The sequence below is a fragment of the Musca autumnalis genome, unplaced genomic scaffold (genome assembly GCF_047663935.1).
Source record: "Musca autumnalis isolate F117 unplaced genomic scaffold, ASM4766393v1 scaffold_2, whole genome shotgun sequence".
Taxonomy (NCBI): domain Eukaryota; kingdom Metazoa; phylum Arthropoda; class Insecta; order Diptera; family Muscidae; genus Musca; species Musca autumnalis.
In genome coordinates this window covers 243,450,948-243,595,126 of record NW_027411755.1, presented here as the reverse complement: position 1 = coordinate 243,595,126, position 144,179 = coordinate 243,450,948, and the positions used below count along the sequence as shown (strand labels likewise).

General features: G+C 32.3%; 1 protein-coding gene across 4 annotated transcripts; it reads right to left on the bottom strand.

Moving 5' to 3' along the window:
- Positions 1-33,483: 33,483 nt before the first annotated feature.
- On the bottom strand, positions 33,484-123,705 carry LOC141395412 (ras-related and estrogen-regulated growth inhibitor-like protein). 4 transcript variants are annotated; one of them, XM_073971227.1, is made up of 5 exons: positions 122,813-123,705; positions 91,051-91,137; positions 67,726-67,898; positions 56,783-56,938; positions 33,484-34,018 (listed from the first exon to the last, which is right to left on the bottom strand). In XM_073971227.1, the coding sequence occupies exons 2-5, from the start codon at positions 91,124-91,126 to the stop codon at positions 33,698-33,700; spliced, it is 726 nt and encodes a 241-aa protein (XP_073827328.1). In that variant the 5' UTR covers positions 91,127-91,137; positions 122,813-123,705; the 3' UTR covers positions 33,484-33,697. The 4 variants fall into 4 exon arrangements, 1 of the variants encoding a protein (XP_073827328.1); XR_012410620.1 differs by lacking the exons at positions 33,484-34,018; positions 56,783-56,938; positions 91,051-91,137; positions 122,813-123,705 and adding an exon at positions 69,278-81,585 and having other exon boundaries at positions 67,769-67,898; XR_012410622.1 differs by lacking the exons at positions 33,484-34,018; positions 56,783-56,938; positions 67,726-67,898; positions 91,051-91,137; positions 122,813-123,705 and adding exons at positions 67,953-68,104; positions 69,278-81,585.
- Between the last annotated feature and the right edge of the window lie 20,474 nt (positions 123,706-144,179).

Sequence of the window (144,179 nt, the reverse complement as noted above, 5' to 3'; positions counted from 1 at the left end):
TACTAACATACTCGTGTACTTTATGTGTTAGTTAGTAATCAAGTAATTTAAAGAATAATATTGGTATTAAAAAACGTTTTATTTAAAATTACAAAAGTAAAAATGTAGAATCGGGGGTTTGGAATTCTATTCTTTGATCAATTTATGAGAGAATTTTTCTTTTTTGGACCACTTAAAGTAGGATATAACTATATGTCCCATATCATTGAGTTATATGCAATAAAATGGATGTTAATATTCTTCCATTTCAGTTCTACATACATTTTGTTTCGAGGAGTTCAGCGTCAAATGTGAACTAAATAATGGAGATAAGTTGTAGTATTACAATGTGTGCAATTTTTTGAGTCATGTTTTATTAACCATATTTTGACACCAGGGACCTACGCAGGGTCCGACAAAATTGTTTGAGCTTCTTTAACAAATTATTACGATTTTTTCCCTAAAATAATTTTTGTTTTTGAAATATCAAATAAAAACTGATATTGTTCTGAAGGTTCTGTACTGAAAATGTACTTTATCAACAAGTTGTCTGAAGAAATATTTAATTTTTTTTTATTTGAATACACTTTTTGAGAGAAACTTCCAGTAAAACTGAATTCCTTCTTTATGCCATGCCAGTGCTTTGGAATTCTGTAATGAATATAAAGGTCTTGAGGCTTTAAACTCATTTTGTTTTCAAAACGATTACAAATTCAGTACTCTGCGGATTAGAAGTACATAAAATGAAGTGTCTATTGGACAATCTGTAGGACATATCAAGGGTTTTCCGTGGAGTATATCTCGAAAACCAATTAGAAAATTGATTTATTGCCTTAATCAACATTTTGAATTCCTATTTTATATCAACTTGTTGCTAAATAGTGGGAAAAATAATGGAAAAATTTATTGTTGTGTCCATCTGAATTTTTTCTTACCAGTAACAAATTTGTAGCTGAAAACAACCGTAAACGAAATTAATGCTCAAACTTTGGTTATTTGGTATTGTATTAAAATCTGCTGTTATTTGTAAATGAAGCTTACACCGTAGATGAAAAAAATAAAAAAAAATCGCATTTGTAGGGTTTTTTAGGTTTTGCTAAGAAAATGTTGTACCAGTGAAAATTCTTGTTCTCTTATGATATTTTCGTAGGTTTTACCATTTTTGAGATATAGAAATTCAAATTGGGACAATTTACTGACTGTATCGTCTCCTTATAAAACAATGTCAAGACTGCAATTTCCCAACTTAAATTTATATATCTCAAAAATGGTACAACCGAGGAATCGTGAAAACCTAACAAAAAACCTCAAAATGTGACATGAACTTCTATATCTCAAAAATGGTAAATCCTAGGAACAAATTTTCAAAGCTACAACATTTTCTTTAGCCCCATTTCGATAGGACTTGCGGTTTCCAAGCAAAATCGCGAAAACCTAAAAATGTGAACTTTGACCGCGATTTATTTAAAAATCCCTACAGCAATTTTTTCTTGTTTTTGGATTTTTCTCATCTATTAAGATCGCTGTTTCAGAATCCGCAAGATTTTCCCAGTTGTAAGCTCCTTAATTTAACGTTGGTTCAAGAGCGCCGTGATATTGTACCCTCAGCCGTTCGGCTAATGATAAAAATGTAACACGCGTCAAACAATTTGGAGTCGATTTATACCAGTTGGTCCGTCCGTCTGTCTGTCTGGCTAGAGCCCATTATAACGTTCGAACAGATCAACAGATTTTGTCCAAGTTTTGGATCTCCAGCCAGACTTCAAAATGTTTCCTTAAAATCTTGAGCAAAGTCCAATTCGATTTTTTCTGGACCTAGAGTAGGTTCGAATATGGATCGATTCACTCCTTCAGGTACCTCCAACACAAAATTTTAATTATACGATTTGACCGAAACTTTAAACATCCTCAAATTACTTCCAAACGTACATATATCAAGTACCAAGAAGGTGTATTTGGGACAACATTTTGATCAATGCAGGGACGTACGCAGGGGGGGGCACGGGGGGCCCGGGCCCCCCCCGAAATGGTTTGGTCGAACAAAATTTTTTAAGCTACTGTAACTAGTTATTGTATTTTTTCCTCATAAAAATGTTTGTATATTTGAAGATTTCATATTAAAACTTAAATTTTCTTAAGTTTCTGAACAGAAAATGTACATCATTAACAAGTTTTGTAAGAAAATATTTTGAAAAATTTTGTTTGTAAGCTGTTTTTGAGAGAAACTTCCAATAAAATCTGAATTACTTCTTCATGTCATATCATACCACTATCAAAAGCTAATTCCTTAATGAATATACCCCATGTCTATTATTTATTCGAACTGTATAGAGCTCTCGAGGCTTAAAACTCATCCGGTTATAACAAAAATAACGCATTCAGTATTATGGGAATGGAAATATGTATATAAAAAAACCTATTGAATAAAATGTATGAAAAAACCTATTGAATAAAATGTATGAAGGTCCTTCGTGGACTACATACTGAAAGCCAATTAGAAATTTGTTTTACTGCCATCGCCAAAATTTTGTTATTCTGTTTTAGGCAAATTTGCTGCTAAACAGTATGAGAAAATAATGAAGACAAATGAATTTTTGTGGGTCACATATGTTTGGACGATATTCGTTTCAGCCAAGATGGAAGTACTTACCACCGTCCGTTCGTCTGTATCTCTGTTTGTCTGGCAGGTTGGAACTCATGATAACTCTCGGTCCAAGTTATGGATCTCGTAATGTTTTGTCTAAATTATATTTAAGTCATATCGGTACCTCCGCCATAAAAGTTCAAAAATGTTCACTAAAATGGTCGAAGGGACTAACCGATTCGGTCTAAAATCGAACCTAATATGGTTCGCAAGATTACTTCCAAAAGTACTCAAGGTCCAAGAGAATATGTTTGGACAACATCTTCAGGTCTCTTATACAAGTCTAACATAACTGCAGTTTAAAGACTGTTCGATGATTCTTTGGACATTTTTGTTTACAGCGACATCCTACTTTTCGTGGACAAGTTTATGCTTCCTGACAAAGCTCTAAACACTACGGTGGCCAACTAAAAAGCTTATGGGTGCGGTAACTATCGAGAGGAGTGTCTCCAAATAATTATTAGTGAATAATTATGTGGGGTTCAATAAGGATCGATTGTTGTTTGTAAAAACTATATAGAACTAAGTCCATCAAAGTGTTTGTCATCGAGTCCAAAAACTTCTAACCGTACAATTAAGAAAACAAATTATAACGCTTCTTTTGTAACATAATATTAAAAGTAAAAATAATCCTGGTATTAGAATCTATTTCTTTCGGTAAATAACACTGTGCAACATTTTTAAGGTAATCTTGTGCAAATAATTTGAAGTGAGGATTTTTTTGAAAGTACAGACCCAAAGTACAAAAGACCTAGTTCCGTTTTGTTGAGTCAGATACAGTTTGGATTTTATGGCCCCATCTAAACATTATTAAATATCGACTTTTTAAACAACTCGGGGCTATATCTCTGAAACCAATGCAAATCTTCTTCTGACTTTTGCAGCAAATTTGTAGATAAGGGCCAAAATAAAATATTTGGAGAAATGAAAAAAAAAAATTATAATATATCTAAAAATTCCATAATTTGTATACATTTCGCACCATATCTCCAAAACTGTTAAATTTTTCATAATGTTTTCATTTGGAAACATATCAACGACAGCCGATATTCTTAAAACTTAGGCTAAGATCATCGAAATAGTGAAAATTTTGCTATAGCAAAGACAACGGCAATTCTCTGTTGTTGTAAAATTCTGCGATAAACCATAACGTGGACCTGTATGATTAAAAACTTCAATATACTTCAATAAATTGTACATGGCGACATTACCGAACGTGGCCCGATATTGTCTAATTTCAATTCTAAATATCCTACTCTGTAAATATTTTAAACCGTATCCTTAGTCCCAATTTACATTAAACGATTTTTCTTGCGGCAATTTTTCTCGTTCTCTTTTAAACTTGCCTCTTGCGTTTGTACAGGCAATTCTGTTTCTGCAAGTTTTGTTTTCAAAACAATGAAAATAATGTCAAAAACGAAAAATATAAAAGGAATTGCCTGAAAATTGCCGGTACGAGCAAATTTTTTCCACTTCCATACCCCTTACGTGTCTCTCCTACAAACTGAGACTTGCCGCAAGTAAACTCGCCTAATGTAAATTGGGACTAAATATTAGGAATTCTTTCTATTGAATTTATATACTTTGTACCATTATTTCATATAAAATATAGAATAGAATATGTGCCAAAATTTCCAGTCTATCGGACAAAAATTTACCGAGATATGAGCTTTCGAAGGGAAACATTTATTGTGTTTTGTATGTAGCATAGAAACTAAAAACGTCTTTTCCTCGAAGTGGCACTTTATATGTTTTTGTGGGACTATTGTACACATAAATCATGTGCTTAACCGAGAGAGTCTAAAAAAAACTGCTGACGGAGTCAGAAAAAATATCAATTTTGTACGGTGTTTTGTTTTTGTTAAAATCGAAATTTTAATTTTAACTGTTAAAAATTTTTAAAAATTGATTTTTTTAATTCCTTTTCGATAATGGAAAAGATTATTAGGTTCGTAATGTCCCACAAAAATATATGCTGATCGGTTTATTCTTTTTCAAACTACAGTGGGTACCGCAAACTGCTTTAGTAAAAACAGTGCTTTATAAGCGGGAATTTTAATGTAAGATATTAAAAAAAAAAAAAATAGAAGGTAAGTTAAGGTTTAATAGATTTTTTATAACAAATGCATGAAAATGGCTTTTCTCATGCTTAAAAGTGGCCATAACCCCTTAAAATAGCTTTACGTAACGCTACACAACATTTGAATTTTTCTAATTTTTGGTCAAGTTGTGCCCCCCCGAAATGAAATCCTGCGTACGTCCCTGGATCAATGATAGTTCTTGAGGTCACGTTTATAGCGATATTGTATTTTTCGTGGGTGACTTCCAAAATTAGATCCACTTCCAAAATGGACTTTATCAGTCGATTCTTTCAGGTATAGTCTGTGCAAAAGTGCAAAACTGTTGCGCTTTCGTCGAAGTCACATTTTTTAGCATAACGCCAACAATCGAGATGTTGTACACCCCAAATTTTTCGAAATTATTGTCGAAAAGTTTATATGTCCAAAAAAGGAGACGAAATTCTGAAACTTCCTGGCTACAATTTACCGAAAAAAAATTGGCTATGCAGCGCGTTTTCGATCTGTCTATATATAAAAGTCTCAACGAACACAGACTGAGGGTATATCTCTGTAGGCAAACGCGACTGTTACTTTTTCTTGTTTTTCAGAAAACAAAGTTATGAATTCTGATAAGTTTTCCTCCGCTCTGCCGACAGAAGGGATTGGTCGTTGGAAACCATTGATGTATCAGATGGAGTTTTTTGACTTAACCTATTTTTTCAGGATTTAGCTAAAATGTTGCCGAACTTTTTTAGAGATATGTTTTCTATCATGTTTTTGCGAAGTCTCAATATAATTAAATACAATTTTCTGAATTTTTAATTTGCTTTCACTGACTCTATCACTCTAGTAAAGTTTTGGTGTTTTTATGCACATAAAGAATATTATTTTATTACAACAAGTAAGCCAAGGCTATAGTCGGACGAGGGCGACCATGTGATACCCTACACCTTTACCACTGGAAAGTAGCTTTTCACAAATCAACATTTCTTTTTGGAACATATAAACTTATTGTAAGAAATAACTTTGTGGATTCTGGTACCGTATCACACCAAGCTCAAATAATAATATAAAAATTGTTTCACAAACATCTCAGATGGGACAATGAGTGGGTGTACCCCGATTTATATTCGCTCAATGATATGGGACCCACAGATTATCTCCGAGTCCGAACGGCGTGCCCTAAGACACCACTTGTAGATAAGTTTTATATGACTGAAATACTCATACTGAAGGATACCTTATTGAAGGATATTTTGCTACCGTTGAAAATTTGATTTTGCCCGGCTGGGGAATCGTTTTGCAAAAAGGTGGCAAAGCGACCCATGCTGCAATGTATGTATAAAAATCCAATTGGACAATTATAACGTTAGGGCACCATGTAATTTGCAATAATCCAAAAACTGGTAATAGGAACCCAAAACACATTATATATTATGCAGTAGGCCCGTTATCTAGCAGACACGTGATCGCAATTTGCATCAGGGGGAAGATCAGTAGTTATATTTCTATAAGTAGTCTACTTTGCCGGCATATGCCCTCCAGGAAATAAAATATTGACCAATTATATTTTTTTGTATATTTCATACAAAAGTAGTGGTTCATTTCAATTGTAAGCATTTTCTTCTACCTAAACTTTTACCTCGTGCAAAATTTCGTGATTATTGAGCTATAATTGCGAAATCTAGCGTGTTTATGATAACACTACAAACAAATAACTGGGTATATTAGGCTGTAACTCTGTTATCTTATCATGTACACCAACACAATTGAAATCAATAGAAAGGTCAAGTATAGCTTACTTGCCCGGAATGTCTCTTTCAGGAAAAAAGATATAAGCTGTATATTAAAAATTTTCACAATTTTCACACAAAAGTTGTGGTTCTAAATATTATCTGATCGCCATCTCAAATTGCAAACTTCTACTTTGTCATATACTCTTACCTTATTTAAAATTTCGAGGCAATCGGACTATTATTGCGACCTACAGAGACTTGATGACTGGTGTGTTGATGATTATTGTTAGCGTGATGATGATCCCCACTGCTAGTTTCAGGTCTGATTTCCTCATTGAGAGCAGTGAGGCGGTTCTTGACTTGGACGGGATTGACCAGATTGCCCTTAATATGCTGCAGTTTGGTGTGTTTTGCCAATGTTGGCAGAATTTCTCCCGACATTTTTGCTCTATTGTTTTTTCTGAAGTGGCACAGTGGTGGCTTGATGGAGTAGTCGATTTCAATGGTTTGTGACTCTGATCCACATCGTGCCAGTTCGTCGGCTGCCTCGTTTCCTTCGATGTTGCAATGCCCTGGGACCCAACACAAGGTGACGGTTGATTTTAGTGGCTCCAAAGCGTGTTTGCAGTCTAGAACAGCCGCGGACCTGATGTAATGGGACTTGAGTGATTTTAGGGCCGCTTGACCGGTCCAACTATTTCCCCTCTCATGTTTTTTATCAGTTCCGCGGCCTTTCTGATCGTTGTAGACGCCTACTCCTGTGCCTGTTTTCATCTTAGAGCCATCAGTATAGATCTCTATACCGTCTAGAGGTTGGCTGCTGTGTGTCCATTCATCCCTGTGGGGTATGTGCACCTTCGTTGCCTCGAAGCACATTTGTGGAGATATAGAATCACAATGGAGATACGTTGTAGTATTACACTGTGTGTAATTTTTTGAGTCATGGTTTATTAACCGCACCGAGATATAAGACCATAAACTAGAAGACACGTGTCGCGGAGTTTTTCACGGTTATGGACCCCCAAAGACCTGAGGACTTGATATCAAAAGAGATCATTTTGTCAGGCTCATATGTTTTAAACCGCTAAGAATTTGGATTCACTCGTGGAAGCAAAGTTGTAGCTCTCGTCTTAACGAAAAATAATAATCGCGAACACAAAAAATCCATTCAACCTCATTTTCAAGGTTTAAATCGTCAATGCCAAATTTCCGTTACAATTTTTTCTCGTATTTTGATCTACATATATCAAACTGATCAAAATTTAAGCAAACAACCAACTACAAAAACGTACCTTAGCAACTTTCTAGAACATACGAACTCTGTAGATACGAATCCTAATGTTCAAAAACGAATCCTAATGTTCTTCCCTCGGTTTCCGCTCCATAGATACTAAACCGTTCAAAATTCAAGAAAACAACCAACCACAGTAATGTAGCAAAGACATCCGCAAACAACTTTCTGGAACAAAGGAAAGGTCTATGAACAGTTCTTAAATGCGAAAATTGCAAAAAACTTTTGAAAATATTATATTTTTATGTATGGGATACAGATTTCGACAATTTTTAGAAATGCTTACTACGACCTATTGGGGACATTTCGTGTACACTGAAGTAATACAGTGGCATTCTAAGTGATGTGTAAATAATGCTACAATGCTACTATGGAATAACATGGAAACCAGAAAACTTAGAGAAGTCTCCGAATTGGCTGAAAATAGTTAAAATCAGATGTCCATTACAAAATCAGTATAAACTGGCAATATCTTAAATATGCATTTCTAAGCTATTTTTTTTACTTTTTTTGTCATCTTTTGAGGCGATACAGTCAGTGCATTGTCTCAATTTTAACTCATATATCTCAAAAACGGTAAAACCTACGAAAATATCATAATGATCTATCTTGTGGAGAATTTTCACAGCTACAATATTTTCTTTAAGCTTATTTACATAGGACTCCTAACCCCTTAAAATGTGAACTTAAATCGCGATTTATTTGAAAATCCCTCCGACGATTTTTTTTTGTTTCTCTATATTTCTCATCTATGAGCATTGTAGTTTCAGAATCTGCAAAAACTTCCCAGTTGTAAGCACCTTCCATTTAAATTTGGTTAATGCACACCGTGAGAAGTCTTTATGGGAAATAGTTTTTTTCTGAATGATATTTTTTTTGTTCGTTCGTGTTCGTTTTCGTAGTGTGAAAACAATTACTTACTTGTATTGCCATAAGTAACGATATATCATTCCGTGTGAAATACCGTTGTTCGAATCATCTGTATGTTAAATAGATCAGCTGACTAGCAGCTGTAGTTTTAAGGATTGTTTTTCACGGTGCTCATGAGCCAACTTTAAATGGAAGGTGCTTTCACCTGGGAAGCTTTTGCGGATTCTAAAACCACAATGTTCATAGATGAGAAAAATCAAAAAAAATATATAACATGTCGTACGGAATTTGACACTTACAAAACGTCTTAGTTTTCAGATATTCCCGGTTTGGGACTTATAGCACATTATTTGCATGTAATATGATCTGATACCCCCTTAGTCCATAAGGTAACCCTCTTAGAAGGGATATTCTATATCTAATATTGTTGAAACTTGTTAGTAGGTTATCCTTATGAAGAATAAAATTCATAAAATATCATGATTTTTAAGTATTTATCGAAAATATGGGGTATTTTAGAGCCTTCATTACATTTTGAAAACATTTCTTTAACACCTCACATTTTTTTCTTGTTTTTGGATTTTTCTCATCTATGAACATTGCTGTTTCGGAATACGCAAAAACTTCCCAGGTGTAAGCGGATTTTTTTAAAGTTAGTTTAGGCGCACCACACTTTACATGACAGCTACAATATTTTTTCTAATCCCATTTCGATAAAACTAGCGATTTCCAAGCAAAATCGTGAAATCCTAAAAAACCCTAAAAATGACAACTTGAATCGCGATTTATTTATAAAGCGCTCCGGCAATTTTTTGGTTTATTGATTTTTTTTTTATCTATGAACATTGTAGTTTCAGAATTCGCAAAAACTTCCCAGGAGTAAGAACATTCCATTTAAAGTTGGTTCAAGAGCACCGCGTGGAAATTGCTTTGGTAACTAGTTGTACCTGCATTAAAAACAACAAATGTAGTTTGCCAAGTGGGCATAAACAAGTTAGGCAGGCCTACTTATACCCAACATTTACATGACAAATGCCAAACACATCGAAATCCTACAAAGGTAATAACTTGTATTGTAGCGAAGAAAAGTCTAAATCTTATTCTACTCCACAATTACAGTGATGACGATGAGGCTGGAAGTAGGTTCGAGAAGAGCCTTGGTGCTAGCCTATGAAGTACCCGACCCACCAAGTTATTTGCAGTTTAGTTGTTGTTGTTCTAGCAGCAGAGAAACCTAAGTAGAAGCATGGGTTGGATGCTGGACGATAACTCTCGAACGGATGAACCGAAGTAGTCCAAAATTTGGCATTCATAATATTTTGTTCAAACTTAGTTTATGTTCAAAGATGAGCCATATCGGTACACTCCTTCAGGTACCTTGATACGTCGATTCGGGGCAAAATTTGACTTTCTTAATATTTTTTCCAAACTTAATTTAAGTTTCAAAATGGGCCATATCGGACCACTCCTTCGGGTACCTCCCCCTCAAAAATTCCTAACTTTTCTCTAAAATGGAACTCAACGCTTCCGGGCAACCGTTTTCGAATCTTCTTATAATTTGTCCAAATGTAGTTTAACTTCGAAAATGGTACTTTTGTGGGGAGCAGAAGTTCAACTTTTTTTTTAAGTGCAGTTTAGGATCTGTCCGAAGACCCTTTGGAAAATTATACCGATACTACTCTTTGTGATCTTGTTTACAGCGATAATATGTTTTTCTTGGGAAAATCAATGCTTTCTGACATATTGGCCCAAAACCTCTAAGTTATACGGTGGGCCCTGTAACGTTGAAGATAATGTTTCTTTCTTTGCAAACTCCGTAAGCTCTAGGAATATAAAACCGTAAGGTTCTGGCAAGACGTACCTGGTTGTAAGGTATTGAATGTCACTACTCAAATCTGAGATCAAAATTCACTGGTAATTGCAGAATTATATTTATGTCTAGTAAGTGGGAGGACCACAGCATTGAGTACTGTAGGATATGTGCGGATGTCGAAGATATTGAAATAATCGAACACTTCCTCTGTCTGTGTCCTAGACTGGCAGTCAAAAGACACAGGCTGTTTGGAGTGCATGAGATAGTATCTATCTCTTATTTTTCCTACATAGATCCTGCAACCCTGTTAAATTATTTCAGGAACTTTAAGTGGCTATGAGGCGGGTCATTCTAGACATAGGACGATCATATCTTGTAAAGACCGGAAGGTGACATAGCGCACCGTAATTGCTAGTTCCATTCTGGGGCTGGAGCTGGTCTTTACAACATTACAGATAAATATACAAAGCGAACATTTACTCCACTTTAACCTTAACTTCTGATTCTCCCCAAGATCTGCTCTGCTGTGAGCGAAAGTTTATTGAAATCGCGACCGCCTAATATATCTATTGGACATTCCACTATCGCAAACTGTGCTAACCCAAGGGGCAGACACGTGTTACTTACAAAAAAATCGATATTTTCCCCATAAATTCCCCAAATTAGTTTTCATTGCAATTTCCAAAATATTTATTGAAGAGTTCAATAAATACGGCGAATTATTATAGTCTTCTCATCGATGGAATCGATTGAAACGAATGCAACTGCCACGCGTCAGAAACAAAATGATTTCGCCCAATTTTTATTTACACTTAACAACAATAAAACATGGGTTGTTAATGACCGACCGAACGGCCAACCTGCCAGCCACCCCACCATCATCATTGACATGATAACAACAAGGATGTAGGTGGTGGTGGTGGCTCTTAATATTACATACTCACGTCAATTCCCAAAGCAATCCAAAGATTGTCTGGATTTCAAATTCTAATGAAATCTAAAGGAAATAATTCAAATGGAAATGTAACGACTAAGGCATGCCTTACACGATAATTTTTTTTGTTTTCTATTATTTTAAATTAAATAATTTGAATTCCAAAAAGGTTTGAAATGAATGACTGTTATCTTAAATGTAATCCACATAACACGTCAAAACAATCAACCGTGCTTTTTTAAACAACATTTTTGACGGTCCCTTCGACAACCAAGCGTGGATTTTTAACAATATTATTGGAGGTCCCTTGGACAACGAACCGTGGATTTTAAACAATATTTGGACAACTAAGCGTGGATTTTTAAACAATGTTTTTGAGGGTCCCTTGGACAACCAAGCGTGGATTTTTAAACAATATTTTTGAGGGTCCCTTGGACAACCAAGCGTGGATTTTTAAACAATATTTTTGAGGGTCCCTTGGACAACCAAGCGTGGATTTTTAAACAATATTTTTGAGGGTCCCTTGGACAACCAAGCGTGGATTTTTAAACAATATTTTTGAGGGTCCCTTGGACAACCAAGCGTGGATTTTTAAACAATATTTTTGAGGGTCCCTTGGACAACCAAGCGTGGATTTTTAAACAATATTTTTGAGGGTCCCTTGGACAACCAAGCGTGGATTTTTAAACAATATTTTTGAGGGTCCCTTGGACAACCAAGCGTGGATTTTTAAACAATATTTTTGAGGGTCCCTTGGACAACCAAGCGTGGATTTTTAAACAATATTTTTGAGGGTCCCCTGGACAACCAAGCGTGGATTTTTAAACAATATTTTTGTGGGTCCCTTGGACAACCAAGCGTGGATTTTTAAACAATATTTTTGAGGGTCCCCTGGACAACCAAGCGTGGATTTTTAAACAATATTTTTGTGGGTCCCTTGGACAACCAAGCGTGGATTTTTAAACAATATTTGGACAACCAAGCGTGGATTTTTAAACAATATTTTTCAGGGTCATTTGGACAACCAAGCGTGGATTTTTAAACAATAGCGTGGATTTTTAAACAATATTTTTGAGGGTCCCTTGGACAACCAAGCGTGGATTTTTAAGCAATATTTTTGAGGGTCCCTTGGACAACCAAGCGTGGATTTTTAAACAATATTTTTGAGGGTCCCTTGGACAACCAAGCGTGGATTTTTAAACAATATTTTTGAGGGTCCCTTGGACAACCAAGCGTGGATTTTTAAACAATATTTTTGAGGGTCCCTTGGACAACCAAGCGTGGATTTTTAAACAATATTTTTGAGGGTCCCTTGGACAACCAAGCGTGGATTTTTAAACAATATTTTTGAGGGTCCCTTGGACAACCAAGCGTGGATTTTTAAACAATATTTTTGAGGGTCCCTTGGACAACCAAGCGTGGATTTTTAAACAATATTTTTGAGGGTCCCTTGGACAACCAAGCGTGGATTTTTAAACAATATTTTTGAGGGTCCCTTGGACAACCAAGCGTGGATTTTTAAACAATATTTTTGAGGGTCCCTTGGACAACCAAGCGTGGATTTTTAAACAATATTTTTGAGGGTCCCTTGGACAACCAAGCGTGGATTTTTAAACAATATTTTTGAGGGTCCCTTGGACAACCAAGCGTGGATTTTTAAACAATATTTTTGAGGGTCCCTTGGACAACCAAGCTTGGATTTTTAAACAATATTTTTGAGGGTCCCTTGGACAACCAAGCGTGGATTTTTAAACAATATTTTTGAGGGTCCCTTGGACAACCAAGCGTGGATTTTTAAACAATATTTTTGAGGGTCCCTTGGACAACCAAGCGTGGATTTTTAAACAATATTTTTGAGGGTCCCTTGGACAACCAAGCGTGGATTTTTAAACAATATTTTTGAGGGTCCCTTGGACAACCAAGCGTGGATTTTTAAACAATATTTTTGAGGGTCCCTTGGACAACCAAGCGTGGATTTTTAAACAATATTTTTGAGGGTCCCTTGGACAACCAAGCGTGGATTTTTAAACAATATTTTTGAGGGTCCCTTGGACAACCAAGCGTGGATTTTTAAACAATATTTTTGAGGGTCCCTTGGACAACCAAGCGTGGATTTTTAAACAATAATTTTTGAGGTTCCCTTGGACAACCAAGCGTGGATTTTTAAACAATATTTTTGAGGGTCCCTTGGACAACCAAGCGTGGATTTTTAAACAATATTTTTGAGGGTCCCTTGGACAACCAAGCGTGGATTTTTAAACAATATTTTTGAGGGTCCCTTGGACAACCAAGCGTGAATTTTTAAACAATATTTTTGAGGGTCCCTTGGACAACCAAGCGTGGATTTTTAAACAATACTTTTGAGGGTCATTTGGACAACCAAGCGTGGATTTTTAAATAATATTTTTGAGGGTCCCTTGGACAACCAAGCGTGGTTTTTTTAAACAATATTTTTGAGGGTCCCTTTGACAACCAAGCGTGGATTTTTTAAACAATATTTTTGAGGGTCCCTTTGACAACCAAGCGTGTTTTTTTTAAACAATATTTTTGAGGGTCCCTTTGACAACCAAGCGTGGTTTTTTTAAACAATATTTTTGAGGGTCCCTTTGACAACCAAGCGTGTTTTTTTTAAACAATATTTTTGAGGGTCCCTTTGACAACCAAGCGTGGTTTTTTTAAACAATATTTTTGAGGGTCCCTTTGACAACCAAGCGTGGATTTTTAAATAATATTTTTGAGGGTCCCTTGGACAACCAAGCGTGGATTTTTATACAATATTTTTGAGGGTCCCTTTGACAACCAAGCGTGGTTTTTTTAAACAATATTTTTGAGGGTCCCTTTGACAACCAAGCGTGGTTTTTTAAACAATATTTTTGAGGGTCCCTTTGACAACCAAGCGTGGTTTTTTTAAACAATATTTTTGAGGGTCCCTTTGACAACCAAGCGTTGTTTTTTTAAACAATATTTTTGAGGGTCCCTTTGACAACCAAGCGTGGTTTTTTTAAACAATATTTTTGAGGGTCCCTTTGACAACCAAGCGTGGTTTTTTTAAACAATATTTTTGAGGTTCCCTTTGACAACCAAGCGTGGTTTTTTTAAACAATATTTTTGAGGGTCCCTTTGACAACCAAGCGTGGTTTTTTTAAACAATATTTTTGAGGGTCCCTTTGACAACCAAGCGTGGTTTTTTTAAACAATATTTTTGAGGGTCCCTTTGACAACCAAGCGTGGCTTTTTTAAACAATATTTTTGAGGGTCCCTTTGACAACCAAGCGTGGTTTTTTTAAAACAATATTTTTGAGGGTCCCTTTGACAACCAAGCGTGGCTTTTTTAAACAATATTTTTGAGGGTCCCTTTGACAACCAAGCGTGGCTTTTTTAAACAATATTTTTGAGGGTCCTTTGGACAACCAAGCGTGGATTTTTAAAAAAAATATTTTTGAGGGTCCCTTGGACAACCAAGCGTGGATTTTTAAACAATATTTTTGAGGGTCCCTTTGACAACCAAGCGTGGCTTTTTTAAACAATATTTTTGAGGGTCCTTTGGACAACCAAGCGTGGATTTTTAAACAATATTTTTGAGCGTCCCTTGGACAACCAAGCGTGGATTTTTAAACAATATTTTTGAGGGTCCCTTGGACAATGAAGCGTGGATTTTTAAACAATATTTTTGAGGGTCCCTTGGACAATGAAGCGTGGATTTTTAAACAATATTTTTGAGGGTCATTTGGACAACCAAGCGTGGATTTTTAAACAATATTTTTGAGGGTCATTTGGACAACCAAGCGTGGATTTTTAAACAATATTTTTGAGGGTCATTTGGACAACCAAGCGTGGATTTTTAAACAATATTTTTGAGGGTCATTTGGACAACCAAGCGTGGATTTTTAAACAATATTTTTGAGGGTCGTTTGGTCAACCAAGCGTGGATTTTTAAACAATATTTTTGAGGGTCGTTTGGTCAACCAAGCGTGGATTTTTAAACAATATTTTTGAGGGTCGTTTGGTCAACCAAGCGTGGATTTTTAAACAATATTTTTGAGGGTCCCTTGGACAACCAAGCGTGGATTTTTAAACAATATTTTTGAGGGTCCCTTGGACAACCTAGCGTGGATTTTTAAACAATATTTTCGAGGGTGCCTTGGACAACTAAGCGTCGATTTTTAAACAATATTTTTGAGGGTCCCTTGGACAACCAAGCGTGGATTTTTAAACAATGGTCTCCTGGACAACCTACCGTGGATTTTTAAACAAGGGTCCCCTGGACAATCTACCGTGGATTTTTAAACAATATTTTTGTGGGTCCCTTGGACAAACAAGCGTGGATTTTTAAACAATATTTTTGAGGGTGCCTTGGACAACTAAGCGTCGATTTTTAAACAAGGGTTCCACTGGACAACCAACCGTGGATTTTTAAACAATATTTTTGAGGGTGCCTTGGACAACTAATCGTCGATTTTTAAACAAGGGTTCCACTGGACAACCAACCGTGGATTTTTAAACAATATTTTTGAAGGTCCCTTGAACAACCTCGCACCTCGAACCAATGATCTTCTATAGGTACTGAGTGTTGCTCGAAAGGCTCTAATGAAATTCCGAATATTCTTCTGTAGGGTATACCTAAATGTAAAACGTTCCACGATTACCTCGTGAAGGAACATGTGAAATGCACAGGAATTGTGATTCCAAACAAATGTGTCTGCATGTGTGAGGGGTAATTTTCAAAGACGAAATAATGAGTAAAATAATATGAACAACAACAATAATATAATATACAAACAATGTTTGTTGCTCCAAGTACTTGCTTGTTTTTATACCCTACACCACTATGTGGTAAGGGGTATTATGTGTTAGTGCATTTGTATGTAACATACAAAAGGAAGCGAGATAGACCCATAGTTCCTTCTAGGGATATACATAGAATCACTTTCTGAGTCGATTTATGCATGTCCGTCCGTCCGTCCGTCCGTCCGTCCGTCCGTTCGCAACATACAGGTCGCATTTGTTGACCGATTTCGCTGAAAATTGGGGAATACCATTTTTTTAGCCGTCGGAAGATCAAGTTCGAAGATGGGCTATATCGGTCCAAGTTTAGGTATAGCCCCCATATATATTTTCGGCCGATTTCACGTATTTTCTGTAACACACACGCTATATATGCCCGATTTCGATGAAATTTGGAATGTGTGACTGAATTTGGTCTAAAAATAAATGTGCCAAATTATATCGAAATCGGTTCAGATTTGGATATACCTCCCATATATATGTTCGCCCGATTTCACGTATGCGATGTACCAATCACGCTATATACGTCTGATTTTAATGAAATTTGGAATGTTTGACTGAATTTGGTATAGAAATAAGTGTGCCAAATTATATAGAAATCGGTTCAGATTTGGATATAGCTCCCATATATATTTTCGGCCGATTTCACGTATTTTCTGTACCAAACACGCTATATATTTCCGATTTCGATGAAATTTTGAATGTGTGACTGAATTCAGTCTAGAAATAAATGTGCCAAATTATATCGAAATCGGTTCAGATTTGGATATAGCATCCATATATATTTTCGGCCGATTTCGCGTATTTGCTGCTCCAAACACGCTATATAAGTCGGATTTCAATAATATTTGGAATGTGTGACTGAATTCGGTCTGGAAATAAATGTGCCAAATTATATCAAAATCGGTTTAGATCTGGATATAGCTCCGATTTATATTTTACATATTCACAGTGGTGTAGGGTATCATATAGTCGGCCCCGCCCGACTTTGATCCTTTCCTTACTGGTTGTTGTTGTTCTAGTTGTTTCATTAACTGTTACACTAGTGTCAAACGAGGGCAAACAACACATGTGGATAACAAGCTGTATATTCATCCCGTCATCCACGCTTATGTGGGAAATACCCAGCAACGTAGTAGAGGACTGTTATACCATACTACTACTACTGACAGCAACAAAAAACACAAATAATAATATTTACATTTGCGTTTTAGAACACGAGTTATAAATGTGTTTTCTGTTTTTTTTTAAATTTTTTTATTTTGCGCAAATAATTAAATAAATACTTATGAGTAGTTCTAAGAAATTGGTAAAATTTAAACATTTAATTGACTTTCAGACTAATTCTGTCTTGAAGGCTGAACTTTTTATTTGTTTTTAATAAAAAAGTAAACAAATAGGCAGAGGAAAATGTAAAACTGAACGTACGTCAGTTATATTGACAGGGGACAATATAATCGGCTTGATCAACTACATATGTGTTACCCTATAACTGTTACGTAGTACAGCTATATAAATTGCGTGAGATGTATGAAGGAGCGCCCCTAAATATTGGGACATATCGGGGCTTATATCTCGGAAAGTATTGACTTTCGCCAGAAAAAAAATTGCATGAAATTTAACACGATCCAAAGAACTGTCTTAAACTGAATTTAAGTGCAAACGTATAGAACTTTTGTGGAAGCGGTAACTGGACAGATTAAGTCCATCATGAACATGATATAAATTTGAAAGCCTGTCATTTCGATAAGCAACAGTCATGTTAGTTGACCACCGTAGGATTGTTAAGTACTTTCAAGTCATTATGGCATGAACTTGCTCATGAAAAAATTTTATCGTTGAAATCTGGACAGCAAGGACTACCTTTGTTGAGCATTTCAAAAATAGTCCTCAAATAGCAAACATTCAAAGTTCATATCAGTCACTTCTTTCGATAGTTATCATGTAAATAGTTTGGACCATTATATCAGAAACATGGACTTGCGCACGAAAAACTTTATACCGCAAGAAGAACCTTCGGTTAAAATTACAAAACGACCCTCGATCAGCCTTTAAACTGCACTTAAGCGACACTTATGTGAGGGAGGTAGCCGGGAAGTATTTACTTGTACTAACAAATTGCCACCTTACTTACTTAGCTGGCCCATTACAGAACATTTGTTTAGTGTTTAGTGCTTCGCTTTCTGGAATGCAGCGCCTTGTAATCTCTTCATCCACTTATTTGCGCCATCTATTCTTTGGCCTGCCAATTCTGCGTGCACTGCCATGTGGCTCGAATTTATACGCCTTTTTAACGGGTTCATCTTCGCCCATTCTTATTATATGGGCTAGCCAACGCAATCGCTGCATCTCGATACGTTTAACTATATTGATGTCGTTGTATAGCAGATACAGCTCGTGGTTCATACGACGTCGATATTCACCGTCAACGCAGATTGGTCCGTAGATCTTTCAAAGAATTTTTCTCTCAAACACGCCAAGCACTGCCTTATCTGTTTGCGCAAGTGCCCAGACTTCGGAACTATACATCAGCACGGGAAGTATCAGTGTTTTGTAAACCGTTATTTTTGTTTGGCGAGTTGTGGCTTTGTTTTAGAAGTGCTTACTTAAGCCAAAGTAGCATCTGTTGGCCAATACAATTCTTCTTTTTGTTTCACAACTGATGTCGTTTGTTGTGTTTGCGGCGGTGCCGAGGTATACGAAGTCTTTTACGACTTCAAAATTATAGGAACCAACTTCAACAGTTGGTCCGATCGCAATGGACGCATTGCGCGTCGACACCATCAACTTGGTTAGCAGATTCTCCTTCAACCTTCATAAAGGTATCGGTTATTTCTTTTACTGATCGTCCCATGATGTCTATATCATCAGCTTAAGCATGTAACATGTGGCTATTGGTGTAGATTGTGCCACTTCTTTTGATGTTTGCCTCTCATATAACCTTTTCTAGCAGGATGTTGAAATTCACACGTAAGGCTGTCTCCTTGCCTGAAACCTCTTTTGGTACAAAACTCTTCGGAGATGTTCTTTCCTATTTTAACTGAAGATCTTGTGTCAGTTAGAGTCATTTTACAAAGCCGAATGAGCTTTGCGGGACTACCAAACTCTGACATGGCTTGGAATACCTTTGAACGTAGCGGGCTGTCGAAGGCTGCTTTATAATCGACCAAAAGGTGGTAGGTGTCGATCTGCATCTCTTGGGTCTTCTCCAGGATTTACCGCAGGGTAAATATCTGGTCAATGGTGGACTTGCCAGGTCTAATGCCGCATTGGTTTGGTCCAATTATTTCGTTGACCATTGGCTTTAGTCGTTCGCACAATATCCCTGACACTATCTTATAGTAGGGATACGCAAGTCGATTCTCGAGTAATCGATTCCTCGATTCTTTGATTTGAAGAATCGAAAAATCGGAATCGAGTTTTGACTTCATAGAGAATCGAAAGATCGATTCTCTATTATGATTCTTCGATTCTTGCAGTGGGAATCGAATGATCAATTCTGTTTTGACTTTTTGATGTACCACGAAAATGAAATATACAAAACATACAGATTACATTGGTAAGAGCAAGACAACAATATTATATTATTTGTTGTACTGTTGAACAAAGTTAATCTGACGGTACGGCAGTGTTAAACGCGAAGCATTGTACACTAAAACGTTCACATTTTCTACTAAGGAGTCATCTCGATCGAACGATTCTTTTATCCAAGTTTGATTCCTACGTAAGAATCGTAAAATCGATTTTTGAGTTCTAAGTAAGAATCAAAAGATCGAAGGATCGATTCTTGAGTTCTAAGTAAGAATCAAAAGATCGAAAGATCGATTTTTGTTTGGTAATACGTATCCCTATCTTATAGGCAATAGGGAGAAGACTTATGCCCTTATAGTTGGAGCATTAAGTCTTATCTCCTTTCTTATGGACGGGACACAGGATGCTCAGTTTCCAATCGTCGGGTACGTGTTCTTCCTGCCAGATGGTGCTAACTAGCTGATGAATACACCTTATCAGCGTGTCGCCTCCGGTTTTGAACAGCTCGGCTGGTAAGCCATCGGCTACTGCTGCCTTATTATTCTTCAGCCGATTTATTGCTGTCTTAACCTCATCTTGGTTGGGCGGTATACATTCAATACCATCTTCTGGGATTGGGACTGTGGTATCATCGTCGTCTTCGCTGCTATTGGATACCAACAGTTTTGAAAAATTTTGTTTCCATATCCTGAGTAAACTATCTGTATCAGTTACCAAATTACCTTGCTGGTCTCTACAGGAGGATGTGCCTGTACCAAAGCCATCAGTTTGATGCTTGACTCTTTGGTAGAATTTTCGGACTTCATTCTGGCTCCTGTACATCTCGATTTTTTTCACACTCCCGATTTTCCATCTCTCTCTTGTTCCTGCGGAAAAGACTTTTCACCTCTCTCATTTTCTCCCTGTATCTCTCTCCTGCTCTACGCGTTGCTACGGATTGTAAAGTAGCCCTATATGCCGCATTTTCTCTTCGGTGGCAGCCCGACACTCCTGATCATACCATGGATTCCTTGGTGGAGGTCTCTGGTATCCAAGTATGGATTTTGCGGCTGTTTGCATGGAGTGAGCAATGCTTTGCCATTGCGCTGATATGTTATCGGGATGAGGAGTGCTTTGATTAAGCAATTGGGCTAGTTGAGTGGAATATGCTGTGGCTATCTGTTGTGATTGCAGCTTACCGATGTCCAACTTCCGTGTTGTGTCTGTTCGCACTTTGATGCTACGTTTAATCCGGTACGTACCTTTGCTGCAACAAGGTAGTGGTCCGAGTTTATGTTGATGTATGTCTTTCATCTATCACAACGTGATCAATTTGATTTCTTGTTCTTTGATCTGGCGACAACCAGGTGCCCTTATGAATATCGAGATGCTTAAATCTGGTACTGCTAACTACCATGTTTCTTGCAGCTGCAAAGACTATCAGGCTCATACCATTGTCAGATGTTTCACTGTGGAGACTGAATTTCCCGACGACGCTATAATGGTATCAGGGAAAAAATAGTAGAGGGGAAATTTCTTTTCCGCAGAAAAAGAGAGAAATGGAAAAGAGTGGTACATCATACCGACAGCTTCGGTACAAGCACATCTTCTGTAGAGACGAGCATGTGAATCTTTCAAAAGATACATACAGAAAGCGTACTAAAGGTATGAAAAACACATTGTTAAGCTATTGGCAACAAGCGGCAGCGATATGACCGCGATATACAACGAATTAACTCGGACGAATATTCGATCAGTGGCCACCAGGTCAACAATTATATGTTTGTGCACGTGCGAGGCCGATCTGCCCTGATCTGCTTCCAGGGCTACTGCGATAGGAGTTATGTTGCTGTCTGCTGTGTCAGAACATATCCCAACTTCGTCGTCGGAATACGCAACAAAGTCAGCAAAATTGTAAACTTTATGAGTCGGATAAATATCATGGTAGCCGCGATCTAGAAAACGAAGCTCAACGTCACCTATAGCGTGCAATGGTACGATGGTTACAATGTTTTGCGGAAAGATCGTACATGAAGCTGATAAAGAAGACTTCCCTTCCTTATAAACCAGTCTATCCAGTACAAACCTATCACGCTTTAGCTTGACTCTAGCGACCCATGCATGTATGTATAATGTACATATATGGATAACAGTTAAGTTTGGGATTGCCAAGGTAGAGTTGTTTAGTGTGAACATACCGTCGATGAATAGGTTATATGCCTGATATTCGTTCGCTTTTGGAAGGCAAAAGCCGTCTGGTGCTAGGGGATTTTGTCCTAGTTAATTAGCAGAGGGTTACAGTGCTAACCGAGAATATTGCTGTTTTCACACGGTGAACGTAGACTCTCCAACGAGGATAAGCTCTCCAGACATCAACATTGTAGCTTCCAGTCCGATAAATTAAGTGTATTGGCAACTCGACATTTCATTTGGCTCAGACCCACTTCCTTACCTCTTACCACTTCATAACGTCTAAACTTAGGAAAGAATTCACAACATTTAATAATCACCGCTTCAGAGAGCTGCTGTTGTTGTTGTAACAGTATTTATTATTATGTTTGTATGTTCGTTCTTCTGTTCAATCTGGCTCTGGGTCTATTCTAGTTCCAGGAAAATGGCTGCTTTCATGGGATGTAGTCACAGATCCACTGGAGTTAAATGAGTAGGTTTGGCGGGGCAGTTGAAAAGGTGTTTTGTGTCATGCGGGCCCATGCTGCATACTGGGCAGATGTCTTGCACGGCGCGAGTCCAATAAGAATTTAGGCGACTTCAATATTCCGAGCGTAGTTGAGCCAAAACTACTCTGGTTTGTCGTGGCAGCTGACGCTCTTCAGCTGCGATATATGGGCTATGTACTCCGAGAACTTTATTCACACTATATTTGCTTATGGCCTTAGCAACTGCATCCGTGTGAATGCATGTTGATCTAGAGGTTCTCTTCTGTATCTTTTGACCTCTCCCTCTAGAGCGTGTATATCCTTACTGATGTGCCTGAATGTGTCGGGCATACCCACAAGATGGTGAATGGGATGGCTCTCACGGTAACACCCAAGCAAGTACTGCAACGAAAGCATCTCATTGGGTTGCTGTACTGGAAGAATCTTAGCCTCCTCATGTAGATGGTACACTGAAGACTTGAGGAGGCACCCTGCTGCTGTTCTCAGGACACATTCTGACAGGTTTGAATCTTTTTCCAATTCGTATCACATAATCTCGGGGACCAAGCTGGAGCCGCATAGCTTTACACAGACCGACCTATAGCTCTATACGTAAGGATTATTTATCTGCACCCCAAGTGCTGCCGGCTAGGGACTTGAGGACCTTGTTCCTACATTTCAGTTTATGGCAGATAGCTGTGGCATGCTCGGACGACGTGAAAGTGGTGTCGAATATGACCCCTAGAATTTTGGGGCCGATATTCAACTCTCTTCTATACTGCGCTGTCCATGTGGTGAACAGAGTGGCCGTCGATTTAGCGGCGAATATCTGCATATTCCTCGCGTGTAAAAATGTGGTAAGATCGGTTAAATAGGAGTTCAGTCTCTCACAGATGTCATCAGGGTAGCTACCTGAAGCCAGAATCGTACAATCATCCGCATTCGTTACGATCTCAATACCATCTGGAGGGGGCGGAGTACAGGAAAGGTAGATGTTAAAAAGTTCCGGAGATATCACCCCTCCTTGGGGAACTCCCTGTTTCACTCTACGGGGTTTGGACTTCTTGTTCCTGAATTCCACGTACGACTGGCGTCCACGTATATAATTGACTATCCAACGTTTCAAGCTTGGCCGGAGGGCTGTCTGCTCAATGGCCTCAAACAGCGTGAAGTGCCTGACTGTATCAAAATCTTTTGATAAGTCAAGCTTCACCATCACTGTTCTATCACACGGCGGTCTCGGGTTGAGTTCTTGACAAATATATGTGGAAATGGCGTGCAGCGCTGTTGTCGTGCTGTGCTGCTTACGGAATCCATGCTGATAATCGGCAACTTGATAGCTATCTCTGATACTGGGGAGGCCTAAGGCCTCAAGGATCTTTGCTACGGACAACAAAAGCGAAATCGGCCTCTACGATTCACTTTTGCTGGCATCCTTGTCTGGCTTCAGTAGTGGGACCACCCTGTCCATTTTCCAGACTTCGGGAACAATGAGGATGGCTAGCGACAAGTTGAGAACTTTAGTGAGATACTCCACTCCCGGCTCATCCAGCTGCTTCAGCATTACCATGGAGATTCCATCAGGGCCCCACGCATTGGAGGATTTAGCGCTCCGATGGCATTGGCAATATCATCCATTGTAAACTCTGGTGGTTCATCCTCGGCAGAAAGAGATCTAATGCAACGTAATACTCTTCTCTTCGCCCTGTCACTCTTGGGGTGCTCGACAAACTGTCGATTGAAATAACTTGCGCATCCCCTTCGGGTCAGTCAACGTAACGTCACCAAACGTGACTGAGGTCTTATCTTCCCTTCTTCCAGGGTTCGTGAGTGACTTAACCATTGCCCACAATTCACCTATACCGGCTCCAATGTTGCAACTCTTCAGATGATCTAACCACTTGTTCCGCTTATGCTCGCCGACCAGCCTGTTAGCCTCCAGTGTCAGCTCCCTGACTCTGGGGTCATTGGGGTTGGCTCGACGAAGCTCATCACGCTCATTTGCAAAACCCGTCTCCTCTGCTGGGAAGTTTGCTCTTACTTCGGGTATTCGACCAGCAGGGATATGGCGAGCGGCTGCAGCAGTGATGATATCTCGGAACGTCCTTTCCGCTACAAGAACATCAGAAGGATTGGGCAGATCTCTGAAGCGGTGATTGGTGAACTCTCTGAAACTCGGCCAATCAGCTTTCTTATAATGTCTTTCTGCGATTTCCTCTACTACTCGGGTAGCTGAAAGAGTTTTGCAGGAAATCATCACAACTGCCTCCGAACCCTGAAGATCCAAGAGTTAGGGTATTTACTCTTGAAGTCAACAGCCTAGTAGGCGAGCATAAACGGTAAAAGTGGTTAAACCACCTAATGAAAGGTAATATTGGTACATGATTAAGTAAATTATGGGCAACGGTTTAATAACTCTGAGAGATCCGAAGAGGTGCAAGTGTTATTTTAACCACCAATTTAAAGAGCACCCAAAGAGTGATGAGGCAAAGAAGATTGTGTTGAAGAATATGTACTACCCCAAACTAAGAATGAGTGAATGAGAGGTGAAATTGGATGATTCCGGTGTTTAGTATTTGAAAAGTGTCCTCAGTTTATCGTTAGCCACCCATAAAGTATCAGAAGCCTGGAAAGTTGGTAGGGTGGTCTACTGAAACTTGGCAAAGATGATAGTAGGAGCGAATCGTACAGGCCGCCGTTCTCCCTCCGGTCGCCAATCGCGAAGATGCTGGAGGCACTACTCCTCCTGAGAAACAGTTTCCCAGCAACAACATCATAATGTCAAGCATCATAATGGATTCTGAAAAATACACGGTACCACAACAACATTGCACGCCATATCCGCACATATCAGTCGAGGACTGAACCAGAACAGGTCTTGCGACCGAACAGTCATGGTGGTTCTTGATTTATGGAATGTCTTCGATGCCGTCAACAACAACAACAAACTGGTAAAGTTTTTTCATCGACTGGACCATAATTACGGTTTTTAGAGAATTTTTGTAAAAATGCAACCTAACCGCATACAAATGACAAGGGTAACGTTAACGCCATAAAATTTCATATATAAAGTTTTTTTACCAAATGGAAACTTTTTTTGGGTTGCCCTAATCTACATAACTGAGTTAATGCAGTTCTTCCTTACTTACTTACTTAGCTGGCCCATTACAGAACATTTGTTCCATAGACCGAACTAAGAAAAGATCTCCAATTCTCTCTGTTTAGTGCTTCGCTTTTTTGGAATACCGCGCCTTGTCATCTCTTCATCCACTTGTTTGCGCCATCTATTCTTTGGCCTGCCAATTCTGCGTGCACCGCCATGTGGCTCGAATTTATACGCCTTTTTAGCGGGTTCATCATCGCTAATTCTTATTATATAGCCTAGCCAACGCAATCGCTGCATCTCGATACGTTTAACTATATTGATGCCGTTGTATAGCAGATGCAGCTCGTGGTTCATACGACGTCGATATTCACCGTCAACGCAGATCGGTCCGTAGATCTTTCGAAGAATTTTTCTCTCAAACACGCCAAGCCTTATCTGCTTGCGCAAGTACCCAGGCTTCGGAACCATACATCAGAACGGGTAGTATCAGTATTTTGTAAAGCGTTATTTTTGTTTGCCGTGTTGTGGCTTTGTTTTTGAAGTGCTTACTTAAGCCACAGTAGCATCTGTTGACCAATACAATTCTTCTTTTTATTTCACAACTGATGTCGTTTGTTGTGTTTACGACGGTGCCGAGGTATACGAAGTCTTTTACTACCTCAAAGATTATAGGAACCAACTTCAACAGTTGGTCCGATCTCAATGGACACATTGCGCGTCGACACCATCAACTTGGTCTTCTCGCCGTTTACCGTCAGACCCACTTTAGCAAATTCTCTTTCGACCTTCATAAAGGTATCGGTTACTTATTTTACTGATCGTCCCATGATGTCTATATCATCAGCATAAGGAAGTAACACGTGGCTATTGGTGTAGATTGTGCCACTTCTTTTGACGTTTGCCTCTCGTATAACCTCCAAAGAAGTTTTAGGCTGTCTCCTTGCCTGAAACCTCTTTTGGTACAAAACTCTTCGGAGAGGTTCTTTCCTATTTTTACTGAAGATCTTGTGTATGTTAGAGTCATTTTGCAAAGCCGAATGATCTTTGCGGGGATACCAAATTCAGACATGACTTGGAATACCTTTGAACGTAGGGGGCTGTCGAAGGCTGCTTTATAATTGGCAAAAAGGTGTAGGTGTCGATCTATATCTCTTGGGTCTTCTTCAGGATCAATGGTGGAGTTGTCAGGTCTAAAGCCGCATTGGTATGGTCCAATTATTTCGTTCGCCCAATATCCCTGACACTATCTTTTAGGCGATAGGGAGAAGACTTATGCCCCTATAGTTGGAGCATAAAGTCTTATCACGTTTCTTATGGACGGGACACAGGATGCTTAGGTTCCAATCGTCGGGTTCGCGTTCTGATAACTGATGCATACACCTTATCAGCGTGTCGCCTCCGGTTTTAAACAGCTCGGCTGGTAGGCCATTAGCTCCTGCTGCCTTATTATTCTTCAGCCGGTTATTGCTGTCTTTGCTTCATCTTGGCCGGGTGGTATACATTCAATACCATCTTCCTGGATTGGATCTGTGGTATCTTCGTCGACTTCGCTATTATTGGATACCAACAGTTTGGAAAAATGCTCTTTCCATATCCTTAGCACACTATCTGTATCAGTTACCAGATTACCTTGCTGGTCTCTACGGGAGGATGTGCCAGTTCCAAAGCCATCAGTTTGATGTTTCACTCTTTGGTAGAATTTTCGGACTTCATTCTGCCTCCTATACTCCTACACTCCCGCTTTTCCATCTCTCTCTTTTTCCTGCGGAAAAGACGTTTCTCCTCTCTCCTTTTCTCCCGATACCTCTCTCGTGCGTTACGCGTTGCTACTGATTGTAAAGTAGCCCTATATGCCGCATTTTTCTCTTCGGTAGCAACACGACACACCTGGTCATACCATGGATTCCTTGGCGGAGGTCTCTGGTATCCAAGTACTGATTTTGCGGCTGTTTGCATGGAGTGGGCAATGTTTTGCCATTGTCCTGATATGTTATCGGGACGAGGAGTGCTAAGCTATATCCGCTGCCACACCGATCTTCACCTGCGTGATTGAAATGAGGCCTCCCTGAACACATTGGTCAATAGCATCCAACTTCCGACCACTAACTACCCCAAGATTTTGAGTGTAACGTCAGCTGACTTGTTAAAGCCGTGCGACCAAACCGCAGCTATTTGCGACAAGATCAAAAGTAGGAACAAGGTTCTCACGTCGCTGATCGGAAGCACTTGGAGTGCTGACAAAGAAACCCTGTTGACCTCTTACAAAGCAATAGGCCTTCATGAGGGGACGAAGATCTGATCTTACATGTGCATCAGCACAACAAGATATTGTCGATGCAGTACATGCTTGGCTGTTATCGCCGTGAGGGTCACTGCCAAAATCTAGTGGAGAAGCTTCCCCCACACAGACGCGTCAGGAGAGAACTTCATAATCAAGAGAGAGACGTCCAAACGAAAACTTCTAGATCAACGAGCCTATCAGGCATGCTTTGATAGCATTCCCACTGATGCCCAGTTAAGATCAGGATGGTAAGCAGTTTCAATTTATATTTAGCCCGAATTGATGGCACTATTGCCAACCTGTGGATTAGAACTGCCAAGACATGCCACAATTGTTTAACTGCCCAGCTAATTCCTGATGGAACGATGGCCGTCACATGTCCTGCATATGGATTGGAACTGCAAGTCATGCTGCAATTGTTTAACTGCCCAGGTAACTCCTCATTCTTTATGTACCCAGCAAGTTTATGCTTTGAATCTGTACTCAGAGGAACCAGAACCGGACAACTGAACCCAGACCAACTCTGGAGGTTGGAAATTGAAATTTTTTTGAGGTAGTTAGTGACTTCATCTACCACGGCAATTTCTTCCGCATATCTTATATTTCATAGTCATTACAATTTTTTCCCAAAAATAAAACCACTTTGTTTAACATTTATTTAAATAAAATTTCTATACGAAATTTATTCAATATTTATTCATTATTATTGTTTTTGAATAAAGTTGATGTTTTTTCTGATTTTTTTTTCTTCTAATCATAATACAGTGGATACAAAGGTTTTGTGCAAATAAGTATTAATACAAAATAGTTTTTTAGTACAAAAGAAAAACAAATAATTTGTTCAATAATTTTAAATAAATTTTTAAAACAAATGAAACCAATAATAAAAAAATTAAATACGAAATTATAACGATTTTGGAAAAAAATAAATCTATTGAATTAAATTGAAATACGAAAATGTATAATCTTTTTTTAATATAAATGCAAAATGAATTTAATTTTCTATTTTTAAGAATACTTCAAATTTTATTTATTGTCTTTAACCAAGTTGTGTTTACATTATAAATTCCAACTGTATTCCACAAATGAGGAAATTCTCAAAATTTAAGTATTCTTGTTTTGGAATACTTAAGTGAAAATTAAATTCGTTTTTTTTTGTTCGTAATGGGCATTTATATTTTTATCAATGAAGAAAATAAAAATATAAATTAAAAAATTAAGGAAACAAAAAATAAAATTAATAATAATTATAATTAAACAATTATTACAATTTGGTTCTTAGTTTTTTAGGGTTAGTCGTTTTAGCTGTTCTCTTTTAGGTTTTGTAGGGGGGAAGCTAAGGGGTTTCTTTTTTTCTAATATAGCTTAGATGAAAGAATAATTATTTTTTTTTATTCGAAAATATTATTCTTACAGCTATTATATATTTAATGTTTTACAATTTTTTTGTTTAAACATTTAGTATTAAAATTTGTTAAAACTTTAAATATTAAATGTTTTGGTGATTTTTTTCAATATTTTTTGTTTTTACCAATTTAAATTAAATTAAAACCTTTTTATATCACAGTTCTTTACAATTTGGATTTTTTGTTTCATTTTACTTTGGTAGTTTTGACTTTTAAACAAAAAATCCAAATAATTTCAGTTTGTTTAAATTTTAATTTTTAAATTTCTAGTTTCTTGTAAATTACTTCAAAATCTTGTTTCCAAATGAAATTTTGAACTGTTTGGAAGATTTACTGTTATTGACTGTGTTTGAAAAAAGGTTTCTATTTGCAAAAGGAGGGGTTTTGGGGGAGGGTATATGTTTAAACATTTAATATTTTTTGCTTGATTGATTTCTTGTTTAGTTTTAAGTTTTTTTTAGAAAGGAATGTTTTTGTTTTTTTAATTGGGTTATTTGTTTTATTTTACATTTAGACTTGAGACACATTTAACAATGAAATTTGAAACTATTGCAGTTGCTTTAGGTATGTATTCAAAATTCCATTTAAAAGACAATTATTTTGATTTCGGTTTCAGCGATTTTCTAATAAAAACTTAGAAAACAAAAACATTACTTGCCAATTCTTACAAAAATAGCTTAATTTTGTGGTTTGTTTGAGTACATCTTATTTTTTTACTTAACAATAGTTTACAAAAATTTGTTGTTGTTGTTTTTTTTTCTAATTATTATTATTACAAAAAAGTTCATCTTATGTCTGTACCAAGTACTTATGTCTGTGTTTTGTTTTTCTTTATTCCCATTTTACAAAAATAATTCTTATAAAAATACCAATTTTATTATATATTTTGTTGCATGCCTTAAGAAAAATGGGTACAGAAAAAATATTGAAAAACGAAATATTATATAAAATAAATATTGGGCAAATCGAGTTTCAAGGGTATTTTTCTTTTTTCAAAACAATATTCTTCCGTATAATATCGACCTGCGATTTACGGTTTTACGATTTTTTTATATCCTTATGAAAAGAATTCAAGGCAATAATATTGAATTTTTAAGGGAAATATAAGGTTTAATCTCTACATATCCAAGGACTTTGCGAACAGTACAGATGGAAGATGGCACTGAGCTTTTCAAGAACAAAATTTTTTTATAAAGAAATCTTCCCTTTTTAAAGATAAATTATTAAGAAGTCTTATAAAATAGAGGGGGGGGGGGGGAGGGACTGCAGCTTTTACTCAATTCTTTGTATAAGGAGTTCAGAGTCTAAGGGGTTTCTCCGAACATAATTTGCTGGTCTAAGGGTACCTCACAAAATATTTCGGTTTTATGTTTTTTTTTTTATTTTTGTTTCTATGTTTTTTTTTTTATTTTGCAGGCTATTTTTACAACTAAGCAGTTGTTGGGGAGTAAGGTGGTCTTTTGCGAAACTGTTCACTACACTGTCCTCTTTATTTTTCTCTCAGAGATAAATGTCCTAGGAACCCGTTATCTCATACTTAATGCTTAAATATTGAAGTAGGTACATATTATATTTGTGCAATAAGCCAAAAATGGCATAATTGAATTAAACTTCATTTCGGGCAAAGTTCTTTGAAATATTGACTTTATGTTAAAGAGAGATATGGGGAGGACCCTCTAACCTACATTTGTTGCTTTAGACCATTAGCCATATCATCAACCCATTACGTAAAATCTATATGTTTTTACCAAGCACCTTCATCTTGAGGACTTTCTATGAAAATGGACTAGTGTGTTATAAAGGACATTTTGGCCTGAGGACTTATAAATACCGGCTTCAGGTTAAAGGACAAGATTTCAGAAATCATTTAGCAAACATTTGGTCCTTTGGATCCAAAGGTTCAAGTCCACTTCTTACCATGAAATCATCACTTTATGCGAAAAAATTCTTAGATGTACATTTTAAATGTGGCTGCAATAAATAGACACCCCATTAAGGCCAAAATTCTTTGAAATACTGACTTCGTGTTAGGGAGAGATATAAAGGATATCCTTTAACAAACATTTCTTCCTTTGAACTGTTTGCCATAGCACCAGCCCTTTCCACACATTCTATGTGTTTTCCAGTGGCACCATTTTCTTGATGTTAAAATTTTGGCCTAATTGAAATAAATACGATTTGGTCAAGAATGTCTATAAATAGCGGTTTCATGTTAAATGCCCATATTCAGGGAATCCCTTAATAAACATTTTGTTATTTGGAACCAAAGCTCTAGGTCCATCCCTTGCCGTGAAATCATTATATTTTGAAAAGTCGACGTTTTCTTGGGGTATTTTTTTAAATGAGGCTAAATTAAATTTGACCCCATTTCGATCAAAATTCTTTGAAATACTAACTATGTGTCAAAGAGAGATATTGAGAGGATACTTTAACAAGCATTTTCTCCTTTGCATCGACAGCTATAACTTCATTCCTTGCGACACATTCCATATGTTGAACAGAAGACATAATTCTCGCAATGTGTTATGTTCAAAATGGGACTTAATTGATATAAATTCAATTTTGTCCAGAAAACTTCAAAATCTCGATTACATGTCAATGAAGCATATTAAGAGGACCCTTTAGCAAACATTTTGTCCTTTGAACCCGAAGCTCGAACTTCACTCTATACCTTTACGACACATGGATTTACTTCAAATATCAGTTTTTGATTTTTTTAAATTGGCACATATTTGGGAAATTCGTAGAGAATAGGCTTTGGTTCTTCTCTCTTATGCCTTGTGCTAAGGAGAGATTTTGAGAGGACCCTTACACAAACATTTGTTCCTTCGGATCGAAAGTCATAACTTTACTTTTACGCTATATTTGGTATATTTTTGTAATAGTACATTTCCCTAATGTCTTCTCTTTAAAATTTGGTTTAATTGAAATAAATTCCATTTGGGACAGAAAACTTGTAATTATAGACTTCATGTTCAGGAAGCACATGACGAAGACCCTTTAACAAACATTTTGTCCTTTGGACCCGAAGTTCGAACTCCCCTTTATGCCTCTTTATGACACTAGACATTAGTTAAAATATCAGTTTTTGATTTTTTTAAAATTACCGCATATTTGTGAAAATCTTAGAGAAGAGGCTTTGGTTATTCTCTCTTATGCTTTGTGCTAATGAGAGATTTTGAGAGGACCATTAAATACACATTTTCTCCTTCGGACCGAAAGTCACAACTCCATTCTTTATCCTACATCAGGTATATTTTTTAATAACACATTTTTCAAAACTTGTTTTTTTTTAAATAAATTCCATTGGGGCCACAAAACGTTTAATTATCGACTTCATGTTAAGGAAGCATATGACAAGGACCCTTTAGTAAACATTGTGTCCTTTGGATCCGAAGCTCGAACTTTACTCCATGCCGTTACTGCTCAAGGATTTATTTCAAATATCAATTTCTGATTTTTTTTAATTAGACAAATGTTTGTGAAAATCGGAGAGAGCAGGCTTTGGTACTTCTCTTATATGCCTTATGTTAAGGAGAGATATTGAGAGGACCCTTAAACAAATTTTTTCTCCTTCAGACTGAAAGTCCTAACTCCATCCCTTGCCATATATTTTGTATATTTTTTAATAGCACATTTGCTTTGAGGTTTCTCTTTAAAATGGGGCTCAATTGAAAGAAATTTAATTTGGGCCAGAATACGTTGAAACATCGATCTCATGTCAAAGACCAATATTAAGAGGACCCCTTAGCAAATATTTTGTCCTTTGGAACCAAGACTCTAACTCCACATCAGGTCTTTATGACAACAGAATTTACAAGCTTCAGCTTCTGTCAGCTTCTGATTTTTTTTTTTAAATTGCCAAACATTTGTGAAAGGCAGAGAGAGAGAGGAGGAGACTTTGGTACTTCTCTCTTAAGCTTTGTAGCCCCACTTGTTCTCCATTAATGGCCTCTTAAAGGGTCGGGGATCTTTAGAACAAACCTTCATTTTTTTAATTTTTCCTTTTGAATTCTGAAGGATATTTTCACATATTTTTTTTTTTTTTTTTTTTGAGATACCTCTATAACAAAAATTTTCCCTTAATTTTTATTTTAATAATATAATGTTTTTAAATATTTTGTCTGTACCCAATTTCAATACCTAACTAATTTTCATATTTGTATTTTTTTTTAATTTAAATTCCTTGTCTTAGCTACAAAAATATTTCAAAATTCTTTGCTTTCCATTTAATAACTAATTCTTAGTTTCTAAGCAATTAATAATAGTAATCTAGCGCGTTTTTTTCCTAGTTATCTTTTAAGCTTTAGGTTTTTGGGCCCAATTTTCTTTTGTTTTTGGCTACCATAATTACAAAATCAATTATGGCTTAGGGTTAATAAATTTGTTTTATATATATAAAAATCTCTCATTTTGTTTTTTTTTCTTACTAAAATTAGTTTTTGGTTTACTTTTTTGGTTTGTTGTCCTGTTAGTTCCTTGTAGTTACGTATCTTCTTCTACGTCTTCTTCTTCTTCTTAATTGTAATTGATTTTTCTTGAGCTTATGTTATGCGGGTGCTATTCAGGTTCCATTATTGTGGTGTTGTTGTTTTTTGTGTTTACCAACTATCTTCACGTGCTGGTCACAGACTAGTTGTGGCTGTGAAACCTTGACGCCTTTTTAAGACACGCGACTTGTGCAATTCTCCTTTGTGGCAGGGCACCACCGTGCCCTGATGATTAATGGGACCCAATGACTTTTGGCTATAGCTGTTGTTGCCTATCAGTGTACCCAACATTTTACTCACAGAGAATTTGCGATTTTGTTTTTGGGGACGGGCTCGGGAGTCAATGATGAGCTTTTCGAATGCTTTATATAGGGTGGGTGTGTATTCGGCTACCGAAACTTCACAGAAGCCAATGGAGCTGGCAGCGGCTAGGGCGGCACCTTCTTTTTCGTGGACCTAAAATGAAAAAAAAGAGATGAAGAAATTAGTAATATTTTTAAATGCGGACCTCTGAGTATGTTTGATTTTATTTAATAACATTTCTCATACGCCCTCCCTTTCCTCCAATTAATATCAGTCATACGCCCCTATGCCAGTTCAGTGTTTATTTATACCAAATAAAACCCTCACCATGTTAATAACATTTATTTCTACTTTACTTTCTCCTGCTCCATCCAATGACGTACATCGTTTGCCACGAGAAGATGACTAATTTTGTATTTTTTGTTCACTTAGACAGAAAAAATAGAAAAATAATTAAATTTCTACAACAAAAACAACAACCAAACTAAACATAAACACAACAATTATATGCAAAGAATTTGCCATTACTTGGCTTATGGCACCCAAATGGCAAACATAAAAATTAAAAAGTATATTTTTAAATTTTCTTTCACTTAGTATAGACTAAAAAGAAAGCAAAGAAAGCCATATAATGAAATGGAAGAGGGCTAAACTAAAAATAAACTCAAAAAAACAAATTTTGAGTTTAAAAATAAATCTCTTTTTTGTGCTATCGTAATTTCTTTTCCATAGTCCGTCTGTCCAACCATAAAACATTGGAAAATCGAAAACATCAAAATTGATTGAAAAATATACTTTCATTATGAAACAGAATTTTCATTTTTAGTTTGTTGTTGTTGTTTAGCTTGCAGGCAAACAAAAAAGACAGAAATCGTAGAAATGAATTGGTTTTGTACGTGTAAACATTGCACAATAAATGTTATGATTTATTTTCAAAAAAAAAAAAAAACAAAAAAAATGTTGAAAAACTAAATTTGTTGTTGTGGGTGTTTATGGGACATTGATCAATTGATTGATTTTATGTGTTAAGGTTTTGTGAAATGTCTTATTGGCCTTTTTTGTACACACATATCAAGAAAAACAAAGAAAATAAATAAATAAAATCAAGAAGATGTGTTATTAAACCCATACATGGTCATGGCAATCATGTGTGTCTGTGTAAATAAACAATAAAACCTAAACTTCACAAAATTGAATTAGATATCACATACCAAAATTGTATCTGTTTATATAAAATCATCAATGACCTATGTCCCTTTATGTAATCAATAAAGCTTTGGGCTCTCTAAATTTAAAAACTATTTTTTTTCGTTATGAATCATAAGTTTATGATGATACATTGAACTTTTATGTAATCCTATTTTTGCTTCTTTTTAATTTAAACCAGTTTTTCTTTATTCGATTTTGAGATCATAACCTTTAAATTGGACCTTATAGAGAACTGTCTTAGTATGATTGATTTGTGATTGGATTACATCAATCATGCAACCCCTTTGAATTAATATCAATCATTCGGCCAATATGAGTTGTGTGGTTTTCTTAGGAAAAAAATCAAAAATTTCATAAACTTTTGCTTAGGTTTCGAAATAATTGTATGTTGAGAATATTGACCTGTGATTAGCAATAAAATTAAAATTGTTCAAAGGTTGTAAAAAAGTTGGTTAGAGATTTTTTTATCTAGAAATAAATAAATTTATTAGTGCTTTAAGGTAGAGCATGATTCAGTAGAAGTGTTCAAAAGTAGAAATTCTGAATACTTTAAAAATTGGTTTATCGCCATCTATATTTGAAAGAGGTTTGCAGTATAAGAAGATAATATGAAAGATATATACATTTAGCATACTTTTGGGCGGAATATTTAAATAATATACGAAAGAAAAATCTTCTATCATGTGTGTTTATTTCAGCCAAAAACAAATATTTTGTTGTCTTCAAATATTTAGTAAATAATTTCTTATTGTGCTTAATGACTTGTTTATCGATGCAGAGTCGGCGGCAAAGGGAACTGATGAAGTTGTTTGGTGACAGCTGAAACGATAGTCTTCCCTACCTCCGCCAGCAGCTAATCAATTTCATACCAACTGTAAAACATTTTGTTGCTATTCAAATATTTGAAGACAAAAATTAAATTCTGAAACCCAACAATAAAAAAACAACAAGAAAAATCTTCTCTAAAGGTCAAATAAAGAAAAATCTCATTCTCATTCGGTTTATGTCTTTAACCTGTATCCCTATAAATTCGTAACCCAATGTATCTTACATATTTTTCAATTATAGGAATTAAAAATGAAAAAACCGCTTTCAATTTATCGGGGTATAAATTATAGCTATTCTACTGTATGAGAATGGGTTAGTTGATGAGTGGCTGACATAAAAAATAGGTTTTTGATATTTTCGCCATCTGTAATTGAAATTGATAAGTAAGTCATTCATTCCCATTTAAAATTATTTAAAAGTGTGAGTATTGGAGTGTAGTATTTTATGTATACCATCTTCTTTACTTCGAATTTCTATTAATTCTACAAAATATTTTATTCTAATTTTGTTATGGCTCCACCTACATTTCACCTTTATCATTAGTATTGTGCGTTTTCTTGTGTAGTATAGGGGCTACCTAAAGGCCTGGGTACATAAGCTGCCTCGCCTTCGAACTAGGTTGCCCTTTTCTTCTTTATTCTTTTATTTTTGTTATGTCAGAAATGATGCAGCAAAGCACGGCAAGCAGGCGAGGCAGCTTTTGAGTCAAAAATTTTATGGAAAAATTGTTCTCATCTTATATTTACATCTATCTATCAGTGATTTAGATGATAAGTGAATTCAAAAACCAAAATTGGTTAGAACGCCATCTATACTTCAAACTTTTAAGTAACTCTCACTCCTTACCTAATTAACAAATGATTAAAAAAAGTTACTATTGCATGTAAAGAACGCAATCGTTAATTTAATAGAAGAGTTCAAATATTTGTAAAGTTTTTCTATTTTTGTTATGGCGCCCACAACTTCAAATTTATCATTAGTTTTAAAAGATTTTTTATACAATATCTAAGGGCTATTTGATTAGTAAGTTAACCTCGTTTCGGAAAAAGTATTTACCTACCGCCTGGGTTATTTTAATGTTATAAGGTTCATGTCTTGGAAAGAAATAAGGGATATTTTGTTTTGCTTTCCTAATTTTCTGAATTACTACGAGATTTCAAGGTATAAAAATTCCGGCCTTGGTAAACATATGTAACAGAGGTTCTCTTTTTTTCGATCTCATATGGTTTATATCTTCAGTGTCTATGCATATATTTGACTGAGTTAACATAACGATCGTATATGAATCTGATGAATCTTATAACGCCATCTGTACTTGAAATTTGTAGAATACAAAGACATATAATATATCGGCAGATGGCGCTGGGGGTCTAATATAGTGTTACGTGCCAAAGTGTGACAGTTATGTTATATTTAACATATTTCACATTTGTGTACGCTTTTGTTTCTGTTGTGCTCTGTTAATTGTCTGTTATACATAAACGCCATCTATGCTTGAATATTGAAATGTAACTGGATTATGCATTTACTATTTTATGTCTTTGTAGAATGATAGGAAATAATCTTGATATTGTACTAGTTTTTGCTTTACTTTAAAGCTATCTTTATAATTAAGAGAACTGTGTGAGTAATATAATTTGATGATTCATACGTGTAGGCGGAATATTTAAACAATAAATAACATCGTCGAGAATTATGTAATAAAGTATTCAGATTGTAAATATGGGTATTAGAATATTTTGCCTGCGAATACGATAAATATCTCAAATACATATTTCTTCCCATTTTGCTACAGTCAGTACATTACAGATTTACTTAAGCCAATTTTCCATGTGGCAGTTGTCATTTGGATGAAGAGAAGATGAGACATATGAACACGCTTTACCTCTCAACACAATCTATCAACGATAAACTGGAAATTGTCATAAAAAATCTGGTTTTCCGCATATACTATTTTCAATGATTAGTGTCCACAGAGCTAACTTTGTTTTACGGACTGTAACCTTGACCATGATTTTGTTTTTCTTTATTGCGAATATATCTATAAATACTCGTATGTATATAAAGGTTGGGTAAATCTTTTCCCTTTATAAAATCAAAGTAAGAGCTAACTTTTTCTCTCATTGGCCGACTTTCTCACAGCAAAATATACTACAATTTTAATAAATACTAAATTTCAGCTCCTAATGTCCAATACGGCGTATACGTTTTGTCATAACTTATACGCCCCTAGGTTTTTTAGAAATTAAACATAATTTTAAATTCAATTTTAATGATTTACTTAAATAAATAAAAAGATAAAGAAAATTTTTTTATTGGGCTTTTGGAAAAAAAAATATTTTATTTTTTCTTTAGGAAGACAGCGTGAGGCAAAGGATTGCCATTTACGACCGGCAAATAAAGATCACACTCAGAGCTAAATTTTTCTCCCAGTAAACACAATTTTACAAAATATTGATTTTGTGTCCGTAATGTCAAGTACTCCGTATACGTGCTGTCATAACTTATGCGCCCCTTTGTTTTTATGAATTTTCTAATAAAAAATATAAAAGACAATTTTTTTTCAATTTCTAATCTTCATGAATGTGTCATTTGTAAAAAATTAATGTATTTTCCAACATTTGATCTTATCTCTGATTGGCCAGTTATGCGAATACGTGTTATTATCAATTACACGCCCCTTCCTTTTTTATTAGTATTTTTCTATATGGTACAATTTGTTTATATCTGTTAAAACAAATTATTGATTTTTTATTTTAAAACTTTTGATAAAAAATATGTCAATTTTACGGATTTTTCAAGTCATAGATTTCTATAAGAATTTTCAAGACACTCTTCTCCAACTAAGGTGTGGAATATTTTTGAAAAATTTGTCAAGGCATAGATTTTTTGTTTGAATTTTTCTTCTCCATTAAAGGCGTGGATTTTTAAAAGATTTTGAATCCACTCTTTTGTATCAGAGGTTTGGTTTTTTAAGAATTTTTCAAGGCATCGAAGGCGTGAATTTTTTATAGCTATTCTTCTCCATCGAAAGCGTTCAGAACCAAACTCATAACTTTCAAAGACTACGCTAAGCGTTTGTCATGAGAGCCATACAATTACAGAACAATACAGAGTTGTAAAAAAATATGCATTTGAAAGAGTAAAAGTTAGATGATAGCGAAACCGTCCCACATTCGATATGTCTGAGGAGCCTTCATTACCAAAGGCGAAACATGTCATGACACATAGTGGTGGGTGTGTGGGTTTGATTCGTCGGCTTTCCTTTTTCAGATGCATCATTGATCATAAAGCTCGATTTCCAACGAGAAATTAATTAAAAAAGAAAGCGTAGAATTTTTTAAGAATTTTTAAGGCTAGATTTTTTTCAAATAATTTTTCAAAGCATGGATTTTTTTAAGAATTATTCAGGGAATGGATTTTTATATGCCTTTTTCAATGCATGGATTTTTGAAGAATTTTTTAAGCTACTTTACTCCATCGAAAGCGTGGATTTTTTTTTAAGAATTTTTCAAGACATAGATTATCTAAAAAATTTCTTGAAGGCATGGATTTTTTTGAAAATTTTTATGGCTTAGATTTTTTTTAAGAATTTTCATGGCATGGATTTTTTAAGATTTTTTAGGCTTGGATTTTTTTTTAAGAATTTTTCAAGCTACTCTTCTCCATCAAAGGCGTGAAATTCTTTTAATTTTTTAAAGAATTTGTTAAGGCATGAATTTTTTGAGAATTTTTCAAGGCATAGATTGTTTTTAAGAATTTTTTAAGGTATGGAATTTTTTAAGAAAATTTTATGCCGCACTTCTTCATCTAAGTCGTGCGCTTTTTAAAGAATTTGTCAAGGCATGGCTTGTCAAGCTACTCTTCCTCATCAAAGGCGTGCATTTTTTTTAAAGAATTTTTGAAGACGTAGGTTTTTTAATGCATTTTTATACCCTCAGCCTTTAGGCTAAAGAGGGTATTTACACTTTGATACGACCAAAAATGTGCCTCATCGAAATAATGGTTTTAGACCCCAAGTATGTTTGTACGATATCCGTTTCAGACAATTTTGAGTAGATCTAGCAATGTCCGTCCGTCTGTCTGTCTGGCTGGCTGGTGCGCACGATAACTCTCGAACGGATCAATCGATTCGGTTCAAATTTTGGGTATCGAAATATTTTGTCCAGATTCGATTTAAGTTCGAAGATGGGCCATATAGGTCCACTCCTTCAGGTACCTCCCCCACAAATGTTCAAAAATTGCCGCAAAACTTGTGCGCACGATAACTCTTGTAGGGAATAACCGATTTGGTCCATACTTTGCACATCGTATAATTTCTTCTAAACTTAGATGAGGTTCCAATATGGACTCAATCGGTCCACTCCTTCGGGTACCTTTCACACAAAATTTCGGAAAAGTTCAGTTTAGGACCTGGTCTCGAATCGCTTTGATTTTTGTTTACACAAGTTGTATTCGCTGTCCTCTATACGACGCTGTAAGTTTCATTAGGGGCAAGTCCATAATTCCTGAGAAAATAGCCTGAAAGTTTAAAAAAACCCTATGACACCGTGTGTTCGTAATATTTTTTTCCAAACTTAGTTCAAGTTCAAAGATGGATTATATCGGTCCTCTCCTTCCGGTACCTCCCCCACAAAAGTTCGAAAATGTTCGGAAAAATTTCGGAAAAGTTCAGTTTAGGACCTGCTATCGAATCGCCTTGAATTTTGTTGTAAGATCTTGTATTCAATGTCCACTATACGAAGGTACAAGTTTCCTCAGGGGCAAGTCCATACTTCCTGAAAAACAATAGCCTGAAAGTTGAAAAACAAACCCTATGACACCATGTTTATGGGTGGAAGCGCAAGATAATTCTCGAACGGAAATGCCGATTCCGGCCAAAATTTGGCCTTCGTAATATTGTTTCCAAACTTACTTTAAGTTCGTAGATAAGCCATATCGGTCCACTCCTTCAGGTACCTACCCCACAAAAGTTCAAAAATATTCGGAAAAATTGTGCGCACGATAACTCTTGATGGGAGTGACCGATTTGGTCCATACTTTACACATTCTCATAATATCTACCAGATATAGATCAGGTTCGAATATGGACTAAATTTGTCCACTCCATCCCGTACCTCCCACACAAAATTTTGGATAAGTTCACTTTAAGACCTGCTATTGAATCACTTTGATTTTTGTTGAAGCAACTTACATTCGCTGCCTCAATTACGATGGTAAAAGTTGTTTCAGGGGCAAGTCCATACTTCTTGAGAAAACAGCCCGAAGGGTGTAAAAACCCCCAATGGCACCCCCATGGTCTATGTCGGTCCATTCCTTTAAGTACCTTTTCCGCAAAATGTTTGAACTTTAATCCTAATCAACATTTTTGTCGGTTCATACGACCCCCTAAATACATACGTTTTTTGTGAAAAAAGTGTTTCAATTTGCACAGGCTGAGGGTATATCTCTGACGGCAAAGCCGACTGATACTTTTTTACTTGTTCAAGGTTGGGATTTGTCTAAGAATTTTTTAAGGCTTGGGTTTTTTTATTAATTTTTCAAGGCATGGATTTTTGAATTTCTTTAAAAGAATTTTTCAAGTTATGGATTTTTTAAGAATTTGTTAAGGCATGGATTGTTTTTAAAAATTTTTTTAGGTATGGATTTTTTTAAGAAAATTTGAAGCCGTTCTTCCTCATCTAAGCCGTGCACCTTTTAAAGAATTTTTCAAGGCATGGCTTGGCAAGCTACTCTTCTTCATCAAAGACGTGAATTTTTTAAAGATTTTTTGTAAACATAGATTTTTTTAAAGCATTTTTCAAGGTTGGGATTTGTTTAAGAATTTTTTAAGGCTTGGATTTTTTTATTAATTTTTCAAGGCATGGATTTTTGGATTTCTTTAAAAGAATTTTTTAAGGCATCGATTTTTTAAAGTATTTTTCAAGGCATGAATTTTTTAGGATTTTTTTCAAGGCATGGATTTTTTAAGGATTTTTCAAGACAGGGAGTTTTGAAGAATTTTTCAAGCTACTCTTCTCCATAGAAAACGTGGAATTTTTTAAAAAATTTCTTCAATACATGGACTTTTCTATGCAGTTTTTAAGGCAATGATTTTTTTAAGCATTTCTCAAGACATGGATTTTTGCATTTGTTTAAAACAATTTTTCAAGGCATGGATTTTTTAAAGAATTTTTCAAGGCATGGATTTTTTAGGATTTTTTCAAGGATTGGATTATTTAAAGAATTTTTTAAGGCATGGATTTTCAAGAAATTTTCAAGCTACTAGTCCCCATTTAAGCCCTGGATTTTTTTAAGAATTTTTCAGGGCATGGTTATTTTTTAGAATTTGTTAGGCATGGATATTTTGAAAGAATTTTTCAAGTCATGGATTTTTTAGGAGTTTTTTAAGGCATGGGTAGTTTTAACATTTTTTTAAGGGATGGATTTTCTTAAAGATTTTTTTAAGATGTAATTGTTTTAAGAATTTTTTCAAGCCAATTTTTGTCGTCATTTATGCTCCTACCTTATGTCTTTGTATTTTTTCTAATTATTATAAATTGTTTGGCTCTGTTATAAAAATAATTGTTTTTTTTATTAATTTTTTATTACTTTGATTTTTAAATTTGCCGAAATTTTATTTGACCTCTGCTGGTCCGGTGGTGTGAATACGTTTTATCATCACTTATACGCCTACCTTATTTATTTGTATGTTTTTCTAATTAATGGAAATTTTTTGTGATATGTTCCAAAAAATATTATTGATTTTCTTTGAATTTAAAATTCTTTAGGTTTCTCTTTAATAAAAAAAAAATTTTTTAATAAATTACCCTGTCCTACGATTGACATAAAATCATGATTTATTATTGGATGATAATTTGTGTGGCGCCAGTTAAGACTTCCTATATCATGAATGTGTCTTCTTCTCCATTGCAAAAAAAAAAAAAAAAAAAAAAAACAAAGAGAAACCATTCAACATGTCTATGCTTTATTTTGTCCTAGGCTCTAAAAAAGCTATAAAATGTTGGGTGATGACCTCCATCAAGAAAAAATTTTGTTATATAAGGGAAAATCTTTTTCACTGCCATTGTTTTTGTGTACATATACATTTTTTCTGAGGATTATGTATTGTTTTTGTTTAATTTAGCTATAACTAAAATACTTTATTTTAGCATTTGAAATAAATATTAGCATGGTAATATTTCATTTCAGCAAACGCATACCATACCATTTTTTTTTTTTTCTTAGAGCACAAAAATTTAGGTCATTGAGTTTCAATGACTTTAAGGTAAAACAAAACGAAAAAATTCTAAATAATTTATTATTATTTAAAGTGTGTTGAGTGGTCAATAATTGACATAGTTTAGTTTGCGGAAAGTATAAACAGAAGCACTTGGAACCAATTACCTTGATAAATGACAAGTGAAATAGAAATTGACAATAGTGCGAATAAGTGTTGTCGTTACTTATACACCCACCTTGTTTCTATTTTTTCACGACAAAATATTTGGTTCAATTTGTAATTGTTCTCTATGAAATGTGTGCCAATATTGAAAGTTAATTGTCATAATTTTGGTTAAAAAATTTGGAAATATTTTATATATACAAACATATCTAAGTCCCAATTTACATTAGGCGAGTTTACTTGCGGCAATTGTCAGTTTGTTGGAGAGAGAGGTGAGGCATATGGTAACCCTTTGCCTCTCACCACCCTCTCTCACCAACAAACTGACAATTGCCGCAAGTAAACTCGCCTAATGTAAATTGGGACTAAGAATACTATCCAATACTAGGCCACCTAAAAAGCCCAGATGACTACCTATTTTGGTGTCCATTTTTTAAATTTGAAATTGAAAAATTAAAAAAAAATTAGACCGCAAAAGTATATTTTTCAATTTTTGAAAAAAACACTTGATAAATGAAGAGTAAAACAAAACTGACAGAGGTACGAATACGTGTTGTCGTTACTTATACGCCCACCTTGTTTTTATTTTTTTCTCTCTCCAAAATATTTTGTTAAACGTGTAATTTTTTGAGAAATGTGTCAATATTGTAAGCTTTGTTTGTCATAGTTTTGTCAAAAAAAAAAAGATATATTTTACCCAAAATCCCAGCTGACTACCAATTTATATAGGTGTCCAAATATGTTGACATTGAAATTAACCAATCGACTCCTGGGTGACCTGCATGCTCCTGAATGTAGGTGTATCTAGTAATTCTTGTTGTCAAATGTGTAATTTAATTGCTTCCATTTGCTAATAATTGTGCCACAATTTTGAAAATATTTTTTTTTTTACCAGGGGATATCATCTTTTTCTTGGCACAGAAACAAATTTTCCAGAACATACCCACCTACATTTGCATCTTACATTAATTGTAAAGTATGTGATGGCACCGCACAATTTTTTGTATTTAATTTTTTATTTTTTTTGAAAATTCAATGTCTTATTTGAAAGCGTACGCCACCCATTTTGGCCACTTTACCACACGTTGCGTTTAGAAGAGCTAAACAAAATAGTTTCAATAGCCAGCAGCTATGGCGAATATGTGTTCACCAAGAATCCGAAAAAAAAACAAATTGAGAAAAATCACAAAATACCACGCGCCATGTTTCAAGGAGGAAATAAGTCGCCGATAGTCTGCAAAGCACAAAAAACAATGATTTTTCATCTTGAAAATATTCAAGACCCCCCAATACATATATTAGGCTGGCTATTATACATATATTTGTATTTGTTTTATTTTTGTGTTATGGTTAATTAAGTTTTTTGTTTAAGAAAAAATGTTTGATTTTGTTTTGTTGATATTTTTTTGTAAAAATTTTACAAAATAACTGGAGCACAACCACCATCAGCTAGCTATCATCAACAAGTTGAACGACACTTTTCAAGAATATTTTCTCATACATAAATTTTATTTTTTATGGCAATTATTTTCCCTCATATTTCATATTTCTAGCGTTTGAATTTCTTCATTTACACAACATTCCTGGGCCTACCTGTTGTGTTTGAAATGTATATACATATCAATATGCCAATAGTATGTGACCACAATTAGTCCAAGGCTGAAAAGGTCATGTTCTCATTTTTCTTTTTTTTCATTTTTGTTTAAAATACCTCAAGTGCTGCAAGCATTAAGCCAATTTCAATGTTACTTCACCCTGCTGCTTTAACCGGGGTAAATTGTAGGAGAAACTAAATTTTATGGCATTTTTATAGTTTTTTTTTTCAAAATTATTTTTTTTCGTTTTTTTGTTTTGATTTCACTGGCCGCTTTATTATGGGTTATACCAACAAATACTATGCGCTGAGCTGAAGGTCAATTTTTAAATTTTCGTTTTGTTTCAAGAGGTTTTGCTTTACAACATGGGCACCACGATTTTATTTTACAATTTAAAAAACCATTTATTTAGATTTTTATTAGTCGGTAAAAATATTTAAATTGGTTAAATAAACACATTTTAGAAAAAAAACTTATACAAAAAATACCACCATGAAAAAAATTAATAAAAATCTATTTTGTAAATAAAAATATTTTTATGAAAGCAATTCCTCAGAGATTTAAACAACTTTTTTAAATATTTGTTTAAGAAATTAAAAAATATTTTTTTGTAATAAAAATATGTACAAAGTAAAGAAGGACGACAAAATCAGTAGTGACTCGCATGGTTGTGGGAAATATTTAAATGTTTATAAAAAAAATATAAGCTTTTCTTCTAATAGAATTATTCACTTCATCCTAATCTGCCTTTAAATATGTTTTAATCAGCCCTTAAATATGTTTTAAATGCTCAATTTTGTTTATTGACATTTCAAAATCATTTGTCGTATAATTGATACCATGATGCATACGCCCCCCTATAATGAAGAGTTCCATAATGAAGAGTTCCACATGCGCGAGTATTTTCTAATTTATGGAATTTGGGGAGAAACAGAGGAAATTCCAATCATTTTTTAAGTATTTGTCAAGACACTTTTCACCCATCTATGGCTTGTATTTTTCTAAAAATGTTTTTAAGAAATATTCATGCCACTCTATTCCCTACATCTAAGACGTAGACGACGTGAAGAATTTTTCAAGGCGCGGATATTTTGAATAAATTTGAAGACATGGATATTTTTAAGATTTTTTTTAAGGCTTGGATGTTTTTAAGAATTTTTCAAGGCATGGATTTTTTTAAGAATTTTTCAAGACATGGATATTTTTAAGAAATTTTCAAGGCATGGATATTTTTGAGAATTTTTCAAGGCATGGATGTTTTTGAGAATTTTTCAAGGCATGCATATTTTTAAGAACTTTTCAAGACATGGATATTTTTAAGAATTTTGGAAGCCATGGATATTTTTAAGAATTTTTTAAGACATGGATATTTTTAAGAATTTATCAAGGCATGGATATACTTAAGAATTTTTCAAGGCATGGATATTTTTAAGAATTTTTTAAGGCATGGAGATTTTGAAGAATTTTGAAGGCTGGATATTCTTAAGAATTTTTTAAGGCGTGGATATTTTAAAAAAAATTCAAGGCATGGATTTTTTGAAAAATTGTACAAGGCGTGGACATTTTGAAGGATTTTTTTAAGGTATGGAAATTTTTTATAATTGTTTAGGGCATGGATATTTTTAAGAATTTTTCAAGCCACTCTTCCGCAATTAGGGCGTGGATTTTTTAAGTATTTTTGAGGGCATGGGTATTTTTAAGAAACTTTTAAGGCGCAGATATTTTTAAGATTTTTTTTTAGGGCATGGATATTTTTAAGAAATTGTTAAGGCATGGATATTTTTAAGAATTTTTCAAGCCACTCTTCCTCATCTATGGCGTGGATTTTTTAAGAATTTTCAAGCCACTCTTCCCCATATAATGTATGTTTATTTTTTAATTTTTCTAGCAGTGAATTCTTTTAAGATTTTTTCAAGTCATGGATTTTTTAAAAACTTTCCAAGCTAATTTAAATTATCTAAGTTGTGGAATTCTTTAAGAATTTTTCAAGTAAGGATTTTTTTGAGAATTTTACAAGCCACTCTAAAGGCGTGGAATTTTTTTTTAAGAATTTTTCAAGGCGTAGATTTTTTTAAGAATTTTTCAAGGCGTAGATTTTTTTAAGAATTTTTCAAGGCGTAGATTTTTTTAAGAATTTTTCAAGGCGTAGATTTTTTTAAGAATTTTTCAAGGCGTAGATTTTTTTAAGAATTTTTCAAGGCGTAGATTTTTTAAGAATTTTTCAAGGCGTAGATTTTTTTAAAGATTTTTCAAGGCGTAGATTTTTTTAAGAATTTTTCAAGGCATGGATATTTTTAAGAATTTTTCAAGGCGGAGATTTTTTTAAGAACTTTTCAAGGCGTAGATTTTTTTAAAAAATTTTCAAGGCGTAGATTTTTTTAAGAATTTTTCAAGGCATGGATATTTTTGAGAATTTTTCAAGGCATGGATATTTTCAAGAATTTTTCAAGGCGGAGATTTTTTTAAGAATTTTTCAAGGCTTAGATTTTTTTAAGAATTTTTCAAGGCGTAGACTTTTTTAAAAATATTTCAAGGCGTCGATTTTTTTTAAAAATTTTTCAAGGCGTAGATTTTTTTAAGAATTTTTCAGGGCATGGATATTTTTAAGAATTTTTCCAGGCATGGATATGTTTAAGAATTTTTCAAGGCATGGATATTTTTAAGAAATTTTTAAGGGATGGATATTTTTAAGAATTTTTCAAGGCATGGATATTTTTGAGAATTTTTTAAGGCATGGATCTTTTTGAGAATTTTTCAAGGCATGGATATTTTTGAAGAATTTTTCAAGGCATGAATATTTTTAAGAATTTTTCAAGGCATGGATATTTTTAAGAATTTTTCAAGGCATGGATATTTTTGAAATATTTTCAAGGCATGGATGTTTTTTAGAATTTTTTAAGGCATTGATATTTTTCAAGTCGTGGACATTTGGAAAAAAATTTCAAGGCCTGAATATTTTGAGGATATTTTTAAGAATTTTTTAAGGCGTGAATATTTTTGAAAAATTTTCAAGGCATGGATATTTTTAAGAATTTTTCAAGGCATGGATATTTTGAAGAATTTTTTAAGGATGGCAATTTTTCAAGGCGTGGATATTTGTAAGAATTTTTCAAAGCAAGGATATTTTTGAGAATTTTTCAAGGCATGGATATTTTTAAGAATTTTTCAAGGCGTGAATATTTTTAAGAATTTTTCAAGGCGTAGATTATTTAAGAATTTGTCAAGGCATAGATTTTTGAAGAATTTTTCAAGGCGTAGATTTTTTAAGAATTTTTCAAGGCGTAGATTTTTTTTCAGAATTTTTCAAGGCGTATATTTTTTTAAGAATTTTTCAAGGCGTAGATTATTTAAGAATTTGTCAAGGCATAGATTTTTGAAGAATTTTTCAAGGCGTAGATTTTTTTAAGAATTTTTCAAGGCATAGATTTTTTGAAGAATTTTTCAAGGCATAGATTATTTTAAGAATTTTTCAAGGCTTAGATTTTTTTAAGAATTTTTCAAGGCGTAGATTTTTTAAGAATTTTTCAAGACATGGATATTTTTAAGAATTTTTCAAGGCGTAGATATTTTAAAAAAATTGTTCAAGGCATGGATTTTTTGAAGAATTTTTCAAGGCGTGCATTTTTTGAAGAATTTTTCAAGGCGTGGATTTTTTAAGAATTTTTGAGGGCATGGATGGATATTTTTAAGAATTTTTCAAGGCAGTCTTCCTCATCTATGGCGTGGATTTTTTAAGAATTTTTCAAGTCACTCATCATTTTTTTAATTTTTCTAGCAATGAATTCTTTTAAGAATTTTCCAAGCTTTTTCAAGTCATGGATTTTTAAGAAGTTTCCAAGCTAATTGAAATTATCTAAGTAGTGGAATTTTTTAAGAATTTTTTCACGTCATGGATTCTTTGCGAATTTTCCAAGCCACTCTAAAGGTGTGGAATTTTTTAAATAATTTTTGAAGGCGTAGATTTTTTTAAGAATTTTTCAAATATGGAGTTCTTTAAGAATTTTCCAAGCCACTATAAAATATCTTAGAGGTGGAATTTTTTAAAGAATTTTTCAAGGCATATATTTTTAAGAATTTTTTAATTATATATATTTTTTAAGAATTTTTTAAAAAATGTATTTTTAAGCATTTTTCAAATATGGATTTGTTTAAGAATTTTCCAAGCCACTCTAAAACATCTTAAATGTTGAATTTTTTAAAGAATTTATCAAGGCATATATTCTTAAGAATTTTTGAATTATATATATTTTTTTAAGAATTTTTTTAAAAAAATTTATTTTTCAAGAATTTTTCAAATATGGAGTTCTTTAAGAATTTTCCAAGCCACTCTAAAATATCTTAAATGTTGAATTTTTTAAAGAATTTATCAAGGCATATATTCTTAAGAATTTTTGAATTATATACATTTTTTTAAGAATTTTTCAAATACGAATTTTTTAAGAATTTTCCAAGCCACTCTAAAGACGTGGATTTTTTAAGTAATTTTTCAAGGCATCGATTTTTTAAGAATTTTTTCAAGTACGAATTTTTTAAGAATTTTCCAACCCACTCTAAAGACGTCGATTTTTTAAGAATTTTTCAAAGAATAGATTTTTTTAAGAATTTTTCAAGAACTTTTCAAATATGGATTTTTTAAGAATTTTCCAAGCCACTCCAAATTATCGAAGGCTTGTAATTTTTAAATAATTTTTCACGCCATAGATATTTTAAGAATTTTTTCAAATACAGATTTTTTAAGAATTTTCCAAGTCACTCTAAATTATCTATGTCGTGAATTTTTTTTTAAAGAATTTTTCAGGCATAAAATTTTAAAAAAATTTTCAAGGCATAGATATTTAAGAATTTTGCAAGCCACTCTAAAGACTTGTATTCTTTTAAGAATTTTTCAAGAACTTTTCAAATATGGATTTTTTTAAGAATTGTCCGAGCCACTCTAAATTATCGAGGACTTGGCATTTTTAAGTAATTTTTCAAGGCATAGATTTTTTAAGAATTTTTTCAAATACGAATTTTTTTAAGAATTTTTCAAGCCACTCTAAATTACCTAAGTAGTGAATTTTTTTAACGAATTTTTCAGCCATAGATTTCTAAAAAAATTGTTAAGGCATAGATTTTTAAGAATTTTCAAAGGCTCTCTGAAGACGTGGATTTTTTATAATTTTTTCAAGGAATAGATTTTCTAAAGAATATTTCATCTAAATCGTCAATTTTTTTAAAGAATTTTTCAAGGCGTGGATTTTCTTAAGAATTTTTCAAGGCATAGATTTTTTAAGAATTTTTAAAACATGGATTTTCCTAGGAATTTTTCAAAGCATGGATTTTCCTAAGAATTTTTCAAGGCACTTTGTTAAAGAATTTTTTAAAAAAAAAATCAAGGTACGCATTTTTTAAAACAAATGTTAAGGCATGGATTTTATAAGAAATTTTCAAACCACTTTTCTCCATCTAAGCCGTGTACTTTTTTGACTTCTTTGGCCGAAGGTGGTATTAAATAAATTTTTAATCCGTATTTTATTGACCTAATAATTCTCTCTCGGACCATCCTTCTTTTTATATTCAATGCGTATACGTATTGACATCAAGTATACGCCACCACCTGCCAAACATAAACCTCTTAAGTTGTCTTTCTTAACAATTTGCCTTTTCCTTTGTGTTTGATTAATAGCTGTTATCAGTTTCTTATGTTACCTTGTCCCATTTATTCAAATGTGCAAAGAATCGCATTTCCTTGTCCCAGTTTCTTTTTTTCTATCTTTTCAAGAAAATAACAACAACAATCCAGTTTACCTTGATAACCATGGCAATAGATAGATATTTTCCAAATTATCTATACAACAAACAACAATAGCCCAAATGATGATATTCCCTTTAACAAATGGTCACACTTTTTTCCACAAAAAAACACCATGGACCATCAACGTTTTACCATAAATTTTTTTCGCACAACATGTCATGGTCATTGTGTTGTCTAGGTTTTGAGGACATAATCGAAGAGAAAAAGAATGAAAAACCTGTGCAACTTACACGTGCCCATCTTAAATGGACTGGATTTGCAGACTATCAATTTCTAGGACAGCCGTTTTGTTAATAAATTTTCATGTGACATTGTATGTTGGTGTGTGCCTGTGTGTGCGTGTGCTCTGTTTTGTTTTAGCTCAGACATCCAATTAACAATGTATTAGATTACAAGATAACAAGCATATCCGGTAAAACGCCACTACGTAATTAAAAGGAAAATTTTTGCTAACGTGAGTTGTTGATTAGGAGGCACCATCATTATCTGCAAGGAACTTTTCCAAAGTTCGCAAAATGAAATACACGTTTCGGTGGGGGGGTTAATAATTATTTAACATGACCCTCAAAATACAAAAAAGGGTTTGGGGAACATTTTTTCAAATAATTGCAATTAATTTATATAATGAAGATTTTCTGCGTGATTGATTGGAATTGTAATTAGCATAGCTAAAAAATAGTTTTTAGGTTTAAAAAATTCTATTGTGAAATGACGTAAAATTAGAATTTAATAAATTTATTCAGAAGGTGGACTTCACATGACATGCACATATATTTGAAATGCAATGAGTTGTGGCAATGCTAATTTAGTACTTTAAAGGGAAATATCTGTTTTGGTTTTTAGTTGGATAAAAGAAAATCCGCAGGGAGTTGATTTTCTAGTTGATAGTTAATGACGTCAAATTTATGTAAGGCGAAATAAATTAGAAAAGTTACATATTTAATTCAAAGTTTTATTTTGAAAATACCATAAATAGACGTCAGTTTTAAATTTGCTTTCTACCGGTTTCTTTAATCCACCTGACAATTATATGTCAATTCAAACACTTTAAATGACTTTTGGAATTTTTCGGTGAACAACATCTTCAGTTTAGCAATTACTAATTGAAGTTATATATACCAAGAATCAGAAACAAAGGAAATTACTGAATTTATAAAAATCTCTCTACATTTGTTAATATTAAAAATGTACATACATACATATTTTTGAATAAGAATTGATGAGAAGTTCAGTAGGCGTATACTTGACATCACAACGCATACGCCAACTGCTAAAATTAAAGTTGACTATTTTTTTTAGGAATGAATTCGTTTTAAAGCAGGTTGGCGTATACTTGACATTATGACTTATACGCCTCACGTTACATGCTGATATTATGTACATATATTATGGCAAAATTTCTTTGGCATTTCAGTGTTTTTTTTTAAGGAAAGGTCAATACATTAATGATGCAGATAAAAATTATGAAATATGCAATAGTGCATTTGGTATCATGGCATGAATCATTTCTATTAGTGAAAGGTTGAAAATACCTCAACGGCATATTTGAGATCAGTTTTTGTCAATTGATATCACATTTGTCTTATTTCATGTGAAAGTACTAGCCAAACGGACGAATGGATTTTGCAAAATCGATTTCAAACTATCTACAACGTATTTGACCCCAACATATGTATGTGGTGTCCAAACCATAATTTTCATGCGGGTGAGGTGAGAAAACAGCGATTAAGCACAAATGTACGAATTAACGAAAACATATTTAGACTTATTAAGTTCCTGAATTTCATAAATGAATGATCTGCTGGAAGTCCACCAGTTAATTATATAAGTGTTAGTGGGCTCTTTAAAATACTAAAGATGTGATAGGTGTCGTATACATGTTGTCAATACTTATACGCAACACACAATCAAATTTCAAATTCGATATTAGAAATTAAATAAACGTAGCGTTTTTTTTTTATTTCTGGCCTGAGAAAAAAGTAATCAATCCTTCCATTCCCAAAAAAGGCTTAGATTTTTCAAAAACACAAGGCTTGAAATTTTCAAAGAATTTTTCAAGCATTTTGATCAAACAAGATGTGGATTTTTTGAAGAATTTTCAAGCATCTTAGTCACACGAGATGTGCATTTTTTTAATATTTTACGAGCCTTCCATTCTCTAAAAAGGCGTGGATTTAAAAAAAAAAATCTAGGAAGGTTTGACAAACACAAGGCGTGGATTTTTCAAAACAAATCAAGCATTCCTTTCCAACACAAGGCGTGGATTTTTCAAAAAAATTGTCAAGTCTTCCTTTCCAACAAAAAGAGCGAATTTTTCAAAAAAATTGTCAAGTCTTCCTTTCCCACAAAAAGAGCGAATTATTCAAAGATATTTTCAAGTCTTTCTTTCCCACAAAAAGAGCGAATTTTCAAAAATATTTTCAAGACTTCCTTTCAACACAAGGAGGGGATTAAAAAAGCCTTGCTTTCCCACACAAGACGTGGATTTTTCAAAGAATTGTTTAAGTCTTTTTTTTTTTGCCCCACAAGGCGGGGATTTAAAGAAAAAATAAGCCATCCTTTCCCACACAAGACGTGGATTTTTCAAAGAATTTTTTAAGCCTTTTTTTTGCCCCACAAGGCGTGGATTTTTCAAAGAATTTTTTAAGCCTTTTTTTGCCCCACAAGGCGTGGATTTTTCAAAGAATTTTTTAAGCCTTTTTTTGCCCCACAAGGCGTGGATTTTTCAAAGAATTTTTTAAGCCTTTTTTTGCCCCACAAGGCGTGGATTTTTCAAAGAATTTTTTAAGCCTTTTTTTGCCCCACAAGTCGTTGATTTTTCAAAGAATTGTTTAAACCTTTTTTTGCCCCACAAGACGTGGATTTTTCAAAGAATTTTTTAAGGCTTTTTTTTGCCCCACAAGTCGTTGATTTTTCAAAGAATTGTTTAAACCTTTTTTGCCCCACAAGGCGTGGATTTTTCAAAGAATTTTTTAACCTTTTTTTGCCCCACAAGGCGTGGATTTTTCAAAGAATTGTTTAAACCTTTTTTTGCCCCACAAGGCGTGGATTTTTCAAAGAATTGTTTAAACCTTTTTTGCCCCACAAGGCGTGGATTTTTCAAAGAATTGCTTAAACCTTTTTTTGCCCCACAAGGCGTGGATTTTTCAAAGAATTGCTTAAACCTTTTTTTGCCCCACAAGGCGTGGATTTTTCAAAGACTTTTTTCTAGAGTTTCTTTTGACACTCAAGTCGTGGATTTTTTAATGAATTTTTTAAGCCTTTTTTTGTCCCACAAGGTGTGGATTTTTCAAAGAATTTTTTAAGCCTTTTTTGACCCACAAAAATCTTGGATTTTCAGAGTACTTTCTAGGTTTTCTTGAGCCACACAAATCTTGGATTTTCTGAGTATTTTCTAGGCTTTCTTTAGCCACGCAAATCTTGGATTTTCTGAGTATTTTCTAAGATTTCTTTAGCCACACAAATCTTGGATTCCCACAGAATTTTCTAAACCTTCCTTTGCCACACAAGGCGTGGATTTTCAAAGTATTTTCTAAACCTTCCTTTGCCACACAATGCGTGGATTTTCAAAGTATTTTCTAAACCTTCCTTTGCCACACAATGCATGGATTTTCAAAGAATTTTCTAGACTTTCTATTGACACTCAAGGCATGGATTTTCAAGGTATTTTCCAGGCTCTATTTTGCCACCCAAAGTGTGGATTTCCAAAGAATTTTTCAAGACTTCCTTTTCCACCAAAGACGTGGAGTTTGCAAATATTTTTTCAAGCCTTCCTTCTCCATCTAAGGAGTGGATGTTTAAAGGATTTCTAGGCCTGATTTTCTTAGTATTTTCTAGGTTTTCTCTTTCAACCCAAGGCGTGGATTTTTAAAGAATTTTCTAGGCCTGTATTTTCAAAGTATTTTCTAAGTTTTCTCTTTCAACGTAAGGCGTGGATTTTTAAAGAATTTTCTAGGCCTGATTTTCAAAGTATTTTCTAGGTTTCCTCTTTCAACCCAAGGCGTGGATTTTTAAAGAATTTTCTAGGCCTGATTTTCAAAGTATTTTCTAGGTTTTCTCTTTCAACACAAGGCGTGGATTTTTAAAGAATTTTCTAGGCTTGGATTTTCAAAGCATTTTCTAAGCTTTTTCTTTTAACACAAGGCGTGGATTTTCAAAGAATTTTCTAGGCCTGATTTTTAAAGAATTTTCAAGACCTGATTTTCAAAGTATTTTCTAGGCTTTCTCTTTCAACCCAAGGCGTGGATTTTTTCAGAATTTTCTAGGCCTGTTTTTTAAAGAATTTTCTAGGCCTGATTTTCAAAGTATTTTCTAGGTTTTCTCTTTCAACCCAAGGCGTGGATTTTTAAAGAATTTTCTAGGCCTGATTTTCAAAGAATTTTCTAGGTTTTCTCTTTCAACCCAAGGCGTGGATTTTTAAAGAATTTTCTAGACCTAATTTTCAAAGTATTTTCTAGGCTTTCTCTTTCAACCCAAGGCGTGGATTTTTAAAGATTTTTCTAGACATGATTTTCAAAGTATTTTCTAGGCTTTCTCTTTCAACCCAAGGCGTGGATTTTTAAAGAATTTTCTTTTGAAGAAGACTATCTGTAAAAATACTTTGTTGCTCTATTTGTATAATGTGGACTATGTGACGTATACATGCTGTCAACACGTATACGCAACCCAATATGAAATTAATTTCGATATATGCTATAATTGCTACTGAGATTTTACTGATATGTATTAAAACTACAAATATCTTTTGTTCGGCAATTTATAGTGGATTTTTGTGTAGAACATTTTTTCCATTAACATAATTGTTCTAAAATTTGGTATTGGCAGAAAAATTGTCATATTTTGAAAATGTTGAAAAATAATTTAAATAAAGTGGTTTTCATACGAACTTTGATGCTAATTTTTTGCTGGGAAATATAATGGGTACAGCATTGAAGGAAAAAGAAAGAGTTCTCTAATATCTCTGAATACATCCCGATTCATATATGTTTAATGTTTAATGATGTGGGACCTACTTTTTTATAGTCGAGTTCCAACGGCGTGTCGTAAGACGCCACTTGCAGAGAAGTTTTTACATGACTCAAAATCTGAGGGGATTTTTTTATTATATTTAAAATAAACAATTTCAGGTATATTTCTTATCTTCTTTACAGTGTTTTATGACTGGCTCCACTATTTATTATTGAAGTTGCTTAGTTGGGTACATTTTTTATTGCTGTTTTAGAATATTCCTGCATGTTTGTGGGATTTTTTTTAATATTCCACTTCTTTCAAATTCAAACACATTTTTTTTGTTTATTTAACAAATTATTATGTGCTGCAATGCTGAAGTGAATAATGACTGTATGCGTTGCATCTTCACAGCGTTGTAAAATAAAAATTCATTAAACAATTACTATTTTATTGAAAATTAGTCAAAATGCAATTTGCATTGACAGCTGGAATTTCCTAACAAACAACAAATAATTAATATTTTCTTCACAGTTTTGTATAATTTTCCAAAATGCATGGCAATGTTTTGAAAACATTGCACTGCCGGCAGGGGGTGGGATGCTCTCACTGGTGCATTCATTAACTTAATTGCAACATAACATGTTTTTTACAATATTTAATCACACATATCCCACTGTTAATGATATATTTAAGACAAAACAAGATTTAATTGTTTTGAAATTAACACCCAATCACACTTCTCCCCCTTCCAGACCACACAAAAAATTCCCATATCTTAAATTGTTCTTGTTCTGGAGGGGAAAAGTTTATGACCCAAATTTGTCTAATTCCCTAATCACCACATGTTGCGTAAGGCCTTGCATTTATTTTCTTCTTATTGTTGTTGTTTTAAAAACTTTTCCCATCACCATAAATCTCATAGAGAAAAAGGCCAAAACACTTGTCCGCGCTGCTGACCTATGACAAGACAAAATTAATTTCATGCATTTTTTTTTCCTTCATTTCGGCGTTAATTTGTTAATAAGTCCACAATGAAAAATATGCTTGTCCCTTAATAAAAAAAACTATTTTTAAACCCAACCAGGAAAATAGAAAAATCTTTCACCACTAGAAACCACATTTCAAATGGTTTATTTGTTGTTGCTTTTCTGCCTTACCTCTCTTAAATGATCCAAATCAGCTTTGTTCCCCACCAAATAGGCTGTGGGTGCATTCTGTAATGATTTGAATTCGGCCAGACATTTGGCCGCATATTCAAAACTGCTACGTTGTGTGATATTGTAAACGATCATGCAGGCATCTGCCCATAGAACCTGTAACGAAATGAAGAAAAAACACACAAATAAAAATTAGAAACAAATAAAAAATTAGAGAGGAATAAAAAATTAGAAAAATCGAAATTGTGTGTTTACCCACAAAAATGGATTGTTTTGTTGTTTTTAGTTCCCCCCTCAGAAATATTGGTTATAAATAATAAATTAAAATTTTATGTGTTTGCATATTTTTTGGAGAGGAATTTTTTAGTTTGGCCATCTGGAGTTTTTTTGCGGTAGTTGTTTTGAGTTTTTTTTTCTTGTAAACTTTGAAATGTTTGGCATTACAAAATAATGATAAATGGTAAAATGTCAAATAAATAATTCGAAATTGTAATTGCACACCCCCATAAAGTGTTGTGGCATATTTGAAAACTTTAGATCAAAGGGAATATGTAAATATGTTACCAGATCGGGGCAAAATCTTGGTTTTTGAGTGTTCTGATACTGTTCCCTAATAAGGCAAACAAATAATAATATGCATGTAATATTTTGTTTGTTCGAATTTTTGAGATCAATACACAAATTGTAATATTTCAATATTTTTTTGTATTTTGCCATTCTGAGTGTATACATAATATTAATAGGCAATGAAGCGTATAAATAATTTAAATAGTGCTTACATAGTGTATACGCTAGATTATTTTTAGGCTGTCTATTTTAATTTGTGGAATATTTTTAGAAATTATTCTTGACTGAAGACATTTAATATTAATATTGGAATGAGGTTATTTATTAGTTCAGAATATTAATTTCCGCAAACTGTAATTAATAATATTGACAGAAAACAACATTTTGTTTTTGGTAAATTTCCAAAACTAAAAACATTGCTTCATTTGTGCAAAACATTTTAAATTTCAAATCTCTTATACAAAATTCATAACTAAAAACATGTTTTTTATTTGTTTTTTTTTTTTGCAAAATATTTTAAATCCCTCATAAAAAAAACCACAAAAAAGTGTTCATATGTACATTAAAATGCCAAAGCAATGTCATTATAAATTTTTATTGTAGCAAAAAACATTAGTTTTCACATTTTTTTGCTTTTCATGGGGACTTTACTCTTCCCACTTGTGTTGCGTATGTGTTCTCAAAAACATCAATTTAACAATTAATTTAATTTTTTTCTAGATGTTTTGTTGCTTTTTGGGATATGTACAAGCTAATAAATGTTATTCCACATTCTTTTCATTCCTCCTGATTCAATTCGAATTGTGATGTGTATTTTTCATTTAGACGACAGATTGATGTATCTATCGTGTGCCTGCCTGCCTGGCTAACAAAGATCCATTAGTTCTGAATTTGATTTGCTTCGTTTTCTTTTTGGAAAATTTCAAACTGCAATAACCAATAAAAATCTAATAAATTGTTTGTGTTTTAAATGCAAATTTGTTTGCCAGTATGAACAAAAAATATGAAATTAATGTTTGTATGGATTTTGTTTCTCAATAAAAATATATACATATATTAACAAGTTAATAATGCAAGCATTAATAATCAAAATAAATGGAAAATCATTATAATTTAAATAAGTTTCAGAAGAGAAAATTTGAAATTGCTTTGGTGAAAAGTAGTTTAGAAGGAAGGAGACTTTTTGGAAAATATTTGGAATGATGAGGATTTAAGAAAAGAAAAAAAACATGCATTGCAAATTCTAATAAAATTAATAAAAAATAAATGTTATTTTTAGGTAATACTAAAAAAATTATTAATATAAAGTGGTTTTCACTGGGCTGATTTGGTCAGTTATGTGATGGAATAAATAAAACTAATTTATTTCATTATCTACTCTTTATTCCATCACATAACTGACCAAATCAGCCCAGTGAAAACCACTTTATATTAATAAATAAACACGGCCATAATATCCACAAAAAAAATTATTTTTTATGTTAAAATTTTTTTATGTGACAAGTTAAATTAATTTCAAATTCAAGTTGTCGCTTATATTATAGAAATATTTTTCCATAGTACCGTTTTTATATATATATATATATATATATATATATATATATATATATTTCTTTTTTTAAATATTTTAAAATTAAATTATACATACAATTAAAAATTACTTTTATTAATTCAATATACTTTTATTAATATATACTTTTATTAATTAAATTAAAGTTTTTATTTTTTAATTAAATTAAAAATTAATATTTTATAAACTGTTAAAATATAAATATGAAAAATATTAATTCTTTAATTAAATTAAAAACGAATATTTTTAAATAAAATAATTATAAACTGGATATTATTATATAAATTAAATACTTAAAATAATCTTTTAAAATTTAATTAGTAAAAAAGACATTATTTTTTTTATAAAATTTTATTTTTAAAATTATACTAAGAATAATATTTTTTAAACTATATTAAAAAAAACATATTATGTTATTTTTATAAAATAAATTAATTAATATTATTTCTTAAATTGAATAAAAAAATATAATTTTTATTTTTAAAACATATATTGTTTCATTTTTATTTAAATTAAATTAATTAAAAATAATAATATTTTTTTTATAAATTAAATTAGAAAATATTTTTTATTAATATTTTTTAATTAAATTACAAATAGAATTAAAAATAGTATTTTATAAATTGCATTAAAAACTAATATTTTTATTATTAAAAAAAGAAATAAATGTTGAAATTTTTATTTAAATTAAATTGACTAAAAATAATTATTATATGAATTAAATATATAAAAAAAAAATCATTTAAAATTTCACTAATTATATTATTTTTTTTTTCATTTAAATTATTTTTTAATTATATTATAAAATATTTTTTTTAATTATAGTAAAAATAATATTTTTTAAACTATATCAAAATATTAATTTTTCAATTGAATTAAAAACTATATTATGTTATTTTTATAAAATAAAGCAATATATATTATTTCTTAAATTGAATTAAAAGTTAATATTTTTATTTTTAAAAAATGTATTGCTGCATTTTTTATTTAAATTAAATTAATTAAAAATTATAATATTTTTTTATAAATTTAATCAAAAAATAATTTTTTTATTAATATTTTTTAATTAAATTACAAATAAAATTAAAAATAGTATTTTCTATACTGCATTAAAAATTAATATTTATATTATTTAAAAAAAGAAATAAAGGTTACAATTTTTATTTAAATTAAATTGAATAAAAAATAATTTAATAAAATAATAATATGTCATTTTAAATTACACTTAAATCTATTAATACGATACTAAAATTATTATTTTTAAACTATATACAAATATTATTTAATTAATTAATTGTTTTTAATTATTGTTTCAATTATTATTATTTTTTAATTAAATTACAAAAAAAAAATAATATTTTCTAAATTGCATTAAAAATTAATATTTATATTATTGAAAATATAAATAAATGTTGCAATTTTTATTTAATTTAAATCAAATCAAAAATAATTAAAAAAAATAAAATATTTAAGATATTACTTTATCAATTAAAAAAATATATCATTTTAAATTATATTAAAATCTAATAATACTATATTAAAATTATTATTTTTAAACATATACAAATATTATTTAAAAAATTAAAAATTATTATTTAAAAAATTAAAAATATTATTTTATTAATTGTTTTTAATTATTATTTTTTAATTTTTTTTTTAATTTTTTAAAATTAAAAATAGTATTTTTTAAATTGCATTAAAAATTAATATTTATATTATTGAAAAAAAAAGAAATAAATAATAAATAATAAAATAATTTAAAAAAATTAAAATATTTAAGATATTACTTTTTCAATTAAAAAATATATATTTTTAAATTATATTAAAATCTATTAATACTATACTAAAATTATTATTTTTAAACTATATACAATATTATTTGATCAATTAAATTAAAAAAAATATATTATGATAGTTTTTATCATCTAAATTCATAATATTATTTAATAAAATTAATTAATAAATATTATTTTTAAAATTAATTAAAAATTATTAGTTAAAATATAAATATCAATATATATAATAAAAAAACTTCTCAAAATAAATTAAAGCATTAGTTTTTAAATTATATTAAATAATAAATAAATTATAAATTTAGTAATAAATAAATAAAAATGAAAATATTTTTTTTATAAATTAATTTGAAAAATAATATTTTATTATAAAAAAATATAAAAAAATAAATGCAATTTTGATTTTACATCTGATTTGTTGCAATTATTAATTAATTTTATTTAATTATTATTAATTTTATTATTAATTTTATTTAAATTAAATATTATTTTATAAATAAAAAAATAAATTTTTTATTAATATTTTTAAATAAAATTAGAAATTATTTCTTTTACAACGAAAAACATATTTATTTATCAAATAAAATATTATTTTATAAATTGTTAAAATATAAATTTTAATGACACTGCTTTTTGAAATTAAAAAATATTATTTTGTAATTTATATTAAATGTTTTTTAAATTATGCTAAAAATATTATATTTTAACCCGTATAACAATTTTATTTTTTTAATTAAATTAAAAAATATATATTATGTTATTTTTATAATTGATCTAAATTCACAATATTATTTTATAAAATAAATTAATAAATATTATTTAAAAAAAAAATTAAAAAATAATACTTTTATTATTAAAAAAATAAAAAATAGGATGCTATTTTTATTTAAATTAAAGTAATTAAAGGATTATAATATTATTTTATAAATTAAACTAAAAAATATTTTTTATTAATATGTATAAAAACAACGGAAAACATGTTTATTTATTAAATAAAAACATTATTTTATAAATTCTTAAAATGTAAGTTTTTAAGATATTACTTTTTTAATCAGAAAATATTATTTTTTAAATTATGCTAAAAAATATTATATTTTAAGCTAAATAAATTAAAATATTATTTTATAAATAAAAACATAATTTTTTATTAATATTTTTAAATAAAATTAAAAATTATTTCTTTTACAATGATGTTTTTCATTATTTATCAATTAAAAATATTATTTTATAAATTTGTAAAATATAAATTTAATGACATTGCTATTTTCAATTAAAAAATATTATTTTTTAATTTATATTAAAAAATATTTTTTTAAATTATACTAAAAATATTATATTTTAACCCGTATAACAATTTTTTTTATTAAATTAAAAATATATATTATGTTATTTTTATAATTGATCTAAATTCACAATATTATTTTATAAAATAAATTAAAAAATAATACTTTTATTAAAAAATAAAAAAAATTATGATGCAATTTTTGTTTAAATTAAAGTAATAAAAAAAATTATAATATTATTTTATAAATTAAATTAAAAAACAATATTTTTTATTAATATAAAAATAAACGGAAAACATGTTTATTTATTAATTAAAAATATTATTTTATAAATTGTTGAAGTATAAGTTTATAAGATATTACTTTTTGAATTAGAAAATATTATTTTTTATTATTATTATATTTTATTTTTATATATATTTTACTATTATTATTATTATTTTAAATTATGCTAAAAAATATTATATTTTAATCTATATAAAAATATTATTTTTTTCAATTAAATTAAAAAATATAAATTATGTTAATTTTATAATTTATCCAAATTCGCAATATTATTTAATAAAATAAATTTAAAAAAAAAATTAAAAAATTAAAATAATATATTAAAAAGTAATATTTTTATTAATATAAATTACAAGTAAAATTAAAAATTATTACTTTTACAATGAAAAGCATGTTTATTTATTAATTAAAAATATTTTGTTGTTAATTGTTAAAATACACGTTTCAAAGATATTACTTTTATTCTTATTATATTTTATTTTTATACATATTTTATTAATATTATTTTTTTAAATTATACTAAAAAATATTATATTTTAAGCTATATAAAAGTATTATTTTTTTCAATTAAATTAAAAAATATAAATTATGTTAATTTTATAATTTATCTAAATTCGCAATATTATTTAATAAAATAAATTTAAAAATAATTTAAAAAATTAAAATAATATTTTATAAAATATATAAAAAATAATATTTTTATTAATTACAAGTAAAATTAAAAATTATTGCTTTTACAACGAAAATCATTATTAATTAAAAATATTTTGTTGTTTATTGTTAAAATATACGCATCAAAGATATTACTTTGTTCAATATAAAAATGTTTTTTATATTAAAAAATAAATAAAAATATATTAAAAAATATTATTTTATACATTATACTAAAATATATTATATTTTTCAATTAAATTGGAAATATATATTTTGTTGTTTTTATAATTTATCTTGTATATTTAGATAAATTATAAAAACAACATATAATTTTTTAAAATAAATTAATAAATATTAATTTTTAAATAAAATTAAAAATTACTATTTTATAAATTGTTAGAATATAAATACCAATAATTATACAAAATATAATTTCTTTAATTAAATAAGAAGATTATTTTTCTTTATTAAATTAATTTAAGAAAAAAATTATAAATAATTAAAAAAATTTTTGCAATTTTTATTTTAGTTCCGATTTGATAATTTTTTATGATTAGAGAAATATTTTATATTTTAATAATACCAGCTGTGACATTTATATATACTATACCCATATTTTTTATTTATTTATTTATTTTTTTAATTTTTAATTAAAAAATATTATTTTATAAATTATATTAAAAAATATTATTTTTTAAATACTATTTTTCTCAATTAAATTGAAAATATATATTTTATTGTTTTTATAATTTATCTAAATTTTATAAAATAAATTAATAAATATTAAATTCTAAATAAAATTTATAGAGAAGGTGCAGTCTTCGCATTGGCAGACGTACTTGAAAAGTACAAGACCGATATTACTGCCATACAGGAAATACGATGGATTGGGAAAGGCGTCACAACAACACCTAAAGGTGACGCACTGTATTATAGCTGCCATGACGTAAAGCATGAGTTTGGTTGTGGATTCGTAGTTAGTCGGAGACTAAAACATCTTGTATCCAGCTTCACTCCAGTGAATGAAAGACTTGCTGCAATTCGAATAAAAGCTAAATTCTTCAACATCAGCTTTATTTGCGCTCATGCTCCCACTGAAGAAAAGGACGAACAGACCAAAGATATATTTTACGAATGCTTAGAAGAAACATATGACCGTTGCCCTGCCCATGACATTAAAATCATTCTAGGCGATTTTAATGCCAAAATTGGAAAGGAGAATATCTTTGGCCCAACAGTCGGGAAATTCAGTCTCCACAGTGAAACATCTGACAATGGTATGAGACTGATAGACTTTGCAGCTGCAAAAAACATGGTAGTTAGCAGTACCAGATTTAATCATCTCGATATTCATAAGGGCACCTGGCTGTCTCCAGATCAGAAAACAAGAAACCAAATTGATCATGTTGTGATAGATGGAAGACATTCATCGAGCGTGTTGGATGTACGATCGTTCCGAGGCGCAAACATTGATTCGGACTACTACCTTGTAAGGTACGCACCCGCTTAAACGTAGCAAACAAAGTACGAGCAGACACAACACGAAAGTTAGACATCGGTAAGCTGCAATCACAACAGATAGCCACAGCATATTCCACTCAACTAGCCCAATTGCTTAATCAAAGCCCTCCTCATCCCGATAACATATCAGCGCAATGGCAAAGCATTGCCCACTCCATGCAAACAGCCGCAAAATCCATACTTGGATACCAGAGACCTCCACCAAGGAATCCATGGTATGATGAGGAGTGTCGTGCTGCCACCGAAGAGAAAAATGCGGCATATAAGGCTACTTTACAATCCGTAGCAACGCGTAGCGCACGAGAGAGATACAGGGAGAAAAGGAGAGAGGAGAAACGTCTTTTCCGCAGGAAAAAGAGAGAGATGGAAAAGCGGGAGTGTGAAAAAATCGAGATGTACAGGAGCCAGAATGAAGTCCGAAAATTCTACCAAAGAGTCAAGCATCAAACTGATGGCTTTGGTACAGGCACATCCTCCTGTAGAGACCAGCAAGGTAATTTGGTAACTGATACAGATAGTATACTCAGGATATGGAAAGAACATTTTTCAAATCTGTTGGTATCCAATAGCAGCGAAGAAGACGAAGATACCACAGTCCCAATCCCAGAAGATGGTATTGAATGTATACTGCCCAGCCAAGATGAGGTAAAGACAGCAATAAATCGGCTGAAGAATAATAAGGCAGCAGGGGCCGATGGCTTACCAGCCGAGCTGTTCAAAACCGGAGGTGACACGCTGATAAGGTGTATTCATCAGCTAGTTAGCACCATCTGGCAGGAAGAACGAGTACCCGACGATTGGAACCTGAGTATCCTGTGCCCCGTCCACAAGAAGGGAGATAAGACTGTATGCTCTAACTATAGGGGCATAAGTCTACTCCCTATGCCTACAAGATCGTGTCAGGGATATTGTGCGAACGACTAAAGCCAATGGTCAACGAGATTATTGGACCATACCAATGCGGCTTTAGACCTGGCAAGTCCACCATTGACCAGATATTTACCCTGCGGCAAATCCTGGAGAAGATCCAAGAGATGCAGATCGACACCTACCACCTTTTTGTCGATTATAAAGCAGCCTTCGACAGTCCGCTGCGCTCAAAGGTATTCCAAGCCATGTCTGAATTTGGTATTCCCGCAAAGCTCATCCGGCTTTGTAAAATGACTTTAACTGACACGAGGTCCTCAGTTAAAATAGGAAAGAACCTCTCCGAAGAGTTTGGTACCAAAAGAGGTTTCAGAGAGACAGCCTTTCGTGTGACCTCTTCAACATCCTGCTAGAAAAGGTTATACGAGAGGCAAACGTCAAAAGAAGTGGCACAATCTACACCAATAGTCACATGTTACTTGCTTATGCTGATGATATAGACATCATGGGTCGATCAGTAAAAGAAGTAACTGATACCTTTATAAAGGTCGAAGGAGAATCTGCTAAAGTGGGTCTGGCGGTAAACGGTGAGAAGACCAAGTTGATGGTGTCGACGCGCAATGCGTCCATTGAGCTCGGACCGACTGTGGAAGTTGGTTCCTATAATATTGAGGTAGTAAAAGACTTCGTCTACCTCGGCACCTCCGTCAACACAACAAACGACATCAGTTGTGAAATAAAAAGAAGAATTGTATTGGCCAACAGATGCTACTTTGGATTAAGTAAGCAGTTTAAAAACAAAGCCACATCTCGTCAAACAAAAATAACGCTCTACAAAACACTGATACTACCCGTGCTGATGTATGGCTCCGAAGCCTGGGTACTTGCGCAAGCAGACATGGCAGTGCTTGGTGTGTTTGAGAGAAAAATTCTTCGAAAGATCTACGGACCAATCTGCGTTGACGGTGAATATCGACGTCGCATGAACCACGAGCTGTATCTGCTATACAACGACATCAATATTGTTAAACGTATCGAGATGCAGCGATTGCGTTGGCTAGGCCATATCATAAGAATGAGCGACGATGAACCCGCTAAAAAGGCGTATGAATACATGCCACATGGCGGTGCACGCAGAATTGGCAGGCCAAGGAATAGATGGCGCAAACAAGTGGATGTTGAGATGAAAAGGCGCGGTATTCCAGAGAGCAAAGCAACAAATAGAGAGGAATGGAGATCTCTTCTTAGTTCGGCCTATAGAACAAATGTTCTGTAATGGGCCAGCTAAGTAAGTAAGTAAGTAAATAAAATTAAAAATTACTATTTTATAAATTCATAAAATATAAATACCAAAAATTATAAAAAAATATGATTTCTTTAATTAAATAGAGCATTATTTTTTAATTAAATTAATTTAAAAAAAAAAAATAAATAATAAAATTAAAAAATAATATTTTCATTATTAAAAAAAAAATAAATGTTTCAACTTTTATTTTACATCCGATTTAATGGTTTTTTAATAAATATGAATTTTTTAATAAATATTAATTTTTAAATAAAATTAAAAAATTACTATTTTATATATTGTTAAAATATAAATACCCATAATTATAAATAATATAATTTCTTTAATTAAATTAGAGCATTATTTTTTTTAATTAAATTAATTTAAGAAAAAAAATTACAAATAATTAAAAAAAAAATTAGAAAAGAATATTTTCATTATTAAAAAACGTAAATGTTGCAACTTTTATTTTACATCCGATTTGAAGATTTTTATATGATTAGAGAAATAGTTTATATTTCAATATTTTAATATTTTTTTTTTTATAAAAAAATATTGCCAGCTGTGCTATTTATATATCCTATATCCATATTTCTATTTATTTATTTTTTTTTAATTTTAATATTTATCATTCCAATCTACAGCCCTGCCACTTTTTCAATTCAATAATAATCAATTTTCAAGTTCAAATAAAGCTTTTTTCACGTTGAAATTAACAGAAAAAAATTCAATCAAGGTTCATTGAACTAAAAGGAATTTGCAATATTCAGAAAAAGAATAATAATAATTTCCGATTTCAATATCTTTTTTGTTTTGACCAAAACAAATTTCAATGTCGGAAACCTTTACACAATAAGATTGACAGCAAACAATATTAAAAACATACGAACAAAACACTGCCAATAAACAAGCAATGGGATCCGTGTAATTTTTCTTTTTGTTACAAACAATTGGAAAAAAAGAGGACATGCGATTTTTTAATCAAAAAACATGTATACAACTCCCACAAAAATTTACCGGCATATGTATGTAGGCGTAAAAAACATATGTATGAATGTTGTAAATTTATATTGATATATTTATATATGCTACTGCATTGCTCATCCATCCATTCTTACCTGTTCCATGGGAAATTCATTTTGTTCATCACCATCAACACTTCCGGCATATACATCAACAATTTCCACTTCCGTCAGGCCGGTCTCCAATGTTATGGTTTTATTGTATAACAAATCTGTATTTGAACGATATTCGCCTATAAATCGACCCGTCAGATAGCGTACTGTGAGTGCTGTAATGAGACAGAAAACGAAAATGTGACATGTGAATTGGGAACGAAAAATGACAGTGACAAACAGAAACAACAACAAGAAAATAAAGTGACAAATTTGTCATTTTAAACACACCTTACATACAAACAGAATCTTCTTTATTATCTTTACATACGAATGGGCACATTTTATGCATTTTAATTGCCAACATGTTGCAGCACATTGTCTGTCGATGCCATTCATTGTCGGCCATTCATTAAATAAATATGAATGAATTCGTACAGATAACATCCATCCATCAATGATGCTTATATAACACAATAATAATTAAAATTTATTTTCAACAATTAAAATTAAAAATACATATGTAAATTCTTGCTCATGGTGATTCCTGGAATTTTTTCTTTGTAATATATCATCATTTCACCACAATACAAGGCTAAATAAAATAAGAAATGCATTTAATTTTAATTGTGTAAAATAAATTTGCAATTCAAAATTTGTTTATAGCTCAACTTTCTCTTTTGTGTAATAAGAAATCTGCACAATTTCACAATGTGTTCTGTGTGTGTTAGTGTAGGTATTACGTGCCGCGTTACACACAAGGTAATATATCTATCATAATAATAAGGTCTTTTGTTTACATATTGCAAAATACACGCTTATGTCTAACACTTACACAACTCGTTTACTCTCTCTGTACGTACCCTTTTTGCCTTGTATATGTCTGTTTGGTTATATGTTTTTATGTATCCATGTATGTAATCATATTATAATATAAGATTATGCATGCAAGTGTAGGATAAAAAATAAATTGAGATATTTGATAATACCGATTGCTTTATCAGAATGTCTCAGCCTCTTTTTATGTCACCTTTAGGCCTCATTTTTGTATTTGTTAAGGTAATTATTACATAAAATATGGTTTAAGGCCATGTAAATGGTATTGAAGGTTAATAATGGAGACATAATTTTTTCGGTGACCTATAGAGAAATTTGATAAGGAGTTTACCTTGCCTTGATGTCATGACATCAAAGTGAATTTTAACCTCCCACAGTCGTTCCATAAACAAAGTTAAGGCAAGAGTAGAGCAGTAGGTTCGTAGGCTCATTATGAAGAGGAATCAAGAAGAAGGAGTTATATTAAAATGGAAATGTAGGTGGCGTTGTGCAATATTGAAAATGAAAATGATATTCACTGATATTCTAAAAAAGCCTCACAATAATTGTTTAGGTGAGGGAGGGGAAATCCATAGGTTTCTTCGATAGCTCAGGATACCGTTTGTTGAGCAGTGGAGGGAGAAAAGAATAAAAGAAATAAAAACAACCAGTATTTATTCTTAATATAAATATAATTGAAGTTTATTTGTGACTCTTTTCAAACAACAAAGTAGATTACCTTTGTAATCGGGTGGTGGCGTCAGAGGCCTTTAAGTAATAACGCGTAGACGTTATTTCTCGACAAGTGCTAGATGACAAGTGAACGCAGAGGTTCTGAGTGATCGCAGAGGATCCCATGTCATATACTACTACAATTACAATTATTCCAGTGAGAGCAAAGTGTAACAAAGTGAGCAAACCGACAACAACCGATGCCCAGCGGCGATCCGCACACTACGGTATCCGCAGAGGGAATTGTAGAGGAGATGCCAGTGCGCCAATCAGCATCCGTGATTGATCGAGCAGAGGAAGTTGAGGGACAAAGTATCTAACTTATACATTGCCGCCCACCTTGATACACGTTAGCGTGGATCAACAAATTAAAGCTAGGAATAATTACTATGAAGATTTATAATATTGAAAAAATGTGTTAATAATAGGATTCATGAACGTAAATTCAGATTCCCAAGTGAGCTATATTTCAAATTAGCGATTTCTATAAACGAATAATTAAGAAATGATCTACTCCGATATTCGCTCAATTCAAGAATATGGAGACGAGTCACTGAACAAATAAATTTTAGTTTTCAAGATATAATAGTACTGAATGTTTCTACAATTGACTATAGTGGTCGATTTTCAATAGTACTATCGATTGTGAGGTTATGTGCTAGAGACGGTAGGAACTGAACCGTAAGGAGGTACCCGAAAATAGATTTTTGGGAAGCTACGAATTCAAAACTATCTTTGGCCGTTCCCAAAAGCAAACTATTATCTGAGGAGGAGTTTGATGTTGTCCGAAGACCGATCCAACGAACGAAGTTCTCGACTTTTGACATCAGTAAATGCCGGAGAGGAGGTTGGACGGGACAAAGAAGGACTAAATACTCGACTTTTGACCTTGGAAAAAGCCGGAGAGGTATTTGAGCGCGAGGAAGAAGGGCTAAATACTCGACTTTTGACCTTCGTAAAAGCCGGAGTTGATTTCGTCAGAGTTGAAGCTAATACTCGACTTTTGACATATGTAAAAGCCGGAGTGGTATTCAAAGATGGCGAAGCAAGAACTTTTTTATTGCGCAAGGTATTAGTGTCTGGATGATTGCTTTGATGTTTGTTAGAAGTGCGATTCGACACAGTACACTTAGACTCTCGACTTTTGACATTTGTAAAAGCCGGAGAAGTGCATGGCAAAGTAGAACTGCCTGGGGGGTGTCTGGGCTGCGACAGAACATAACTGGGATCTCGACTTTTGACATCAGTAAAAGACGGAGACAGTTTTGATGTGGCCGGAGCTCTTCTAACATGTGGCCTGTGGAGAAGGCTATGGTGCCGTTGTTTGCACATGTTGCAATTATATTTGCTGTTACATTTCTTAACAGCATGACCACGACATAAGCAATTTATGCAATAATTATGCTTTTTCACAATCGAGAATTTGTCCTCAAATGATAGTTTAATAAACTGTGGGCAGAGACGAAGAACGTGGCTCTGGCCAGAACAAATTGGGCAAGTACTTGTCAGCAAATTTGTAGATCGAGGATGTGATACATCGTTAGATTTATGTACCGACAACACTTTATTGGAGGAGCGAGATGAGACAACTTTCTTTGTGACCTGATTTCCATACAAGTTTTGGATACAAGTCAATGTTTGTATCCTCTCTGTGAGGAAAGCATCTAAGTCTCTCCAAGAAGGCAGCGAAGACTTGTTTTGGATGCTTTGCTCCCACAGAGTCAATGTCAATTTAGGCAAACGCTGCAAGCAAATACAAACTATTATTGGATCCCAATGATCCGTGATGACGTCAAAGACGATCATTGCAGCTAGACAACTATTTATGCCGCGTTGAAGAATTTTCAAATCAGAACTAGTTTCTTTATTAAAAGAAGGGAGATTAAGCAATTGCTGGATGTGACTATTCACCACGATACGTTTATTGTCATACGTATCCGACAATGCTTTCCACGCTAAGGGGAAACTAGAATTGGTGAGTGGAAATGACGAGACGATTTCGCGAGCCTCACCGGTGGTTTTCTGCAACAAATAGCAAAGGCGCTCAACGTCTGACAGACGCGAATTTTCAACGAAAAGGGTGGTGAATAAATCCCTAAACGTGGGCCATGACATAAATCCACCTGCAAAAACATCAATGCCGATAGGAGGCAAAGGCAGATAATGGGTATCGACAGTTGACTTGGAGTGGTTTGCAATAGGGGCAGCAGAACAATTTGTGGTGGTGGTGATTTGAGGAGGTGAAGGACAGACATGTGGTGCATCAACCTGCAAAGGGACATACTCCCTCAATGGCAAACCAGATGAAGACTGTTCAGAATTAATGGTGATGTCGTCAGTCTGGGTACTACACGTTTTCGAATTCTTGAAAACTGGTGAATTTTGAGTTGCAACAGTGTGGGTGGTAGAGGAAGAAGACGGAACAAGATCGTCCAATAGCAAATTAGGAGGTGATATTCTTTGGGAAATATTTGAAGGTGTAGCAGGGCAAATCAAACTACTCACAGAGTGGGAAGAATCTGTCATGGACGAGAAACTGTTATCTGAAATAGGCGAAAGGTGGGAAGAAGTTTCAGTTGGAGCAGGCACAGAGGAGGAAGCAGAATGCACAGGAACAGGCAAGATAGATGTATCTAATGAAAAATTGGATGGAAGTTCTACTGGAGGAAGGCTTAAAGACTTAAAGCGTTCAAGATGCCTGTCAATTGCACTTATGCACAGAAGGTAAGCAGTGTACGATGTGCAGTACTTCTCTTCAACGACATCAATAAGATCAGACTGTACAGTCTCGGATGTCGTGAGGAAGTTTTTACACTCATCATAAGTGTATTGAACTTTATTCCACAATGATCGAAATTCAGAACTCTGAATTTCGAGAATGAACAAATTATAAGTGGTTTCAGGTTTCTTTTCAAATGATGCTATACGCTTCAAAACTGTGTCCGAGGCTCTAACAAAACGAGTAAGCGGCGTTACTGACATTTTGAATGTAAAGAAGCAAACAATCAAAGCGAAAGGTGGGAAAGAAATAAGAAAATTTCACAAAAACTCCAAAAGTAGCAAGGCGATAACAAGTTTAATTAAAGTAGGGCGGATTGGGAGATAAGTTCAAGAAACTTTCTCAGGGCGAACAAAAAACTACTTTAATTTGACCAAACAATGCTAAAAAGTCTCAAAATACAAAAATGTAAATGGTGCTACCAAGTGTAGGGTGTATGATGTGGCGAGATAAGCCAATGGTAGGGTGTACGTTTCCAAAATCCAACGACAAGTAAGCTATTTGTACGAAAAATAAATGTTTGCCCAAGAAAATCAACGCAAATCAAATAATTTGTCAGAAATATATGTTATTTGGTTGACACGTTGGTGCAAGTATGCCAAAAGTAGGGTGTATTTGTCCAAAAATACCGAAACCCCTACGGAGACTCAAATAATTTTCAAAAATATTTAACAAATATTGCCAAAAATAATACTAAAATGTCGAAAAACAAGTATTTTTTACATATCTTCTCTACTCCAAATAGGTGCAATAAATGCCGAATGTAGGGTGAATTTGTCCAAAAATTCCGAAAACCCTACTGCCAATTAATTATATTTCAAAAAATTATCGAAAAATTATTTTGAAAATTAATTATTAAAAAAAAACTATTTGTGCTAATTTACCCCACTGTGCTAACCACACAAGCGACGCTAGCAGAGAAATGGCTGTGTGTGAACAGCGAAACTCCCACTGAACAACAGACGTTGCAACCGACCAAGCAAGTGAGTGCTGAGGATCAGCAGAGTTTTTAAGGGACGCTTAAAAGGGCGGGAAAGTTGTTGGTAGAATTACCATGTAATTTCTCAAATTAGAATAAATACCTGACCGACAAAGGTAGGAGAATAGAAAAACGAATGTGTTTGAATGGTGATGGACGATCTATACAACAACGAAATCAAATGCAGAGAGAATTTGGAAGGTGCGTTGTTATTGTAAATTTGGCTGTGCAAATTTTCAAAGGGTTTTATGTAAAGAGAGGGGGAATAACAACGCCAAATATTTTTTTTTGGGATGGAGAGGATCGTACCAACAACTAAAACCAAACGACAATATGTATATAAAGTGTAACAATGTATGTTAGTGTAAATTTGCCAATGCAAATTCTCAACAGAAGGGCTTCGTTAGAAAAAACCCTGGGGAATAACAACAACAATCGGTGCAATGAGAGTTATTATTTACCAAAGCGAGAGTTTAATAACCGATGCAAATCCGATTGGAAATTTGATGAGTTTTGTTTTTGTAAATATCACAGCGAATTCTCACTTTCAAATGAGATCAACAACTATTGATATTATGTGATATTATGAAGAAAAACGAAGACGTTTTGTATGATCAACGCGACGTAGGGTGATCAGTACAACAAAATAAAACTAGCAACAACTAGGGTTTCAAATGGAGGAACGAAATAATTAACACACGTGGTGATGTTAATAGTCGACCAGAGTGCTTTTTAGCTACAATTAGGAATTGCAATGAGAAAAGACAATTGGTTTTATGTGTGTGTTGTTATGGTGAGACCAAATGATTTGGAGCAAATCTAACAATAATAACAACAACAAATGATTTGTACGATCAACGCGACGTCGGATGATCAGTACAACAACGATTTAGACAAAATTTGTGTGGACTGTATGAAGGGGGAATGAAGGCAACGAATTTAATGATTTTTATAATGCTCAAATTAGTAACCGAAACGAAAAATACTAACACTCGCGGGTAGCTCACTTTTTATGGAATCTGAGTTTACGTACCTGGTGTTAGTATGGTGACTTGTAGATGTAATAATATCAATTATATGTGACGTGAGATGATCCAATGATTTCTCCGTGCAAAGCAACAACAAAAGCTTCAATTCTCGTTCAAGAGAGAGGGAGCAACAACAATACTGGCGTCTATCCGGCTCGAAGGACCAAATGTTTAGTTGGGCAACAACAAATTCTCCAGTTCGATAGGATAAAATGTTGAGGTGAGGGAGGGGTGATCCATAGGTATGTTTCTCAGTTACCGTATGATGAGCAGTGGAGGGAGAAAAGAATAAAAGAAATAAAAACAACCAGTATTTATTCTTAATATAAATATAATTGAAGTTTATTTGTGACTCTTTTCAAACAACAAAGTAGATTACCTTTGTAATCGGGTGGTGGCGTCAGAGGCCTTTAAGTAATAACGCGTAGACGTTATTTCTCGACAAGTGCTAGATGACAAGTGAACGCAGAGGTTCTGAGTGATCGCAGAGGATCCCATGTCATATACTACTACAATTACAATTATTCCAGTGAGAGCAAAGTGTAACAAAGTGAGCAAACCGACAACAACCGATGCCCAGCGGCGATCCGCACACTACGGTATCCGCAGAGGGAATTGTAGAGGAGATGCCAGTGCGCCAATCAGCATCCGTGATTGATCGAGCAGAGGAAGTTGAGGGACAAAGTATCTAACTTATACAATAATAATTTATATTAATTTAAAAATTGAAATGCAGGTGGCGCTGTCCAATTTACTAATATTGTAAAAAACATTGTAGTTTTTTTTGTATATTTCCCCCAATATTGAGACGCAAATTAAAATCATATTTCTATTTAATATATTGTTTTTACCAATAAAAAAATTTGGGTAAAGGTAGTGGGGTAGGTAAGTAGGCTACGAACAACAATCGTGAGATTGAAATTGGTTGTTTTATTTATTTTTTTATTTAGCGTATGGACTTTTCGATGATATATATATTTTTTTAGCATGTATATAGCATCTATATAAGGGATTGGATTTCCTCAATGCGTCCTGGGAATGAAAGGATAGGGCAGGTGTGGATAATGTGTTGTATAGTCTAGGAAGGGGCACCACATACACAGGTAGCGTCATCGGAGACTCTGATGTTCTGGCTGTGGAAGTACGTAAACGGTTTAGGTTGCACCACGTTTTTCTGGGAAGGTTGAATTATGTTTTCCGGTTATTAGGATTAAATAGAGGACTGCTGCGGTCGCAATCATTCCACCGCATCGACCGTTGCTTAGCTAACAGCAATGTTGGTTTTCTTGACTTGAGTCTCGATGCGTAGTTTATCGATAAGTCTTGATTAAGAGGGTTACTGGGGTTTGCCACGATTTTTTATACTCTTGGAGTAGAGATTGTCTTCTTCTTAAAGAGGGGGGTTGGATATTAGCTAACATTGGTAACCAATCTGTCGGTGTGGCCCTCAATATTCCTGTTATTATTCTCATGGAGGTGTTCAATTGTGTGTCGATGCGTCTTACGTGAGGGCTATTCAGCCAGATCGGAGAACCATATTCAGCAGTCGGATACACCAGGGCCAGAGCAGACGTACGAAGGCAGCTGGAAGATGCTCCCCAAGTTGTTCCAGCGAGTTTCTGGATTAAATTGTTTCTTGTCTTCAGTTTTTGGGCCGATTTTTGTAGGTGCAGTTTGAAAGATAGGTTTCTGTCAAGAATTATACCAAAGTATTTCGGATTGAAGTTGTGACAGAGGATGGCACCGTTAAAATTTATTAAAAGTTTCCTGTCTACTTCGACGTAAGTGAGGTGGAAACAGCAGACTTCTGTTTTTGAGAGGCTAGGTTTTAGTCTCCATTTGTGGCAGAAGGATGATATTAAAGATAAATCTGATTCCAGAACCTTCTCTAAGATTTCGAAGTTCGTCTGCATAATTGAATTTACGGGAAGCTGTTTCCGGAAGATCATGGATGTAACGATTAAATAGGTTTGGGACAAGGACCGAACCCTGAGGCAGGCCGTTATTGAGTTTTTTGTTTCTGCTGGAGCTGTTGTTTAAGTGGACGGTAAAAAGTCTGTCACTGAGCATAGCCTGTATAATGTTGCATATCCTACTGCAGGGGATTATTTTGTTTAGTTTTAGTAACAGACCATTCTTCCAGACTGTGTCGTAGGCTGCCGTTAGATCAATGAAAGACACTCCGGTTTTCTGCATCCTGTCGAAACCATTCTCGATGTAGTTCGTGAGTGTCAGTACTTGGTCGGTGCAACTACGGCCCTTGCGGAAACCTGCTTGTTCGTTGGGGATGAATTTGTCAATTTCATCTTCAATGCGGCATAAAATAAGACGCTCGAAAAGCTTCAAGCACACCGAAAGAAGAGCAATGGGCTGATAACTCGATGCTTCCGCTTGGTCATTACCTGGTTTCAAAAGCGCGATTACTTTTGATCTTTTAAAGGAACGGGGGAGGTAGCCAGAGTGCAGAATGACTGCATCACGGTCACGCCTTTGTATAAATCATTCCTTTTTTCACGTAATACTGCAGCACTTTCCTCCATGATTCAACCTTTGCATCAAACATTTTGCTGAGTATTTTTCATCCTCCCAGTAAGAAGACTCCTAATATATAACACTATTACAAATTATCTGGCATATCAAAGTTATTTAAATATTCCGCCCAAAAGTATGCTCATCAATACATCTCTCTCACAAAACAATAGTTTACTAATAATTTTAAAATTGAAATGTAGGTGGCGTTGTACAACATCACAAATATTTTATAATTTTTTACTTCCAAAACCAATACATCTAAAATTTTTTTCCGATTTTTTTGCGAATTCGGTCAGAATCTCTGCACAAGTTGCAGATTTTGATGCCGAATTCGGTACAAAAGTTGTATGGACGTGTCCACCGAATTCGGAAAGAATTTTCTAAGAAAATTCTAACAAAATATTAGAGTTTCGCAAGGAATTCGTTCCGAATTCCGAAAAAAATTCTGGAAAATTTAGATTTTTTGAAGAAAATCGGTCCGAATTCGGAAATAAATTCTGGACAAATTCGAAGAAAAGTTTAGATTTTCTAAAAAAAAATCGGAAAATGTTCTTGGGCGCTGACATCTAATTCTAATGATTTTCCCGTTTGTTATCATTTTGAGATTAATAGTAGAAGAATGTGCACGAGTATGTTGAAACTATCAACACCAGCTAGAGTTATTATATGCTGTATTTATGTATATAAAAACAATTCCAAAATTGCATCTTACAACAGTTTGTGTCACCTTTTAATTTTTTCAGTCGGTAATAGGAAAGTTGACATATAGAGGGGACTTTTTTACATTGATGTGGTAATACTGATCCTAATGGAGGTTTATAGCTTAACTAACTGCTTTCGATTTGTTATAACAAAGCCATAAACCAACATTAGGTAATTTGTTTCGGTAATGACATGCAGGTGATAGTCTGTATACATATGTATATATGAAATGGCTGATGAGTGACTGATTGAGTGATCATAAACCCTTCGATGAAACAATTTCTTCAGACGCTGGTAAGAAAATGTACATAGAGAGAGAACGTTTTTACGTTAGTGTGATATTTCTACCAGCTTTTGGTTTTTGTCTTGACTTATTATTTTTGATTTGTTATAGAAAATTTTTATTATAAATTAATTTTTAGTTCCAAGCTTCATATTACTCCATTTCTTCACCAAAAGATGGTGGTTCTAGTTTCTTTTATTAATATTGTTATTTTGATATTTCCCCAAAAAGCATACTTATGTTTATGTTTGTTGTTTACCATGATCCATGTTCAAGTATAGATGGCGCTGTAATAATTATAGAGATTTGGAATGAATTTTAGAAAATTTAACTTCTACACAAACGAACAGTGACAAATCGTTTTGCAATTTAAAGTTCCAGTTTAAAAAGATTTTTGTCTGGGCTTTAATGATCAATCGCTTAGTTACTTAGTATCTCACTAACATTTATGGGGCGGGGGTTTATACAGAACTTTTTATTTGAAAATTATTAAAGAGCTTAGAAGATTTTATGTGAGCTTGTAATTTTTTCCATTATGGTTGGAAAATTTTCAATCAATCACCGCAACAAACCTTCGCTTACTCTACTAAAAGTATGCAACAAATCAGTTACTTCCTGTGGCTTTTATGTTCATAATTTTCTCTGGAAATGACAAGCATTCCGGCATAACTAGCCTTCGACATTTGCAACACAAGCATAACACACAAATGCAATTATATAGTATGGCAAATGTATTGATGTTAGGAGTATTGGTGGCTAGCGATTCCAATACAAATGGTCCATATAATGCTTTCGACGATGCTAGGTTAAAAGTGCAAAGTGTAGACAGAATATGTTGATATGTTGTCATGACATGTTGATGAATTCGAGTTGATATCAACATCTGCTAATTTATTTGCAAATATTCATCGATACTCAATCTTTTTTATTTTTGCAAAAAAAAAAAAAAAACAAATTTTTGAATTTGAAAATTCTATTGGCCTCAAATCATTGAGCGAGCGAGGTATAGACCTTGACATGACATGCCCCATCAATACTGCAAAAACATACAGATGTATGTATGCCTGTATATTGGTGGAATGTATGTATGTACTTTGTTGAAAATTTAATGGAAAACAGTTCAATGACTTTATTTGCTGATGCTGCCGCTAGTAGTAGGGGATGATGCTAGAGGAGGACCCAGCAAATTTTCAATTTAGTTATTTATTGATGAACCAAAAACAAAAAAAAAAGATTTTCCAAAAATTGATATATGACATCAAATTTGGGCGGTTGTGCCTTACTATCCAAATTTGTTTTGTTGGCATGTGAATTTTAATTTCTATTTTGACAAGGGTCATTGTTCTATACGAGCTAGCACACTACTAGGCCAAAAACAATTGTGGTGAAAGTGTGCATTTTCCTTCAATTTCCTATTCTGGTGAATTAGTGGCGAAGGAAAAAATATTCTATTTAATAAAGATATGCTCTAAATATATTTTTCAGCGAATTCATGAAATAACCATAATTCATTTATTTAATTGCTTTTATTCAAATTTAAAAGAACATTGATCTTTTGGCTGTGATTAGCAGTAAATCGACAAGGACCGGACACGGACGGAAATCCAGCAATTGACACAAATCTGATTCACTGTGGGAAAAATATAAAGTAATAACTAAAATATATGGTGGCGTTGAACTAGTTTTGTGTTTTTTTTCGTAATTGTAAACACAATTTATTTGAATTTGTAATATGATAACTAAATGAAAATGAAAAGATATTTTCAACACGAAAATAGATGTATAAAAAAGTAAGGTAATGAATGACTCCCGAATCATCAACCATAAAGGTAAACTGCTGCAGCTGGATCTTGAAAAAATAGCATAAGGGTCATAAATAGCGTGAATTTGCAAAATGGGTCTGGGCTTTTGGGAAATGGGAGTCATAGAAGTGCAGGGAACTACTAAATTACCAGTAGCAAGAGCTAGTGCCATTTTTTATTCAAGTTACTTATGCATTTAAAATCTCGTTTATGTTTTAGGTTGGTTATTTGATTGTTTAATATTTGCATCTTCAGAGGATGATATTACACAATAGAGATTTTCATTTTAAACATTACATTTAGAAGGTAAAATAAACCTTCATAATCATAGGAGAAATTGGCACCTCTTATTTAAATGGTCTCTGTTTTTAGACGTTAGTGGAAAAGTTGACATATAGGGGGGACTTTTTTACTTTGATTTGATCAAATGTAAAATAAACCTTCGTAATAATCAGAGAAAGCACCCTCTCTTATTCAAATTACTTAGGTTTGTGTCATCTCTATATTTTTCTTCAGGCGTTGGTGAGAAAGTTGACATATAGAGGGGACTTTTTTAAGTTGATGTGATAATACTGACCCTGATGAGGGTTTCTGACTTGACTAACTGCTTTCGATTTGCTATAACAAAGTTTTAAAGCAACATTTAAAAGGTAAAATAAACCTTCATAATCATAAGAGAAAGTGCCACCTCTAATTCAAATTACTTAGGTTTTTGTCATATCTCTATTTTATAGACGTTGGTAGAGGGGGCATAGTGGAATTTTTACTTTGATTTGATAAAATATAAAATAATTCCTCGTAATAATTGGAGAAAGCGCCATCTCTTATTCAAATTACTAAGGTTTGTGTCATCTCTATATTTTTCTTCAGGCGTTGGTGAGGAAGTTGACATATAGAGGGGACTTTTTTAAGTTGATGTGATAATACTGATCCTGATGAGGGTTTCTGACTTTACTAAGTGCTTTCGATTTACTATAACAAAGCTTTAAACCAACATTTAAAAGGTAACATAAACCTTCATAATTATAAGAGAATTGATCATGTTGTGATAGATGGAAGACATTCATCGAGCGTGTTGGATGTACGACCGTTCCGAGGCGCAAACATTGATTCGGACCACTGCTTTGTTGCAGCAAAGGTACGTACCCGTCTAAACGTTGCAAATAAAGCACGAACAGACACAACGCGGAAGTTGGACATCGATAGGCTGCAAACACAACAGATAGCCACAGCATATTCCACTCAACTAGCCCAATTGCTTAATGAGAGTACTCCTTGTCCCGATAACATAACAACACAATGGCAAAATATTGCCCACTCCATGCAAACAGCCGCAAAATCCATACTTGGATACCAGAGACCTCCACAAAGGAATTCATGGTATGACCAGGAGTGTCGTGCTGCTACTGAAGAGAAAAATGCGACATATAGATGTACTTTACAATCAGTAGCAACGCGTAGCGTAGAGATATCGGAAGAAAAGGAGAGAAGAGAAACGTCTTTTCCGCAAGAAAAAGAGAGAAATGGAAAAGCGGAAGTGTGAAAAAAATCGAGATGTACAGTAGCCAGAATGAAGTCCGAAAATTCTACCAAAGAGTGAAATATCAAACAGATGGCTTTGGTACAGGCACATCCTCCCGTAGAGACCAGCAAGGTTATTTGGTAACAGATACAGATAGCGTGCTCAGGATATGGAAGGAACATTTCTCCAATCTGCTGGTATCCAATAGTAGCGAAGACGATGATACCACAGATCCAATCCCAGAAGATGGTATAGAATGTATACCGCCCGGCCAAGATGAGGTAAAGGCAGCAATCAACCGGCTGAAGAATAATAAAGCAGCAGGAGCCGATGGCTTACCAGCCGAGCTGTTTAAAACCGGAGACGACGCGCTGATAAGGTGTATGCATCAGTTAGTTAGCACCGTCTGGCAGGAAAAACGAGTACCCAACGATTGGATCCAGAGCATCCTGTGTCCCGTCCACAAGAAAGGAGATAAGACTGTATGCTCCAACTATAGGGGCATAAGTCTTCTCCCTATTGCCTATAAGATAGTGTCAGGGATATTGGGCGAACGACTAAAGCCAATGGTCAACGAAATAATTGGACCATACTAATGTGGCTATAGACCAGGCAAGTCCACCATTGACCAGATATTTACCCTGCGGCAAATCCTGGAGAAGACCCAAGAGATGCAGATCGATACATATCACCTTTTTGTCGATTATAAAGCAGCATTCGACAGTCCCCTCCTATCAAAGGTATTCCATGCAATTTCTGAATTTGGTATCCCCGCAAAGCTCATCCGGCTTTGTAAGATGACTTTAACTGATACTAAGCCCTCAGTTAAAATTGGAAAGAACCTCTCCGAACAGTTCAGTACCAAAAGACGTTTCAGGCAAGGATACAGCCTTTTGTGTGACCTATTCAACATTTTGCTGGAATATTGTTAAACGTATCGAGATGCAGCGATTGCGTCGGCTAGGCCATATGATAAGAATGAGCGATGATGAACCTGCTAAAAAGTCATATAAATACGGACCGCTTGGCGGTGCACGCAGAATTGGCAGACCAAGGAATAGATGGCGCAAACATGTGGATGATGAGATGAAAAGGCGCGGTATTCCAGAGTGCGAAGCAACAAATAGAGAGAATTGGAGATCTTTTCTTAGTTCGGTCTATGGAACAAATGTTCTGTAATGGGCCAGCTAAGTAAACCTTCTTAATCAAAAGAGAAAGTGCCACCTCTTATTCAAATTACTTAGGTTTTTGTCATATCTGTATTTTTTAGACGTTGGTGGAAAAGTTGACATTAATTTGATAAAATATAAAATAAACCTTCGTAATAATAAGATAAAGCGCCATCTCTTATTCAAATTACTTAGGTTTGTGTCATCTCTATATTTTTCTTGAGGCGTTGGTGAGAAAGTTGACATATAGAGGGGACTTTTTCAAGTTGATGTTATAATACTGATCTGATGAGGGTTTCTGACATGACTAACTGCTTTCGATTTGCCAGAACAAAGCTTTAAACCAACATTAAGTGATTTGTTTCGGTAATAACATACAGGCGATAGTCTACATGAGTATATAAATTAAATGGGTAATGAGTGACTGAAAATAAATTCTTCGATGAAACAATTAATGATAGGAAATTCATCACAGAGTGTTCGAAATTTTAACAAAATGTCTTTAGTATTAAATAGTTGTTTTACTGTGGTATAATGGATACCATACGCGCCATGAACGCTAGGTGCAGGGGCTACGTAACATCTTATATTCCCTGGTTATTCTTGCACAAATTCTTTTCAATCGGTAGGATATTTAGTTTGCGAGAATTATTTAAATTTTATTTAATATATTCTTAATTTTATTTTACAACTCGAACATATTTATTGAATCACAACAAATATTTCGATCTTTTTATATACTCTTTGATGATTAATAAAATTTCCCTATAAAATATAACAAAAATATTCATCATTCCCCAGCACAAGTCATTTTTTATATCAATAAAAAAATAACAACAAAATTCCTAGGAAAATCCCTTTAGAAAGCAAAGAAGAATTACACCTGTTTTTAAAACGTGCGGTATGTTTTTAACTCATTTAAGATATACAAAAAACAAAAACAAAGAACACAATTAAAAAAAAATACAATCACTTAATTGAATAAATGTGACGTTTTAATAAATATGTATAACATGTGCAAATTTAGCTATTAATAAACGGATTTTATATGACATTAATTAATAATAATGAATTTATTTCGAAAAGAATGCAAATGCTAATTTGTTTAGCCTCACATAAATAGAACGTAAATTTTGAATTAAAAGATGATTTGTATACCTTAATTATGATTAGAAGCAAAGAAAACACAAAATTTGGGTCATTAATAATGACGACGGTATGAGCGGCATAAATTATGACACCTAGATGGCGCACATTGTGCAGTGACGCATATTTAAGATTCTTTAATGATATTATTGGCCCAATGCCATAAGAATTTTCTAATTGCTAATTATGTTGTATCTTGTCATGCGATAATATGTGTAAATATAAATGCATAAATTTGTTGAATTATATATGTTCTTTTTAATACAATTTCTTTTATAAATATATTATTAATTTCATTCATAGTTTTTTTCATTATTTTCTTTTTTGTTTGATTATTCTGAGAAATTTAATTTCATTATTTCTTTCTACGCTTTTCCTACTTTATTTTTCCCACGAATCCATAATTGGTTTTTATTTCCTGCTGGCTAACATAGCATGTTATAAAGAAGTTAAAATCTTCGGTTACCTGTAAATTTCATGGAAAAAAACCATTTTATTTCTGTCTCAAATGTTTTGAGAAGTGGCAGATAAATTAATGACTTATGAACAGGAACAGGAAATACATTTGAAAATGAAAAATCGTAGTTGCTTTTACTCAGAAGCTGTATTTTAATGAAGTTAATTTTATTTGTAGTGTCTTTTCATGGGGAATTTTAACAAAAGAAATGTTACTTTTGTGTGTTTTTTTGGGAATTTGTCATAAGTTTGCAGGCATTTGCAGGGCATCATATATTAGTCAATTTATATTATATTACATCTTGAAATTTGTTATTACCATGGCAAGAGACCTTGATACAAAACTTGCAGGCAATTACAGGCCACCATCTATTAGTCAACTTATATTATATTACATCTTGAAATTTGTTATTACCATGGCAGGAGACCTTGATACAAAACTTGACATGTAGAGGGGTCAAATTTTAAGTTGCTTTGGTTTCTAACAAGATAAATATTTTGCCAGTATTAATTTGGATTTTTTGATTTAATTTATATAAATCTTACCATCTATTAAATAAATAATGACATTGGCACTTCAACTTATCATTATTTTTGGTTATAAAATAAAAACAAGTAAAAGTGCACCATCTATTATTCAAATTATTTTATTCTTTCTACATCTTGCAATTTTCAACTATCATTTCAAGAGACCTTGGTACAGGACTTGACGTATAGAGGGGGCATATTTGAAGTTGCTGTTTCTAGCATGATTAAAAAGCTACATCTTAAGTTATTTTTTGTCGGAGTTTAAATGCATTTAACTTTAATAAATTTCGAAGGAAACAAACGACTATCCTTCCTCTTAAATTAATGATGACCTTGTAATCTAACAAGGAATGAAGCATTTTGAACATATGAGTGGTATATCGTTTTCTTAGAAAAATAACACTCAAAAAAAGAGGGAGGGCAACGTTTTAAAAAGCAAAAACAATATGGCAAATAACAAATATGTAACTCTTGGACCCTCATCATAGAAATGCATAACATGTTCTCTATGCTGCTATAACATTCCCTGTCCAACCTTGCATGTGTGATCTAATATATTTCGTTTTACATTTGTGTTCTTATTGTAGAAGTTCATGTTATGTCTTTCTGGTTTTTCTTCTTCTTTATCGACTACTTGTTAGACATCTTATAAAAGATGTGTAGTTATTTATTTTTTTTCTAGTTCTGAATGCATTCGAATGCCGGCATACATTTTATGCAATACATAAGCTGTTGTTTTTTTTTTAACTTGTTTTTTAACTTGAAAAATGTTTTGCTGAAATGTATAACATGTGGAAAGTTAGTTCGGTATTTCGTATTGAATTTCTCGTGAAGGACAATGAGGTTTATAACAAGCAGTTTTGAAGTATTTAAGGGGGAAAAAGAAATTTAAAGAAAAATAAGTGAATATAGAATAATAATGATTTATCCTTTCGTTTATTTTTTTGAAAGGGAAAAATGTGCACTTCTTTTTCGGGAAAAATATCATTATGGGGAATCTTTAGACTTTAAGAAGTTATTATGAAAAATGTACAAACTGGAAACCATGAGATCTTTTCCAGAACCTGCAAGAACCTACTATGTTTCATTTGTTTCTTGACAAATTTATAAGGGTAAAAAATTATCAAAATTACAACAAGTGAAATGTGTCACCTACAACCTCTTTGTAGCTTCCAAACATTAAATTCATGAAACATACCCAAAATTTAGTTTTGGAAATATTATTTCCTTTGCTTTTGCTTCAAAACAAAAAACAAATTTGAAAAACACACTCAAATTTGGTAGTTTTTCTAACGCATTCATTTTCTTATCGACATACATAAACAGGTCCCTATTGTTTAGGCCGCGCTTTATTATTATATTTTTCCACAATCAATTTTAAAGATTTAAAAATAATAGAATAACTTACAATGACAAAATTCAGAAAAATATTGAATCCTTTCATTTTTCATAAAGTGTCAAATTATAGCCAACTAGTAGGAAGAACATAGGACAGATCATTAATGTCCAGGCAAAACGGTGGAAATTTGAAATGATGCCCACTTTTGCTGGGGACTGGGTTGTGATACCTGCTAAAATATTTCTGATATTTTAGAACACCATCTACACTTCACTATTAACCTCATTTGTCTAATTATTGAAAAAGATTTCACTATTGATGCGAATTTGGACAACATACCGTGGGTTTTGCCTAGGGACGGTTGTGAAATCAGCTAAATATTATTGATATTGTATAACGCCATCTACATCTCAATACTAAAGTTATTTACTATTTTTTGGGAAAGTTACATCACGGCTAAAACTTTCGAAGCATTGAAATAAAATATTGTTAAAAATTCTTGAAATTATTTACATACTAAAATCCCAAAATTACAACCAATTCGAGTAGATTGATACAAAAAACTGGCTTAAAATTAACGTAATCATCATCAGCTAAATATTATTGATACTGTATAACGCCATCTACATCTCAATACTAACGTAATTTACTATTTTTGGGGAAGTTAAATCACCAGTGAAGAAAGAGCAGTGAAATAAAATATTGTTCAAAATTCTTGAAATTATTTACATACTAAAATCCCAAAATAGCAACCAATTCGCGTAGATTGATACTAAAATCTGGCTTAAAAAAATTAACGCCCATCTAAAACGGATTCATTCATGATCATTATTTATGCGGAGAGGGTAGGGTAACTTTGGATTTTCGCTTTAGTATCTAACGTGATCAGTTGCCACCGTGGTGCAATGGTGAAATCAGCTAAATATTCTTGATATTTTATAACGTCATCTACATCTCAATAATATAGTTGTTCCACATTAGAGTTGTGTAGTTCCGGAACGAACTACTTCCATGGAACTATTCCGGACAAAAAAACTATTGGAACTATATCCAGCTCTTGCGTTTATATAGTTCCTTTAGTTCATATAGTTCCTTTCGTTTTTCTGGTTCCTTCAACTTAACGCCTACGTCGATCTTAAGGCCAGAACAGATCAATCGTCGCTTCCTTTGCTTGCTCAAATGTCAAATTATAAAGGAATGCCAGAGCCTCTTTGCAAATCCGCTTGCGTTCCCCTTTTAGGAGGCTCTGGCTTTCCTTTATAGTTTGACATTTGGGAAGCAAGCAAAGCAAGCGACGATTGATTCAGTTCTGGCCTTTACGTTTTTGCTGTTTGTTCGCTGCAATTTGTATTTATTTTAATGTCAATTCATCCACCAAACCTGGAAAACATTTCGGTCTCGGAACTATTTGGAACGAAGGAAACAAAAAGAGCGACGAAAGAGAAAGATTCGCTGAACTATTTCGGTCTCGGAACTATTGGGAACTAAAAGAAAGATGAAAAAGAAAAATTCGTTGAACCATTTCGGTCTCGCAACTATTTGGAGTGAATGGAACGATGAAAGAGAAAGATTCATTGAACTATATCGGTCTCGGAACTATTTGGAACTATGGAACTATATTAAGAAACTAGTTCCTTTTGGAAAAAGGAACTAGAAAAATCGATCCGCTCCGGGAACTAGATTTTCCAACTATATTCCACATAGGTATAATCTATTCGAACAAGAATATTGCAAAATTATCCTTAAAACATCGGTCAAACTGCTGAAAATTTGAATGATCCGTGGTGAAAAACGTGAAATTACACGCCATTTTCGGTTGCGACATCTGCTAACATATTTTTGTTATTTTGAAACACCATCTACATTTGATATAAAAAAGTTAAAGGTGATTGAGGACTTCATGACTGATCACCAGCAAATATTTTTTATTTGCCCAAAATTATGTTCATTAATTTGATGCTAGAGTTAAGGCTATAAAGAGATGAAAAATGTGGATAACAAAGTAATGAATTAAAAATATATTGGAGTTCGAGGACTAGCGAATTGGATCTGTCCTGCTGGTCTATAGTTAATCATCTTTATAGACATAAACAGATATTAGTTGCTTATTAAGTCCAGGCTAAATGGCTGAAGATAGATTTTAGAAATTTGGCAAAACGGTAACTTTTGGAAGAGAGCTCAATACAATAAAATGTATCTACGAAAGGTAAGAATAAGTTCTAAAAATCCTTAAATAAAATTATATTTTACAAACCCACCTAGATTTCAATATTAGCATGTTGAGCGAATTTTTCACCTCACAAGGTTGCGGAATCTGCTAAAATATTATTGGTATTTACTAACGCCATCTACACTTCAATTATAGCACTATTGGGCGAGTAATATGCGAGAGATGATGAGCATAATTTTGGGCAAAAAAAAAACAGAAGCTAGGGTTTATATCCTAAATATGGATAAAACATTAACGAATTAAACATATATATGGGGGTTAAGGGTTTATCAAATTTGATCTGTCCAGCTGGTCTATACCTATTGATTTTTATATGCATATACAAAAGCTCGGTATTTATTAAGCCCAAGCTAAACGGCTAAAGCTAGATTTTAGAAAATTCAAAAAATCTTCAAATTGAAATATATTTTACCACACGTTTACAAATGCCAGTTTTGGCAAGACAATAGCAAAAATGCAAACCTTTTTCACAAATACATTTATAAATTTTTAAATATTTATAGAGAAAAGTGTGAATGTATTGGTGAAAATGGTTTGTAACTTTGCTATTGTCTTGCCAATACTGTCTGTGTGTAAACGCCTAGTTACTATCCCTCCTAGATTTCTGGTTTAACATATCAAGCGAATTTTTCACCCTACTAGGTTGCGAAATCGGCTAAAATATCTTTGATATTTTCATAACGCCATCTACACTTGAATTTTCGAAAATAACTACTTATTGAGTTATCGGATAAAGATAAAATAAAGAGTCTACTTTTAGGTGAAATATTTAAATAGAAATAAATATCTCAATACGGGGCCTAAGAAAAAATAGAAGAACATTAAAACTGTGAAATGTGCATTTTTATTCCTTTTGAGGTTTTGAAAAATTTCATTTTCTGTTAATTTTCTTTTTTCCAAATTGCTTTTTTATAGCAATTCACAATTGTGTGCGAATATTCACAGTGCCATCAAACCGATTTTGTTAATTTTCCTCTTTTTGAAATCCCCAGAAAAAAAGTTCACAATGAATTGTACCTTAACAAGGTCTTTACAGATTCAACGAACGAAAAGGTGAACGAGTAGCTGCTTTGCAATCATCATTTTACACCTCGATGTAATAAATTTTCGAATTTCTTTACATTTTGCTTATTTTGTTGTTTTTTTCTCTTTTCTTTATTCTTCTCGATTAATGTTTATTGACAATAAAAATCAACAAGAGGCTGAAAACAAAAGCCATTTACAGTGCAAAAAAAAAGAAACTGCATATGGAATGGTGGGTGGTAGGTAGGTGCTAGGTGTTGAAGATGAAAAGGTGGTGATGTGAGACATTTGAAAGGAACAACAACATGAAAAAAAAAATTAACAAAATACTACGTCGTTCATGTAAATAAACAAACTATAAAGAATATTCAAAAGATCAGCGAAGAAGAAAAAAAAAATAAAAAATTAAAAACTACACCATCAAAACAAACATTAACGCCAGCTAAAACAACAACAAAAACAAGTGGCTAAAATTCTTAGAAAAAATTCCCTATTGCAACATTTTTTGTTTTGTGATGCCTTCGCTTGGCGCATCTAAATCTTCATTACATGGCCAACATTCTATACTTTAAGACAAATAAATGAAAACAGCAGGTGTCCAAAGTAGCAAACAAGTAATTAATGCCTTAAGAATGCCTTGAAGTACCCCACCTCAATGACTTTTGTGGTAGGTAATACCATAAAGGTGATCAGGGAAAATCTTGAGGCAGGCCAAACAAATTTAAAAAATTAAATGTTTTTGTATTTTGCCAAAAAGAAACACTTAAAGTATGGTGTTTACATATTTATCTGCTTCTCTTCTCTCTCCCCCTTATAAATTGAATATCATTGAGAGTGCAAACAAAAAAATGAGGCAAAATATGCAGCTCAACAAAAACCGAAAATGCCATAAACACCTTAGCGTGGAAATGTACAAACATCAGACTTTTTTTTAAGTGGGTCGTTGTAGAAAATGTGCAGTTGTAATTTTTCGGGGTATTTTAAAAATTTTTGTGAGATTATTTTCAAATTGATTTTTTTTCTCTCTTTTCTAAATAAATGCTATTCAGGTCAAAGCTTAAATCATTTTATTTGATATCTCTCTTTTTGTTTGAGTGTGTGTTGAGAATACTCTTTTTTTAAAGAAATTTAAAATTAATTTATTGCTTTCCATACTAATCTGTGGCATTCAATATTATTAGTTTTTTCATACTAATGTGAATGGCATAAATAATGACTATGCGGTTGTGGTGTGGAAAATGAAAATCTTTCACAAACATTATTTATTAAATGATGGGTTATTTAGTTGCTTTTCTATTTGGAATTGGTAAAAAATTATTATAATTAATTTTATAGAGATTTATGCTATTTATAATTTGTTGTTAGAATGACCAGCGTGAAATTCTATTATGTAATTTCATATAGAATTGAATCAAATTGAAACAATCCATTAGGGACATATTTCAATTTAATGTTTTGTGAAATATTGGGTACCATATTGCGCCTAAAAATATACCCAAAAATTTTTCTCTTTGGACAAATTGTCCAACAACAATGTTGAAATTTAAATATAGATGGTGATGTATGATCCAGTACAATATTAGGGACATTTTTATTTATCTAAAAATTATTTCCGAACACAAATGTTCCGAACAACAGTAACACTGATTTAAATTTCAAGATTCATCCATTGCACCTAAAAATATACTCATCAAATTTTCTTAAATGCTAATTTTGAATGGTCATCATGGTCATATGATCATCATCATTCTAAGATGCTTTTATGCAATAATTTATGTATATTTTTAAATAATGGGTTTTATTCTTGGACAACAGCATCCTCGCCCACAACTTTCTATAAATAAAAACTCTTATTATGCTCTAGCACTTTGTTTTCTTTTTTAAAATGGGCACATTAGGCCCCTACATACAACATGGTTATGCACTAAATCAATGCCAAGCTCAACATTACCAACCCTAACACTTACTACCCACTTTCATTTATAACTTTCTTTATTTCATCATCGTCTTCTTGCTCCTTTGTGGCTTTGAAAACAACATGATGCAATTCCATGTAATATATATTACCTCAATTGATATAACAGCAGCAGTAGTAAATTCTTATATGTGTGTTCTTTTCTTCTTCGACAAAATGATATGTTATAAACAATATGAGCAAGAAAAGCTGTCAATCAATAACAGTTTTTCGCAATAAAACCCACGCACACGCACATAAACCATGGGTATTATAACAAGAAGATGAAAAAAATCAATACAACTTACCTGATTTACCAACATCAGCATGGCCAATAACCGCAATGCGTACTCTGGGTATGGCAGTTTTGTCTTCAGCCTTCATTTTGATGTTAACTGGAAGAAAAGAAGAAAGAAAAAAAAAAACAACATGTCATTAAAGACAAGACCAGACGTTATTATGAATGCATCTTATGGGGAATACAATATGTTGCAGGGATTTTTTTCGTAAGGATTTATTTTGTTGTTAAGGATAAATTATAACTTTATTTTTTCAGTTCATTTTAAATAATTTTAAAGAACTTATTATATTTTTCCCCTTATGAAAGAAGGCATTTTGAATAAAATGATTTATGTATATTTCTTAAGAAATAAATGTATTTAAAAATATTATGAGAAATAATATATCTAACAAATGATCGTCTGGGCCATAAAGATCAAATCATATGTCATAATTTTAACTGCATACAATACATCAGGGATTTGTGTTGCAAATATCTCTAAAAATTTATGATGTCTGTTTTATAAAAAATTATGAAATATGATTATAAAATGTCATGAGTTTGTGATGTAAAGGCTAGGGGAAAACATTTATCAAAATCACCCAAGACATATATTACAAAGAGAGAACGAGAGTGAAATCGAAAGAAAAATATGAGATCGAAAGAAAATATACATAGAGTAGTTTGGAAAGAAGAAGACAAGGTGTATGCATTCTGATATTGACCATACGCTCCACAGAAACTTTATTGTTCATGAATTTAGATGCGATTTAAATAAATGTTTACTATCTCATATAGAAACATTTTCCAATGACTTTGTGAGTGAGCTTTATTTATCAAATCACCTTGTAATTAAGATTTTATCTAATCTTTGTGAAAAACTCATCAAAATATGATACAGGAATACGAGTTCATAAAAACAGTCATAACCCTAGTGGGCAGTTATCGTGGCTTTTAATAATAATTTTTCATATTTTCAAAATATGTTAACAAGTACTTGTGGATTTTTTTAAAATACATTTTAATCCAACAATAGTAGATTTAGAACCAATAAACATTGACTTTTTAAAATATTTTGAAGCCAATATTCGTGTATTTTTTAAGATATTTCTCTAAGCCAATAATCATCCTGAATTTTTTTAAACCTTCAAAGGGCATTGTTTCCATATCAATAATTGTGAATTTTTTTTACATATTTTTCCAATAATCGTGGTTTTTTAATATCTAAGACAAGCCCATACTCGTGGATTTTTTATTAATTTTTTTAAACCAATAATCTTGGATTTCTATCCAAAACAATAGTGGGGGATTTTCTAAATATTAATAAGCCAATAATGATTAATAATTAATTAATTGGATTTTTAACATATTTTTAAGCCAATAATCGTGCATTTTTAAAGATATTTTCAAGGCAATAATAGTCGATATTTAATTGAATTTATTTTGAAGGCAATACTCGTGGATTTTTTAAACTATTTTCTAAGGCAATAATCGTGGATTTTTAAAATATTTTTCTGAGGCAATAATCGTGGATTTTTTAAACGATTTTTCCAAGGCCATAATTGTAAATTTTTTAAACTATTATTCCAAGGCCATCATTGTAAATTTTTTTAATCTATTTTTTCTATTTTCTAAATATTTCTCCAGCGTAATTTTTAAATATTTTCTAAAAATTTTTTAATTCGGATTTTTAAAAATAATTTTTTACGACTAAATTTATATTCTGTTTAATATGAGATTTTAAAAATTATTTTAGTTTAAAAAACCCGTGATTATAAAATAATTTTTAAAATCTCATATTAAAAAAATAAAAATTCACTCGTAAAAAAAATTTGTTAAATCCGAATTTAACAAAATTTGGAAAATCTACGGCTAAAAAGGTAATTTTTGAAAAAAAATTTTTTTGAAAATTTACTATTAAAAAAATATTCTCAAATCCACGATTAATGGTTTTTAAAAATATAAATATTTTTTTTATTTTTAAAAAGAATTAATCGTGGATTTTAAAATATTTTTTTTTATTTTATATTTTTAAAAACCATTAATCGTGGATTTGAAAATATTTTTTTTTATTTTATATTTTTGAAAACCATTAATCGTGGATTTGAAAATATTTTTTTAATAGAAAATGTTCAAAAAATATTTTATTGATTCTCCAAAATTATTTTTTTTCTGTTTTTTTTTTTTTGCAAAAAATTGTTTAATTCGGATTTTTAAAAATTATTTTTTACGAGTGAATTTTTAATTTTTTAATATCAGATTTTAAAAATTATTTTATAATCACGGGTTTTTAAAACTAAAATAATTTTTAAAATCTCATATTAAAAAAATATAAATGCAGTCGTAAAAAATCATTTTTAAAAATCCGAATTAAACAATTTTTTGAAAAAAAAAAAACAGAAAAAAAATTATTTTGGAGAATCTACGACTAAAAAGGTAATTTTTGAAAATTTTTTTAAATTTTTTTTTGAAAATTTACTATTAAAAAAATATTTTCAAATCCACGATTAATGGTTTTTAAAAATATAAATATTTTTTATATTTTTAAAAACCATTAATCGTGGATTTGAAAATATATTTTTTTTTATTTTATATTTTAAAAACCATTAATCGTGGATTTAAAAATATTATTTTAATAGAAAATTTTCAAAAAATATTTTATTGATTATCCAAAATTATTTTTTTTCGGTTTTTTTTTCAAAAAATGGTTTAATTCGAATTTTTAAAAATTATTTTTTACGAGTGAATTTTTATTTTTTTAATATGAGATTTTAAAAATTATTTTATAATCACGGGTTTTAAAAACTAAAATAATTTTTAAAATCTCATATTAAAAAAATATAAATTCAGTCGTAAAAAATTATTTTTAAAAATCCGAATTAAATAATTTTTTGAAAAACAAAAATTAAAAAAACAATTTTTGATTATAAAATAATATTAATATTAAAAAAATAAAAATTTGCTCGTAAAAAAAAAAATAAAAATCCGAATTTAACAAAATTTGGAAAATCTACGGCTAAAAAGGTCATTTTTGAAAATTTTCAATAAAAAATCGCAGATTTTTAGAGATTGTTTTTTATTAATCGCAGATTTTTAAAAGTTTTTTGATTAATCGCTGACTTAAAAAAATATTAATCGCGGATTTTTAAAAAATCATTTTTATTATTCGTATACATTTTAATTGGTCGTAGACTATGTTTTATTTACATTTGTTTAAAAAAATTAATCGTAGATTTTTATATATTGTTTTTTTATTAATCGTGAATATTTAACCCTGTATTAATTTTTATTAATCTAGGATTTTTGAAAATTATTTTATATTAATCGCGGATTATTTTTATTAATCTTGGATTTTGAAAAATGTTTTTTAAATTATTTATTAATTGAAAATATTTAAAAATTACAAGTTTTAAAAAATAATACCCGAATAATAAGGGTATTATTTTTTTAAAACTTGTAATTTTTAAAAATATTTTTTATAATCGAATATTTGTAAAAGTTATTTTTGATTTGTCGTGGACTTTTAACAATTTTTTTTAAAACGTAAATATTTTAAAGTTTTTATTTTTATTATGTCGAATTTTTTAAAATAATTTTTAATAGTTCTTTTTCAAATTATTTCGTAGATATTTAAAAATTGTTTTTATTAATAATAATTTTTAAAAAATTATTGTCTATAAATCGCGGATTTTTAAAAATATTTTTTATAAATTGTGAATTTTTTAAAAAAAGTTATATATTGGATTTAAAAAAAATATTAATTGATACAATTTTTTAATCGTTAATATTTTTTATAAATCGTGGATTTTTATAAGAAAGTTTTACAGTTTTGTAAAACGTGGAAATAGAAAAAAATATTTCTTATAATTCGTAGAGTTAAACAAACATTTTTTTTATAAATAGTGAAGATAAAAAATATTTTTATAAATCGTGATTTTTTAAAAATAATATATTTTTTATAAATCTTGGATTTAAAAAAATATTTTTTATAAATAGTGGAGTTAAAAATATTTTTGTAAATCGTGGTTTAAAAAAAAATATTTAATGTTTAATCTTAAATTAAAAAGAGAATATTTTACATAAATCTTGGATTTAAAAAAATAGTTTATAAAAATCGTGCAATTAAAAAGATAATTTTTATAACTCGTGGATTTAAGAAAAAAAAAATATTTTTTATGAATCTTGGATTGTAAAAAAATATATTTTTTATAGATCGTGAATTTAAATAAAGATATTTTGTATAAATCGTAGATTGTAAAAAATATATTTTTTTATAGATGATGGATTTACAAAAAATATTGTTTATAAATCGTAAATTTACAAAAAAATATTTTTTATAAATCGTGTATATTTTTCATTAGAAACATTTGGAATAGTTTGTCATTCAGAAAGTTTAAAAATACCCTGCGTATACATGCCCACGTGCATCATACGCTCCTAAGCCATACCCATTAAGAACGCTCAATTTTGAATTTAAATGCCTTAATGACCCTTAAACGAATACAATTTCTGATGATTCATATTGTTTCAAATAATTTTTGATTTTCCTTATCACAGCAAGAACGTGATTTTATGGCACAAAATTAAATAAACAAAAGATAAAATAATTTATTTTTGAAAATTAACAGCAGTGTCTCAATATATTCGGTTACTGGCATCATTTGATTTTGCTTTCTGCACACGCTTAATGTGTGTTGAAGCTTAGCACGTGTCAACTTTTTTCTCATTGCAGTAGAGAAATACTCTCTCGTCTATTGCTTGACACCATGGCAAACACAAGCCATGAATATTAAAATTCTTTACAAATAACGTCAATATTTTAAATTAAACTTTGCCTTTTGGTAACAAGAGACTAGAAGCTGAAGTTGACTAATTAAGCAAACACTGTGTTGGCCAAGTTAAAATACAATATAATAAATAAAACATGTGTTTTTTATTAAAATTCCTTTAATATTTGTTTTAATGATAAAATTAATAAAAAAAGAGAAAATTATTTTCTTTCATTTCACACCTAACAAAATACTTAACTCTGTGACTATCTTTTTTCTATAAGGTTTTTGCATTGACACTAGAAAAAATAATTCCCCCTTTCTTTTTGAAAGAAATAAAAATGTAAATATTTGCATAAAAAATTCCAAACATTCCAATGGAATCATTTTTTTTAGTATTATATTCGTTTTTTATTGTCTGTCTTTCTGTTATTTTTTTTTTTGCGTTCTGTTCATGCCTATAAACAGAGCAACAGTAAATGTCAAGTTGACAAAGAAAGAAAATTGTCTTGTTCGAGAAAAAAAGAAATAACTTCTTCAAAAATAAATCTCTAAATACACATTCCACAGCACAGCAACAACAAGAACAACAACAACAAACAATACGTAAATTCCGTATAAATACAAATGTCCCCTAATAAAGGCAGAGTGAATGAAGAACGAAAACATTTTGAAATATATATGTATGTATGTTGTTTTACAAAATGCTGACTTACTGTGGTGGGACTCCTCTTATCATTCAAAAATCAAGATAAACTTGATAAAAAAATAAAAATCACTCACCACATTGGCTGACAGATAGAATTTATTCTGATAGCTGGATATTATGTGTGATGGTGTTTAGATGAACTCTTTTTTTGTTGCTGTATATTTTCATATTATGTATTAAATAAGATTACAGTGGGCAGAAGGAAAAGAAACTTATTGACAACTTTAGGAAAAAAAAAAACACTTTGCCCAATTAATTATATTAATATTTTCAATTTTTTGTTCCTCAGACCATGCATTTTGTTATTATTTTCATAATTTTTTATAAAGAAGCCCTAATTTAAGTTCAATAAAATTGCCTCACTTTTTATTTAATATAATATTGATATAATATTACTAATATTTATAAAAATCATAATTGGTCATTCGGTTATGCTTTTTCTAATGTTACTTTTTACTTATAAAGAAAAATCGTTACCTATTTTTAAAATTGTGGTCTTTCCCAGCAAAAATCCTCATTAAAAACCTCCTTTCCCACCCATTATTTTAACAAGGGCATGTCGCGCGAAATATCTGGTTATTTTGTAACCACTGAAATAGGTAGATGGTAACCACTGAAATAAGTAGATACTGAGTAGATTCTAACTACTTATTTCAGTGGTTACAAAATAACCAGATATTTCGCGCGACATGCCCTTGTTAAAATAATGGGTGGAAAAGGAGGTTTGTAACGAGGATTTTTGCTGGGTTGTAATGTTTTTTGTAAATCGCGGATTTTGTACAAATTTTTTTTATAGATCGTGAAATTTTTTAAAATTATTTTTTATAAATGGTGCATTTTTCAAAAATAATTTTTTCCAAATCGTGGATTTGTAAAAATTATTTTTAATAAATCGTGAATTTTTTAAAAATTATTTTTTATAAATCGTTTTTTATTTTTTAAATTATTTTTTATAAATCGTGGGTTTTTAAAAATTATTTTTTAAAAATCGTGGATTTTTAAAAATTATTTTTTATAAGTCGTGGATTTTTAAAAATTATTTTTTATAAATCGTGGATTTTTTAAAAATTATTTTTTATAAATCATGGATTTTTAAAAATTATTTTTATAAATCGTGGATTTTTAAAAATTATTTTTTATAAATCGTGGATTTTTAAAAATTATTTTTTATAAATCGTAAATTTTTAAAAATTATTTTTTATAAATCGTGGATTTTTAATAATTATTTTTTATAAATCGTGGATTTTTAAAAATTATTTTTTATAAATCGTGGATTTTTAATAATTATTTTTTATAAATCGTGGATTTTTAAAAATTATTTTTTATAAATAGTGGATTTTTGAAAGTATTTTTTTATATAAATCGTGGATTTTTGAAAGTATTTTTTATATAAATCGTGGATTTTTAAAAATTATTTTTTTTATAAATCGTGGATATTTAAAAATTATTTTTTATAAATCGTGGATTTTTTAAAAATTATTTTTTATAAATCGTGGATTTTTTAAAAATTATTTGTTATAAATCGTGAATTTTTTAAAAATTATTTGTTATAAATCGTGGATTTTTAAAAATTATTTTTTATAAATAGTGGATTTTCTAAAAATTATTTTTTATAAATCGTGGATTTTTTAAAAATTATTTTTTATAAATCGTGGATTTTTAAAAATTATTTTTTATAAATCGTGGATTTTTAAAAATTATTTTTTATAAATCGTGGATTTTTAAAAATTATTTTTTATAAATCGTGGATTTTTAAAAATTATTTTTTATAAATCGTGGATTTTTAAAAATTATTTTTTATAAATCGTGGATTTTTAAAAATTATTTTTTATATGTGGATTTTTTAAAAAAATATTTTTTTTATAAACCTTGGTTTTTTTTTTAAAAAATATTGTTTTATAAATCGTGGATTTTTTAAAAATATTGCTTATAAATTGTGGTTTTTTAAAAATATTTTGTATAAATTGTGGATTTTTAAAAATTATTTTTTATAAATCGTGGATTTTTAAAAAAATATTTTTTTATAAATCGTGGATTTTTAAAAAAAATAATTTTTAAAATACCGTGGATTTTTAAAAAAATATTTTTTTATAAGTCGTGGATTTTAGAAAATTATAGATTATAAATCGTGGATTTCCAAAAAATATTTTTTATAAATCGTGGATTTTTACAAAAAATATTTTTTTATTTCGATTTAAAAAAAAAATAGTTTTTAAAAAAATCGTGGATTTAAAAAAAATAATATTTTATTTTGATATATCATAGATGTTCAAAATATTTTTATAAATCGTAGATTAAAAAAATATTATTTATAAATTTATTTATAAAATTATAAATTTTATTTTATTTATTTATTTTTATGTATCATAGATGTTAAAAGAATATTTTTTATAAATCGTAGTTAAAAAAAAATTATTTATAAATCGAGGATTTTAAATATTTTTTATAATTTTTTGATTTTAGAAAAAACATATTTTTTATATATCGTGGATTTAAAAAAGTATTTTTTATATATCGTGCATTTAAAAAAATATTTTTATCAATCGTAGATTAAAAAAATAAATTGTAGATTTTTAAAAAAACTATTTTTTATAAGTCATACATTTTTTAAAAAATATTTTTAATAAATCGTACATTTTGAATAAAAATATTTTTTTTATAAATCGTACATTTCTAAAAAAAATTTATAAATCGTAAATTTAGAAAAAATAGTTTTTATTAATCGTGGATCATTTTTGGTCCTCCGACTATGCCTTTTCCTATTATTTTCATATTTTTTATAAAGAAAAATCTTTATCTTCTTTTAGAACTAATTTATGTTAATTGTTTATTTAATTTGTAATATCAAAAAATCATAATTGGTCCTTCGGCTATGCGTTCTTTTATTATTATTTTTATCCTTATAAAGAAAAATCATTATCTATCTCCCCGTAGGCCCAATTTATGTTCAATAAAATTGGTTCATATATTTTTTTAATTTTAAATTTCATTAATTTGTGTGTAATCGAAATTTATTTAGAAGCAATTACATTTCAATACGACCAATACCATATGTCTGTTTAATTTGATAGCTAATGGTAGCATTAACCTTAAATGGATGGATATTGGGCAAAACATAACAAACAACAAAACATGCCAACATTGCAAAATTAAAACAGAAACAAAACATAAAATCTATGGACAACAACAAAAAAAGAAAAGAAAACAACTATTGCATAGAGTTGGCCTTTTAACATCATTTACTTGCCTTTTAGTTTAAAATGTTGTTCATGTTTTCTCATTGTGATTTATACAGCAATATTTACCGATACGATAGCCTATTTTTTCTTATATACATATGATAAAATATTTTTTGTTTGTATAAGAAAAAAATTAAAAATGTATAAAAATTGTTTTTGTCGTTGCAAAGCAACATTTTCATGACTATGGAATTGCTGTTGTTGTCTTTTTTTTGTTCCATAATTTTTGTTTGTTTTTTTTTCATAAGATCACGTTTCGTTAATCAACAGAAAATCAAAAAACCTCTTTTGAGTTTAAAAAAGATGGGGAAGAAGATGCCGTTTGGTCGTGTGGGTCATTAAAGTATTTTGTTTGAAAATAACTGCATGAATAATTTATTTTTGGATAAGGAACGTATGATTGATGTCAGCATGTATACGATAAGATGACTAATCGAATGAAAAATATTTCTACCTTTGTCTATGTGTGTCAAAAAGTCAAGAAGAAAGGTTGATTTTGAAATCTTTTTAAATTGCTTATTAAAATTTTAAATTATTACAGTAATATTTTAAAAACTTTCATTATTGTTTTCCAAAAATTTCATTTGTTGTAAAAATAATAAAAGCAATTTTAACAGTATCGATAGTTGTTGCAAATTTACATAATAGGCCTACTGGTATTCTAAAGAAAAGTAATACCTATTTTAAATTAATAAAGTAATAATTAATTACACATTTAGCTTTGGGTCGTATAATTGATGTCAACACGTATACGTTAAGATGAGTAAATAAAAATTCTCTCCTAATACTATCAACATCTTAAATTACCTTACTTTATTGAGAATAATTTATAGACTTGATATTTCTTTAGCCCATAAAGAATACAAGACATAATATTTATTTAAAGAAAGTGAGCTACTTAACACATTCATTTAAATTTATATTTAAATAAATTATTTATAGATAAGATGAGCTGCAGAAAAATGTGAAATCCTTCTATTTAAAGAAACAGTGAATCGTATTCCCAGTTTATTGAAATATCACAAAATGCAGCTAAACACATTAACAATAAATTTCCAGTGGGGCGTATGATTAGTGATGACATGTATACGCCATCTAGAATTATTCACCCTACCTCTTTTAAATAAAATTCAAGTTATATAGAAATCCGTTGTGAGTGGTTAAGAGAATTAGTAGAAAATGCTTTTTCGAAATAATATGAATATTTCCATGTATTTGTATTTTTAAATTCTTCTATTTACAGCAAATGTATAGCAATAATTTTTAATATGCACATCAGAGCATGAATAATGAATTTGTAATGGGGCGTATAATTGGTGATAACATGTATACGTCACCTAAAATTATTCACCCTATCTCTTAAAACAAATAAAATGTATATAGTAAATCTTTGGATGTTATTAGCCGTAATATAATTATTGTATTTTGCTCGGAAAATATGTGGATAGGATAGCTCTTAAGATATAGATAATATATGTTATGTACACGATCCCATCTTTCCCTGTTCAGTAAAATTTGAAATGTCTCTATTTACAGAAAATGAATCGCTTTCATGGTCCATTGAATTGGTTAAAATGCAAAACGCATCATGCATAATGAATGTGCAATGAGGCGTATGATTAGTGATGGTATGTATTCGCCCCCTATCTCCTGTTAACCAAAAAATATTAAATAATTTCCTAGGATTGTTTATCATTTAACAAATTAGGTAATATAATTTAAATTTTTTGCTCAAATTTTTTATATAGTTTTTTTTTTTGTTTTTCCTATAACAATTTTAAATTATCACACATAATTTATTTATTAGATAAAATGTATGTATTGGAAAAATTGCATTATTTATAGATGAAATGAGTTGTAACGAAATCACGGATCTCCCACGAATGCAAATTCGTAATTCTTTTATTTAAACAACGTGATTCGTATAAATGGTACATTGAATGAAATGCATAATCAATCATGAATAATACATTTGCAATTGTGCGTATGATTAGCGATAGTATGTATACGCCACCACCTATAATTACTCATTCTATCTATTTTAACCAAAATTATCATTTATATAGAATTAAATGAGTTCAATTAAATAAAAAAATAATGAGTTTTCTTTTTTATTGAACCAATATGTTTGGATTTCATGACTAAAGAGGATACATACAGGTAATTATGCCACATAAAAGTAATGGATGTAGATTTCTCATATGTTAAAGCACATGATGTTCTAAGTACTGCTTAATTAATTCTTGCACCAGACTGGCACTATTATTTCTCATAATACTATCTTTATTTCAATTCTTATTGAATTATTTCTTATAACTACCTATACATAGAAATGTTTATTTTACGGCGAGTTGACTGATAATGATAAACTGATAAGCACACTTATAGGCAAAAGATTAAAATACCGGACTACTGGGTTTTTGGCAGAGCAGAGAAAGTTGTATTTCATGGAAATATCTTCGTGTATGTTATGAATTATCTATATGTAAAGATGTAATGGTGTGAATGTCCGATATATTGAGCAGTACTTCTTCTAACGCCATCTGTACTTTAGTTAAACATAATTGTTGGGCCAGTTGTCTGATTGAGTTAAATATACGACTCCACCTATACCTAAATCTTAATGGGGCATGGAAAATTCCTCTTGGGGAAGAAAGGCCTTGGTGAGTACCCAAGTTGCCTTCTATAGAATAAAATACAACACACGTTGCCTTCTATAGAAAAGAAGACAACACACGATGCCTTCTATAGAATAGAAACCAACACACGTTGCGTTCTATAGAAAAGAAGACAACACACGATGTCACTAAATCGATTAGTTGTCAATGAGAGCCTTACCTAAAATTTTCTGATCGACATTTTTGCAGAACATTTCGAAGCTGAAAAACGTCATGTTGTGGTAATTTTAAAGCGGCTCTTTAAATAAAGGACGAAAAGGACATTGAAGGAAACGAGTTAGAAGGTCCAAGTGCTCTACGAAAATAATCCTCATTAGATTTGACTGAAGACATGTCATCTCAAAAATAAGGTAAAGCAACAGTGAACAAAGATATAACTTTAATTCCTGATGGCTTACAGGGTCTCTAGCAAAATCTTCATCATGCCATAACGGGGTTCTTAATATACTCACCAAGGCCTTTCTTCCCCAAAAGGAATTATCTCCGCCCCCAAATTTGTGTTCACAGTGTAATTAAGATATTCTCGCTCGGACATTAGGATGTAAAAATGTTGCTTTAGCATAGAAATCGAAAATCATTTTAGGTGTCAGAATGCCAAATAAGCTGGAGTTTATTGAAATTAGTTCGATATGTGTATGAAAAGTGCAAAAAAAAAAACTCTTATTATTCTACGGTTTACTACAGCGTATAGGTTGGTCATTTTAAAATGCTTTAGGAACTTCTAAAAATCTTATATATAACGCCGCCTATATTTCATTTTGGTTACTATTCAGTAGTTGTCTTAGAGAGATAAATCTGTAAACATACCTTTAGGCAAAAGATTTTAGTAATAAATATCGAACTACGCTAGCTTTAGGAGCTCATTCGAAAATGGGTTTGATATTATACTGCACAAGAAACTAGACGCCATCTGTACTTCAAATTAATAATTATTTGGAAGTTGCTTGAGAAAAATATAGATATAGTGGAAATTAACTTAAAAAACTATCAATCTGATCATGGCTTCTTAAGAGAATAATTTTGGGTGATTCATTTCGGTTAAATACTTGATAGCGGATTTTTTCCAGGGGTATACCAGGGTAGAAAATTTAAAAATCTCGTTTTCAAATAATTTTTATAGCGCCCTCTTTTAATAAAGATTTTGTGGAAATTAAGTTAAAAGACTATCAATCTGATCACGCCTTCTTAAGAGAATAATTTTGGGTGATTTCGGTTAAATATTTGATAGCGGATTTTTCCCAAGGGTTTGCCACTGTAGAAAATTTTAAAATCTCTTTTTTAAATATTTTTTTCAACGCCCTCTTTAAATAAAGATTTTGTGGAAATTTTGGGTGATTCATTTTGATTAAATATTTGATAGCGGATTTTTCCCAAGGGTGTACCAGGGTAGAAAATTTAAAAATCTCTTTTTCAAAAAATTGTTATAACGCCCTCTTTATTTCAAATCTAGGGTTATTTGTTCTTGCCTTAGTTGTCTAAAATAGTTTAGTTTAACTCGTTATTTCGGAGAGGTATATCGATAAAAATACTTTTAGGCAATATATATATATATAAGTAATAAATATTTAACTACGCTATTTCTAGAAGCTCGCCCGAGAATAGTTAGGATATTATATTCCACAACAACTATCCAACTCCATCTGTACCTCAAATTAATAATTCTTTGGAAGTTACTTCAGACAAATAATTTTTTTCTGGAGATTAACTTAAAGGACCATCAATCTGATCATGGATTCTTAAGAGAAAATTAAAAAAATATTTTTCATATAACGCCATCATTATTTCAAATTAAGTGTTATTTGTTCTTACCTTAGTTGCCTGGGATTGGATTATTTCTTATAACTCCATCTAAGATTGATAATTTCATGAACATAGCCGAAAGATGGCAATAAAAACAACCAGACTACAGGGTTCTAAACATGGAAAAGTCTGATGAAATTTTTGGATATTAATTCGAGATTAAAATTTTAAAAACACCTATACCCTCCCACCTACACTCTATTGAAATTAGTTCGAGAATGGTATTTACATCCATTTGTGTTCTCCAAATTTCTAGAAAGCCACCTAGAATTGAAATTAATTATTATTGGGTTGTGTATCAATAAACATATTTTTAGGGAAAATGGGTTCACTGAATTTGTTTTAAATGCACATTTCATCATGAATAATAAATATGCAATTGGGCGTATGATTAACGACAGAATGTATACGCCCCCTAGAATTACCCACAGTGTCTCTTTGAATCAAAATATTTGCTCTGTTCCAGAACCTGCAAGAATCTACTAGGAGTTGGAGCAGAAGTGTACAGATTTATTGGGGATTGCCTTTAAGGGCCATCAATCTGATTGTGAATTCTTATAAACATATTGAGTATGTCTGTTCTAATTGTGGGTACTTGCTAAAATAATGAAATAAATAAAAAAGGAATTTCCCCAACCTGCATAACATCACATTCACTTTAACCCCCTTCCATGCAATTGATTTAACACAGCCTTGAATAAATTTTATCCATCTACTTAAAATTCCTCATTACATATGACACAATTATGTCGATCAAAAATAAAATTGCATAATGAAATAAAACAGCAGCAATACTTTTCATATCAACCTAATAATGCCATTTTTAAATGGGCGGGTTTTTTGTTGAAGGAAATTTTATATTGGCCAATATGTAAAAACAGGAAAAATAACGGCAAAAAATAACCAAAGAACAGTTGTCCAAAAACTGACCAGGAAACATTTCACATGTTTTCAACAAGTGGGAAAAACACACAAAAAGGCAGGGCACTCAAGATCTGGTGCTGTTTTTTGGCCAACACTTAACACATTGACCTCTTTAAAAATGGATGCCAGGCTGGATAGTTTGGTTGCTTGGATGGATGGGGTTGGGACATTATGAAAAAGAAAACAAAAAAACAATTAATGTGCAGATGTTCCTAATTTTGAAATTGGAACAAAATTACACAAACCAAAAATTATTGTTGTCGATATGAAACACACGTACATAAGTCTTTTGTTGGTAAATTTTTGAGAGAATTTTTTTAAATAATTTTTATTATTACTATATTTTAAAGGCAAACATATTTTTGGAAAGAAAGAAAAAAACAAAATATTTCATAATAAAAATTATTATTAATACTATAAGAACAATTATTCAATCTTGTTGAAAGAAAATGTTGGAATATTTTTTATTATTACTATTAAAGGAACACATATTTTCTATTTAGTAAAAGAAACAATACAAAAAAACAATACTTCAATAATAGCTATGTTCCAGAACCTGTAATAAGCTACAAATTTTTAACACGCTAACAATTTTTTTCCTTTGTGATATCGAAAAAAATATTAAAAATTTGTAGGTTCTTGCAGTTTTGGAATAGAGAAACTATTAAATTTCCCTCGACCTAATATTGAAATAATTGCTCTGTTCCAGAATCTGCAAGAAGCTACAAATTTTTACTATGATAACATTTTTTCCTTTTTCCGATAACATGAAAAAACAGTAAAAATTAGTAGAAAAATTACACAAACCAACAATTATTGTTGGCGATATGAATATTTTAATAATATAATATTTCGAAAGAAAATTTTTAAATAATTGTTATTATTACTATTTTTTAAAGGAAACATTTTTTTGTTTTGTTTACCACGCTAACAATTTTTTTCCTTTATGACATCGAAACAAAAATATTAAAAATTAGTAGGTTCTTGCAGTTTTGGAATAGAGCAATTATAAGTAAGAAAAAAATATTAAATTTCCCTCGACCTAATATTGAAATCTGCAAGAAGCTACTATTTTTTACTACGATAACAGTTTTTCCTTTATGGTATCGGAAAAAATAGTACAAATTAGTAGAATCCAAATATTTTATAAAAATTTTATTTTAAGGAAAAATATTTTATTCTTGGTTAAAACAAACGCATTCCATTACTTAGTGCTAGGCACACATATTTCAATATGTACCTGATTTTGAAAAATTGCCCACAAGATTTTTTTCCTTTTGTTATTAGTATTCTTTTTTTTTTTTTTTGCTTCTACCTACCAGCTGATATTTTGAATAAATTCCAAAGCAAAAAAAAAAAAACATAAACGTTTCTTTGCCCCTGCAATTTTTTTAGTATTTACAATACCCCAGCGAAATATAATGGCAACCACCCTTTGGATTTGAACACACATTAAAAATCCATTCTGAAATTCCAATGCTATTTATAATTGCCATCACTTGTAGCGGTCAGAATGGCGCCCAACGGTATAAAGTCTTGTGAAGAATTCGCCACAATCTCTACATACATATATATGTACATATATATTACTTGCTATTTTGCCTGCGCTCATAGAGAGTCTATAAAAAATCACAAAATAAAAAAAGGAAAACACGAAAAATCACAAAAAATATTTTCACTAGCTCCCAAAGTATTTGAGAAAATCTTTGGCGGTGTTTTTGTTCGATTTGCTAAAGATCTTCGGTGTGTTTTTCTGTCGTTTGCTCTGTTTTCATTTCATTCTTCTTTCCCACACGATTTTTATACGTGTGCTATGCGTCATTTTGATTTTGTGTGTTGCTTTGGTTGGCTTTCCGCGGCCAGCTTTTTGGCATTTTGTCGTTTGCCTTATGTCAACACTTTGTATATGCTTTTTTTCATTTCTGTTATTTTTTTAATTTTGTGACAATTTTTTCTTTTTTTTTTTTTGAAAAAGATTTTTTTCTTTTTTATTTATTTATTTTTTTTAATATGTATGTATATATGTATGTATATGCTAGTTGGCTTGTCTCCATTATATATATGAGATATTGTCCAACGAACTGTGAAAAGAGTGATTATGAAAAGAAGAAAACACAAATGAAAACGTAAGCATTTTCATCTTATTCATTGTCGTCAATAATTGCGCATTTGTCGTTATTCGAAAAAAATCGTCACCGGGAATTCTTTCAAGATGATTTGATTCACAAAGAGAGAAATAATATAAAGGAAAAAAGAGGGTTTTAAAAATCAATTTATTCGAGATAACGCATTTTTTAAAATTGATTTGGTTTTGTTGATTTGTTAATATTATCTAGTCCTCCCTCTATATGTTACTATTTGTAAATATATATAAAAAGGATGGTTGTGAGTGACCAACTGACAGAACATCAACAACCGGCTGAAACCAGAATTCTGAAATCGGGCAAAGAAGCCTTATTTGTTTCGGATGAGATTTATTGTTTTAAAATTTCTCATGTGAGAAAATTAAAGAAAAAACTTAAGTTTTCTTTATTTTATAGCGGCATCTGTACTTCAAATATAAGGTAATGGTTTGGCCAGGTGCCTGATTGAGTTAAATAGATGACTCCAGCTATACAAAAATGTTGACTGATAGAACATCATCACCCGCCTGAAACCAGAATTCTGAAATGTGACAAAGAAGCCTTATTTGCTTCAGATGAGATTTATTGTTTAAATAATTGAAAATTGAAGAAGAAAAAAAACATAGAATTTACATTATTTTTATAACGCCACCTTTACTTCGAATATACCGTAATTGTTTGACCAATTGTCTGATTGGGGTTAATAGATGACTCCATCTATACATAAATGTTACGTTACTGTTTGACACCATATATTTTTCAAACTAAAAATAATTATTATTGAAGTATTCACTCTCTCATCGAAATCGGGATCGTTAGAATATTGAAAGTATTCAAGCTAATGTCTTGATCGGAACTAAACCCGGACCCGAACTCTCACGGTGACACCCTTATTTCATATAACACCATCTATATTTTAAATCGTTTTTGGATTATTTCTTATAACTCCCTCTTCAATTAAATATTTACATCATTTTACTGCGAGCTGTCTGAGAATGACAAATTGATGAAAATGATAGGCGTGTTCGTGTATGGCACGAATAAAGTAAAGTTGTGTATGACCGGCTGATTGAACATTATTTCTTCTAACGCCATCTGTACTTCAGGCTTGACTTTATCAAAGATATATAATACAATAAGATGGGACATTTACGTTGCTAGTATATATCGGCAGATGGCGCTGGTGGTCTAACATAATGTGGTGCTACAATATGGTGACATGAATTATGTTATATTTAACATAGTTCACATTGGTGTACGCTTTTGTTTCTGTTATTTGTCTGTTATACATACACGCCCTCTATGCTTGAATATTAAAATTAACTCGATTGTGCATGATGTCCAATCTTTACCATTGTATGTCTTTGACTTAATTGTTGAACTAGTTGTCTGATTGAGTTAAATAGGTCCACCTATACTTAAATCTTAATTTACTATTCGACGCCATTAAATATTCAAACTGATTTAAATAATAATAATGTACTCTCCCTCGGGCATTAGGATCTTACATTTTTGATTAAAGTCTACTTCCAGTGTATGAAAAAGTTAAAAGAGTAGAGTTCAAGCAGATGAGGTTGTGTTTAAATACAGAGGACATTGTCTTGGCCGCGACCGGTTATTGAGTATCTCAGGCAAGCATGTTAACCATTGCAACACTCTGACAGTTTCAGTTCTTATAACACCACCTATAATTTAAATTGGAATATTTCTTATAACTCCATCTATACTTAAAAGTTCACGTTACGTTATGGCAAGTTGTCTAAGATAAATGGGCGAATGATTTGAATAAAGTGGAATTTCTATGAAATTTGTTGGTATAGGGCATCAACAATCTTTCTCTATATATAAATAAGTTAGGTTGTGAATGACCGACAGATTGATCAATTCCCGGTTGAAACGACTGAAACTAAGATATAGAATTTTTCAAAAAAAAAACCTCTTCGTGTCTGATAAGGTTTAGTGTTTGTACATTTCTCGTAGAATGATGCGAATATTGAAGAAAAGCTTTAAGATTGCATTATTTCTTTTAACGCCATCTATACTTCAATGTTGAACTAATTACTGGATCGATTGAGTTAAATAAATGACTCCATTTATACTTCATCTTCTATTAAACCGAACATTCAATGTTCAAGTCGAGCATGTTAATCTGAGAATAATAAATTGAGAAGCATACTTATAGGCGAAAGATTTAAATACCAGTCTACAGGGGTTTTTAGAAGAAAAACTGATTTTTTGGCGCGAGTTCTAGATTCCATATATATTTTTAATTCTTATTGCATTATTTCTTATAACTCCATTTTGTACATTATTTTACGACGAGTTGTTTGAGAATAATAAATTGAGGGGCATACTTATAGGCGAAAGATTTAAATGCCAGACTACAGGGTTTTTTTGCAGAGAAAGTGATTTTTTGTTTCGATAATGCTACATAAGATGACAGTTTTGGAAAATAGTTTTAGATTGGCCTGAAAATTTCACAAATAAGTCCTTAACATTCTACACTCAATACAACTCCACCTATAACACTGTGCAACAAAATGGACCTCGAGGTGTGGGGTGAAAAATTCCTTTTGGGGGTGAAAGCCCTTGATGAGTATATACAGAACCCCAAATGGCAGACCCGCCGTGAGTCGAACTTTTGAGTTATGGCGTGATGAATTTTTCACTGAAGACCGTATAAGCCATCAGAAATTAGCGTTATATCTTTGTTCGCTGTTGTTTTGGCTTATTTTTGATATGACATGTCTTCAGTCAAATCTAATGAGGATCTTTTTCGTAGAACATTTCGATCTTCTAACTCGCTTCCTTCTGTGTCGTTTTCGTCCTTTATTTCAAGAACCGCAATAAAAGTACCACAAGATGACATTTTTCAGCTTCGAAATGTTCTGCAAAAATGTCGCTCAGAAAATTTTAGGTAAGAATGTCGTTGATAACTAATCGATATTGTCGCGTTTTCATGGTCCTTTTTGCCTGTCCTGTTTTTGTTCAGAGTAGTTGTCTTTAGGTAAGGTCACATTAGGCAAATATTTGCTCCAGCGGCCGCAGTGTGAGCTTACTGAGAGCAAGTGAGCGTAATTAATGCATTGCAATTTATGCCTCCTTGTTCTCAGTAAGCCCACACTGCCGGTCGCTGGAGCAAATATTTGCCCAATGTGACCTTACCTTGAGAAATCGATCTATCGATCTACATACCTTTAGGCGAAAGATATAAGTTGTAAATATTTAACTACGCTACTTGTTAACGGACTTCCAAGTCACTCCATCTATATTTTAATGTTACCTTACTAAACGGCGAGTTGTCTGAGAATGAATAAATTGATGATCATTCTTAGATGGGAAATATTTAAATAATATTTACTGGACTATGAGGTTTTTAATATTTGGTTTTATGCGAAATTGCGAGACACTGTGGAGTTTGGAATTCAGTCTAGGGTTATGCAAGAAATAAATAAATTTAAGAATTCATTATAACGCCATCTATTATTCAAATTGATTATCATATATTAATTAATTGCAGAACCTAGATTGAATTCCCAACCCCATATTTTATCGCGCCTAAAATTAATGATCATTCTTAGATGGGAAATATTTAAATAATATTTACTGGCCTATGGGTTTTTTAATATTTGGTTTTATGCAAAATTGCGAGACACTATGGAGTTGGAAATCAAAGATGTAAATACATAAAGATGGGAAAACTCAATTGTTAACATTTGTCAATAGATGGAGTTAAGCTCTGTTGTTACGATATCATAACAACATTCTGTTAAGTAGTTAACCATTTCAGGCGTTTTTAACCGCGTTTTTTTATTCAATGAACTGGAAACTGCAATGGAATACAATCCTGAGTCCAACTTTTTGCTTCCCTACAATTTGTATAAGCCGAATTGCGCTTTAATGGGGTTTTTATCATTAACATACCCCTGTTGTTGGTAAAATGTTTATATACTTTGTTTCATAAACATTTGTGCATTATGCATCTTTTCCAGTCTTTACAGTTCTATGTCTTAGTGGAAATTCTGTTTAGGGTTATGTAAGAAATAAATTAATTTAAGAATTCATTATAACGCCATCTATTATTCAAAGTGATAACCTTATCATATATTAATTAATTTCAATAATAGATGGCGTTATAATAAATTATTAAATTTATTTTTGGATAACACTAGACTAAATTCCCAACCCCATATTTTATTGCGTCTTTGCATAAAACCATATATTAATTACTTCTCAGTTCAATCGTGTTCACGCAGAGTTTGCACTTGGTATGTACATATGACATTTTGCATGTAAGACGTCTATAGCAACCATTGTACCACTGTGGCTCCGTTTAATCCATTCAATATATCATGCCTTTATCCCCTTTCATAATTTTTATTGTCAACATGCTTTTCTTTTTTCTTCTCTATTTTTTATATATACATTTTCTTCATAAAGAACATTCATAAAAGAAAACATCTGTTATTTATCGTTAACATGTTGCTGATGCTGAGTGAATGTGTTTTTTTATTTTCTCTCTTTTTTCTTATATTTTTCTTGACAATATGTTGATCGTTTGTTATTATTTGCGCCTCTAAAGGAATTTCCATTTTCACTACATTTAATTTTCCATCATCATCACCATCATTGTCGACAAAAAGCAGAGAAATACTGATTCATCAAAAATGTTTTGCTTGCTGTACAATCAGAGGATCGTCTAATCGATCAATCTTTAATGGTCTATGGGTTGAAATATTTGCACCATATGATATCAAATACCACTGGCCAGGCAACCCGCAGTTAATATCATGCTGGGTCTTTTGTTTTGCTGTTGTTGTTTCTGCATGATCCTATTGGCATTTTTGCGCTCTCTCTTTAAATGTTCTTGACAAGAAAATAATTGGCAAATTTTTTAAAAATACCAAAATACTTGAAGAGTAGGAAATCGTGCGAGGCAATGTATTTAAAGAAAAATATCACGGAATCTAAATAAATGTTTTAATTAATTTAATTGCAATAAATAAGCAAAAAACGATAGAGGAATAATACTAGGCGTATAACTTATAACAGAACTCATACGCTCCAAGTAACCAACTTTCATACGAGAGAGAGAGAGGTAGCAACAATAGTGTATAATTAATTTAATTAAAATAAATTAGCAAACGGGAGAGGAATAATACTAGGCGTATAACTTATAATATAGCTCATACTCTCCATGTAACAAATTTTCATACGAGAGAGAGAGAGAGAGAGATGTAGCAACAATAGCGTATACATTATGACGTAAATTATACGTCCCTTCCACTATGGAAGGGGTTTTAGAAACCTGAATTATTGACAAAAAAATAAAAAATAAATCCACGATTAAATAGTTATTTAAAAACATCCACGTTTATAAAATAAATCTTTTAGTCCACGATTAAAAACGTATTTTTAAAACCAACTATTAAAGATAAAAAAAATGTAAATCCATGATTAAAAAATGTACATCCACTATTAAAATGTTATTCAAAAAAGGCATCCACGTCCAAAAAATAGTGTTTTTAAATATACGATTAAAAACATATTTTTTAAAAATTCACAATTTAAAATAGTTGTTAATATTCCGCGATAAAAAAAGCAAATATTAAATCCATGATTAAAACAAGTAAAAAGGTGTCAGTCGGCTTTACCGACAGAGGTATACCCTCAGCCAATGTGAATCGAGACTTTCATCTACGGACTGATAGAATGTATTTAGGGTCTCTTCAGAATTTTGTGGCCGTTTTTCAACATTTGAACTTGCCGACACAAATGCGGATTAGGAATTAACAGAAATTAATTAACGAAGACCAAATGTTGCACCAAATCGGTAGAACAGTTCGAGAGCCACATATGGTGAAATATGGACCTGCCCCTGAAAAAACGTTTACCGTCGTAATGGAGGAAGCGAATGCAAATCGCTTCAACAAAAATCAAAGTGATTCGAGAGCAGGTCTTAAAGTGAACTTATCCGAAATTTTGTGTTGGGAGGTACGCAAAGGAGTGGACAAATGTAGTCCATATTCGATCCTGGTCTATGTCTGTTAGATATATTAGGATGTGCAGAGTATGGATTACATCAGACACTCCCTTCTAGAGTTATCGTGCGCATATTTTTCCCGAAGATTTTTGAATTTTTGTGAGGGAGGTACCTGAAGGAGTTGACCGACATGGTTTATCTTAACTTAAACTATGTTTGGACAAAATATTACGAATGCCAAATTTTGGACCGAATTGGCAGATCCTTCGAGATTTATCTTGCGCTCCAACCACTACACACGGTGTCATAGGGGTTTTTTTGCACCTTTCAGGCTATTTTCTCAGGAAGAATGGACTTGCCCCTGATGAAACTTGTACCGTCATATGGGGGACAGCGAATACAATTTGTTACAACAAAAATCAAAGCGATTCGAGAGCGTTGGCTAAACGGAACTTTTCCGAAATTTTGTGTGGGAGGCACCCGAAGGAGTGGACCGATTGAGTCCATATTTAAACTTCATATAAGTCTGGTAGAACTTTCACGATGTACGAAGTGTGGCCCAAATCGGTTACTCCCTTCAAGAGTTACCGAACATTTTCGAACTTTTGTGGGGGAGGTACCGGAAGCAGTGGACCAATATAGCCCAAATATACGAAAGCCAAAATATTACGAAAGCCAAAATTTGAACCGAATCGGTTCATTCGTTCGAGAGTTATCTCGCGCTCCAGCCAGCCAGACAGACAGACGGACGGACATTGCTTAATCGACTCCAAATTGTCTGAAACACATTTCGTCCAAACATACTTGGGGTCTAAAACCATTATTTCGATGAGGCACATTTTGCCCGTATGAAAGTGAATATACCCTCATTAGCATAAATGCTGAGGGTATAAAAATTGATAGTTTTTTCGCTTTAATCCGTAAAATTTTTTTTAAATCGCTCGCTTAGTTACCAGCTTTTTATATGTATAAATATCCCACAAAAACATATGGAGATCGGATCATCCGTTTTCGAGCTACAGTGGGCACCACATTCCAAAATGCCATTTGGAGAAAACCGCTTTTCAAACTTCGATGTTACATATAGTATTTTCTCTTTCTTACGCTCATATCAGCCCGATCGACTCGAAATTTGGCAACACATTCTATTCTACTTGTAATTTAAAATGAGCCAATAAAAAATGTTTCGATTTTGTAAAATTTATAAGTGGCCATAATCCCTCAAATGAAAAGTTTTAACTTGAGCACAGGAGCACGTTATGTAAATTGTCCTTGAGTGATAAGAAACATCATTCAATATTTTTCTTCTTTCTTCCATCATGCTTCCCATTTTTTTTGTCCTCATAAAATTATTCCCCAACCATGGTCTCCTTGATAATTTCATTAATTATTTTCCTTACATTTCCCATCATTCTAGAAGCCATCAACTAATCTCTCATAGAATATCTCCCACTCCCAACATTAGTATCATGTGTCAATAATCACAAAAAGTCAAAAGTTCCCACATTGTTACCATCATTGTCGACATCATCATCACAAGCACCACCGCTATCACAACAACCATAACCATCACCAACACCGTCATCATCATCTCTACTCATTATACAGCTACAGTTCACATGAAATTTTCCATTATTTTAGATTACTCTTCGCTCTTTACATTGAACATCGGAATGAATGAATGAATGGAATGTCTTGCCTGGCTGGCTGACACTTGTTGCTAACTTGTGTCCATAATGGGTGGTCTGAGCCAGCTCGCATCAATTCTGTGTTATTTTTAACAACCAACACACAAACGTCCTTTAGAATGCGTGCGTGGTAGGACTACTAAATGTGTGTAGGTGGTTTACATTTGCCTTCTAACACAATTGTGTCAGCTGAAAGGCTGAGAATTTTGTGTTTTGACATTTTCACGTGCTTAAAATTGGGTTTTGTTTCTGGGTCCATTTATTGTATATCCAGCTGTTTTCTCTTTCAAAATTCTCAATGAGTTTTTGTCTGGGCAAGTCGTAGGGGTAAAAGGTCCTCGGGACATTACAGAAAGTGTGGTGGGTGATGGATGTACGAACAGTGGGTGATATGTGTAGTTTTGAGCAATGGGTATTGATGCACGTGTTACTAATTGTAACATGCCCATATACTCCAATGAGTATCTTACATATGTATGTATGTAGACGTATATTGGTATTAATGTGTCCGCTTGCATGTTTATAGAAGAGCATTGTTAAGAAAATCTCTGCCCAAAACTTGATCAACAGTTGATTAATTTCTAAGCGGAAGTCAGTATTTGGGGTATTTAAAAGAATCATTTGATTTTACTGCCAGGAAACAATTAATTGTCATTAGGGAAATGGGATTTTTTTTTTTGGAGAAAAGGAATTCCTAAATACACCTCATGTGGACGTGGATTTGTAGGTTTTATCAAAGTGATGTGGAGAATTTATCACTTAATTAACATTTGGGTTACATTTTAAACGATTATTGAATGGAAAATTTTGGTCAACGTAAAAAAATACTGACAAGATTTTAAAAACTTGGGATACATTTGGGATATATTTTAAACGATTTGTGAATGGAAATTTAAACGATTTGTGAATGGAAATTTTAGGTATAATAAAAAAAAATACTGAGAAGATTTTAAAAACTTGGTAATGGAAAATTCTGCAAAATTTTTAATTAGCAGTTTTAAAACATTTTTTCACTTAATTAACATTTGGGTTCCATTTAAACGATATCGATGGAATATTGTTGGTAATGTAAAAAATACTAAAATGATTTTAAAAACTTGGTAATGGAAAATTCTGCAAAATTTGTAATTAGCAGTTTTTAAACATTTTTTCACTTAATTAACATTTCGGTTCCCTTTAAACGATATCGATGGAAAATTTTTGGTAATGTAAAAAATACTAAAATGATTTTAAAAACTTGGTAATCGAAAATTCTGCAAAATTTTTTTAGTTGGCAGTTGTTTAAACTTTTCAGATAATTTTCATTTTCCCTTGTATTTATTTTCAATTGAAGTTATATAATATTAGTTTGAAGAAAGTTAAGAAAGAAAACTTATAACTTCCCCAAACCCCCCCCCCCCCCTTCTTGCATCGACCAGAAATCATTGTTGTGAATAATGTAGAGAGATAAACATGATAAACGCGTACATAAAATTAATTACAATGCAATTTGATTATGCACAAAATAGAAACTAATTGCCAAACAAACTATTTTTTTCTCGTAGTCAAGCTCCCTCTCTCTATACTCCTTGCCGTTTATAGACACGTGCCTTTGTTAATATTATAACTACCAGTAGGGGAGCAAAATGTTATCTTATTGGAATTTTCTTTTCTTTCCTTTTATTTATACCCAGTTACCGTGAACTTACAAGCAGTTTGCAAATAAAAATATGGCCTGTTGTCTATTATGCAAGTGGTGGCAAAAGGATATGTTGTGATATATTGTGCGTATCCTTCTTCCCTCGAAAGAAGAGATGTTGTGGATGTAAAGACTAATGGAAAATGAAAATGGGTTTTTGATCTATGACAGATAATAAGATGAGCCTGATGATCCACAGCGAAACCGGTCACATAATGGTGGCTGTGTCGGTTCGAATCTTTGGCTTTCCTTTTTCACTTGCAAAAATCATCGACGCCAACGAAAGATTAATTAAAACAAAGAATAAAGAATTGCAACCATGAATGTTTATGAAAGTGAATTAAACGGAATTTAGGACATTTAGCTTATGGTGTATAATTAAAACATTACGATTTCATTTAAAATCTGTATAAATTCAGAACCTTTTGAAAATATGTCCATATCTTTGAACAGTTTAAATTAAAAGTTCCAATTGCAAAACAAAGTATCATTAGATCGACATACTAGGATTGTAACATAACCGAGAGATCTAGTACGACTATTGCCAGTTGTGACAAAGCTCATATCCATGAGTGTACCCCAATGATATGGTATCTACTTTTTTATCACCGACTCCAAACGGAGTGTCTTAATACACTACTTTAGGGAAGTTTTACTTGGCTCTAGTAATCAAAAACTTTTCACTGAGGAGTATTTTGCTACTATTGAAAATGTGATGTTGTCTGGCAGGGAATTCAGGGTGCAAGGCGGGTGTACATAGCATTGTACTGTCATTTCCGATAAAATAACCTCACCGAAAAAATTATTTAAGACACCAAGTATGCCTATACGTTGTAGACAATACCAGTCCATACTTCCAGTATCTCCAACACAAAATATAATTTTTTTATGTACGATTATATAATTATTATTCGGGGGCAAGTCATAGTTCCGAAGATAATGCCCCAAAAAAATTAAAAAAAAACCCGGCGAAAGCAACTAAAATGACTGACAGGCATGATAACTTATGAATTTGGACGAAACATTGCACATGGAAAATTTTCCCAAAGGTACATAAGTTCCAAGAAGGTCTTGTCGGACAACGCCTACGGGTACCTACCTCCAAAAATACAAATGCAACAATCAAACTGTAAAACAAAACCCTGCAGTCTGTCAACTTTTCTGAGGACGACCACTTAGCCTCTAGTCAAGACTTGGTAGCTTAGTCCGCACAGTGGTTCAGAATCGTTTTTTCCTGGTCAAATTCATAACTCTTTTTTTTTTGTTTGACATAGAACACAATCAGTTTTCCAATGCATTATAAGCAATCAATGTCGGTTTAGAAGTTGCAGAGGATTTCAAGGTAAAGTCTAAATTTTGAGTTTTTTTCAGATTTTGCATCAAACTATGATTGCTTTTGAGTTTTTCATATGTTCCAATCTATTAAAAGTGGCCAAACATCAATAAACAAACCATAAAAACACAAAAAAATTTAAGTTAAAAAAAAATTTAAAAATTTTTTCAAAAAATTAAAAATTTGTTAAAATAAAAAAAATACTCCTTGGGTTTTCAAAAAACTCATATAACTGATACAAAAACTCTTTTATGTCAATAAAATGTTCATTTGTGTTAAAAAGCTATAATTCATATGGGAAAACGGAGAGAAACAAGTAAAAAAGTATCAGTCGGCTTAGCCGACAGAGATATACCCTCAGCCTGTGTAAATTGAAACACTTTTTTCACAAAAACTTACAAAAAATTTTGGTCGTATGAACCGACAAAAATGTTAATTAGGATTAAGTTCAAACATTTTGTGGAAAAGGTACTTAAAGGAATGGACCGACATAGACCATGGGGGGTGTCATAGGGGGTTTTTACACCCTTCGGGCTGTTTTCTCAAGAAGTATGAACTTGCCCCTGATGAAACTTGTACCTTCGTATAGGGGACAGTGAATACAAGATGTAACAACAAAAACCAAGGCCATTCGAGAGCAGGTCCTAAACTGAACTTTTCCGAAATGGGGGGGGGGGGGGGTTGTACTCGAAGGAGTTTACTGATTGAGTCCATATTGGAACCTCATCTAAGTCTGGTAGAAATTTCATAATGTGCAAAGTTTGGACCAAATCGGTTACTCCCTTCAAGTGTTATCGTGCGCACAAGTTTTCCGAACATTTTCGAACTTTTGTGGGGGAGGTACCGGAAGGAGTGGACCGATATAATCTATCTTCAAACTTGAACTAACTTTGGACAAAAAGTTACGAAAGCCAAATTTTGGACTGAATCGGCAGATCCGTTCGAGAGTTATCTTGCGCTCCAACCACTACAGACGGTGTCATAGGGTTTTTTTTGTACCTTTCAGGCTATTTTCTCAGGAAGTATGGACTTGCCCCTAATGAAACTTACAGCGTCGTATAGAGGACAGCGAATACAACTTGCTTAAACAAAAATCAAAGCGATTCGAGAACTTCATCTAAGTTTGGTAGAAATTTCACGATGTGCAAAGTATGGAGCAAATCGGTTATATCCTTCAAAAGTTATCGTGCGCACTAATTTTTCGAACATTTTCGAACTTTTGTGGGGGAGGTACCGGAGGGAGTGGACCGATATAACCCATCTTCGAACTTAAACTAAGTTTGGACAAAATATTGCGGATGCCAAATTTTGGGCAAAATCGGTTCATTCGTTCGAGAGTTATCGTGCGCACGGACGGACATTGCTAAATCGGCTCCAAATTGTCTGAAACACATTTCGTCCAAACATACTTGGCGTCTAAAACCAGTATTTCGATGAGGCACATTTTGCCCGTATGAAAGTGTATATTAAGGTTATGACTTTTTTACAACCTCATATCCCTGTATCATAGCGTGATGAGTTTTCCCATAAGATTACATAAAATTTTAATTATAAGGTGATTCGGTGAAAAAACCTCACGCACAAAATGATTTTAAAATTTGAATTTATCAAAATTATGGACAATTTTTGAAGTCACTGAAAACAGATATATAATTGAAAATAATTAGAATGACATAAAATTTATTTCTCACTATTTTTCTTCAATTCTGAGAATCGTAAAAATGTCGTAAACGCTTCTATTCAAAAATATAATTTTTTAATAAAAAACCAAAAATTTAAAATTTTTTCAAAGTGACCTTTTTCGCGACTTTTTTAATATTTGAATGAAATAAACGTTATTATAGTTATTAGTAGGCTTATATTTAATCATTCGTGCAACAAAAAATAATTTTTTAAAAATTTTTTTTTTCATTTCATATATTTTTTCAAAAAATATTTTTTTTTTAAATCGATTTCTGCGTGAACTTTTTTTATATTTCAATGGAATAAACGATAGCATAGTGATTAATAGGCAAAAGTTCATTCATCCCTGCTACAGGAAATCATTTTTCAGGAAAAATGTCAAAAAGTCATAACCCTAGTGTATATACCCTCGTTAGCATAAATGCTGAGGGTATAAAAACACACATTTTTACCCATGTAATTTCAATAAATTTAAAAAAAGTGTTCAACGGACGGAACAAAGCGGGCACAAAAGTATGTATATATGGTATGAAAGAGGACTCTTTTAGTCATCATTCTGTGAAAACGAAAACCTGTTCCATGCTGTTACCTAAAAGTTCTACTCCACTAAATTTGGAATTTCACTAAAATTTAGAACCTGAGGCACGGTGCGCCTTAACTAATTTTAAATGGAAAGTGCTTACACCTGGGAAGTTTTTGCAGATTTTGAAACTACAATGCTCATAGATAAGAAATACCAAGAAACAAAAAGATAATCGCTCTAGGGATTTTCATATAAATCGCGATTTAAGTTCACATTTTTAGGAGTTATTTAGGTCTTCACGATTTTGCTTGGAAACTTCGAGTCCTACTTAAATAAGCCTAAAGAAAATGTTGTAGCTGTGAAAATTCTCCACAAGATTGGCCTTTATGATATTTTCGTAGGTTTTACCGTTTTTGAGATATAGAAGTTCAAATTGAGACAATGCACTGACTGTATCGCCTCCTTACAAAACAATGCCATTACTGCATTTTCCCAAGTTAAACTTATATATCTTGCAATTGGTACAACCTAGAATTGTTACAGCTTCAACATTTTTTTAGTCTCATTTTGATATGACTTGCGGTTTCCAAGCAAAATCTTGAAGACTTAAGATAAAAACCTAAAAATTTGAACTGAACCTCTATATATCAAAAATTGTAAAACCTACGAAAAAAAACTGAAGATCAGTCTTGTAGAGAATTTTCACAGCTACAACATTATCTTTAGACTCATTTCGATACGTCCAAGCAAAATCGTGAAAACCTAAAAATCCTAAAATTGTGAATTTTGATCGCGATTTGTTTAAAAATCCCCCCGGCGATTTTTTATTTTTCTGATCTATGAACATTGCTGTTTCAGAATCCGCGAAATCTTCCCATGTGTAAGCGGGTTTCATCAAAACTTATTTAAGGCGCACTGATCATGATTCCTAGTGTACTTCGATTGATTGCATTAATCTATATAAAGTTTCAATCTCTTTTTCAAAGAAATTCCATAATCGCGTTCCACACTAGAGTGAATTTCATTGATAAATTTCATGAAATTAGGTGTTCGTTCTCAAATCGAATTCCCCACTACAGCAATTCCTCTCCTATGGAACTACTACTACTATCGAGAAACGCATCATGAAACTCTTTTAATGAAATTCACCTAAATATTTATATAATTCGCCTAAATTTATGTTCATCAATATACTTTTACATAGCAAAAGTACTCGATATAAATGAAACTATGAATTATAGATGGCGTGGTAGCATCTTTTTGCGATTATTCTTGAATAAATTCCTAAGACCCAACTAATTTCGAAACTTCCTAACGACATTAATGCCTCGCCAAGCTGATATTGATGGTACTTGTTATTTCATATATTCACCTAAAACTATGCTATATTTACTTGAAAGATCCTCTTACTAATAATAAAAAAGTGAAGTATAGATGGCATTATAGCATATGGTGTAAAAAAGAGATCTTTATGCACTTTTTCGAACCTTCAAACGTTACAAAATTAATTGGTGGTACTTTTTCAATAATTCACCCAAAGCTAAAATTATTATTAAATATTTTACTTTAAAAATTAAACCCAATTATAATGGAAAAATCAAGTGTAGATGGCATTATAGAATATGGTGTAAAAAGAGAACTTTATGCAATTTTTTGAACCTTCAAACCTTACAAAATATTTGGTTGTAATTTTTCAATAACCCACCTAAAATTAAACTTCTTATTAAATATTTTACTTTAAAAATTAAAACCAATAATAAGGGAAACGTGAAATATAGATGGCGTTATTGCATATAGTACAAAGCAAATTTTTCTATAATTTCTAAAAATCCACCTTTTTTGAACATCGAAATTTCAATATCTAATAATCAGACTGTTACTCACTTATCAATCATCTCTTTTATTGTTTTAAATTAATTTTAAAAATGACGTATTGGGTCTTTATAAATATTGATGAAAATGCAAATTATAAAATAAATAAATATTTTATGGCGAATTATTTTAAAAGGCCTTATAAGGCCATGAATCACTTTGAAATTGGAATTTTTTATAACCTAGTGTAGGGTGAAATCGATCGAGATTTGATTATAGCTCTCATATGTATTTTCGCTATATCTGTCCAATTTTGATGAAATTTAAAATATATTAAAATTTAAAATATGTGACGGAATTTTGTCTAGAAATATATTTGAGAAATTCCACTGAAATTGCTCAAAATTTAGATATAGCTCCCATATACATGTTTACCCGATTTCGCCTATTTGATGCACTAACACACAATTGGCCAGACATTTTAATGACATTTGGGAAATGTGACGAAATTTTTTCAATATTTTAAAAATCTCCCTATATTTTATCTGCCCGCACTACTGTGCCTACTGTCTTATCAGTTTCTATCTCTTTTTTTACTTTATTTAATTGTCATAAAAGTAACCGTTCATTCTACTACTTATTGCGTCAAGACATTTAAAATTCAAAATATTTATAAATTAAATAAAGAAAAGAAAAACAACAAAACTGAAATTGTGTGAACAACAAAAGATGTCAAGTACGCAGACTGGGTTCGAGTTAATGGTGGTGGTGGCTGGTTCTTTGCAACAATTAATTAAACTTAAATTGCTTTTGGAATGGAATTAAGTGATGCTTCAAAACTCACTTACCTGTTGAATTAATATTCCAATTGAGTGGGAGAGAGAGAGTATGTAGTGTAGAACAACTCAAGCTGTTGTAATTGATAAGTGGTTGCTTTAGTTAATTTATTTTTTGTTTTAATAATAATGTTTAAAATGTAAATAACACTTTGTTTGCGTTTTTTAGGGAAAATTTCCTCTTGGCAACTGTTTCCTTAGCAATTTGTACTTTTTTTCACAAATTTTCTAAAATTTCTTGGCTTTTTGTAATTTGTTCACAGTTTAATAGAAAATTCATTGGCATATTTTCGTGTGATTTTTCTTCTTGTTGTAATTTTTTAGAACTTTGTTTACTTTAATCCAAAAAAGGTTTTAATTTAATCTCAATTTGGTAATTTCAAAAAAATATTTCAATTTTTTCTTATCGATTTTTGTTTGATAATTCTTCTTGGGAGCATTTAATGGTTACCACTTTCACTTCACTTGGAAAATGCCATAAATTTTTAATTTGCTTATAACTTTTATATAAAATATCAAATCGTTCGTTTTCCCTCGCTTTTTTTTTAAAAAAATGTGAGGTAAAAACTGAATAAGCTTTTTTGTTGTTGTTTCACACCGAAAGCCGAAGATTTGAAAATATTACTTGAGAAAAAACGGTTTCAAAATTTCTGTTATAATTTTCCAAAAATTTTTGTTTTCTATTGCGAAACTGTTGTTGTTATTTTTATAAATATTTGTGCTGTTTCAAAATATCTTGTTTTGTGTTAATTTATTTTGTATTTTTTTGCTTTCCGCTCAACACATCTTATTCCGACGATATCTCATATAAAACTGTTTTGCTTTTCCCAGCCGATATCGCTGATATAGATGACAAGATGTTTTCACTGTATTTTCTGTGTGTGTTTTTTTAAAAACATTCCCCATTTTGAGTGGAATGTTTTAGTTCTTCATTGTGGTTTGTGGAACGTAAATTCTTTGTTGGATAACGAGAGAAGAAAACCCGCAATTTTTGTAGGAAATTTGAAAATAGGAAAAATAATGCGATTCAGTTTTATAAAAAAAAAAATTGTCGTTTTATATCACAACATGGGCTTATAAAGAAAGATTTGATACATAATAACATGCTTGCGGATCTGTAGGTTTTATCCTCCACCTGTGGAAATCTCTCTTTATCATCTTCATGATGAATGCTTGGCCACAAGGCAATGACAAGGATGGTCATGTCAATAACACTCAATTAAGAAGATATTTTTGTTATGCCGATATCTAGGAATGATCTTTGTAACGATTGCTTTATGACTTCTCCTTACATGTCGGGACAGAACATTTCGTCCATAAGGTGATAAATAGTGATTCCAGGGCTTTGTTCATGGTTCCACCCAGCGTACCGCCATACACAGGGACGTACGCAGGGGGGGGGGCACTGGGGGCCCGTGCCCCCCCCGAAATGGTTTGGTCGACTACAATTTTTTGAGCTACTTATCAAATTATTACCATTTATGCTATAAAATATATTTTGTTTTTAAAATTTCAAATGATAACTGATATTGTTCTGAAGGTTCTGTACTGAAAATGTACTTTGTCATCAAGTTGTCTAAGAAATATTTAAAAATTTTTTGTTTGAATACTCTTTTTAGAGAAAGTTCCATTTAAACTGGAACTGCCATGCCAGTGTTTTGGAGTTCTGTAATAAATATAAAGGTCTTGAGGTTTTAAACTCATTTTGTATTCAAAATATTTACAAATTCAGTATTGTGCGGATTAGAAGTACATAAAATGAAATGTCTATTGGACAATATATACGACATATCAAGGGTTTTCCGTGGAGTATATCTCGAAAAGCAGTTAGAAAATTGTTTTACTGCCTTAATAATAATGTTGTATTCCTATTTTATATAAACTTGTTGCTAAACAGTGGGATAATGGAGAAAAAAGTATTGTTGTGCATAATAAAGTGATAATATCTGCTATAAATAGCGTGCCCATCTGAATTTTTTTCCTATCAGTAACAAATTTGTAGCTGAAAACTACAGTAAACGAAATTAATGCTCAAACTTTCGTTATATGGTATTGTATTAAAATCTGCTGTTATTTGTATTGTATATTACGGTGCTCTTGAACCAACTTTAAATGAAAGAAGAAAATCAAAAAACAAAAAATTGCATTTTTAGGGTTTTTTAGGTTTTGACGGTTTTGCTGGAAAACCACATGCCTTATCAAAATGGAACTAAAGAAAATGTTATAGCAGTGAAAATTCTCTACAATATTGTTCTTATATGATGTTTTCGTAGGTTTTACCATTTCTGAGATATAGAAGTTCAAATTTAAACACTTCACTGACTGTATCGTCTCCTTATAAAACAATGTCAGGACAACAATTTCCCAACTTAAGCTTATATATCTCAAAAATGGCACAACCGAGTAAAAAAGTTACGAATCCCCATCTTGTAAAGAATTTTCACAGCTATACGATTTTCTGTAGTCCCATTTCGACAAGACTTACTGTTTTGAAGCAAATCGTGAAAGCCTAACAAAAAACCCTAAAAATGTGACCTGAACTTCTATATCTCAAAAATGGTGAAATCTAGGAACAAATCAAACAAATTTTCAAAGTTACAACATTTTCTTTAGCCCCATTTCGATAGGAGTTGTGGTTTCCCAGCAAAATCGCGAAAACCTAAAATAAACCTAAAAATGTGAACTTATTTAAAATTCCCTCCATCGATTTTTTCTTGTTTTGGGATTTTTCTCATATATGAACATTGCTGTTTCAGAATCCACAAAAACTTCCCAGTTGTAAGCTCCATTCATTTAACGTTGGTTCAAGAGCACCGTGATATTGAACCCGCAACCATTAGGCTAACGATAAAAATGTACCTCATCGAAATAATGTTCTTAGACTAATCATATGTTTGGACGAAACACGCGTCAAACAATTTGGAGTCGATTTATCCCAGTTTGTCCGTCTGTCTGGCTCGTGCCCATTATAACTCTCGAACAGATCAACAGATTTGGTCCAAATTTTGGATCTCGCAATATTTTGTCCAACCTTCCTTTGGACATCAGACTTCAAAATGTTTCCCTAAAATCTTGAGCAAAGTCCAATCCGATTTTTTCGAGACCTAGAGTAGGTTCGAATGTGGATTATATCGATTCACTCCTTCAGATACCTCCAACACAAAATTTCAATTATCCGATTTGACCGAAACTTCCTAAAATAACGTACATATTAAATTCTGAAACTTCTTCGCTACACAATTCATAGAAAAAATTAGCTATCTTGCCCGTATTCGATCTGTCTATATATAAAAGTCTCAACTCACACAGGCTGAGGGTATATCTCTGTAGGCAAACCCGATTGTTACTTTTTACTTGTTTTACAGAAAACAAAAGTTATGAATTTTCATAAGTTTGTCTCCGCTGTACCGACAGAAGTGATTGGTCGTTGGAAAGTTTTTAAGGTCATCGAGTCCATAAACATCTAGTCGTACAATTAAGATAGAAATGGAAAAATGGATGGAGTTTTTCGTCTTAAGCTATTTTTTCAGGATTTAGCTAAAATGTTGCCGATCTTTTTTGAGAGATATTTTTTCCATGTGTTTGCGTAGTCTCAAACAGTACTGCGAGAGGGATTCGGAGTCTATGAGTCGTAGATTGCATAGCCCGGCTCCTGATATTTTTTTCTTTTATTAATGTAATTTTCTGAATTATTAGTTGGCTTTCACGGACTCTATCACTTCTGGTAAAATAGTAAAGTTTTGGTGTTTTTATGCACTTAAAGAATATTATTTTCTTACAGTAATACAAAACTTTTTTAATGGCACAGAAGTTAGTGTGTGATAAAGAAGAAACGGCGTTATGTTCAGATCGAACTGTTTATATCCTCCAAAAAATGTATATATCTATTCGACATATTCGCGAATGCAATCCCTGCGTTCGAACGTGGATCTATTTTCACCACTTTTTGCTTGGAAATTCTCCCAACAAAATGATTTTCAAAATCCATATTACTGACGATATTTAAAAAAACTACGCCAATAGCCTCGAATATAGAAAATGTTTCGAACGCTATTCGCTGCGGGATTTAGAACCCAAAATGTCAAATAAGAGCTAATGTGGTTGAAAATTCTGGGATACACCAAAACGTACATCTATATGGGTAATATTCATTTGAAAGATTTTTTAGTTATTGCTTCAGTTCTGTTGGAGAATTTGGTTAAAAACATTTGTAAGGAAACTATGCCGAACGTGGTCTGGTATGGTTCATCCAAGGACTAATATATTATAAGCAGTTCCAAATTTCAATCTTGTATCTAAAATATTGTGATCTCTCTCTTTTGAATGTATATACTTTGTGGCAATATTGAATATACATAAAATCAATTAAAACCCCTTTAAAATAGCTTTACGTAACGACACACAACATTTTTAATTTTCATGATTTTTGGTCAAGTTGGGCCCCCCCCGAAATGAAATCCTGCGTACGTCCCTGGCCATACATATATTCCAAATATGCACAAATCTTTCAAAATATGCAAAAAAGAGATTTAACTTTTTTGGTTTGCACAACTGTTACCCCACATTTCCCCTCTATGCTAGGTGCACTGATTCAGATTAATTTTTATTGCCAAAACTTCTCTAACTTATGAACTTTTTTCTTTGTTTGACAAAGAGCTTTCCAAAGCATAGTGCAACTTTTCGACATTATTTTTAAAAATTTTGAAATATAACTATCTTATATATAATCTTCTTCTTATATATAAAATACAATGTGTGGATGTTAGTATGTTTGTATGTTCCGTATAGACTCAAAAACGGCTGAACCGAGAGAATGTACAGGGAACACTGGTGGTGAAAATAGGATAATTTTTTTGCATTTCGGAGGGGGCGGGGTACCTCCCCTATGCCCTATTTTCTAAAAACGCTATTTAAGCAAAACTGACGAACTTATCGGAGAGAAAATTAATTTGCGAGACAGTGGTTGCTGTGTATCCGATCCTAGGTACTAATTTGAGGCCTAACGACCCGACCACGCCCACTTTTTTAAATAGCTTATACATATATCAAAAACTGCTTTACTGATTTTCTTGAAAATTTCAGAGAATCTACTGGGAGGACCCGTGATGAAAATAGGTTATACATTTTGTTGAGTTTCGGAGGGGGCTGGGAACCTCCCCCATGCCCTATTTCTTTCAAAACGATATTTTAACAAAACTGAAGAGCGTATCGGAGAGAAAGTTAATTTGGGAGACAATGGCTGTTGTGTCTCCGACCCTAGGTACTGATGTGGGGCCTAAAGACCCGACCACGCCCACTTTTTTAAATAGCTTATACATATATCAAAAACTGCTTTACTGATTTTCTTGAAAATTTCAGAGAATCTACTGGGAGGACCCGTGGTGAAAATAGGTTATATATTTTGTTGAGTTTCGGAGGAGGCTGGGAACCTCCCCCATGCCCTATTTTTTTGAAAACGATATTTCAACAAAACTGAAGAACGTATCTGAGACAAGAACGTATTGGGGACAATGGTGGTTGTGTCTCCGACCGTATGCACTCATTTGGGACCAGATTACGCCCACTTTTTAAATATCTTATATATCCAAAACTACTAAACCGATTTTCAGGGAATGGATAGGGATGACCCCTGGTGAAAATAGGCTATATATTTTGTTGAATTTCTGAGGGGCGGGGTACCTCCCCTTTGCCCTATTTTATTAAAACTCTGTCTTTGCAAAACTTACTAACGTATGGCTAAGAAAATAAATTTGCGAAACAACGGTGGTTGAATCTCCGACCCTAGGTACTTATTTAGGGCTTAAATACCCGACCATGCGCACTTTTTTAAATATGTTATATCTTTGAAACTACTGAGCCGATTTTCTTTAAAATTTCAGAGAATGCACAGCGATGGCCCACCATGAACACCCGTTGTGAAAATAGGCTATATATTTTTTTGAATTTCGGAGTGGACGGGGTACCTCCCCCATGCCCTCCTTATTATAAAACCCTTTTAGCACGCCCATCCAAAACTTCTGAACCGATTTCCATGTCATTTTCAGATGATCTACAGGGAAGGCTCCTGGTGGAAATAGGCTATATAAATTTACGAACGTGTCCGTTTCCCCAACCCTGCGTACATATTTTAGCCGTAAGACCCGACCACTCCCAATTTCTGAAATATGTTAGAAATCAATGGAAATACCAGATGTTATGCATAACGAAGCTTTGGTCTTATTGGAAAGCACGTCTTTAGATTAGAAGGCAACATATCGATAGCTATAGCTTCATCAGGTGTACATTATAAGAAGGTGCAAGGACGACACAGTCGACCCTTAAGTTGCCACTGGACATTCTTTTGATTGAATTGCACACATGCGATATTAAATAGAAGTTATCATCTGGAACGAATGTACGATGGCACATAAAAATTCCCAAAAAGCTTTAGAACGATTGTTGAAGGATTTAAGAGTAATGCACGTTTAAATTTCAGACAAACACTGTCAGTTATACTATTCCAGCAGATGAAATAAATTCATGCCTCAAGTCATCAGTTAACAGACCGCCAAAATTTCATATAGACACCAACATTTCTGAAGATGTATTATTTATAGTCACGTGCAGTTCCTGACTAATTTGCGACGCAAGAAAAATATACTTTACTTAAGAAAATGTAACATAAAACTGTTACAAGGGACCGGGACGCTAGTTTTTTATAAAAAAAAAACGAAATTAAAAAAAAAATATTTTTTTTTAAATTTTCGAACCAAGTTCTGTTTGTAGGCGCCCCAAACCGGTATTTTCCTATTTCAAGTATTTCAAATATTTTTCCCTCACAGGCACTCTGCTGACTAAAATTTTGTTTTTACTTTTGTTGTTGTTGTAAATATTCACTCAGTTATTCACTGTCAAGTGCAGGAAATTTTCATGCATCAGATTTTAACAAAACCGTTGCTAAAAACCTGATTTCATATTTGTTTAATTGTTAAATAAATTCGTAATAAAACTAAACAAAGTTTATTTTTTATTGATAGGGGAGGGTGTAAGTTAAATTTAAAAAAAAAATGATGGGGTCTGAAGTGACATAGTTATATAGCAATAAATTTTAAAAAATATATTATTTTTTATGTTTTTAGTGCAATATACTTTTGCTGAATGGAGCGTAACTACAAAGGTTCTCTAAGGTCCAGTTCAATTTTTGTTTTACTAATTAACTTGGACTTCCGAATAACCACAATTTAGCTGCAAATAGCTGCAAATCTTGCTGATAAATGGTCTTGAAAAATAGCTTAAATCCTCAAAATACCAAAAATCTGTCGGTACGGTTATATGGGGGCTATAGCAAAATGTAGACACATGTTCACAATTTTTGGTGGAGAAGATGTATAACAAACGAGAACCTCCTATGCCAACATTCAGCTTATTTGGTCTGAAAATGTAGACAAAATCCTAACAATACCGAATAGTGGGAGGTACCGTTATATTGGGGACAATATCAAAACGTAGACCTATGTCCACAATTTTTGGTGGAGATTGTTTGTGTCTACTGGGAACCCCAAATACCATATTAAACCTAATTTGGCCGGAATATGTAGCTTTAAACGCCCAAAATACTGAAAATCGGGAGGTACCTTAAAAGGGGCCTATAACCAAACGTGGACCTATATCCACAATTTTTAGTGGGAAGGTTTAGTGATCACTGGGTTTCTAGTACGTATCAAATTACAACTAATTTGGAAGGAAAGGGCGCCTTAAATTCTCAAAATACCGAATATCAGGAGGTACTGTTATATTGGGGCTATACCATTTATTTAGTACATTATTACCCACGGACACAGACTGAGTTTGTGCAAAATTTCAGAAAGATATCTCCATTCGTTTCCAAGTTATTAATTTCGCGCCGCTAGATCAGTGATTTCGACCACTGTGGGTCGATTGGCCACCAACATTGTGTGATATCACTCCGTTCGACTTTTTCCAGTCTAAAGTGTATGCGGACAACCCCGCTTCAATACAGGCCTTGGAGCAAACAATCAGGCGTGTCATTCGTCAGTTAACAGTCGAACAATTCACCGAAAATTGAACTCCACAGATAGACCGTCTAAGTCGTAGACGTGGCCAACATTTGATAGACATAAATTTAAAAAATAAATGCTAAAGAATGTTATTTCAAATGAGAATACACATTTCCCCATTCTATTAGAATTTTCTCTGTTTTTTATTTAAAAAAAGTTGTGAACCTCTAGTTGGATCACCCAATATAACACCCTCGGAGAAATGATTACTTTTTTCTTCGGAAGTTTAGCAAAACAGTTTTTATACCCTCTAACAAATTTATCTCATCCAAATAATGATTTTAGACCCCAAGTGTGTTTGGACAAAATCAGTTTGAGACAGTTTTTATTCGTTTTAGCCCTGTCCGCCCGGGCGGGTCGGTCTGTCTGGATAAAGAATAAAGCGACTTAATTAAAACTTTGCGACTAATAGCACTGTGGTACTAAATAGAGGTGAAAATCTGGGGCAGAGATAATTCCTTTTGGAGATGAAAGACATTGGTGAGTATATTACGAATCCCGAAGGACAGATCCGCCGTGAGTCGAACTTCCGAGTTATTAAACGTCATCTTTTGGTACTTTTATAGTGGTTCTTAAAATAAAGGACGAAAAGGATATTGAAGGTGATGGAAGATACCAAGGAACGGTCCTGACCGGCTTTAACATGGCAAAACCCAGGATTTATCGTGGTCCCTCTTTCATCTCATGTGGACACTAACCTCCCGTGGTGTCACCTGGGGAACTGCCTTTAACATCCGTTAAAGGTAGTGAGCTAACATGTGCCGCGCGTTTACCCATAAGAACGTTAAAAACTTGGGTTTGGGCGTCGGGTTAGTAACACTCCCCTATAAAAAACAGCCTACTATGAAAAAAAAACGAAAGAAAAGAAAAACAAATCCCTCAAAAGTTGACGACCCCCGCAAACGTTTTAAGGACCATGATCTGCGAATCTGCACCTGGAATGTTCGCACTCTTTATAGAGAAGATGCAGTCTTCGCATTGGCAGATGTACTTGAAAATTACAAGGCCGACATTACGGCCATACAGGAAATACGATGGAACGGGAAAGGTGTCACAACAACACCTAAAGGTGACGCACTGCATTATAGCTGCCATGACACAAAGCATGAGTTTGGTTGCGGATTTGTAGTTGGTCGGAGGTTAAAACATCTTATCTCCAGCTTCACCCCAGTGAATGAAAGACTCGCTGCAATTCGATTAAAAGCAAAATTATTCAACATCAGCTTTGTTTGCGCTCATGCTCCCACTGAAGACAAGGACGAACAGACCAAAGATATATTTTACGAGCGCTTAGAAGAAACTTATGACCGATGCCCTGCCCATGACATTAAAATTATTCTAGGCGATTTGAATGCCAAAATTGGAAAGGAGAATATCATTGGTCCAACAGTCAGGAAATTCAGTCTCCACAGTAAAACATCTGACAATGGTATGAGGCTAATAGACTTTGCAGCTGCAAGAAACATGGTAGTTAGCAGTACCAAATTTAAACATCTCGATATTCATAAGGACACCTGGCTGTCGCCAGATCAAAGAACAAGAAATCAAATTGATCACGTTGTGATAGATGGAAGACAGGCATCAAGCGTGTTGAATGTACGATCGTTCCGAGGAGCAAACATAGATTCGGACCACTACCTTGTTGCAGCAAAGGTATGTACCCGTCTAAACGTTGCAAATAAAGTACGAACAGATACAACGCGGAAGTTGGACATCGATAGGCTGCAAACACAACAGATAGCCACAGCTTATTCCACTCAACTAGCCCAATTGCTTAATGAGAGCACTCATTGTCCCGATAACATAACAACACAATGCCAAAATATTGCCCACTCTATGCAAACAGCCGCAAAATCCATACTTGGATACCAGAGACCTGCACCAAGGAATCCATGGTATGACCGGGAGTGTCGTGCTGTTACCGAAGAGAAAAATGCGGCATATAGGGCTACTCTACAATCAGTAGCAACGCGTATCGAACGAAATAGGTATCGGGAGAAAAGGAGAGAGGAGAGAGGAGAAACGTCTTTTCCGCAGGAAAAAGAGAGAAATGGAATGACGGGAGTGTGAAAAAATCGAGATGTACAGGAGCCAGAATGAAGTCCGAAAGTTCTACCAAAGAGTGAAACATCAAACTGATGGCTTTGGTACAGGCACATCCTCCTGTAGAGACCAACAAGGTAATTTGGTAACTGATACAGATAGTGTGCTAATGATATGGAAAGAGCATTTTTCAAACTGTTGGTATCCGATAGCAGCGAAAACGGCGAAGATACCACAGATCCAATCCCAGAAGATGGTATTGAATGTATACCACCCGGCCCAGATGAGGTAAAGACAGCAATAAACCGGCTGAAGAATAATAAGGCAGCAGGAGCTGATAGCCTACCAGCCGAGCTGTTTAAAACCGGAGGCGACACGCTGATAAGGTGTATGCATCAGTTAGTTAGCTCCATCTGGCAGGAAGAACGCGTACCCGACGATTGGAACCTGAGCATCCTGTGTCCCGTCCACAAGAAAGGAGATAAGACTGTATGCTCTTACTATAGCGGCATAAGTCTTCTCCCTATTGCCTACAAGATAGTGTCAGGGATAATGTGCGAACGACTAAAGCCCATGGTCAATGAAATAATTGGTCCATACCAATGCGGCTTTAGACCTGGCAAACCCACCATTGACCAGACATTAACCCTGAGGCAAATTCTGGAGAAGAGCCAAGAGATGCAGATCGACACTTACCACTTTTTTGTTGATTACAAAGCAGCCTTCGACATCCCCCTACGTTCAAAGGTATTTCAAGCCATGTCTGAATTTGGTATCCCTGTAAAGCTCATCTGGCTTTGTAGAATGACATTAACTGATACTCGATCGTCAGTGAAAATAGGAAAGAACCTCTCCGAAGAGTTTGCTACCAAAAGAGGTTTCAGACAAGGTGATGGTCTTTCGTGTGATCTTTTCAACATTCTGCTGGAAAAGGTTATACGAGATGCGAAGGTGAAAAGAAGTGGCACAATATAAACAAACAGTCAGTCATATGTTACTTGCTTATGCCGATGACATTGACCGGTAAAGGAACAACAACAACATCAGTAGTGAAATACGAAGAAGAATAGTGTTGACCAACAGATGCTACTTCGGGCTGAGTAAACAGTTTAGGAATAAAGCATTATCTCGTCAAACAAAAACAACGCTTTACAAAACCCTGCTACTACCTGTGCTGATGTATGGTTCCGAAGCCTGGGTACTTGCGCAAGCAGACAAGGCAGTGCTTGGTGTGTGTTCGAGAGAAAAATTATTCGAAAGGTCTGCGTTGACGGTGAATATCGACGTCGTATGAACCACGAGCTGTATCTGCTAAACAACGACATCAGTATAGAGAAACGTATCGAGATGCAACGATTGCGTTGGCTAGGCCATATCATAAGAATGAGCGTTGATGAACCCGCAAAATAGGCGTATAAATTCGGTGGCGCAAACAAGTGGATGAAGAGATGACAAGGCGCGGTATTCCAGAAAGCGAAGCACTAAACAGAGTGCATTGGAGATCTTTTCTTAGTTCGGTCTATGGAACAAATGTTCTGTAATGGGCCAGCTAAGTAAGTCAGTAATATTTCTACCAGATATAGATCAAGTTGGAATATAGAGTGTATCGGTCCACTTCTTTGGGACCTCCCCCCCAAAAGTTCAGAACTTTTCGCTAAAATGGTGCGCACGATAACTCTCGTCCATACTTTGCACATCGTAATATTTCTACGAGATATAGATCAGATTAAAATATGGAATATATATCAACTTCTTCGGGTACCTCCCACACAAGATTTCGGAAATTTGAAGTTTTAGAGCTGCTTCAGGTTCATCCCCCGCAACACTTTTGTGCTTTAATCCAAAGCTTTTGCAGCACTTTATGTTCGAAATTAAGTAGTTTGTGTTTAATTTTAAACATATTTAGTTGAAACTACTGATTTTGCAATAATTTGTGTTTGAAATTACGCATTTCCATAAATTGCACTATAATTTGTTAATCATTACGCACCTCCTAAAAAATCAACAAAAAATCACAGTGATTTTCATTGTAATTTTCAACAAATAATTAAGAGTGTGTTTAGCGATTAACTAACAAAACAACAAACATTTTCAGTTTTAAATATATAGATAGCGAGAGACATTTGGGATCTGTTTTATACCTTTCTTGTGTACTGGATTTTGCTGCACTCCTTCATATTAGAGAAGCCTCCTTTATATTTTTAAATGCTGTACTTGCATACATACATACATATGTTCCCACAACATTCTCGAAGGGACAAGAAAGACTTCTCTCATATCAATGAGTACACCGATTGAACCGCTGACCTTCTGAGTGCAAGGCGGACGTGCATAACACTGCACGATGGTGGCTCCATTATATGTGGAACGAATGCTACAATTAGATTTCTAACTGACAACGACAAAGAGGTCAATGTCAACTTGAACGTAATGAGGAAACAATTTGATGCCCGAACCTTATCACTTCAAAGACACTCAAACGATGGTAGTACATACCCTATCAGAAAACCTACATGAAATTTTGTTCAGTGTTGATAGCGCATGCGCTTACAAATACTTTCCACACACTCTCTCCAAAATGCTAGAAGTGTTTATTTTGGTAAGAGTCACTTCTGAAAAGGTAAATAGAAAATCCTATGAGCCGGGAGAAAGAAAATCACTCAAAAACAGCTGATAGCTTCAAATGTGTTGGTGAACTACATTTGCGGTGTTGCGTCCAAGAGAATAGTGTTGGTTGTTAGCTTGATACCACACAGCTGTTGTTTTGAAGAAAAATAATAAAATAAACAAAACACACACACACATTGTGAAGTGTTCTATGGCACACTATGGACCCATGCTTCTTTGCCAAAATTAAAAGGAAAGCATCAATAATTTCTCTCGCTCACAATTTGCAAAACACACATTTTGAAATTTCTTGGAAAACACGAGGAGGAAAATAGCTCATTCATAAAAATTCACATGCACACATTCATGCTGGTATTTCGTACAATATTCAATATCACATGAAAGCAACATGTTCGTGCAATAAGGAATAACCCAGCTGCTCTGCCACCTCCTGCTCCGTCTTTCTTTGTGTTCGTTCAGCTATGTTTAATCACACGCACAATCCTCGACCTAGTGTCTGTAGTAAACAAAAACAAATTTTTTTCAAATAAAATATTGTCCGAGTTGTTGTGGCGTTTTGGCGTTGCCGTTTGCGGCGAGAGTACCTGTTGAATCATTTTGGACTTTTATAAAAACTTTCATAAATTGCAATTGAAATGTTTGCCATAGAAAAATTTCAATGTTAGCCACCAAGTCAAATATGCCAAATTGCTAATTTTGAAATTTGACCTTTATTTGTAATTTACAATTAAACAAATTTTGTGCAAAATTCGTTTTGGCTCAGCACAAACTATTTTTATATTTTACTCAATACAGCCAATAATAAATATGAAATATCAATTTGAATGGTTATTAGATTAGTTAGGTTTGGATTCGATCTTGGGGGAAAGGTAAGGTGAATGAACAACATATTGCATGGAAATGTTTTTTGGGGAAAATTGAATCAATAGCAGGAAAATCCATATGCAGAAAAATATTGTTAAAAATCTACGATTATTGGTTGGAAAAAATATTGTTAAAAATCCACGTTTTTTGGTCGTTGTTGGTAGAAAAAATATTGTTAAAAAATCCATGTTTTTTGGTCAATTTTGATAGAAAAAAATATTGTTAAAAATCCATGTTTTTTGGTGAATTGTTGGTCAAACAAATATTGTTAAAAATCCACGTTTTTTTGTCGGTTGTTGGTAGAAAAAATATTGTGAAAATCCACATTTTTTGGTCTGTTGTTGGTAGAAAAAATATTGTGAAAATCCACAGTTTTTGGTCGGTTGTTGGTAGAAAAAAAAATTTTTTGGTCGGTTGTTGGTAGCAAAAATATTGTGAAAATCCACATTTTTGGTCGGTTGTTGGTAGAAAAAATATTGTGAAAATCCACATTTTTGGTCGGTTGTTGGTAGAAAAAATATTGTGAAAATCCAAATTTTTTGGGCGGTTGTTGGTTGGAAAAAATATTGTTAAAAAATCCACGCTTATTGGTCGGTTGTTGGTTGGAAAAAATATTGTTAAAAAATCCACGCTTATTGGTCGGTTGTTGGTTGGAAAAAATATTGTTAAAAAATCCACGCTTATTGGTCGGTTGTTGGTTGGAAAAAATATTGTTAAAAAATCCACGCTTATTGGTCGGTTGTTGGTTGGAAAAAATATTGTTAAAAAATCCACGCTTATTGGTCGGTTGTTGGTTGGAAAAAATATTGTTAAAAAATCCACGCTTATTGGTCGGTTGTTGGTTGGAAAAAATATTGTTAAAAAATCCACGCTTATTGGTCGGTTGTTGGTTGGAAAAAATATTGTTAAAAAATCCACGCTTATTGGTCGGTTGTTGGTTGGAAAAAAATATTGTTAAAAAATCCACGCTTATTGGTCGGTTGTTGGATGGAAAAAATATTGTTAAAAATCCACGCTTATTGGCCGGTTGTTGGATGGAAAAAATATTGTTAAAATTGCACGATTTTTGGTAGGTTGTTGGTGGGAAAAAGTATTGTTAAAAAATCCACGCTTATTGGTCGGTTGTTGGTTGGAAAAAATATTGTTAAAAATCCACGCTTATTGGTCGGTTGTTGGTTGGAAAAAAATATTGTTAAAAATCCACGCCTATTGGTCGGTTGTTGGTTGGAAAAAATATTGTTAAAAATCCACGCTTATTGGTCGGTTGTTGGTTGGAAAAAATATTGTTAAAAATCCACTTTTTTGGTCGATTGCTGGATGGAAAAAATATTGTTAAAATTGCACGATTTTTGGTAGGTTGTTGGTGGGAAAAAGTATTGTTCAAAATCCACGTTTTCTGGTTTATTGTTGGTTGAAAAAATATTGTTAAAAATCCAAGATTATTGGTCGGTTGTTGGTTGGAAAAAATATTGTTAAAAATCCACGCTTATTGGTCGGTTGTTGGTTGGAAAAAATATTGTTTAAAATCCACGCTTATTGGTCGGTTGTTGGTTGGAAAAAATATTGTTAAAAAATCCACGCTTATTGGTCGGTTGTTGGTTGGAAAAAATATAGTTAAAATCCACGCTTATTGGTCGGTTGTTGGTTGGAAAAAAATATTGTTAAAAATCCACGCCTATTGGTCGGTTGTTGGTTGGAAAAAATATTGTTAAAAATCCACGCTTATTGGTCGGTTGTTGGTTGGAAAAAATATTGTTAAAAATCCACGCTTATTGGTCGGTTGTTGGTTGGAAAAAATATTGTTAAAATTGCACGATTTTTGGTAGGTTGTTGGTGGGAAAAAGTATTGTTCAAAATCCACGCTTTCTGGTTTATTGTTGGTTGAAAAAATATTGTTAAAAATCCAAGATTATTGGTCGGTTGTTGGTTGGAAAAAATATTGTTAAAAATCCACGCTTATTGGTCGGTTGTTGGTTGGAAAAAATATTGTTTAAAATCCACGCTTATTGGTCGGTTGTTGGTTGGAAAAAATATTGTTTAAAATCCACGCTTATTGGTCGGTTGTTGGTTGGAAAAAATATTGTTAAAAAATCCACGCTTATTGGTCGGTTGTTGGTTGGAAAAAATATTGTTAAAATCCACGCTTATTGGTCGGTTGTTGGTTGGAAAAAATATTGTTAAAATCCACGCTTATTGGTCGGTTGTTGGTTGGAAAAAATATTGTTAAAAAATCCACGCTTATTGGTCGGTTGTTGGTTGGAAAAAATATTGTTAAAAAATCCACGCTTATTGGTCGGTTGTTGGTTTGAAAAAATATTGTTAAAAATCCACTCTTGTTGGTCGGTTGTTGGTTGGAAAAAAATATTGTTAAAAAATCCACGCTTATTGGTCGGTTGTTGGTTGGAAAAAATATTGTTAAAAAATCCACGCTTATTGGTCGGTTGTTGGTTGGAAAAAATATTGTTAAAAAATCCACGCTTATTGGTCGGTTGTTGGTTGGAAAAAATATTGTTAAAAAATCCACGCTTATTGGTCGGTTGTTGGTTGGAAAAAATATTGTTAAAAATCCACGCTTATTGGGCGGTTGTTGGTTGGAAAAAATATTGTTAAAATCCACGATTATTGGTCGGTTGTTGGTTGGAAAAAATATTGTTAAGAATCCACGATTATTGGTCTTTTGTTTGTTGGAAAAAAGATTGTTAAAAATCCACGATTATTGGTCGGTTGTTGGTTGAAAAAAATATTGTTAAAACTCCACGATTATTGGTCGGTTGTTGGTTGAAAAAAAAAATATTGTTAAAACTCCACGCTTATTGGTCGGTTGTTGGTTGGAAAAAATATTGTTAAAAAATCCACGCTTATTGGTCGGTTGTTGGTTGGAAAAAATATTGTTAAAAAATCCACGCTTATTGGTCGGTTGTTGGTTGGAAAAAATATTGTTAAAAAATCCACGCTTATTGGTCGGTTGTTGGTTGGAAAAAATATTGTTAAAAAATCCACGCTTATTGGTCGGTTGTTGGTTGGAAAAAATATTGTTAAAAAATCCACGCTTATTGGTCGGTTGTTGGTTGGAAAAAATATTGTTAAAAAATCCACGCTTATTGGTCGGTTGTTGGTTGGAAAAAATATTGTTAAAAAATCCACGCTTATTGGTCGGTTGTTGGTTGGAAAAAATATTGTTAAAAAATCCACGCTTATTGGTCGGTTGTTGGTTGGAAAAAATATTGTTAAAAAATCCACGCTTATTGGTCGGTTGTTGGTTGGAAAAAATATTGTTAAAAAATCCACGCTTATTGGTCGGTTGTTGGTTGGAAAAAATATTGTTAAAAAATCCACGCTTATTGGTCGGTTGTTGGTTGGAAAAAATATTGTTAAAAAATCCACGCTTATTGGTCGGTTGTTGGTTGGAAAAAATATTGTTAAAAAATCCACGCTTATTGGTCGGTTGTTGGTTGGAAAAAATATTGTTAAAAAATCCAGGCTTATTGGTCGGTTGTTGGTTGGAAAAAATATTGTTAAAAAATCCACGCTTATTGGTCGGTTGTTGGTTGGAAAAAATATTGTTAAAAAATCCACGCTTATTGGTCGGTTGTTGGTTGGAAAAAATATTGTTAAAAAATCGACGATTATTGGTCGGTTGTTGGTTGGAAAAAATATTGTTAAAAAATCCACGCTTATTGGTCGGTTGTTGGTTGGAAAAAATATTGTTAAAAAATCCACGATTATTGGTCGGTTGTTGGTTGGAAAAAATATTGTTAAAAAATCCACGCTTATTGGTCGGTTGTTGGTTGGAAAAAATATTGTTAAAAAATCCACGCTTATTGGTCGGTTGTTGGTTGGAAAAAATATTGTTAAAAAATCCACGCTTATTGGTCGGTTGTTGGTTGGAAAAAATATTGTTAAAAAATCCACGCTTATTGGTCGGTTGTTGGTTGGAAAAAATATTGTTAAAAAATCCACGCTTATTGGTCGGTTGTTGGTTGGAAAAAATATTGTTAAAAAATCCACGCTTATTGGTCGGTTGTTGGTTGGAAAAAATATTGTTAAAAAATCCACGCTTATTGGTCGGTTGTTGGTTGGAAAAAATATTGTTAAAAAATCCACGCTTATTGGTCGGTTGTTGGTTGGAAAAAATATTGTTAAAAAATCCACGCTTATTGGTCGGTTGTTGGTTGGAAAAAATATTGTTAAAAAATCCACGCTTATTGGTCGGTTGTTGGTTGGAAAAAATATTGTTAAAAAATCCACGCTTATTGGTCGGTTGTTGGTTGGAAAAAATATTGTTAAAAAATCCACGCTTATTGGTCGGTTGTTGGTTGGAAAAAATATTGTTAAAAAATCCACGCTTATTGGTCGGTTGTTGGTTGGAAAAAATATTGTTAAAAAATCCACGCTTATTGGTCGGTTGTTGGTTGGAAAAAATATTGTTAAAAAATCCACGCTTATTGGTCGGTTGTTGGTTGGAAAAAATATTGTTAAAAAATCCACGCTTATTGGTCGGTTGTTGGTTGGAAAAAATATTGTTAAAAAATCCACGCTTATTGGTCGGTTGTTGGTTGGAAAAAATATTGTTAAAAAATCCACGCTTATTGGTCGGTTGTTGGTTGGAAAAAATATTGTTAAAAAATCCACGCTTATTGGTCGGTTGTTGGTTGGAAAAAATATTGTTAAAAAATCCACGCTTATTGGTCGGTTGTTGGTTGGAAAAAATATTGTTAAAAAATCCACGCTTATTGGTCGGTTGTTGGTTGGAAAAAATATTGTTAAAAAATCCACGCTTATTGGTCGGTTGTTGGTTGGAAAAAATATTGTTAAAAAATCCACGCTTATTGGTCGGTTGTTGGTTGGAAAAAATATTGTTAAAAAATCCACGCTTATTGGTCGGTTGTTGGTTGGAAAAAATATTGTTAAAAAATCCACGCTTATTGGTCGGTTGTTGGTTGGAAAAAATATTGTTAAAAAATCCACGCTTATTGGTCGGTTGTTGGTTGGAAAAAATATTGTTAAAAAATCCACGCTTATTGGTCGGTTGTTGGTTGGAAAAAATATTGTTAAAAAATCCACGCTTATTGGTCGGTTGTTGGTTGGAAAAAATATTGTTAAAAAATCGACGATTATTGGTCGGTTGTTGGTTGGAAAAAATATTGTTAAAAAATCCACGCTTATTGGTCGGTTGTTGGTTGGAAAAAATATTTTTAAAAAATCCACGCTTATTGGTCGGTTGTTTGTTGGAAAAAATATTGTTAAAAAATCCACGCTTATTGGTCGGTTGTTGGTTGGAAAAAATATTGTTAAAAAATCCACGCTTATTGGTCGGTTGTTGGTTGGAAAAAATATTGTTAAAAAATCCACGCTTATTGGTCGGTTGTTGGTTGGAAAAAATATTGTTAAAAAATCCACGCTTATTGGTCGGTTGTTGGTTGGAAAAAATATTGTTAAAAAATCCACGCTTATTGGTCGGTTGTTGGTTGGAAAAAATATTGTTAAAAAATCCACGCTTATTGGTCGGTTGTTGGTTGGAAAAAATATTGTTAAAAAATCCACGCTTATTGGTCGGTTGTTGGTTGGAAAAAATATTGTTAAAAAATCCACGCTTATTGGTCGGTTGTTGGTTGGAAAAAATATTGTTAAAAAATCCACGCTTATTGGTCGGTTGTTGGTTGGAAAAAATATTGTTAAAAAATCCACGCTTATTGGTCGGTTGTTGGTTGGAAAAAATATTGTTAAAAAATCCACGCTTATTGGTCGGTTGTTGGTTGGAAAAAATATTGTTAAAAAATCCACGCTTATTGGTCGGTTGTTGGTTGGAAAAAATATTGTTAAAAAATCCACGCTTATTGGTCGGTTGTTGGTTGGAAAAAATATTGTTAAAAAATCCACGCTTATTGGTCGGTTGTTGGTTGGAAAAAATATTGTTAAAAAATCCACGCTTATTGGTCGGTTGTTGGTTGGAAAAAATATTGTTAAAAAATCCACGCTTATTGGTCGGTTGTTGGTTGGAAAAAATATTGTTAAAAAATCCACGCTTATTGGTCGGTTGTTGGTTGGAAAAAATATTGTTAAAAAATCCACGCTTATTGGTCGGTTGTTGGTTGGAAAAAATATTGTTAAAAAATCCACGCTTATTGGTCGGTTGTTGGTTGGAAAAAATATTGTTAAAAAATCCACGCTTATTGGTCGGTTGTTGGTTGGAAAAAATATTGTTAAAAAATCCACGCTTATTGGTCGGTTGTTGGTTGGAAAAAATATTGTTAAAAAATCCACGCTTATTGGTCGGTTGTTGGTTGGAAAAAATATTGTTAAAAAATCCACGCTTATTGGTCGGTTGTTGGTTGGAAAAAATATTGTTAAAAAATCCACGCTTATTGGTCGGTTGTTGGTTGGAAAAAATATTGTTAAAAAATCCACGCTTATTGGTCGGTTGTTGGTTGGAAAAAATATTGTTAAAAAATCCACGCTTATTGGTCGGTTGTTGGTTGGAAAAAATATTGTTAAAAAATCCACGCTTATTGGTCGGTTGTTGGTTGGAAAAAATATTGTTAAAAAATCCACGCTTATTGGTCGGTTGTTGGTTGGAAAAAATATTGTTAAAAAATCCACGCTTATTGGTCGGTTGTTGGTTGGAAAAAATATTGTTAAAAAATCCACGCTTATTGGTCGGTTGTTGGTTGGAAAAAATATTGTTAAAAAATCCACGCTTATTGGTCGGTTGTTGGTTGGAAAAAATATTGTTAAAAAATCCACGCTTATTGGTCGGTTGTTGGTTGGAAAAAATATTGTTAAAAAATCCACGCTTATTGGTCGGTTGTTGGTTGGAAAAAATATTGTTAAAAAATCCACGCTTATTGGTCGGTTGTTGGTTGGAAAAAATATTGTTAAAAAATCCACGCTTATTGGTCGGTTGTTGGTTGGAAAAAATATTGTTAAAAAATCCACGCTTATTGGTCGGTTGTTGGTTGGAAAAAATATTGTTAAAAAATCCACGCTTATTGGTCGGTTGTTGGTTGGAAAAAATATTGTTAAAAAATCCACGCTTATTGGTCGGTTGTTGGTTGGAAAAAATATTGTTAAAAAATCCACGCTTATTGGTCGGTTGTTGGTTGGAAAAAATATTGTTAAAAAATCCACGCTTATTGGTCGGTTGTTGGTTGGAAAAAATATTGTTAAAAAATCCACGCTTATTGGTCGGTTGTTGGTTGGAAAAAATATTGTTAAAAAATCCACGCTTATTGGTCGGTTGTTGGTTGGAAAAAATATTGTTAAAAAATCCACGCTTATTGGTCGGTTGTTGGTTGGAAAAAATATTGTTAAAAAATCCACGCTTATTGGTCGGTTGTTGGTTGGAAAAAATATTTTTAAAAAATCCACGCTTATTGGTCGGTTGTTGGTTGGAAAAAATATTGTTAAAAAATCCACGCTTATTGGTCGGTTGTTGGTTGGAAAAAATATTTTTAAAAAATCCACGCTTATTGGTCGGTTGTTGGTTGGAAAAAATATTGTTAAAATATCCACGCTTATTGGTCGGTTGTTGGTTGGAAAAAATATTGTTAAAAAATCCACGCTTATTGGTCGGTTGTTGGTTGGAAAAAATATTGTTAAAAAATCCACGCTTATTGGTCGGTTGTTGGTTGGAAAAAATATTGTTAAAAAATCCACGCTTATTGGTCGGTTGTTGGTTGGAAAAAATATTTTTAAAAAATCCACGCTTATTGGTCGGTTGTTGGTTGGAAAAAATATTGTTAAAAAATCCACGCTTATTGGTCGGTTGTTGGTTGGAAAAAATATTG

Bases quoted from the DNA above. Each gene is read 5' to 3' on its own strand.
- LOC141395412 (XM_073971227.1), bottom strand. From the start codon at position 91,126: ATGAAGGCTGAAGACAAAACTGCCATACCCAGAGTACGCATTGCGGTT. The intron at 67,899-91,050 runs GTAAGTTGTATT...GTCTCATTACAG, and splicing joins TGCTGATGTTGGTAAATCAG to CACTCACAGTACGCTATCTG. The intron at 56,939-67,725 runs GTAAGAATGGAT...ATTTCGTTACAG, and splicing joins ATGAATTTCCCATGGAACAG to GTTCTATGGGCAGATGCCTG.